The 103,682-nt window shown below is 34.2% G+C and overlaps 2 long non-coding RNA genes across 2 annotated transcripts; one reads left to right on the forward strand and one right to left on the reverse strand.

Annotated features, from left to right (window-relative positions):
• Positions 1-14,633: 14,633 nt before the first annotated feature.
• On the reverse strand, positions 14,634-47,708 carry LOC144282610 (uncharacterized). Its single transcript, XR_013351102.1, has 4 exons — positions 47,514-47,708; positions 17,747-17,813; positions 15,366-15,481; positions 14,634-14,697 (listed from the first exon to the last, which is right to left on the reverse strand). It is a non-coding gene; the product is annotated as an uncharacterized LOC144282610 (long non-coding RNA).
• Positions 28,686-33,053, forward strand: LOC144282611 (uncharacterized). Its single transcript, XR_013351103.1, has 2 exons — positions 28,686-28,812; positions 31,977-33,053. It is a non-coding gene; the product is annotated as an uncharacterized LOC144282611 (long non-coding RNA).
• Positions 47,709-103,682: the final 55,974 nt, after the last annotated feature.

A 103,682-nucleotide genomic window follows, 5' to 3' on the forward strand; every position in this document is an offset into this window, starting at 1 on the left:
GGAGATCCTGAAAGCAGAGCAACTTACCCAGATACTCAGCCTGGGTTTTGCTTTCTGGGTTTCATTCTACTTCAACACAGGTATGATGGCCATAGAAATATGCTAGCTCCTTCCTCTCTCTGAGAAAATATAAATAAAACCATGTATTAAATTATAAACAAAACAGTTTTCAAAAAATTCTCTCAACAAAATTGAGACCATTTGACGTATTCAAGATTATCTTTTTAAAACTCAAAGATCAAAGGACCATCATTATAAAATATACAAACCCCCCAAATTAAAGAAAGCTTATTTTCTTCTTTTCTTTTTCTTTTTTATTATTTTTTTTCATTTTTTTGGTATACATTTTATTGGAGTTCAATTTGCCAACATATAGCATAACACCCAGTGCTCATCCCATCAAGTGCCTCCCCCAGTGCCCATCACCCAGTCACCTCCACCCCCTGCCCACCTCCCACCACCCATTGTTCGTTTCCCAGAGTTAGGAGTCTCTCATGTTCTGTCTCCCTCACTGGTATTTTCACTCATTTTCTCTCCTTTCCCCTTTATTTCCTGTCACTATTTTTTATATTCCCCAAATGAATGAGACCATATAATGTTTGTCCTTCTCCGATTGACTTACTTCATTCAGCACAATACCCTCTAGTTCCATCCATGTTGAAGCAAATGGTGGTATTTGTCGTTTCTAATGGCTGAGGAATATTCCACTGTATACATAGACCACATCTTCTTTATCCATCATATGTCGATGGACACCGAGGCTCCATCCACAGTTTGGCTGTTGTGGACATTGCTGCTGTAAACATTGGGGTTCAGGTGTCCCCACATTTCACTGCATCTGTATCTTTGGGGTAAATCCCCAACAGTGCAATTGCTGGGTCTCAGGGCAGGTCTATTTTTAACTCTTTGAGGAGCCTCCACACAGTTTTCCAGAGTGGCTGCACAGGTTCCCATTCCCACCAACAGCGCAGGAGGATTCCCCTCTCTCCACATCCTCTCCAACATTTGTGGTTTCCTGCCTTGTTAATTTTCCCCATTCTCACTGGTGTGAGGTGGGATCTCATTGTGGTTTTTTTTTGTATTTCCCTGATGGCCATTGCTGTGAAGCATTTTCTCCTGTGCTTGTTGGCCATGTCTATGTTTTCTTGGTGAAATTTCTGTTCATGTCTCTTGCCCATTTCATGATTGGATTGTTTGTTTCTTTGCTGTTGAGTTTAGTAAGTTCTTTATAGATCTTGGATACTAGCCTTTGGATTTGATATGTCATTTGCAAATATCCTCTCCCATTCTGTAGATTGTCTTTTAGTTTTGTTGACTGTTTCTTTTGCTGCGCAGAAGCTTTTTATCTTGAAAGCTGATTTTCTTAAGAATAGGATTCTAATCCTAAGGATTCTGGCAAAACCGAAATATTTGCTATCAACCTATTTGCCTTTGTCATACACAATAACTTAAAGAAACAGGGCTTGGGCCTTGCAGCTTGCCTTCCTGGGACACTGCTGCCATGTGAAGTCTCCCAAGCTAGCTCTGGGTCACAAGACCCAGCTGACAACCAGCACCAACTACCAGAGAGATGGGTGAGGTCATTTTAAACAAAGCAGCCTCCTCAAACCACCCGATGAATGTAACCACCTCTGTGTCCAAGTAAGATCAGTTCAAGTTGCTAAGTACAAAATCACTGCCAGAGAAAAATGTGGCTAATAGCTTTCATTTTGAGAGATTTGGGGCTGGTTTGTTTTATAGCAGTAGATAGCTAATATACTTATGGAATTTTTATAAATTATATTAAATGAGTAAATGTTTATAACAGTAGCCAGCACATTGTAGACACTCACCCATATTAGCTCTAATATTACTATTTTCTTTTCCTCCTGGCTTTACTCTGTATCTCAAGGATGATAAGTATGAATCTAATAGCACATCCTTTATCCATGAATTGGGGCAATAAACATAAGGGATGGTGTAAATACAAGGAATTGAGATCCAATATATAAAACTAGCTTTGTGCTTATTTGCACTATGATCTTGGGAAATCATTGCTCATCTCTGGTTCCTAACTTCCTTGTCCATAAAATGAGAGTGGCGCTAAAGCATCCAAGCTTCTTCCGTTTGTATATTTGTGAGTCTACATTGGGTAGATAACTGAAGGTTACCTTATAAGGCACTAAAGCTTTTTCTTTTTTTATTGTAAAAAAAAATCTATGGATATTTTTATTAAAATATGTATGTTCCCAACCTTCATGGACATGAGACAAGCACCTTGGGAACAATCCCCTAGGCACCTGTGACACTCTCCAGTGGCTCTTATTACTTTCTTTCAGAGCAAAGCACCACCAAGAAGCAAGCCTAGACCAGTTCCAACTGGTCAGAGACAAGATTGCCACCAAATGTGACCCTTCACTGACTTTTTCCTTCATCATAATACTAAAAAACACACCCAGCGGTGGACACTTAGCATGTAAGTATGATGTATGAAGAAGCACATTTTATCAACTGCGCTCCCAATGCCCTGGACTTCCCTGCCTCTACATGCTTAAACATCACTCCTTTCCCACCTCAGCCCCTTTCAAGCATTCCCTGGCTAGTGTTCCAGGACCCACTCTGACACCTTTCTTGTGACTGTTGTCCATTCAGTTGCAGCTTGTACTTCTAAATTTTGGGTCCGGGATCATTCTACTGTTGCTGGATCCAAGGACTTGAATTTGGTAACAGTATGATCAGAATCATGGAACCAATACTGAACAACCCCAGATCACTCACTATAGGATATTTTTGCAGATATAAGGACTGGTTTCTTATGGAAGGAAATATTGAAAGTCATCAAGCTATTTGTATCTATACAACATACTCCCAGACTGTTGTTCCACATGAATACTTATATCTGCTCAATTTTTCTAACGTGTACTTTCATCTATAACTTTACAAAATGACCATCTGTTATCTATGCTGGGCATTAAAACAAAAACAAAACCAAAAACAGGGTTTATTTTTGTTGTGGGCTGTGATGGAAAAAAAAAATGAAGAACTTTAAAACTATGATAAAAAATAAAAGTGAATAAACACCAATCTATGGCCTGGAGGTCTCTTTCTTAAAAATAAGCAAGCAAAGTCAGTGAAATTTGCATACAGATAAATGCATGCAATTTATTTAGACACAGAAAAATCATCGTAATGAATAATAACAAAGTTAAATGTATTTACAATTTAGGAAATAAAACAATGCTCGCAGCTTAAAAAGACTATTAGTGCCCTTGCTAATCACCCAACTCTTTCTCTATGCATATGCAAGTATATATGTACTGGTTCTTCATTTGTGTTGGATTTGGAATTTAATGTTTGGAATAAAGCCTATAGAAAACAAAAACAAATGCATATAGACATCTATTCTGGAAGAACAATGGATGCTACAAATGCTATGATATTAAGATCTAACCAATATTAATTACAAGATAGTGTTTATTGGTAGGAAGGAAAATGTTATAGGACTTAGAAAAAGGAGTTGAGCAATTGTAGTAACTGACATCCTCTCTCTGAAAGATACTCCCAGGGCACACCCACACTAAATTTCAGGATACTGGAGTCCCCTGGGTTTTTGCTTTTAAAGATTAGCTGAGGGAACAGAGGAATGGAAACAATAATTAGTTCTTAAGCTAAGGAAGATTGGAGGTCCTTTATGAAGGAGCAGTGCTACCCTAGATACACAAATTTGCAATCACACATCTTTTTTTAGAATTTTAATTAATCTAAGGAAGACAGCATAACTATGACAAACTATTTTCCACTCAAATCCTGAGTTAATGCTGCAAGCTTTCGCCTCTTCTTCCCTTTCAGTATTAAAGGAACCTTAAAGTCAACCTTTGTAATCTTTCTTTACACACATATACTTCTAGATAGGCAGGACCTGGAAGTCGCTGCATGGGACAAGCATTGTACATGCTTTGTCTAATGTCCCACTCTCAACTTTTTGTGCTTTTATCACTCTTCTAAACCTAACCACACACAGTAGCCTAGTAAAAAATAGACATTTCTCAAAACGTAAATAAAAATCACCTTACACATGCATAAATACCTATATAATATATATAATACAGGTACACACATATACATATAAACATATACTTGGGAAATATCATTCTCTTACTATTTCAGTTTTACTCCATATACCCCCTTCCCCATATACATACTTATGCATGTGTGGTTTTGTCTGTTTTTGAACCCTACGTAAATAGAAATATATTACACTATTCTTCTATGATTTGCTTCTTTCTTATCAATATTGTTTGTGAATTCATTCACATGCTTGCAGATAGCTGTTTTCATGCATACTTTTTAAAAGATTTTATTTATTTATTCATGAGAGACACAGAGAGAGAGAAACGCAGAAACATAGGCAGGGGGAGAAGCAGGCTCCTTGCAGGGAGCCTGATGTGAGATTCGATCCTGGGACACCAGGATCACTCCCTGAGCCAAAGGCAGACACTTAAATGTGAGCCACCCAGGTGTCCCTTGTTCATGCTTATTGCGTTACGGTATTCCATTTGTGCTTTGATGGTACTTTTATTTGCTCTAACCTTTACAAACATTTGGCCTATTCCAACTTTGGGCTTTTTTTTTTTTTTTAAGATTTTATTTACTTATTCATGAGAGACACAGAGAGAGAGAGAGGTAGAGACACAGGCAGAGGGAGAAGCAGGCTCCATGCAGGGAGCCTGATATGGAACTTGATCCGAGGTGTCCAGGATCAGGCTCTGGGCTGAAGGCGGCGCTAAACCGCTGAGCCACCTGGGCTGCCCAACTTGAGGCTTTAATACACAATGATGTTATGGATATTATATGCAATTGCTTTACTCGGCTCAAGCTGCTATAGCAAAAATACCATATACTAGTTGGCTTAAATGACCAAAATTTATTTTTCACAGTTCAAGAAGCTGGAAGTCTGAGATTAAGATGTCAGCATAGTCAGGTTCTGGTAATGCTCTGTTCCTGATTTGCAGATAGCCATCTTATCCCTATATCTTCATATGGCAGAGAGAACTCTAGTCTTCTCCCTTTCTTATAGGGGCACTAATCTCACTCATGAGAACTCCATTCTCATGACTTGATTACTTTCCAAACACACCACCTGTAAATACCATCACATTGGAGATTATAGTTTCAATATGTGCACATATATGCCAATGATATATATGTATATGATATATATACACACACAAACACACACACATGTTTTGGAGGAACACAAACATTCAGTCTATAGTAGCAAAAGTTCCCCTAAACTTAAAATCTAGGAGTAACATTGTTGAGTTTTAAAATATGGGCATATGCAGTTTCACTATATAATGCCAAACTGGTTTCTCAACATGATTGTACCAATTTTCTCTTATCAATAGTGTATGAGAATTCCATAAACTTTCCAACTCTTGCTATAAAAACTCCCCAAGTATTGGTAGTGTCTGATTTGAAATGTGGTGTCCATTTTTGCAGGTGTGTAATAGTGTAATAGTATCCCACTGCGTTTATGATTTGTAATTTTGTTGATCATTAATGAAATTGAGAATTTTATCCCATATTTATTGACCATATGAGTACTCTTTTGTGCAGAGACTCTCAATTTTGCTTCATTAATCTATTTGTCTCTTTTCCATAATATACTGTCTTTATAAAGCACATCTTTCAAACTTATTCTACTTCTTCAGGAATGGTAGGCCTATTTTCAGAATTTTGTGCTTTCTAGTGCATTGTTGAATCAACTTGTCAACTTCCACAGTGGAAGCAAAAAGGCCTACTAGAATCCACTTAGACTGTTTTAAGTTTGTAAGTGAATTTAGACAGAGCTGATGTTATTATAATATGGGACTTCTAAACTACGAGCAAGATATATAACTCAATTTATTAAGAATTATATAACATATCTCAAAATGATTTTATAATTCTGATTTTTGAGTTTGCAAAATTTTCTTGGAGTGATTTTAGGTGCTTTATAACTCATATATTAATTTTGTATGAAATACAATTATTACATTATAAATTCTAATACTCTGTATTTCTATCCGCTTTTAAGTAAATAATCATACCACCTTAGCACAAAAGACTTGAGCTTTCCTATGTAAGCTTTCTGTTTCTTTTTGTTTCCTTTTATTCTAAGACCAGTATATAATTAGATACAAATGCCAATAAATGGCATCTTTGTCTTGTTTTAGATTCAAAGGGATAGATATTTATTATAAATTGTTTTGGCTGATTTTCTTTATCAAAGAAAGGAAATTGCTTTTCCTTTTTAGTTTAATAGTTTTACCATTTATGGATATTTAACATTACCAAAAGCTTTTCCTGTCTCCAGTAAGATCATCCTAAATTTTGCTTTGTTCTTTAATCAGTTAATATGTTGGATACTAGTGACTGATTTCCTAATAATAAACCATCTCACATTAGTTGGATAAAATAAAATTGGTCATTAAAAGATGTTTTAAGATTGTATGTATTTAAGGATTCAGTTTTCTAATATATTGTTTAAGCTATTTACATATGTGTTTACCACCAAGAATAATCTGTAATTTTCTGTGCTTACATAGGTACTGTCAGATTTCATTGTCATAGAAAAGCCTGCTATATACATTAGGGAATATTTTTCACTGCTGTTTGATGATTTTTTTTTAATTTTTTAAAATTTTTTATTTATGATAGGCACACAGTGAGAGAGAGAGGCAGAGACATAGGCAGAGGGAGAAGCAGGCTCCATGCACTGGGAGCCTGACATGGGATTCGATTCCAGGATCGCGCCCTGGGCCAAAGGCAGGCGCCAAACCGCTGCGCCACCCAGGGATCCCTGTTTGATGAATTTTTAATTGAAATGATTTATTTTTGAAATTTTTGTTAGAACTCCCACTGAACAAAAAAAATGGGCAGTACGTTCTCATGATAACAAGATGTTGGTTACTGAGTCAATATTTTAATAATGAGACTATTAAAACTTGCTGTTTTTATGAGTCACCTTAGTATTATTTTTTCTTTTATCTACTTAAATTATCAAATATGTTGAGATAATTCTTATAACATCTTAATTAGTTTTAATGTCACAGCTTCTAAAACTTAAGGATCTTACCATGCATCCCAGAAATGGCTATTTGTATTTTTATTACCTTTTTCTTGATGTCCCAGAACTGATGTGCCTAATTTGGGATCTCTTTTCCTTGAGACAAAAATATATTCTGATATTTGTTTATCTTAAACTTTCCCTGACTTTCTGTTACTAAAACCCAGCACTATTCTCTAAAACTTTTCTGTCATTTACCTATACAGTAATTATTGATTTATAAATATCCAAACTGCATAGTGTTTGGATGAGTGATTATTTCTTATAATGTCCCTACTGGATGCTATGGCTTTGAGAGAATTGCCTCTTTTAATACCCATATTGACGAAGATTGGCCTTCACAGAGATTATGTTACCAAAGGTTAAATAATTAAGTAATACAAGCAGGATTCATAGCCAAGCTTGCCTGAAACTAACCCTATGCATATTCACAATTACACTGAATTGTTTTAAGAAATGCACAGTGTAATTATAATCCCCAATGGTCCAAAAAGAGCTATTAAACTACTAGATTAAATAATTAAGACAGAACTAAACCCAAAAGTAAATTATGAGTTTTTTAAAAAGCAACAGATACAAAATATAAAATAATTCATATCTTACATGTTATACCCTATAGTTAAGTTTTTGTCTAAATACTGTGAAGAATGGCCCTGTATGATTTAGTGAATCTTCCATATTTTATGTAACAGTATTCAGTTTTAGTAAAAATTATAGTAATATATAATCTGTTTAATAGCTTCATGATCATTACACTGTGGATAATTAAATGTATAGTGTGTCAATTCGTAATTTATAAATGTAGATAATTTCAGTGTCATTTAGTGAAATTATTTGTTTGCTAAATGTTTAATGAGAAAAAAATCTCTAGATGCTTTTATATAATGTTAGGCATGGCTATTAATTCTTGCTTTCCATTGTTGTATATTCCTAGGATTTGGTAGACAAGAATCATAAAAGGAAGTAAGTAAGATTAAGGGAATGAAAGAATCACTGCATTTAATGAGCACACATGGTGCCCTGTCATAACAAATTACCCCATGATGCTTGTGATTAACTAGGCTGCCACTTGTTCTGTGAGCTTACAGTACCATGAGCCAAGTAAGCATAATAGAAAACAGTCTACAAAATTAGAAAACTGCTTTAACTTCATATTTATCACCATCTTGTCATTTGTGATAACACTTCATCATATACGTGCTTTTGCCTGAAGTGTTCAAAATTAAAATTTACTTAAATAGAAGTATTGTAGCTCAGTGGAGAACCAATGAGGCTATGCGACAAATAATAAGGTATACAAATTAGAATGAATTTGTTCCAGTTTGAAGATAACAGTATCACAAGAATCTCGAAGGGTTCCCTTGTTTCAATGCTATCATATATTTCCATTACTGGGAGATACATATCACTAAGTCTATTGGTATTGATGTACAAATAATAAACTTTTTGGCACATTGTACTTTTTCATCATGGGATTTCAGTGTAGTCTGATTCTAGAAAAGAGCCCTAGGTAAACGTCTCTTTGCAAAGGTGTTGTGAAGACTGAATATTTACTGTCAAGCCACATGCAGTAAAAATGCAAGTAAATAATGTGGAAGCATGATCAATCATATCATAGCAGTGTATCAAATTCAGAGCCAAGAGGAGATTACAAAATAGATATAAACTGTGCTTTCACTTCGTGTTCCTGATAAACATAGCTCTTTATTTTGAAACCATCTTTGACCAGGAATTAAAGCTTCATTCCATTGCAATCAGGCAGGGGTTGTCCGTGTCTCCAGAATAATCAACTACAGTGTTCTCTGATCATTAGCTGTGATCCATAATTTCTGCCCTCTATTTATGCTACCTTTTTCTGTCACCTCTATAAAACTATATAAAATTGCTTCAGCTACAACTGCCTCAATTTTCCCTGCATTCTTATTACATTCATAACCCCTTAATCTTCTTTTTGCTTCACACATACTCACTTTTATTTCACCCAATAATAAGGTCTTGGGGTCAGGGAATATTATATACTTTATTTTCTCTGCATAGCATCTAAGACGGTGATGAATATATCATAAATCTTCATATATTCTCATTGAATTTATTTTTTTTACACTTGTAAAATTTTAAGAAGCTTCACTTTTCTACTCAAGTTCTGAACTAATTGAGGAATGAAAGAACTTGTATTCAGAACAAAATCTAATCTTTATTGCTGGTGAAGCAGAAATCTGAGATTGTGGCTTGAAAATTGGGACAAAATAAATTTCCTAATTCTGATTGTACTCCATCACTAGACTGATTAGTCATGGGTAAGTCAACTCCTTCCTATCTTTTTCTTCTTGGGACTCTGCACTCAAGAGGTCTATTTTATGCACTCTCTCTCTTTTTTTAAAATAAACCATAAAGCATAGAGAAGCAGTACAGAAAGATACTTCTATGCATACTACTAAGATGCAAAAAGACAAAAAGATTTTAGCTACTCATAACCAATTCCTCTCTTAAGCCTCACCAGTTAGTTAATAGATGAAAGATTGAGAAGGTTGAGAGGGGCCAGGAATTTTATTTTAATAAATAACCTTCCACATGGAAGGACTGTTGAATAAGAGCTCTTCCCTAACACTGTTACCAAAGCAAACAGAATAATGTATTTATACTAACTGTAATGATTTCAAATTGTTGTGAAACAGTTTGGAGATTTTTGAATTCAAGGAAATATCCTGGGTAGATTTCAGTAATCAAATATATTTGGCTCTTAGACAATTTGAAAGCACAAATATGAAATCTGTAGGAATCCCAATTTGGTTTGTTAACCCCACACAGAGCATGTGATATGTGTATGTGTATAATAGTATTATATATGTAATTAGCAATGCATGTAATTGGAGCAAAGTCTCTATCTATATCAACAAGAAAATGGTTAATTGATATTGGTGATGGATAAAAGTAATCAAATAACATATTCATATTCTTCTGTAATTCAGTAATATAAAGTTTGAATGTGTGAAAAAAAATAAACTGTCTGGAGAAAAATTTTCGTTCAAACTATACTAGGAAAGTTGGTTGAATTATTCAATAATTATCTTTGTCATTTAGGGTATAAATTATTGTTTTATTTACAGACACACAAAGAATTAAAAGTTACTAAATGCTAATAGCTACTAAAAAAATTCTGCAAGCCTAAAAAAATGGTAGCATATTAGTTCCCTCTGTCATAATAGAAGTTCAAATATTTTCTGAGAGTCTACCACTGGCATGATATTTATGAGTGTGTAACATTTTTAAGAGTTCACATGTAACCTTGAGAAATATCCTTGTTTTGGGAAGTGCTCTTTGCTTGTGAATACCTCATCAATTGGTCTTCTATAACATGAAACAGTCTTAGTTTTCTTTTGAATTGTACTAGCCTTTGTGTTAATGTACATGGATTCATGGAGTCCCTTTGCTCCCCAAATGATTATACAGGATATAGCCTCAGAAGAGAATTATAATCTTTGTTCTGAAAACAAAGAAAAATGGAAATATATTTTTGCACCATATGATTTTCTATTATAGGATTTCTGAATAAATTGTGCATTTTAGTTAAGTTATTACAGTACTTATGTGTGTCACAGATAAATGAATGATTAAATGAATTAATGAATGTATAAATGGACTCCTCTCGTGTTTTGCAAATCATCCTTTTAATGACAGACCTTAGTGAGAACATCTGGAGGTGCCACATATATCATTTCCTTGTAGCCATCATCAATCAAGGCATATTTTGACCTCATCACTGTTTTTATATAATGCTAGTTTTCTAGACTCACCAGTGGAAATAAATTCTGGCTTTCTTCTGCTATTTATACTAGTAATTCCCAAATCTACATTTACAACTATGTTCTCTTTTCTGAACTGCAGATGTATATACTTCAACCATCGAATGAAAATGTATACTTATATCCTTCTATCTATATTGTATAGATAAAATATCTATACTTGTATATACTAAGAATATTTCATACAGAGAATAGCTATCCTTAATTTTTTTCCCAACCTAATCTTCTTCCCATATTCCCTATCTCATGAATGGCATTATCCACCCAGGTAAACAAACAAGAAAACTAACACGACTTTAATCCTTCTCTTTCTCCATAACCTATGTCAAATTAATTTCTTCTCTCCTAATATAGTAAAGTAAATGGACTTTAGAATCAGACAGCCTGGATCTAAATCCTTATTTCTCTTCTTAATGTTGTGTGACCTTGAGTTTCTTTGAGCCTTAGATTCTTTATTTTCAAAATTCTTTAAGACATAATTTTAAAATAAAATTTCTCACTTAAAAATATCTACCTCAACCAAAGAAGAATTGAGTAAATAGAGAGATATTCTACAGTCATGGAGAGCAAGACTCAATATTGAATCTATAGAATGCAACCCAATCAAAACCCCTGTGAGTTATGTGGATATTGACAAACATTTTAGAGTTTCACTGGAGAGGCAAAAGACCCAGACTAGCTAATGCAGTATGTTTCAAAAAGATTTAGCAGCTAACTGAAGAGCCTCCCATTGGAAAAGAAAAGAAAATTTTGTGGCGCTGCGGTTTAGCGCCTGCCTTTGGCCCAGGGCCTGATCCTGGAGACCCGGGATCGAGTCCCACGTCGGGCTCCCGGTGCATGGAGCCTGCTTCTCCCTCTGCCTATATCTCTGCCTCTCTCTCTTTCTCTCTCTGTGACTATCATAAATAAATAATAAAAAAAAGGATAGCTAAAAATTAAATACGAGGAACACAGAAGATATTTAGGGCAGTGAAAAAAACTCTGTATGATACTATAGTGGTAGATACATGACATACATTTATCCAAGCCCATGGAATGTACAAAGCTAAGAATGAACGTTGATGTAAATTTTGGACTTTGGGTGATAATGATGAAACAATGCAGGCTCATCAATTATGGTAAATATACCACTATGGTGGGGAATGTTGATACTGGGAATGGTTTTGCATGTGGGAACAGGAAGTAATCTTTGTATCTTCCCCTCAATTTTGCTGTGAATCTTAAGCTCTTCTTTAAAAAAAAATGTCTTAATAAAAAAATCTAATTCATAGACATTGAGGAGGAATAAATGCCATAATGCATGAAAAGCATTTACTAAAAGCATTTACATAAAAGCATTTACTGTCTAACAGGCAGTGCTCAATAATGGTTAGATTTTCTTCTATATTATTAATATGATTAAATGTGTTTCAAACCCACCTACTCTTCTGTTTTCTTCTACCTTTCTCATAGTATCACAACTCATGTTTCTAATGGAACACTACATTTACTCAGTACTCTGCTCCTGTTTTCAGTCTTGAGTGCCCCCATCTATTACACTCTGTAATTTCCCTTACCTTCAGGGCTTTATATATAATTTTCTCTTCTCTATTTTAATCTATCTTCTCTTCTCACCCTGATCTTTCTAGCACCTACTTATATTTTGGTTTGTAAATTAGATGTCAGTTTCTCTGAAAATGCTTCTCTGACTCATAACCTCCTCCAATAGAAGCTATTTCATAAAATTTATCATTAAATATATTCTACAAAATTTATCTTCCTACCTTCTTTTCTATGCTCTCCATCAGAGGGCAAGATTCTTGAGTTCTGGAACCATATCTGCCAGGTTGACTATTATATTCTCAGTGCTTAGCCTGATGATCATTATATAGGTATTCAATAAATAGTTTTTGAATAAATGAATAAAGGAATTCCTAATCTATCCATTTTTGATAAACCATTAGTAAGTGACAATAGATTCTGGCCATAGCTTCCAGAATATTCAGGCATCTTGATTCTGCTCCTGCTCCTTAAAAGCTGCTAGAAAAAAAAAAAAAAAATAGAAGTTTTTTCTTTGCTTTTGTATTTTGTTTTTAATAACAGAATGCCATAATAATCAACTATAGACCTTTGTATTGTTTTCCAATTCTATTCTATTTGTTACATTGTTATTGTTCTTTACAAATATTAGTATTTACCAATACTTTCCCAATAACTGGTATTAATGTCTATAGAAATTCCTTTAGTTTTTGGGAAAATATCTTTGCTGAAATATGCTCCCATTTGTGCTTTAGAGAGGTTTAGTAGGTGATACAGAATGTAGTAAAGAAAATAGATAATTTTAGATGACCACATCCTGAGATTGCAAGACTTCAGTACTACTTAAGAGATCACATTTTCCTAAAATATACACTAAATGAGAGAATTCAATACTTATGACTTCCATCTGGCAGACATGACGAACAAAGGTCATCAATTTGTTCTCAAAAATAGCCGATGCTTAGACTCAAACTTTGTGAAAATATTTATTTGTAGTGATCTAATATGACTCTGAAACTTCCCATCATTCAAGATGTTAAGGTTAAAGAAATGAATCTGCATCTGTTGGTTGGAAAGATAAGTGAGGAAGACAATCAGGAACAGTTACAAAATACCTCCTCTTTGTTATTTTCATTTAAATGAAAGGGTATAGATGTCTTTCAGTTCAAGCTGATTCCACTCCTAAGGCCTGATTTTTCTCCCGCTGTAGGTGTATTTCACTTTATTTAATGATTACTTCCTTGAAAGCAATCACTGTTAGATTCATCCTTCCCATTTCCCCTTTTATTGATCTCATACTTTCAGACCTGCTTTTATATTTACTTTCCTGGATGTCTAACTCTAGGGCTACTACTCCTATGGGTAATTTTTGTATTAAAAGCTTAATTTTAATATTTTCTATTACGAGGAATTCAACTTGCAAAAGAGCACTATGTTTCTCCAAGAACCCTGTCTTTATTTTGCTTCCTCAGGATGTACATAAAAATGTTCATTATGTGTTCTCAAAAGTGTTCCTCTTGATGTAGCCCCTGTGATGTTAATATTGTCAAATACATTTAGTAAATATATTTTTTAAGTTACATATCTCTTTATTGTAAGACTTCTCAGAGGTTTTAATAAGCTAATGTGAATTGTGACTAAGACAAGATAATGTGTGCAACGTTTCTCAAATGTATTTGCTACTTTGGTTCAGATATTTTCTCTGAACAGTTTGTGGAACATTTAATAGAAGAGATTACACTAAATATTGTGGCATCCATACAATAACTTTTAATTATTACTCAGTTTTAAATTAAATCAGGCAAAACTGTTAGTAGGTAACTATACTGGTAGTGAGTGCCACAGGCTTTATTCAATTGAAGCCAGTTCATCTTCCATTTGAATTTTACAAAATTATATTAAAACTTGATGCATAGAAATGAGTTTCCTGATTTTACTTATCATTACATGTTGCTCCAATAACTGAAGAGTGAATCTTATGTCAAAAGTGAAAAAAAAAACAAAACAAACAAATAATTTTTTCTACACTGTCCGTAAGATTTATTGCCTTTGATCAGAAAAGAAAGAAGATCTACATTTAATTTTACTTATCTTTAATTCATGAATTCAGCCAATTCAACATTAACCATTATATTACAATTAGTTCAATAGAAGTTGTATGTACAATGATGAAAGGAGAGACTGTTCTCATGGAACTTTGGGCCAGGGAACACAGGACTGTCTTCTTTTTTTTTTTTTTTTTTTCCAGGACTGTCTTCTTAGACAAGGCCAGGATTGAGATAATACCTGAAGAACAAGTAGTCAGATGAGAGATAGAGAACTTTCAGGCCATTACATCTAGGGGACTACAAATAGCTGTGCTCTTCTGAAAGGAACAGTGTGAGGAAAAGAATGCCTCCTGGACATTCTTAGCACATGGTTCCTATTGTTCGCTGTGGCTTTAGCCTCTTTCAAATACAGCGTCTTAACTTGATCTCATCAGGATCTCGTGATTTCTTTTTTACAAAGGGTAAGAATGCTTACTGGATTGATTCTTTAGTACAGTAATGACTCTCTGAGAAGACTACCTAATGTATATACTCACAATGTTATAGAGGGGAACTATGTGAGGGGATGAACAACATCTTTATTTTTGTGATACTAAATATGAAGAAAAATGGAACACAACATTTGGAAGAGAGAAAATTAGAAGACATAGTAAAAGTAGATGGATAGGAGAGATAATATGTTTTTAGAAAAGTTCAATATGTTTAATGTATTTCACCACATGCCATAAAAAGTATGAACTCTTAATACTCAGTGAAAATTGGGAAACACATCTTTGCCGTACTCTGAGTACTACCTTGGGTAAAAATAAAGATACATCAATAGAATTATTAAGTATAAAACATTTCTTCAGTTTGAAAGCAAAAGATAAAAGCAAGTACTGAAATCAAAGTAATGCCACAACTCACAGAGCAAGTGCATATCCTTCCCATCTGGAAATCTTTCTTGTCATTTCTTTATCGCACTTGCGTAAGATTTTCTCTTTTCTCTAACACAAGCAATGCTCCATTGAAGTTTTCCAAACCTAGATAAGGAGGAAAAAAGGATTCAAACAATTTTGAAAACAATTTACTGAACCAAGTGGCAAGGTTTTCTGAACTTCTTGAAAGGTGTATCACTGAAATTTAATTTCATCCCCTCATCAGAAGGATGATCTGAAACTTTCAAAAGAAAAAGAAAAAAGAAGGCATTAAAAGAATTGTGTTTCTGAAAAGCTCTATGACTGTGAACAGGAATAGGATGGAAATAATTGCTAACTTATACAGCTATTTCTATGAGCCAAATAGTGTTCTCGGTACTGCATATATTCAATGCTTTAATCTTCCAAATGACTCTAAGAGAGAGATTCTATTATTGTCCTCACTTTAACAATAATGTATTCAGACACAGCAGTGTTAATGCCTTGCTCCAGGTGTCATAGCCAGTAAGTGACACAGAACAATTTAAATCTCTGGATTCAGCCTCCAGAATCTACAATCTTAATACTGATGCTAAACATATTATAAACACTAAATGATACTATTTTTGTATGTTGAATACATTTTAAAAAATTGGATACTTATTATTTCTCTCAAGAAAGAACTTAAGTGTGTAAAGATAATTTCTTAGCCAAAACATTTCAGTCATCTAAGTTGTCATAACTCATATTCAAGGCCATGCCTGAAAGTATTAGTCAATTAGCTGGTTATTATAATGACTTTATAAGAAGTAGATCAGGGGATCCCTGGGTGGCTCAGTGGTTTAGCGTCGCCTTTGGCCCAGGGCTTTATCCTGGAGACCCAGGATCGAGTCCCACATCGGGCTCCCTGCATGGAGCCTACTTCTCCCTCTGCCTGTGTCTCTGCCTCTCTCTGTGTGTCTCTCATGAATAAATAAATAAATAAATAAATAAATAAATAAATAAATAAATCTTAAAAAAAAGAAGTAGATCAAGCTGCATTTTTATTCTTTACGATGGATCGACGAATGTATCTATATGGATTTATTCATTCTAAACCTCATATTTAAATCCTAACTGTAATCCAAGATTAAAATAAATAGTACATAAAGCAGAGAAAAATTAAAATCAATGTTCAAAACGTAAAATGAAATCAATATCAAGTTAATGCATAATATGCAAGCCATAAAAATCCTATGTACTTGTGAGCCTATAAATGTTGTTTCAAGATTCCCATCTGTCTACACATACGCATGGAAATAGTAAAGTTGTCAGAAGAATCATTGGTAGCACAGAAAAAAGAAATGCTTCTCCTCTGGATTCTTACAGAGTTGTAACTATGGTCCGAGTACTCAAGGAATATAGTAACTAGCACTTCCTTTATTAAATAACAGAGTCCATGTAGTATTGTTATTGTTTTCTAATGCCCTTTGTTGTAAACAGACAAAACTATTCCAAAACAGAAAGATGCAATAAAAATAATTTCTATATGCTACCAGAATAATAGAGTCCAGGCACATTATTTAGTGATGTTATATACTAAAAAATGTATTTCCATAAAAGGACAGCTTTGTAGAAGTGAACCACATCTACCTTAATTTCTTTTAACAGAAAAACAGGCTATCTCTGTATATTTTTCCACGGATTCATAATTAACAAGTGTTAAAATTGGCAAAAATATTTTTAACTTAATGAAACGGGAACAATCTTAAAGTCTACAAAAAAGTGCAACTCTTTGAAATGTTCAATGCTGAATATTTTGAAACTATTTTATGAATTTTATGCTTTTATACTTACATCTTAAAGTACCAGCTAATGACTGACTCAACTGAGATATCATATGTAACTCTGATAAATTCTATCATTACTGTCTTCATCCCCTCATCTTTCACCTCCATAACTCAGCACTAAAAGTAAATGATTTATTGTTGATATGGTACACTATGAAAATGCTAAAAATACATGTTAAATAAATACAGAATGGTTAATACAGAAATGGTTAGAATACAACTTTGTAAGGGATTTGAAATAACATTTGATGGAGCTAGAAAAATCACTGTTTACAAAAAGACTATGACACTCACACATTTCTTTCTCCTCTAGATAGAAACTATGGCACTCCATCTTATAAGTAAGAATTTATTATTTACAGGAAAGAACACTGTAATAAAAATACTCCTTTTTTCCTGGTGAACTTGTAAAACTAATGAAAGTTGTTTATCATTTTCTCATGCATAAATATCAAAGCTAATGCCTGAAAATAAAATTTGTAAAAGCAATATTTTAAATTATATTGGTAACTCCAAAGTTCCCTCAACATTTTTAGAAGAATCTAAATGGATGTTTACTTACTTTTAACTGTGCTTACAACTCCTCATTTTTTCATGCCTTTCCAATGTTTTGCATTTCTTAAGAAAATCTAAATCAAAAGGAAAGATATACCTTTAAAATGGATTTGCTCAAAATAGTCTAGTTTTCTTTTGATTTTTGAAAATGCCATCAGCCCTTTGAAGTTTAGAAATTAATCTCTACCAGTTATGAGCATATAGTCACCTGTTGATTATTTATTCTGATTAATCAATTTACTTTATCTAATTATGATCTATCTAAAAGCCTCTAGCCTTATGTATTTCCACTTAAAATTAATTATTACTTTATCCCTATCTGAAGTAGGCATAGGTCGAACCAAACTGTATTTGCCTCCAAAATAGAAAAAATTTACTATTTCTAAATGTAACTTTAATGGGTTTGCATTCATATGTATGTACTGACTACTAAATTAGGTAAATAATACCATAAAAGTTGCCCTGAGTAATAAGGAGAGTGTTTATATACAATGGATACCCTTTCTGTTATGCAGATGGAAAATGATTCTGTTCTCATTTGTTATTTACTAAATCTTTAAGAAATTGTGTATTTTTCACATTTATTTAGGAGGTTTTCAAAAGACCAGTCAGTGAATAGAGTAAAAACTGCTGCTGAAAATGAATTAGCACCATCCCTGAAAGAGTCAGACCTCACATAGGTGCCAAATGAAAGGCGTGATGACCCTCATAAACACCTTGTGTGAGTTAATAAGAGTGAAAGTTCATTTCTGTAATGACTCCACATTTGCATCTGTTGCATACCACTTGGGGTGCCCCATAATATAGGCTGTTCATGGTACAGGTTGGCAAGTCAACTATGAATCAGCCAGGCTGTGATACTCATCACTTTGGTAATAAAAATGACCATGCAGACTCTGCATCTGGCCCACTGCCCAAGTAACAGCCATTACATTGGCTTAACAACCACACAGCCTTTGAAGCACACCATCTGCTAGTCAGCTTTGTTACTACTTCCTCCTCCTTGTTAGTACATAAACATTAATATACCACCAAGTATATACTTCCAGAAGACCCACCAAGGACAAGGTGAAAAAGCAGATTCTCTCATTGATTTCTACTTCTGTTACCAATACCCTCTGAGCCAAAGGAATAAAATAACATGGAACAAGTTTGATTATGCAGAATAGAAAAGACAAACGATAAAAATGTGGGAAGAAATGTATTTCTGAAGGCTCTACTAACCTTAAAAATAGAGATTGAAGCCTAGAAATCCAGTGGTCTTATTCTTCAAACACATCTGCAGACTCAAAGCATGAAGATGAAGAGAAAAGCTCCATTTATTAGATATTGCTATACCAGAAAAGTTCTCCTTTTAACCATTGCCAAAGCCCAAAGTATTTTATTTCACATTAAGGGGGGGTGGGGGGGAAGGCATGCATGTGATTTTTCCCTCCATGTTTCCGATTATAAGAGGAATGTATGGAAGACTATTTAACAAAAGAAGAAAATTTAAGTCAATGGAAACAAATAAACATATAACCGACATTTACATATTCATAAAAGGACTAAGTCATAGAATATCAATATGTGTCTGATAATGTAAAATGCTTTTAGAATTGAAAGCAAACTGCCTAGCTCCGTCTTTGGTTTGACAAATACTACTTTTTACTCTGAAAGACACTAAAGTGATGAAATGAGAAAAATGCAAAAAAGAAAAAGTTGATAGCTTTCATCTCTGTGTAAGAGAAACTATGTCAACTCAACAAATGTGAAACTGAAGATGGTGCGAGGGACGGATATCCAGAAGTGGATGAAATGGAGAAAGTTGTGGATGGAAATAATCATAATCAATAATGCTCTGCTACATATTTCTTGAGAGCCTGATACAGAAAGGGACCCATTAACCATTAGGCAGTTGAATGATCCCTCTCAAGTTCTTACACTTTCTCATTCAGAGACCTCATTTTATTTTATTTATTTATTTTTTTAATTTATTTTTTATTGGTGTTCAATTTACTAACATACAGAATAACCCCCAGTGCTCATTTGATTTTATAACTTTAACTTCTATACCTGATGATGCTCATATCTGTAAGCTCAGCTCTGTTCTCCCATTCAAGCTCAAACTATTATTTTTAATTATCTCCTAGACTCTTTTACTCACATAGCTTCCTGCTATGTTGTTTCCTTTTTTTTTTTTCTGAGTAAGGAAGACTTGCAAATTTTCTTTGAAATCTCTTTCTCCTGTCCTGTTATTTAAAATTTTAATGCCACTAGTGCTGTACTCTACTTTTTCAAGCCTCAATTCCTAAAAAAAATCAATTTGATAGCCCTCAAACCCTAAATTCTCTCTACCTTTATTCAGTGTTCTTTCAGACTAAATTACCTCAAATATTGTTTCCTGATTTGCAGGCTTTAGGAAAAGCAAATTTGCAACCATACTAAATGCATTTTTTCTTTGCTTGGCTTCATTTAAGTTTTAGGTGGTATTTATTGAGGGCAGACACTGAGCTAAGTACTTGATGATGATTGTCTCATTTACCATCCAGAATGTGGTAAGTATTGTAATATTTCTATTTTAATAATATGGAAACTGAGTTTTACAGGGTAAATAACTTATCCTATAGCTAGTCAATCATATAGCTAGTAAGAGTAAGGTAAGAATTTAACCCTGTACAAGAAAGAAGTAATTATGTGATGGGAAGAGGTATTAGTTAATGCTACAGGGGTTATCATATATATGTACATATATATATATATATATATATATACACATCAGATCAACATGTATACCTTAAATAACATTATATGGCAATTATATTTCAATTTTAAAAATTAAAAAACAAATATCCAAAAAAGTCCCTATCAATCAGACTTCAAAGTTGATGCTCTTTAATAACTCTATGATATTGCTTCCACATTTCTTAGTTTTACTTCTTCCTAATGTCAACACATTATCCTTTCATTTAGAGTCTCTCTCTCCCTCTCTCTCCCCTCTCTATCTCTCTCTACACACACACACACATACACACACACACAAACATTTCTTTATACCATTTTCCTTACATAGAACACCTTCTTTACCCTTCAGTTCTCTGTTTATTTATTTATTTATTATATTTTTTAATTTTTTTTTTCAGTTCTCTGTTTAAACATGATGTGACAAAGTTCAAGTCATTTGCAAGTTACCTTTCAAGGAGCCATTCATAAATATTTTTCATTATTAATTTCCCGATGCTTTTTAACTCTTAAGGAACCCAAGGTTTATCATGGAAATTTTTATACAGTTTGCTTGTATCATTCATTACTTTTTCTTACATTCTTATCTGTACAACTCATTTAGATCTTCTTCAAGGCAAAAACTTGTAGTTCTCTATAATTAACTATATAAATGTAAGCTATCATTATTTCTGTTATTAAACCTCTGTATACTTTGCTCATACTAGCATACTGACATATAATGGGTACTCATGGGATTCGTGTTAACATATTAATGGCAGAGTTGGAACTGAAATATAGATTTTAGATATCCCAATTCAGTTCAGATTTCCCAAAACAGAATGAAACTATTACTTAAAACCAACTGTAAGTCTTTGGAACCAGAATCCTGGTAAAGGGAAGCTTTGTATCCTCTAGAATTTGAAGGACAGAACATTCAGTCCTGTTTAAATGCAAAAAGGAACAGCTGGATTTGTTATAAATAGCAATGAAATAATTCAAAATGTCTATCCACTGAAAAAAATTAATATTGCTGTTCAGTGGATAAAGTGACTTGTATTCACAGGAAAATGATGAAGATATAAACACTTACTAAAATTACTCAATTTCAAACTTCTCCAAAAAATAAATAAAACATAATTACAAAGACAATACTGAGTGAAAAAAAAAGAAAAAGAGGATATTTTGGTTTAAACTAAGAAGTTTAGAGTTGTCAGAAATATAATAGTAGGGAAACTTTACCAACCTTGGTGATTAGCCATCAGACATGTAATAAGACAGATTCCTGTCTGAGAAGGAGCACAAATTAATAAATTCTAAGCCCATTCCCAGATGCTTTATTTTTGACTCTAGATTTATGCTCTTGGGTGTCTGAAAATGTACATGGTGAAACCAGGGTTGTAACTAAGCAGAGATTCTCAACCCTGGCTACATGTTAGATTGTCTTAGAGAATTTTTTGAAATATCAATGCATAAGCACAATGATAAACTAATTAAATCAGAATCTCTAAGGATAGAGTCTGGTGATCATATTATTTTAAATGCTGCCCAGGTGTCTCCAGTCTGCATCTAGGATTAGGACAAGTCCATAGACGTTGCCTGGGATTTAAGAGGTTGACAATTACTAATTGGTTGTATAAATCATGTAGAAACTGTCAAATAGTTCCAATAACAAATCTGAACTTGATCAGAGCCATATCATAACAATGAACATAGGTGAATATAAATTAGATAAAATAAGTGAAAGTCAAAAAGATTGTGTTTTAGTTCTCACTTTTCTATAAACATTTTGTAGGGCTCTGGTCAATAAGTTCACTTATTATTTCTGAGCCTCATTTATTAGTTTATTCACACTTATAACACAGTAGACTGGCCAATGGAACTGAAATTTTCCTTAAATAGCCTTACAGCTGCTAAATATTGCATCAAAAATGTCTCACTTATGTATCTCTAACACAGAATCTGTTAATGTCAAATTTTCCAGTTTCTGGGAAATACTGGGTATTATCAATCATAATTATGGCCAGAGCCACAGACACACATTCCAGGATTACAATAACATTAAACCAGAATACAGTATCAGAAAGTAGAGGTAGAGATAAAAATTATTGACTGTGAACAAATTTCTACCTTTATGCATGTTTTATAAGCAGCTCAGAGATTGCCGTTCTTAATACATTAAACTCAAATGAGGGTATTAGAAGCCCAATTTGATAAAAATTAAAATTTAAAAGGTAAAAAAAATTAAAAGAATATCTGTTGCAAGTGACTAAAACACGCACACAAATACATAATAAATAATATTAAGTGACTTTAGTAATAAAGATTAAACTGAAAATATTTGAAGTTCTGGCCTAAATCTGTAACATTTTAAACTGCAAAGTGAAAGCAAATTAATAAAGCTTTGCAATGACCTAAAAAATAGAGATAGACACTAGCTGGTGTGAATTCACAAAACAAAATGTCAGCTTTTAAATGATTTACAATTGTATAGAAACTCTTTGTTTAGCAAACTTTTTAAACAGGTATGATGTGATCTAGCTAAAGTATAAAATGTACTTCTCAGTGCTATTGAGAAAACTTTCATATCCAAAACAAGAAAAGAACTGTTAAATTAGGCTAAATCCCATATTAATATATAACATTCGATTTCCAAAGCAGCCTTAGTGAATATCCAAAAGCTTGAATCTTCTTCTTTCACCCATCGATGGACAACATAATTTTCTGTATGAGATTTGCTTTTGGATGAGCCAACTTAAAGGTTGTAGCTCATCCTCCTGATCAGAAGCGACAAGAGGGACTTCATACTCTGTTCTTGGGAATGTATTAGAAAAGTAGACTCTATGTCTTTGTGGCAAAGAGTCACAAAGCAAAACCCTAAAACCATGCTTTGTCAATAATTTGGAAAAGAATGTTGGGGATTCATCTTCAATTAATTCAATCAAAAATTTCAATCATTAGCAGCACTGAATTCATAATTATTTAGTTTTACTTATTGGACTAACTTCAAAACACACAAGGCATTCTCATGAGGAGGTCTGACTTTATTAGTAGTAAGTTATAGTTTATTTTATCCACTGTATCAGATGAGCTGTCTTATTTAACCAATGGCAGTTGAGTGAATGAGTAAATTTACTCTGGCAATTTTATCCAGTTAAAAAAATTGATTCAAATTGATGTCTTGTTTTGTTTTGTTTTGCTGAGAGCCAGTGTTCCTTTTGTATGACTCCCGGATTTTACTGATTAGCAACAAATTCACAATAAAAGGTTATCTTATTTTCTTAACTGTCTTATCACTTGTTCCAAGATCATTTTAGTGTTGTTTGTAGAATACCCTGGAGAGTTTCTGATTGATCCTCTATTCCATTTCTACCTTTGTAGGGTAAGGAAGGACAGAGAGTAGTAGAGATGTCAGCTTATTTTGTAATAAAAGCAAACATCATCCATCTCTTTCACTGTAATAAGAATCTCAAAGTTACAATGAAGTTACCTAAAAAAAGAAGCCATTTGACCTACTTTCTTGTTTGCTTGGTAAAAATATTTGGGAAAAAAGTTGATTTTTGATTAAAAATGAGTGAGAAACAGCAAAAATAATTGAAGGAAAAGGAAACTACCTCCAAAAACCTTTTCAATAAAATTTAATGCAATTAAAAGATAATCTAGTTTGAGGTGGCTAACAGAGTGAACAAAAATAGACCTATACTGAAGCATATCACATAAAAGTTTGGGACATGAAAAAACAAGATAAGTTTCATTAAGTTTCAGAAATTAAGGAGGTAGAGTACATAATACTCATGCTTATGTGCAAAGGATCAACATTCAGAATGGCAAAATGGCTTCAGACTTCCATGAAGCTATAAGATTCTAAAGTGAAGCTTCCAAATACTGAAGTAATATTATTTCAATCTTGAATTTCATTGTCAATCAAACTATAAATAAAATATAAAGATAGAATAAAAACATTTTTAGACAAGCAAAGTCTCAACAAAGTTAACTTTTCCAAGTACTCACCTGAAAGAAGTATTGGTGAACTTACTCTCAAAGTGAATTGTATAGCCAAAGTCACAAGGATGTGACCAACTAAGTAGGAACTTCAACATATAAAGCACATAATGAAAATATGATGATGGCATTTAAGGTACATTCTAGGATAACAAGTATGAACCAGGTGATAGGAGAATTGTTTTCTGCTGGTCTAGTCTATGGGTTGTGATGCTCTTGGCTAGAAATACCAGCTGTGCCCACCAGTAGACCACAGATATTTTTCCTTTCTGAGCCAATGTTGTGGCTGGACCAGTCCTTGTGGTTCCTATTGTGATTGCAAGATGCACCTCAACAACAACCATCAAGGGACTCAAAAAAAAAAAAAAAAAAAAGAAAAGAAAACCCTTATTAGTTACAAAGCCTGGAGGGTACACAGCACTAGGGCCCACACAGCAAAGTTTTAGGGAGAGGGAGAGATGGAGAGAAGGAGAGAAGATAGGAAGAAAAAATAACAAGAGAAAGAACATGTGGACCTGGGTTCTACTTTCACTGGAGAGTTAGGATAGGGTGACTAGGGTTTCATGGGTTTATTCTTTAGTGGTGAATTTAAAACATAAGAGGGAAAATTAAAACTCAGGATAGAGAAAACAAGCTATGGAAATTGTTTAAGTCAACCAGAAATCTCTAAAACAAAGGAAACTCCAGGGGTGGAGTGGCCGCTTTCTCTAGATGTATATGTGTTTTTGGAGAGAACTGCCTCTGAAGTGAAGCCCTCAGCAATCTAAAGCTTACTGTCAGGACTTGCATTGTAATAAAAAAAAAAAAAAAAAAGGCCCACTCTCATGTTCTTACACAGCAGAGGATGCAAAGAAGATGGCAAAATATTGGGCACATGTGATAGGTAAGGTATGAAATAATTCAAATATATTAGTATATAAAAGAAACTAAAATGAAAATGACAAGAACCATCCAAGTGAATCTTTTAATTATACAATTGGAATGATTTATTATAAAATTGTGTGTGGTCATAAGAGAAAGGCATTTATTGTTCAAATGAGAATTTCAGGGAAATTAGGAGTGCCTGGATGGCTCAGTTAGTTAAGCATCTGACTCTTGATCTCAGCTCAGTCTTGAGTTCAAGTTTCACATTTGGCTCCATGCTAGTGTGGAGCCTACTTTAAAAAGGGAGAGAGAAAGGGAGAGAGAGAGAGAGAGAGAGAGAGAAGAATATTAGGGAATTTGAGTTTTGAACTGATCAGCAAAGTATCAGATCATCACATCACCATTATTGGTCATTGTTTCCCCACATAAAACTAATCGATAATTACAAACAGATGTTTGCTTTCTTTGTCCTGTTTCAGTCAAACATACATTTTCCTTTGTCTACAGATGCATCTTCTTTACTTTCTATTAAATTTTTATCCCCTTCCCATTAATATTCCACATCTGCTGCTTGACTGAACTGTTTAAGAATATAAATAAACTCACCGATACTAAGTTTAATAGACAGTTTTTTAAAAAAGATTTATTTATTTTAGGGAGAGAAAGTGAGGGGGAAGGGCAAAAAGAGAGGCAGAGAGAGAATCTCAATTGGACTCCACCTGAGTGTGGAGCCCAACCTCGGGCTCAATCTCAGGACCTTCAAATCATGACCTGAGCTGATATCAAGTCAGTTGCCCAACCAACTGAGCCACCCAGATGTCCCCTGACACTTTTTAAACCCCACCTGACCTGATATTTCAGAAATAAGTGGCTAACAATTTACCACATATTCTCTTACTGATACATCCTCTGTCTTTCTTAGTCTATGTGGAATTGAATTGGGAAACAGTTCTACGGACAGAATTTTTATTTAGTGACCAAACAGGAGACAAGTCCTTTTCTATGGACTTAGAGAAAGGAGAATGTAAACCTAGGGAATGGATCAAATAATAAAGGGCAAAAGTTTAATAAGAACTTTGTGAAAGGATTTAAATCTAGTATGGAACCAGAGGATATGAAATGGAGAATCTCATGCATGTGGTTTCAAAATAAAGTAACTTAAGAACTGAAAGACTAATTTTTCATAAATATCTGATTTACAGAAGAATGAGACTTATCCCCTTGGCAGTAGACATTCATCAAGAATCTCTCCACATCTCTCCTCAATCCTTCTCCAAAGAACTTATTGCTTGGGCTCTCATTCTTGCCCGTTTCTCCTGGAGCATTCTATCTCTCAGCAAATGTTAATTCCTTAGAATTTCTTTAACAATCCCTTAGATCAAAGCCAAAAAATCAATATTGACACCTGCCTTCCTCCTACCCTAAATCCAATCAATTGCTAAGGGCTTATCAATTCTTCCTCTATTTGTATATACAGTTAGTTCTCTATATCTCTACTGTTGTCCAGATCACCATTGTCTTTTATAACTGTACTTCATTCCTCCAATTTTGACCCTATTCCTATCTCATATATTTTCACAGAGAGGACAGAATTATTTCAAAAATGAAAATCAGATATATTACTCCTTTGTTTGAAAGCTGTCAATCTCTTTTCATTTTCCTTAGAATGTAGACCCAAATCTTTACTTGGATCTATACCATGATTCCAATCAATTCTTTGCCTACCTGAGAGATGCTGGCAGGCCATCACATTCCATCTGCAAGTTTCTTCCTGGCCTAGTCATATTTAATCATATCCCATGACTTTCTCTTTAATATCATAATTTGTAAATTTCCAATATTTTCACAAAGATTGAGCTTATTGGGGCTCAAAACATGCTTTCAAATGAATGAATGACATTTATATAACAACTCCTTCCTGCTTATTATAGCAAATGAAAATGGACAGGAAATAATTACTATGCTTGATTGTTATCCATTTGTACTTGGAGATGGTTACTTTTATGTGTCAACTTGACTGAGCCAACTGGTGCCCAGATATTTGGTCAAATAGTATTCTGGGTGTTTCTGTAAAAGTGTTTTTGAATCAGATTAACATTTAAATTGGTAGACTGAGTAAAGCAGATTTTTCTCTACTCTTTACAATGAGACCCGATTGGATAAGCTTTATCCAATGCATTGGAAGCCTGAACAGGACAAAAAGTCTGACCTTCCTTTGAATAAGAGAGAATTCTTTCTGTCTGATTGCCTTCAAATGAATATATTGGCTTTTTATCCACCTTAATCTCAAACTAAGACAATAGTTCTTAGGTCTTGAGCTTGCAAGCCTTCTAATGGGAACTACACGATTGGCTTTCCTGGGTCTCAGGCCTTTGGATCTGGACTGGAACTAAACCATTGGCTCTCTTGGGTCTCTACTTGCTGACAGATCTTGGAATAACTCTATAATCACATGAGTCAATTCTTTGTAATAGATCAGTAGATAGATAGGTAGAGAGAGGGAGAGGGAGATTGAGAGAAAGACAGGGACAGACAGAGACACAGAAAGAGAGAGATCTCCCTATTGGTTCTGTTTCTCTGGAGAATCCTAATACAGAGGCATTGTAAAAATATAGCTAAAGTGACTTTTGGATTAAATAGTGAAACTTAGTCATAACATTGTTTTAGGATCTGAGTGTTCTGAATTAGCATAATCCATCCCCAAAATGCAGTTGTACTCTCTGCCATAGTATGCACAGTGCCTGGTATAATAGGCATCTGAACAAACGTAATCCAAGTAAATATTTAAAAAGGCTTACTCTATTAAATGCATAATATTTTCTGTGCATATTTAAGCTTAATTGTATAAATAAGTAGTTCTATGAATTATTTAATAGTTTGCTCAAACAACTGTTTATCTATAAGAGAAAAAGATACATCCAAATAGAAAACATATACAAAAATCAATTCCAGGTCAATCATAGATTTAAAATAAAAAAGCAAATTAAAAAAAAATTACCATAAAAAATACTAAAATGCCTTTTTTACTACATAGATTACATTTCCTTAAGAAGATAAAAAAAAATCTGAAAGGAAAAGAAATAAATTTCCCCAAAATACATGTAAAAACACAAAGAATTTATACACAAAGGATTTTCTTCAATTCAAGTATGATAAAATAACTGGTATCAGAATAACTTTCTTGGCGAAAATAATTATCAAAGAGACAAAATAAAAGAAAATCATCTGAAGGAATTGGAAAAATAAAGTATCAAAAAGACTACTATCTTTGAAAAAAGAGAAGCAGCACAGCTGGTGAAATCTGCTTAACCCTATCTTTTCTGAGGCCATTCCCAGGTTCTTCCTGCAGGAGTCTAGAACCCAAGATGACTATGATCTCACTTGGAAGGGAAGACAGAAGTCAGAGACTTTGGGAGGCAAAGCAGATGAAAAGTGAAGGACACAGTAATGAACGTACTGCGTAGGGGACTGTGGAAGGAAACCCCCAAATTTGCATACTAGCACATTGTAAGTCATTGTGTAATTCTTAACCAGTCATATCAATAAGAACTACCACTACATGCAACAAATGACTGAATCGCATAATCAGACACTTGAGTGCAGGAGGCTAGACACAGAGATTTCAGTTATGTGAAGTTCAAGGACAGAGAATGGTAATATATGGTGACACTATTTTGAACTTTATTTTTTAAAAATATTTTTTATTTATTCATGATAGACACAGAGAGAGGCAGAAACATAGGCAGAGGGAGAAGCGGGCTTCAGGCAGGGAGCCTGCTATGGGACTCGATTCCAATTCCCAGGATCACACCCTGAGCCAAAGGCAGACGCTCAACTGCTGAGCCACCCAGGGGTCCCTATTTTGAACTTTAAATGAATGATATGGAATGGTATATATCAAAAGTACTTAGGGGGAAAATGTATAAAGAAAACAAAGCAAATTGCTAAAAGAAGATATGTATTATGGCAGCATTCAGTTAAAAATCTCAAAAGGACACTTTATTGAGTTTATGAATACATACACATGAAATTTGAAGTTAATATTTGACAAAGTTTGGTAGAAGATACATTATATTATTCTGTACACTGAAAAAAATATATATATATTAACAATAAGGTCTGTGTGCTTGTCTTTAAACACTCTTATCCTGAAAATTATGTTTCAGTTGAAAAGTTGCTGCAATGGACACATAACCTCTGGTCAAAAGAACTGTGTGCTTTTGACAGGATTATTACTTTAAAAATAAATTTGTCAGAAGAATGGTTTATTATGTGTGGTTTAGATTTATTAAAAAAATATATCATCTGAAAAAGTTTGTCTTATAGGTTAAGACATCATTCATATTCTATTTCATACTAGGAATATGCTAATGAAAATTCTTAAGTATTTATAATTTAAGAATGTATATACCTTTCTAATAAAAAAGTGGTTTTTTTCTATGACATAATCACTTCCTCAAGAAGTATACAGTTTAATAAGAAAAAGAGAATAATTTTGGCACCAGAGCTCCTTGTACTTCCAAATTTGAATTTCCCAATTGACCCGAGAAAAGAATCAAATACTTTACCATATAAAAATATGTGGGCACTTAGAAAGTTTTTGTGCTTTACATCTATTTTGGGCCCAAACTCAATGATAGTATGTCAGTATGTCAGATGTAGTATATTTCACTGTTTGTATTTTCATTGTTTACTATTTGACATACATTTAAGCCTCAACAGAGAACTTTTCTCCAAAGGAACATACATATTTTTTTAAAAATAAAAAACTTAAATTATTTAATACATAGATTTATATGCCCTTAACTTGGTTACCTTGAACAAGTCCATCCAGGAACCAAAAAAGTAAAATCCACAATGTCTGACATTTAATGAATTATCAGGCACATAAAAAGTAGGCATAAGGTTCTTAATGAGGAGTAAAAAACAATCAATGAAAACAGAGTCAGAAACAATGTATATATAGTACGCCTAGAAGATAATGAAGCTAAAAAAAGTTATTGTAAATCTACTCCATATGATCAAGAAGGTAGAAGAAAAAATTAGGATAATAAGGAAGGACATGAAAGATAAGTTTCTTAAAAGACTCAACTGAACAACTAATGATAAAAAATAAAATATCTAAAGTAAAAATATTTGAGATGAGATTAACAGAAAATTGGACACCGCCAATGAAAACATTAATCACTTTAAAGTAGAGGACTTCCTAAAGCTGTCCTTCCCACATGAACACCCATAAGCCTTACTATGGCTCTCAATGCTTAAAAACTAACCACTATTCTCATGATAGCCTCAAAAACCTGCATGGTGCATTCCTCACCTATTTCTAAATCTCACCATGCATCATGGTCTCAGTCTCAGCAGGTTTTAGCTGCCTTGCCCTTTTTCTTTATGGCCTATAACTGAATGTCAATTGTACATGATGTTTCACCTTCCAAAATCTCACCCTCCCCACACCTCCCATTTTTCCCTAAATATCTACTTTAAATATCACCTGCAGCATTATTTCCTCAGGGAAGCTCTCTATGAATCCACAGATTAGGTTGTTATCTCTCTACCATATACTTTCATAGATCCTGTGTTTATTTTATTTTAAACTTACCAGTTGTAATTTTACATGTTTTGTGTCATATTTTTAGCGCCTACCTTTTTCACTTGTGTGCTGGCAAGAAATACATTTTGTTCACCAATGAATTCCCAGCTCACTACCTGACACATGTTAAGCAATCAACAATTTTTTTGAAAAAAATAATAAGCGAATTTATTGTAAATTAAGATTTTTCTTTGGGCTGTAATGTGTTTGGTTTATGAAGTCTCTGCTTCATTAAATATAATTATTCAGGCACAAATTTCATTAGCATTTAAGCCCCAAATCAATTAGTTTTCTGTATTTGAATTTTCTGTATTTGTATTATTCCTAAGTGGTAATTTCTCAGAAATATTAAGTAATTTATCAAGACTAACATACTAAGCTCAAGTACAAAAGGATTCAAGTTCTAACAAAAATGTGCCAGAGCATAATAAACAAAATATATTAAAATAAAGATATAACACTCTACAGGGACACTTGGGTGGCTTAGTGGTTGAGCATTTGCCTTTGGCTCAGGGTGTGATCCCTGACCCCGAGGTCCTGGGATTGAGTCCTACATCAAGCTCCCCACAGGAAACCTGCTTCACCCTCTTCCTATGTCTCTGCCTATTATGTATATATTTCTTATGAATAAATAAAAATTTTAAAATGTTATGAAATATAACAGTATATATAGCAAAATGCTAAAAGTCCTTATATTTTATAAAATCATATAGTGAGAATTTAATGCAGATTAATAGTTAAATCATATAAAATCAGCTAATAATAATCTAATAGCGAAAATATTTTCCTTCTCATTATTGAATTATATAGTCCATAAATGACAAAATAACAATTTATTCAAAAGCTTATACAAAAAATTTAAGTCTTGATGATAAAATTTAGTGAGGATGCTAGTCAGTATGTACAGTGAAAGTTCTTCCCAGTGTATGATAATGAATCAAGGTGCGTATTGAGTTTAGGGAGTAAGGGTTTCCTCTAACTAGAAGCATCACAGTTAGATTTTAAACTACTTTAGGATTCTATACATTAAAATTTAATAATAACAATAATAATAATACAAAATTATTTTCCTTACCAGTGTAATCATTGGGTGGTTGACAAAAAGGAAATAAAAACCACACTGTAAAAGATCATAATCTCATCTCAAGTCTAAAATGATTTCTACTAAAGAAGATCCATGACTAAGAGTTTACATTTCAAAATTACAAAATGTACAAGGTTTTACAACAAAGGAGTGTCAATAGACACAATAAAGAACAGACTGAAATCCTCCAGAAAGCTTCAGAAAATAGTTGACCATCTGAAAGACATTATACAATGGTATATCTAAAATTATTAAAGGCCTAAAAGAAGGAACATAAAACAAGACAAAATATACTAGAAAAGATAACTTGGAGGAAGAGCAAAAAACCCATTTCTAACATTAAAAAGAAAGTGAAAAGTGAATACAAGAAAAACTGTGGATTGTCTAATAGCACAGAATTAATAAATTCCAAGAAAGAATTGGACAAATTACATGCATCACACGAGACAAATGGATATCTATGAAAAACGAGACTGAGAGACTTGAAAGGTAAAGTAAGAAGGTACTTGTATTACTGCTGTCACTCAAGGAATCAGAACAAATATGAGTGCTATGGAATAAGAAATATATTATAACTAGACCTTACACAGTTATGAGGGAAGCCAAAAAACATAAAGTCAAATGACCAAAGAAAAAATCACTATTAAGGAACCTCAAAGAGGAGCTGATGAAGAAGAGATGAGAAGATTATTATTGTCTTCAAATTTGGTGGTTGCCTGAAGTTGCTATATGTCAATAGGATAGTAGTTGATAAGAATAACAGGACACCCAAGTAGAGGAAAGCAAGGAAAAACAGTAACCAAATAGTAATATGTTCAAAGATAACCTGAAATTCATAAAAACTAGCTGGACTCAAAGGTCAAAACCTATATATATAATGTATGTGTATGTGTGAAAAAATATAATGGGAAAAACCTAAGGGAATGCTGCATCAGTTTTGCCATTCAGTTAGAAGAAAATGTATTTGTCTTACTTGGTTTACATTTTTAATATTATTTAAACATACGTGCTGGACATATTTGGAGAATTAAAATTTTAAATTTTATAAATTAAATTTATAAAAAAACAAAATGTTATTAATCAGTGTTTATGTCTTCATTCCTTCTAACAATTTTCCTCCAGAGAAAAGACTAGACCTATTCTTTTTTCTTTTTTAAAGATTTTATTTACTTATTCATAGAGACAAAGAGAGAGTGGCAGAGACATACGCAGAGGGAGAAGCAGGCTCCATGTAGGGACCTCGATGTGGGACTCGATCCTGGATCGTGCCCTGAGCCAAAGGCAGATGCTCAACCGCTGAACCAACCAGGCGTCCCAAGACTAGACCTATTCTGATCCAATGACATGATTGGTCCCTCACTTTAAATAGATGCTGTGATGTGATGCATAGAAGTAATGTGTTCCAATCCCAGAATATGAATTGGGATTGTAGGAAAGGACACGTAGTAATGGAAATGAAGTTGATCTTTTAATAACTGTAGTAGCTGTTGAAATAGAGGAAATACTGAATAGTTTATGTGAAAATAATCCAGGATTTTTATTTTCCTTATTTTTAAAAAATATTTAATTCAATTATGTGTTTCCATGGTAAAGCCATATAATTGGCTAAAAATACACTTGAAAATGATGTCTTGTATTTTTCTAGTGCTAACAGAAAATTATCAGGGAATTAAGACAGTCGTGTCTAAATATCCTAGGTTTATTTCTGAATCTCATTAATGGTGTTTGCTTCTTAAACAAGAACATCACATTGCTGACCCTATCCTAGATAAAGCACAGGTGGTCAACACATAACAGGCACATTAAAAATATTTGGTTTTTTAATTCCTCATTTTTTCTCACTTTTGGTGCAGGTACTATCCTATTTTTCCTTAATGCAATTTAACACTTCCTCAGGTTATATATTTCAATTATTACCTTCATAATCATTAGTTTTTAATCAAATCAACTCATCTTTATTTCAGCTCTAAGCAAGATGTTGGAAGGATATTTGTGGCTATAAAAAAGAATAAATTATGTATGCTTTTTGCACTCAAGGAATTTATAATTCATTGGGGGAAAGAATCATCTAATTATAAAAAAATACAAGTTTTTAGGTAAAACTTAAGTTTTTAAGTAAAATAATATTCTATTATATATTAAATGGTGTAAGAGATAAATATCCAACTACTTAAATATAGTCTCCAGCAATTAACATTCTTCCAAAGGCCATATTTGTCTATCATTCTACAGCATTATGCAAAATTGAACAGGAAGTAGCAAATATTCTGAATACTTTTTAAAAACAGGCATGTTGGAAATAAAAGGGAAAATATGCAGATTCAAGAGCTGTTATATATGTAAAATTTTTTTAGGAATATACTGGTCTATGGCAAGCCAGGATTTCCCATCTCAGGCAAAAATAACAAGTTGCTACAACTTCTTCCCCTATCAATAAGTCACTAAGTGCTATAGCACTTGCTAGGTGTCTTTGGAGTTTTGAAGCAATACATTTTAAACTGGAGGAAGATTCTCCAACCTATTGTCAGGGCATTTGAAGTGTTGTCAGTTTTGAGGCCAAGGGCAAGACAAGACTGTGTAGCAGGTCCTAGGCTATAGAGATATCTACCCAGCCATCCAAGTCATAAGACCCAGCAGATCTGATGATGTTAGATGTATCTCTGGTGGATAAGGGTGTTGTGTGGAATCTCTGGAAATTACCAAGTATTATTGCAGAGCCCTAGGGCTGTGGCGAAGGTCATCATTCCGTGACAGGAGGCCGGCATGCTAATGTCCCTTATCATGAGAGAAAAGATAATTCTGTGACTAGTACTGCTCATTCTGAGTCAGTTATTGTCAGATTCACCAAGTCATGTAGTTGAGTGGTGCTATCCATCCATGATACAATGAAAATAGTATGTTCAGTATCACACCTGGGGTCTAAGATATAAGAAAGGTTAAAGGGCACAAGTAAGTTAGATGATCAAGTTCTCACATCACTTGTCTTTCTTACACTGAAGCAAGCCACTCAGCTCATACTCCTGATCTCTTAGGAGAGCCATTCCTACCATTCTCTTATAGAAGACAGAAAACTTCATCTGAAGATGTATTTACAGCTTCAGGATGTAGAGGTAAATTACAAATGGATTTCTTTTATAGGACAGTGCTACTTATGCGTGGTCCAAAAGAGTAACAACAGTGAGAAGTCCTATCATTGGGAAAGCTGCAGGGAGCACATTTAATTGGCTGATTTGTTTGGAGAGAGAAGTATCTTAAGACTTGCATACACACAGAATTCTATAGACAATGGTAAATGGCTTCAGAGGTAAATATTAGAAGATCAGGAATAAAAAAAAAATCTGGGCAAGAGACATATGGATGAACCTATGGAAGATGAAGTATGAAGATTTATATGTCTGATATTGACCTAGCCATAGAGCATCCAACACAGGGGAAACACATTAGCCAAGTAGATGGGATGACTTAGCCTAAGGTCATCAGTAGCCTATGTCAACAATTCCACTGCATGAGAGAAAGGAACATAAACAGAATGGCCATGGTGGCAGGGATGGTGGTTAAACATGGGATTAACAACATGGGCTCCATCTCACTAGAGTGAATTTAGTGATACTACTGTCAGTGTCATATTGTCACTACCAAATGCCTAACTTGCTAGCCTCAGAGACTGACACTGAACTCTCAATATGGTAAAATCTCTCAGGCCAGTCACTTAGTAGCAAGTGGATTATGTTGAACTTCTACCACGATGGAAGAGGCAGTGATTCATCTTCTAGAATTAATACCTACTAATTTAGATTTCTCTTTTCTGGCTTCAGGAATACTGCTAGCTCCAGCATCAGAGAATTCTTTATCTATGCATATGTTACTTAGACTGAGGGAATCATTTTATGGAAAAGCAAGAATTACTTGGGTTCTACATTGTACAATATAGTGCATTACCTAGAAAGAGTCAGTCAGCTATAACTCGGTTGATCATTTTAGAGTTCTTTTGCTAGGAGAGCAGAAAGAAGAAGAAAACAGAGTTATTACATAGAAGGTAGATAATTAACCCTTATTATGATAAGGAGCTAGGAATTCTGCTACAGAATGAGATAGGAAATAGTAGGTCTAGAATTCACTAAGACATTTTTGATACTCCCATGCCCCATCCTAATAGTAAGTGATGAATTGCAAGTAAATGCAAGATTCCCAATGCCCCAAAACACTTGTGCTGAGGTATGGGTCAACCAAATAGGCAAACATCAGCCCAGTTGATGTGATGTCCAAATGTGAAGAAAATACAGAATGAGAGGTAGTGGAAGAGGAAGTTGGCTATCACAGCAAGGACAATAGCTTGTTCCAATAATAAGCATTAAGTATGAAATTCTTGCCAAGGGACTTATGCATATTGTGAGTGGATCCAAGTGAGGCAAGAATGGACCATATGAATATTACTTTTGTACTGACATATATTCTCTGACTACAACCATGGCTATGGTGAACAATTCCAAGCAGGCTTTAATCTACTTCACACTCGTGGTGACTAAAGTCAAGTATGTACCATACGTACAGGACTATGTATATGTATGTTAGGACTTTTCTGTTGCAGAGGCATGGGACACTTGAAAAAGACACTTGACATTCATATACAAATGTCACATGGGTGTGGTGTATCTACACTCTAAGGACCAAATCTCTAAGGACCAAATCTCAAGGCATGGAGCTGATAGAAAAATCCTCTATTTCATTCCTCAGGCAGACAATTACATAGCTCCTCAGAAGGACCTGGTGGAATCAGGCGTCCAAAGCCCACAATGATCAACATTCAATAATTGACTTTTATTTTTGTTTTCTCTCTTTCTCGTTTCATTCTCCTCATTCTTTATTCTTGCTTTCGAAGTTTGGTTCCTTCATAAACTTTGTGCATACAATGTCATCTGATTGTTATAAGGATTACGTGAGGTGTCAATTGTAAACTACTTAGAACAGTGCCCGGCACACAATAAGTATTTTATATGTTGTTACCAATTAAAAAACAAATGATAATAAAGTTTTAAAAGATTAAACAGGATGGTCTCAGATATATAGATAGAGATATATATGAGAGAATATAAATTAGAAATTACTTTTTCCGGAATATATACCTTTCTTATTTGTACTACCTTCAACTCCCAAACTTTTCTCATTTCTATGCCATTAGAATTAATTTGCTTTTGACTCTATTCACATAATGAACTTCTGATGCTAATGTAAAACATGAGACCCTAGATCACTCAACATAATGAAAACTCTCCACTTAGAATAATAATAGAATGCCCAAGATAACAAATTAAAGATACTGCTGATAACAAAATCTGAGCAGTATTTGCAAACTACATCGATATCAAGGCAAAGACTTTAAACGTATGGTTTCCAGATTATCATTACAAGTAGATGGATAGATAGATGGATAATAGAAGAAGGTGATAGATATAGATGATAGATTGATAAATAGATGATAGATAGATAGATGATAGATAGATAGATGATAGATAGATAGATAGATAGATAGATGATAGATAGATAGATAGATAGATAGATAGATAGATAGATAGATGATAGATAGATAGATAGATAGATAGATAGATAGATAGATAGATAATAGATAGATAGATGATAGATAGATAGATAGATAGATAGATAGATAGATAGATACCTATCTCTTGAAGCTGTGCAGAAAGTGGAGAAAAGAAGGAGATATAGGCATAGTATCTTATGAATCCTAATTCTAAAGGTCCATTTCCTTAAGGGAGTAAAAAGGGAGGAGCACATCTGTGACATTTCCTTAGGCCACTGACAAATATCCTGCATCCATCTTCCTCTTGCAGAAAAATAGTTGATTCACATGAATATATATGTCCATTCGAATAGCCTCTAGCCTTGCACAAGAAAAATAGTCCAAAGAAGTACTGAATTATCCTTTCTTAATGTGCCATTTCTTCAAATATACTACAAAATTATTCTCGTAAGTCCTCTTTTCCTCGAAAGTATAATGAAATACATTTTTTCATTGTATAGAAAAATATTTCCATGATTAATTATATAAATAGGATATATATATATGTATATATAAATATAATACTTAGAGTAAAAGAAAGGTTAGTAAAGGTTTCATGTCTGCATGTAAGAAATTGGCTGAAAAGCAGAGTGAAATCTGGAAAACGACAGAAAAATCTCCAAAGCATTTTTCTTCGGTATTTTGGATACTTAAAAGTATTGTTAAAATATGTTTCCTTTTTCAATCTTCTTCCTGTCATAAATATTATTATCTACCATGGAGACAGCCTTTATATTCAGCTATCACCCACAGACATGAACAGCACTCCATGTATGCATTATAGTATGTTAAAAAAAAATCTAAGGTTGAAATACTTCACACGATGAATTGTTGCTACAGGGATTTTATCATTAAGTGGATTTGGTAAAGAGTATTAAAGGATTCATCTAAGTACAAAAAAATCACTTGAGAATCATCCTTGCTTCTTGACTGTCCTCTGGGTAAAATACTGGTCCTCCCCAATCATATTTTTGGAGAGTAAAGTGTTATTCTTAACTACATAGTTATTCTTCAGAGAACAATGTTAAACACATCTGCTCTGGATCTATTATCCAGCCCCTCCTTTCATCACATCAATCTATTGTTATGCAGAGAAGGGCGAGAATGTATAATAGATGAGAAGTGTATTGTTTTATAGCACTTGTCAATCTGACACTTAAAAAATACCTGCATGGAGGTTTGGTTTCAAAGAAATGACTTTCTCTTATGGAACCAACATTTCTTAGTAAATCAAAAGAAGATATAGATTGCAAAGAATGCAGTCAAGGTATCTAATCATGTCTGAAGGGTAAATACAAGCACTATACCTAGGTGCCATTCCATGCTGGGATATTGACAATTTGCTTTTACCATTTACTTTAAATATTAGAGAGCTTGGCTTATTTGACCTTAAATGATACTGTAAACCAAATATGGAGTGGAATAGTTTCGAAATGCCAAAAGATCCCCCTTTCTAAACTGTCCGTGTTGTTTTTACATATTTAACCCAGATTATTTTGTTTCCATGTAAATCAGATTAATAAATATAAGAAAATGCTCAATTTACTGACAAGCTTAGTTTCTCTTCTGAGATGAGGTCCTAATAATTCATCTTTCCCAATTGTAAAGGAGAACATATTCTTCTCATTTCCTTATCTTTGCATTCAGTTTTCACCTAGTTTATATCTCATGATACCAAAGTGTATTCTTTACCAGATGCCCACCAATACCAGAACTACATCCTTTGTGGAATATACTACCAAGGTGCTTAGAAAGGGAGTATGAAATGATTGAATACATCAACAAAAAACTTACAGGCACAATGCTAACTTTTCTTGTTTTTATAACTAGATATGTCTCTGTGGGGTCAGGGGAAGCTACGGAATTCCATCAGAGAAGTTATAAGAGGAATACAAATTTCATTCCTGTCATCACTGAGTTTAAAAACAAAAGGATAGGAAATATACTGAAGAGTAAGAAAGTTGGTGGAAGAAACTCAAGTCATAGAATTATTGCCCCCAATGCCTAATAAAATGAATATGAAGCCACAAATCTTATAAAAGAGAGGAATTCACAGTAGTAACCCAGAAGGAACTGATGCCACCTCATTCCAAAAAGAAATAAAGATTCTGGTACCTTGACTCAGACTCCATACCATGTTCAAAACACACACACACACACACACACAACGACTCTCAAAATTAATACCAAGAAAGAATATGACTGACTGGGGGGCACACTTGTGAGAATTCTCATTATTACAGTTGACATTGGAAAGAAGTGAACGAAGATTTGCATGAGACATAGGATTTCTGCAGAAGTAAGAAAAGTGTAAAATTTTGACATTTTCCAGTGTTCCTTGCAGAAATGTGGTAATGGTAAGAAACCCAAAGTTATGAAAATAGATATCTTAAATCTTGTTAGAGAATATTTGCCAGGATCTTAGAAGAAAAGAAGACCAAACTGAAATTCTTCCATGTGCTCAAACTACAAATGCAGAATAAAATTCCCTTCTAATGGGAGCTTAGAGGGAAGACAAACAGTCCTGGGTAAGTAGGGAGTTACCTGATGTAAGAAAAATTGCTTTAAAGATAGAGAAAGTGGGAGAGCTGACCACATTGAATTTGAGCAAATGACGAGTGGTACAGCATGGCAATCTGGTATCTGCCAAGAAAACCATAACTAATAAGAAAAAAATGGGAAAATTGGTGGTAAAGAGAGAGAAATAAAAGAAAAAGAAAGAAAGAAGAAAGAAAGAAAGAGAAAGAAAGAAAGAAAGAAAGAAAGAAAGAAAGAAAGAAGAAAGAAAGAAAGAAAGAAAGAAAGAAAGAAAGAAAGAAAGAAAGAAAAAAGAAATGCAGTAAACCAAAAGAAGGAAACAAAATAAGGAGTTCATTTTAAAAGAAAACATAATGAAATGATCAACGGAAAATGTAGATAAGAAAAATAGAACACAAATTTAAAAATCAAAGACCACAATAATAAGATTAAAATAGTTATCTGAAAAGGAAGAGCTGAGGAAGTCAAGAATCAAAATAACCAATTGAGAGAACTACATTACAGATCATCTCATAACAGAACAAACACAGATGAAAATCTGGTCATTGGCCCAAAGGAACTTACAGTCATCAGTGGGAACACAAAAGAGAAAGACAAAGACTACAGAAATCAGAGTCCATAGCTTTGATTTGACTTAACAAGAATTCCCATGCCTTTAAGAAAAAGGTAAGAAACTTTGAAAACCTTTGAAAACCCCAAATATGCTCAGATTTCAGAAAAATGCATGTCCATTTCCAAAACACAAAGCTCTGTTAACCTCTTTATCTCATTGTGTCTTTGTCATAGTCATGAGGTTAGAAGGTCTAACTTCTTTCCATTTAACAGATAACTAAACTGAGATGCAGAGAAATTGGGCTTGGCCAAGAGCAAATGTCAAGGAAGTTAAAGCGAAAAGTTATTAATTTAGATGTTCTTGACTTAGAGCTGATGCTCTCTCTTTTGTTTCAGAAATGGCCAGTTAAGGTATATAGTAGTGGTGCAGGAAATACTAACTGTGAAACTGTGAGGGCAGGATTATAGTACAGGCATTTATCTATCATTTAAAAATGTCTTATATCTTTCTTTGAATTGTAAGCAACATCAGATATTATTTCAAATGATATCTCCAGAGAATAACTGAAAATAACTCAAATTGGATGAAATACAGCAGCAGATTCCTATAGGGACCAATTACAAATAAACAGCCTCATTAAAGCTGTAAATGCTTATAAAGTACATCAGAGCAGGAACATCCAACAGTGAAGCACAGGTGTACACAGTTACTACCAATATTTAGCATAATTTAAATTTGGAACATAATTTAAAGTAATTTAAGGGAAAGTGCGGGCATATGAGGATCTCCCAACCAAATGATGATGGAAGAAACTGCAGTACAAGATTGAAATGTCTACTTTGTTCTGTATTGTGTTTGTCCAATTTACCCTCTCTGTCCCCCTATTTCTCCCTTCATTAGAAACTATCTAGTGCTTTCTATAATTCATTGATGTGCCTCACATTGACCTTTCTCCTTTGAAAATTATTCCACATCTGTTCATACATTCTCCTCATTTAGACAAGTCATTACATTCTTTCTTCCTTCTAGAGTTTTAGAACTAAGTTTCATTAACATGACCAGGAGGATATTTATCAATATATATCTTAAAGTACAAATGCATTTCATAAAATGAATTACATAAAGAGAGAAAAATTAGAGGAATAGTTATTTGAAGATGATAGGACAGAAAAAGTATAATTATAAAGAAATGCTTGGAATTATAATTTCCATTTTTGCTTTCTAATACCAGAAAACTGAATTTAACATGATAGGTTCATTTTTTACCACACTCAATATGTTCCATCAATACAAGTCTATGAATTTTGTATTGAGACTAAAATGGAATTAACTGGAAGAATTCCTGTTAATGCCTTCAAATCAGTAGTAGGAAGCTCTATAAATAGAATGATATCGAGGCACAAGTTAGTTTATTCTCAAGTTAACAATTTACCAACTGTGATTTTTACATATACATTAGAGAAAAAAGTTATCTTAGAATAAATTATTTGAAAATCACTTTGTCTGCCTAGAACACAGTTAAATTTGACTGTTAAATTGTTGAAAACTGAAAATGTAAGTAGTCCATCTGTTTAACCTTAGTCAAAATATTAACACTCTTGGCTAGTTTTCTCATCTATAGAATCAATATTGGATAGAATAAACTAGGTGCTTTTAACTTGGGAACAAAAATCTTTTGTTAATAAAATATATTTTGGCCTCTGTCTTGAAGACATTTCTGAATGTCCCAGAATTTTTTTGTAAAAATGACGTATAACTTCCTGTGTGCCTTGTTTTGGAGAGAAGATCAATACATTTCATCAGATTCTATGCAAGGTGGACTGCATGTTTCTTTGTATTTCTAATATTCTATTGATGCTATGATGCTCTATCTGTGGTTCACTGAGTGGGGGAGAGCAATCTGTGAAGGTTGTTGAAAATATGGATCATTGGAACACACCAAAAAAGTTTTTGATTCAGGAGTCCTGGGGTCAAGCTGACATGAGAAGCACTGCCACAAGACCCGTTGCAATTATAGATGTGATAACCAAAATGCAGTTTAAAGTATTTTAAAATGATAAAACAATATTCTCTTATAGTCTGTGCTGATTAGCATAAGAGAAGCCAAGCCCCTTAAAGTTTCTTTATTGATATTTTTTTAATTTTTATTAAGGTGGCTCTCCTGTCTATACTTTCACAAGCAGGGGAAATATTGGAAATGAAATCTCACTGGATAGCTTTAAGTCTATGTAGAATGTTTTATGAAAGGTTTAGATACATAGGAAAACAAAACTATGAGCTAAAATAACATTTGAGTTTTATATACTACTACACTATGGATTTATAATGTAGTTGTGTTAGCTTTGTGGTTTTTTTGTTTGTTGTTTGTGTTTGTGGCTGTGTTTTTTATTTTGAATTGGAAAGATCTACTTTTCTTCCTATAGAGTGCCCATTTCTTTTTTGGCATTGCTTATAATTCTTCAAGGGTTTATACATTAAAGGAACTCTAAAAACAATCATGTTCCTATGGAATCAAAGCCATTACTTTTAAATTTCTTTATTCCATTGCTTATCACTTCCACAAAGTTATCTCCTTTGTGGAAGGAGACTTCCATTGAAGTCTCCTGGAGAGTTTTCAGGGGGCATGAGACTACACTAGTTATATTTCTAATTATTACTGATAAGAAATGGAAATATCTGCTTTGTCCAGATGAGGTCATTAGCTAAAAGCTAAGGAAATGACTGCAGTACATTAAAACATTCATCTAATTCACTTTTTAAGCAGTCTTGTCAGGCTGAAAAACGAGGAATTTAACAAACCGTAAATGTTCTCATAAAGCCCTTTATATTAAGTTCTAGCAAATTAAGATTTTTTCTTTAAAAAATAAAATAAATAAACTGATGGCCTCTAAGCATAGTTTTTGGAAGTAATCATCAAATAAACATCAAAGAACAAATTCAGACTTAGTAGAGATGTTATTCAAAAGGATGGTTGTAAAGTAAGGAAAGGCACTATTACAATAGAAAGTGCTCACCATAGATAAGCAAACATCTTAGGGTTAAGTCAAAAAGGGCATTTCCCTTACAGTGAAAAAAGGCTAGGAAAAAACAAAGTGTGGGCAAGTTGGATGAAGGACTTGTATGATAAGACGGAGTAAAGAATGCTTTACCCAGGGGGAACCTGGCTAGCTCAGTCAGTACAGCATGTGACTCTTGATCATTTGTAAGTTCTAGACCCATGTTGAATGTGGAGATTACTTAAAAAAAAATAAAATATTTTAAAAAATGAATGTTTTACCCTGAGGTCAGCCTAGACTATGGTGGGCTCTGAAGAAGGGCTGTGTGGTGGCTCAGGATGAGGGTGGCCCAAAAGCTTGGGACCTGGGGCATGGAGAGAAGGTTGACCAAAGTTTGGTTAATAAGCACTTGGTTCCAAAGGATCAGTGGGGATAGCAGTTTATTTAATCATTTATGAGGCAAAGAATAAGAATTTGGAGACTCTGTGTCTGGCCATATCATACATAAACAAGAGACTATTAATTGAATTCACAGAAAGAACTTTTCCCTATAAAATGAGTTGACATTGCTCATTATGTCCTAAGCACTATGCCATTTGCCAGGTTGCTGGGCATGAAGGCATCATTCATATATAATTTTGTTTTTAAAATATTTTTTTTATTTTTAATTCAAGTGCAGTTAACATAATGTTATATTAGTTTCAGATGTACTAGTGATTCAAGTCTATACATTACTCAGTGCTTATCACGGTAAGTGTACTCTTAACCCCTTTCACCTATTTCACCCTTCCTCCCCTCTAGTAACCATCAATTTATTCTCTATATTTAAGAGCCTGTTTTTTTTTGTGTGTGTGTGTGTCTTTTTTTAAAACTTTTTCATTTGCTTTGTTTCTTAAATTCCTCATTTAAGTGAAATCATATGGTATTTCGTCTTTCTCTGACTGGTTTGTTTTACTTAGCATTATACCCTCTAGATCTATCCATGTTGTTGTAAATGACAAGATCTCATTCTTTCGTACGGCTGAGTAGTATTCCATTGCATATACATCCCACACCTTCTTCATCCATTCATCTATTGATGGATACTAGGATTGCTTCTATATTGTGACTACTGTAAATAATGCTGCAATAAACATAGGGATGCATGTGCCTTTTTAAATTAGTGTTTTATTTTCTTTGCATAAATACCCAGTGGTGAAATTACTGGATCATATGGTAGTTTCATTTTAATTTTTTTTGAGGAACCTCCATACTGTTTTCCACAGTGGCTGTACCAGCTTATATTCGTATCAATAGTGCATAAGAGTCCCTTTTTCTCTACATCCTCCACAATACCTGTTGTTTCTTGTGTTTTTTAGTTTAGCCATTCTGACAGATGTACAGTGATATCTCATTGTAGTGAATTTGCATTTCCCTGCTAATGAGTGCTGTTCAACATCTTTTTACCTGTCTATTGTCCATCTGTATGTCTTCTTGGGGAAAAAATGTCTATCCATGTCTTCTGCCAATTTTAATTGGGTTATTTGGGATCTTTTGGTGTTTAGTTGTATAAGTTCTTTATATATTTTGGATATTAACCTCTTAACAAATATGTCATTTCCAAATGGCTTCTCCTATTTGGGGGTTTGTCTTTAGTTTTATTGATGGTTTCTTTCACTGTGTAAAAGCTTTTATTTTGGTGTAGTCCTAATAGTTTAATTTTGGTTTCGCTTTCCTTGCCAAAGGAAACATATCTAGAAAAGTATTCTTATAGCTAATGTCAAAGAGATTACACCCTATGTTTACTTTTAGGGGTTTTATGGTTTCAAGTCTCATTTGGATCTTTCCATCCATTTTGAGTTTATTTTTGTGTATAGTATAATAAAGTGATTCAGTTGTATTCTTTTGCATGTAGCTGTCCAGTTTTCCTAACACCATTTGTCGAAGAGACTATCTTTTTTCCGTTGTATATTCTTGCCTCCTTTGTCATAGATTAATTGACCATATAATCATGGATCATTCATATTTAATTTTAAACCTTCAGGAGTAACAACTCCTAGGCTATTTTAAAGTTTATATATGACCTAATGCTCCTAAATCAAATTTGGGATCATTAGAAAATCAAATCTTAAACATTTCTATTTAATAAACATTCTAAATTCAATAATCATCTTAAACATATCTCTGTACATCCTCCTACCCCTTTTCCTTATCATCATCACCACCTTTTAAAACATAAAGTATGGAAGCTTTAGAATAACTGGACTGTTTCCATAAGCTATATACCATATGCCTATACTCTTATCTGGCTGTTTCTCTCTACTCACTTCAGAGGAAATCTGTTGATCTACAAGCTATAGATGGACACTCCTCCTCCACTGGTGGAAATGGAATTCCCCTATTAAACTTCATAAAGGGTCATACAGTTTTATAAGAAAAGCAAAGGGAAGACAGATTTGTGCAAGCTTCTTGGAAGAGATGGAATACAGCTCTTCCTATACTAAGATGAAGTGGACCTTTGCCTCAGGCCTGGTGCTTTTAGTGTTCAGCAATTCTTATGATTAGAGAAAAGTATGTATTTCAACACCTAGTTCTAAAAAGCAAGAGACATAAAACAATGAAATCTACTTCCATGGGCACCAGACAGAACTGTTGTTTTCATTGTCACTATATAATCACACATTTTTAAAATATTCTCTGTAATTAGTCCTTACATTTTAAGCTGCCCTTTTGTGATTAATTTTCCTAATCCAATGTGTTCCTGCTGTCCACTTAAACCTGATTTCACCTCATAAAAATATTGATTAATGTGGAAAAATATCTAGATTTCAATGCTACATACCTGAGAAGCATACCCCTAGAATATGACCAGGTATTATGTTAAAATGAAAAGGTGTAATAATGTTACATATAATGCCACACCTTAAAGAAGGTACCTTTGACTAGGATGATGAAACAGTATAAGTAGATGTTAATATTTGATTATAAGCTAAGAGGAAGTCTTGAATATCATGCTGGCTCATGAATTTTAAGATTTATAGCTCTAAAATATAAATTATGGTTCATAGAATTTTCAAGATTTATATCTCTAAAATATACATAAATAACTCATAGAACTATGGGTCAAAATATAAGCAAATATGGTTATTGATCTAACTATTTTAAGCTGCATACACTAGCAAAAAATGATGTAAACATGTTCATACCAAACAGGAAGACAACAGTCAAATGCACAGACTTTGACTAAGTCACCTCAGTTTAACTTCCAGCTGAACCATTAATCTTGGGCAAGCTACCTTGGTTGAGCTACTCCTTACCTCAGTTCCTCAACTGTATTGTGAATATTAAAACAGCACTAAATTCAAAGTCTGTTCTAACTATAAAAAGAATTAATTGATTATTATAAAGATTTTAGAAAAATCCCTGACATATGTTCAACACTCAGTAAATGTTAGCTATTATTAGGCCACAGAACTTTTAGTGAAGACTCATTTTTCAATGTACTCTAAATGAATGTTTCTTTATTACATAGTATTACTATGATGATTATTGCGAACTGATTGCAAGATAAGCATCATACACTCCAACAAACGCACACACTCACATACACATACATAAAATCTTATTTGATTTTTTTCATCATTTAAGGGTTTATAAGTATTACTGTAATGCCCATAATACCAAATAGGAATTGAGACATAGAGTTGCAAAGTAACTTCTTCAAGATCACAGACTTTTTAAATAATGAAAAAAACAACCAAACCATACCAAAACAAAACAAAATAACATACACTACTTTAGTAGCAAAAAAATCTAGATTCTTAATCACGATATATAATTTACTAGCTGTATTGGCTATAGAAAGCTAACTGTCTGGCTTATTTCCTCACCTGTAAAATGGGAGTAACATTCTGTGCCCCTGCCTGCTTCTCGAGTTAGTGGAATCTAATGATGTAATAATGATGAAAACATTCCATCAAATGGAACAGGAATAACTGAAGATTCCTCAGCTTGTGGTATATGGGTCTCTTTAAGAGTGCTTCAGATTGCAGTGTTCTCAGCTACCTCCTCAAAGAGCATGGAGCTTGGTTTTCCTTTGATGAACAGGCCGGCTATTCCCCATAGCAGTGTCTGAAGGAAAGGAGAGTCTTTAACATCTATAATCAGAGCTGGTGTCTGAATGTGAATGGACTTTTCTTTTCTGTCTGTGGTTGCTGGGTTGCCAGGAGATGTCGCTGCCTGGGGTTATTACATGCACACATATAGATCTCATTTGAAATGCTAAATTTCATAAATTTCTCCCTCTCTGCCCTAAAGATAAATGTGTTTTGCTCCTCAAAACTATCTTAGAGTTACCAAAATGAAGCTGCAGAGATCCTAATGACCCAATTCATCTTATGTAACACAACCATCTCCTCCAAGTAAAGATTCTCAAAAGCATTTTGGTAATTGAGGATTTGAAAGACATAGATTCAAAGACTATGGCTAAATTCTACCTCATGTTCGTATACCAGAAACAATCAAGTCTCTACAACATAGGCCTTTTTACTCATCCTTCCCTCATCTGCCCAAACTTCGACTTGTCTTCTAGTGTTTTTACAAAACAGGAGTCCCATCATCTGTCTTTGGGTTCTTTAAAGGACCCACGGTTTTTCAAACAAGCCTGAATCTACCCCCAAGCTTTGGTTCTGACAATAATATATATTTAAATTTGGTAAAATGTATTTTATAAACTGCCATTGCTATCCCGATATCAATAATACAAAAGAAAAATATGCATATATTAGTATGGCAAGTAATATGGAATCATAACTATGGTTATATTGCTTGCATTATCATTTTAAAATGGGGAAATCTAAAATAAATACTGTACAGAATTTCAATCATTAACACAAAATATATTAAATGTTATAAAAAATAAAAGTTATCTTGGGGACTCTTATCTAATTAGTGAGTGTCTGATATATATTTTACATTCTGCTAAGAATGTGCTTATTCTTATAAAGTAAGACATGATTTCTAGAGTTAAAACACTTGACTATTTAATAATAGAAAGGACTTGCATGCTTTAAACATGAGAATAGGAAAATTATACAAAGGTATAATGAGGGAAGGAAAAAAGTGTTATAGATTTGAAAAAAAGGTTTCTTGAAGAAGAGGGTATTAACCTGACCTCTGGCATTCATTCATGATAAAAATGTTTTGTAAACTAGAAACAGAAGGTAAATTCACTTTGTATCTGCAATCAGGAATGAGAAAAGTATACCTGCTATCACTATTTCTGTGCCACATTACTTTGAAGGCACTGACTAGTATGATCTTGCAATAAAAAGAAATAAAAATGTAAGAATTAGAAACAAAAAGTGAAGCTCTCATGACTCACTAATACGATTGTGTTTAAGGAAAGGGAGGTGGACAGGGAGTTGGGGTGACTGGGTGATGGGCACTGATGGGGGCACTTGATGGAATGAGCACTGGGTGTTATGCTATATGTTGGCAAATTGAACTCCAAAAAAAATTTTTTTTTAAAAAAAAAGAAAGTGTCCAATGCCTCCTCAATAAAAATCGTCGTATAGAAAAACAAAAACAAAACAAGATAAAACAAAGAAAATAAAAAATAAAATCCATAAAAATCATTACAATTAAGTTCAACAAATTTGCTGGTTATCCTCTTATAATACAAAAGTCTGTTTTATTTCTATATAAGAGAAACAAACACCAAATATAATTTTATAAATTAAATGTAATTTTAAAAAATTAACAAAAGTCTCAAAAGTATTAAATGTCGAAAAATAAACCTCATGGAAGATCTGCAAGATCTCTACATAGAAAACAAAGCGTTTCTGAGAGCAACTAAGGGAGACCTAAATAAATGAATAAATATTCCATGCTCGTGGGTCAGAAGACAAAATTACAAAATTTTCTATTTCTCCCTCATCAACCTATGATTTAAGTGCAGTGAGGGTGTGAAGCAATGGAAAACTTAATAAACTGCTAATATAAGCGTTCATAGTAAAATCACTTGCAGTAAAATTATTTGTAATTTAAAAGTAAACCTAGTTGATAGATGGGCAGCATTTATTTATTTATTTTTTAAATATAGAAGCTTGTTTTATAACCACATGCCCTCCTAAAATACAGATCCACTCACGATGTGCTTAGTAGTTACTAGATGGTAGGTCATCTGGTAATACTTTATGTTAACCAATTATTTTTGTTATCTGCCCAATGACTAATAATGGAGGCAAACCAGGAAGCATGACACAATTATGATGGGGAAGGAAGGGATAAATATAACTAGATATGTAGAAAAAAGTAATCTTAAAAATTTTGGTTATAATAAAATATTAAAGCTTTATAATTTTCAGGTTTATCTTTTAAACATCATAATGGACTTTTGACTTTAAATATATTTTTCAGCTTGGCCATTCTACTGGCCTCACTGGCAGTAGGTTCAACCTATTTACTCCCAAAATGTCATTTGTACTTTAATGTTCTGATCTGGGACTAAAGAAGGACCAGGAAATAGGAAGATAGGATGTGTCGTCCTGTTTCCAGAAAGCAGTGAAATTTCAAAACTGCCCATGATGTTACTAAAAGAACAATGGAACCAAATAAAAAGGCTACTATTGGCCATGCTCTGAATACTGAGGATCCATAAAAAGAAAAATAATAGTCTACTGCAATGGTTCTTAACCAGTGACAATTTTGTCCACCAGGAGACATTTGAATTGTCTGAAGACATTTTTGTTTTCACTACTGGGGGAAGGGCTACTGGCACCTAATAGGTAGAGGCAGGGGTGCCGCTAAGTTTCCTGAGATATTTGGAATAGTTGCCTACAGAAAAGAATTTACAATGTAAATTGTCAGTAGTGCCTAGATTGAGAAACACGGATCAATTGAAACAAATTCAGTTCATAGACATATTCCGAATTGGGAAAAACCATATAAATGTAAAGCAAAGTAGTTGAATGCAAAAGAAGAGTGAGCTTAATAAATATTTTAAAATTACTGTGAATGTGTGATTGGATTTGGCACCAGCTAGACGGCAAAACCCGACATTTACTGCCCACCTGCTTTTTCTCACTAAAACCTTTCTCCTACATTCAAAACTCTACTTACTGACTTACCTCTTAACTCAGGCAAATGAAACTCAAAACCAGTCCTCAGGTGATGGCAACTGCTCGGACAAGACGTCCCAGCGGCCCAGACCACCCAGAGCTTTTGAGCTAAACTCCCTAACTAGTGCCTCCATGGAGGGACCCTTGGAATGAGAGACAACTACCTTTAGTTCATTATACTAAAATCTCCAGCCAAGGAGGGACCTCAGCCTCATTTACATAACATGCAATGTATGTATAGGCATTTCTCTTTAAGATGCAACCTTATGCATGCCTTTACATAAGATGAGATTTCATTCCTACTTAAATATTCATCCTAACTGTAAATAAAAGAGGCCCATCCATCGTGTCTCAGGGATTCATGGCTTTGGAAGCCATTCCCTATAATCTATCTGCTGGAAGTTATTTATTTTTTTTCATCCAGCATGGAGCCCAACATGGGGCTTGAACTCATGACCCTGAGTTCTAAAACTGATCTAAGATCAAGAGTCAGACGCTTAATCAACTGAGCTACCCAAGTGTCCCACTTATTTGATGCAAATGAAAGTTTTCTTTGTGCCACAATTCAACCTGGGGCCGTTTCTTATTCACCAAGGAACAAATTCACATTAGTTGAGTTACAGATTGACATATGAATGTGCTGATCTCAGGGTTTTATTTGTTTTTATTAAGAATATGTGTGATAAGAGATATTTATTGTTTGTTAACTATGTGATAGGGAATGGTAGACAGAATCATGAGTGAACTCACCTGAACCAGAAAACCTAGACCTGTATTATAAACAAGAAGAGTGGTCAGCAGAAATGACCGTACAAGAAAACCAGGTAGAAACCATTCAGTGGTGCAACCGAATATCCATAAAGAAGTGGACAGTGAAGACTCAGCTGTCTGGGAGGGAAAAAAAAAAAATTAGTATGCTTCTACTAATTTTAATTGAGGCACTACAAGATATAGTGAAGTAAATAACTATATGAAATATCTATAGCCAAAACTTGGTGGATAAGGGAACAGAAAGAGGAGGTGAAAGAAATCAATTTACAAAGCCGATGAAATAGCATATGAACCTGTCCTGAAAGAGGGAGCCGCACCAACTAGTGTAGACTTGGAACTGAATCCCACTGAGATAAAAACAGGTCTTGTTTTCAGACCAAGAATCAACTAGTTAATAAATTAGAACCTGATATCTTGGCTTGAAAGAATATTATTTGGCGATTATTATTAAGACAATGCTATCCAAAGGAATGAATGAAAATGCTAATTTTGGGATCCCTGGGTGGCGCAGCGGTTTGGCGCCTGCCTTTGGCCCGGGGCGCAATCCTGGAGACCCGGGATCGAATCCCACGTCGGGCTCCCAGCATGGAGCCTGCTTCTCCCTCTGCCTGTGTCTCTGCCTCTCTGTCTCTCTCTGTGTGACTATCATGAATAAATAAATAAAATCTTAAAAAAAAAAAAGAAAAGAAAATGCTAATTTTGTAAACCCATAAATCCATGGTAGCAATATCTTTGTAGTGAGTGAAGTGTCAGTGTAACAATAAGATTTGTAATCATTGAGCTATTTAGTGTATATTTGATTTGTTTTAAGAGGTTGAAGCATTTAAAAGATCTCTTACATCAGATTCTTATTTTTATTGACATTTGGGACTTGCCCAGGTTTTGTCTTAAGATTGTATTTATTTATTCATGAGAGACACAGCGAGAGAGGCAGAGACACAGGCAGAGGGAGAAGCAGGCTCCCTGCAGGAAGCATGATGTGGGACTTGATCCTGGAACTAGGGGATCACACCCTAACTGAAGGCAGATGCTCAGCCGCTGAGCCACCCCAGTGTCTCTTGCCTGGGTTTTACTAAAATTTTACTTAATTTTTAAAATTTTTTGAAAAATGTATTTGACAGAGAAAGATAGAGCATGTATGTGCACAAGCAAGTGAGTCGGACAGGGGCAGATGGAGAGGGGGAGAGTCCCAACCTGACTCTGTACTGAGCATGCCACCAGGCTCCCCTAATCAACTTTTCAAATGGTCAGCATTTTGGACTTATAAATGTATATTTTGATTTACTAGCAATATAAGTAGCGTTTCAATATGGGAAATTTGCCTAGTGATTTATAAATTTAATAATTTGAGTGATTAAAAAGCAAAAGAAGAGGTAAATGTCCCTTTACATCCACGACAGTCTCCCAAGCCCTACTGATGAGACATGGCAATAAGGAATATCACTGGTATTAGCAAACTATGGCCCACAAGTCAAATCTTGCCTGCTACCTGCATACGTAAAGCCTTACTACTTTTTAAACAGTTGAAAAAAAAATCAAAGGAATAGTATTTTGTGACATGTAAATTATGACAACCCAATTTCAGTGACCGTGTTATTCATTGTGCTATTGGAACAATGCCACCCTCATTCATTTATGTATTGTCTCCGTTTTTCTACACAACAGAGTATGTATGTTATGATAGGAACTGTATACAGACAAAGCTTAAAATATTTACTATATGGCCCTTGACAGAAGGTTGTCAGTCCTTGGGGTAGCATATGCCTGGGCTTCAGGGCAAGATAGACTAGGTTTAAATACCATGTCTGTCCCTACTAGTCATTACTCCAATGAGTTTCTTAAACTTTGAGAACCCCGTTGTGTCCATTTGTGAAATGGAGACAATTTTAGTAACTACCTTATGGAGAGGCTGCCAAGAGTGACTATGTAATACATGGAGGACACCTAGAAGAGTGCCTGGAAATAGGGGGTCCTCAACAAAGGCTTTTATTAAGACTAACTGGTCTTGGGCTTACTTATTGCTATGTCTGGAGTGATGGCGGAGGACTGCCTATGCTATCAACTCGGGAATGTGCAATTTAACAGTAGCACACTTATTTACAATCATAATTTAAAGCTCCTATGCCTTCTAAATGTCAGACCCCGGGGATCCCTGGGTGGCTCAGCAGTTTAGCGCCTGCCTTTGGCCCAGGGCGCGATCCTGGAGTCCCGGGATCAAATCCCGCATCAGGCTCCCGGCATGGAGCCTGCTTCTCCCTCTGCCTGTGTCTCTGCCTCTCTCTCCCTCTCTGTCTATCATGAATGAATAAATAAAACTTTAAAATAAAAATAAACAAGAGATGCATGAAGATTAAATTAAAAAAAAAAAAAAAATGTCAGACCCCTGGTGCAAAGCCGGTTGAACTTCCCTTGAACTCGCCCTGGGTCACAAAAAGTTAGTAGCAGAGGGGAGAATCAGTGTGTGATGGAAGCACATGAGCTTTGGGACCTTCAAGGAAGAATTAATACTTCTTCCCCTGGCAATGTGGCTTCAAGCAGTTCAGTATGCCTTTATGAGCATTGCTCTTCTCATCTACACAAACACAGGACGTACACCAGCATCACAAATGCAAATACAGGTGCTTGGACCTGCTGAATCTCAAAGGATGAGACCCAGATGTTTGCGATTTAAAAAAAAAAAAAAAAGAAAGAAAGAAAGAAAAAGAAAAGAAAGAAAAAAAAAGAAAAGAAAAGAAAGAGAAGAAAAGAAAAGAGAAAAGAAAGAAAAGAAAGAAAGAAAGAAAAGAAAAAAGAAAAGAAAAGAAAGAAAAGAGAAAAGAAAAGAAAAGAAGAAAAAAAGAAAAGAAAAGAAAAGAAAGAAGAAAAGAAAAGAAAAAAGAAAAGAAAAGAAAGAAAAGAAAAGAAAGAAAAGAAAAAAAGAAAAGAAAAGAAAAGAAAAAAAGAAAGAAAAGAAAAGAAAAGAAAAAAAAGGAAAGAAAAAGAAAGAAAAGAAAAGAAAAGAAAGAAAAGAAAAGAAGAAAAGAAAGAAAAGAAAAGAAAAAAAGAAAAGAAAAGAAAAGAAAAGAAAAGAAAAGAAAAGAAAAGAAAAGAAAAGAAAAGAAAAGAAAAGCTAACCAGGTTTTGGTGCACATGCAGGCAGGGTTGAGAATCAAAAAACTAAAATGTTTATGTGAAATCTAAATGAGATAATGACTGTCAAACTCTTAGCAGAGGACCTGAGATAACCAATCTTTCAAAACCCAACACTTGCTAACACTCTGAACATCATCCATTCAGGGGTAACGGAAAGCTTGAAGCTGGACTCATTGTTTTTATCCCACGAAATGAGGGAGGATCAAATGTTGGGTCCTGTGCAGTAACAACAGGTGATGAACATTTCTGTGCAGTAACAACAGGTGATGAGGAGAACTTGCATACAGTTGTCTCCCAACCTTTGGGAGAAAAGTGCTTCTATCCAACAGCCAGAATTCTCTCAAACTCTCTATATTGGGAAACAACACTGTTTCCAGAACTTTACAAAATCCTGTTAACGACTGATAGGGTTAAAATTTTGAGTATAAAGAACACATTCTCTAAGGGTGATATTTCTATCAAAATTAGACCCTTTCTCCAAAAACACCGTTGTGAGCTTATTAACACTTTAAAATCACTGGAAAACCTGTAAGGCAGGACTTACATAGTTCTGCTGTCCTCTGAGTGGTTCAGCATCAATACAAAGTCTCATTAACCTTATCCCTTTCTAGTCCTTGAGCACAATGGGATATGTCAGGCAGTTGCCACCGTCTGTGTGCTCTAATGCATAAACTTAATGGGTTTGGAGAATAAGACTTCCAGCAGTGCCATGAGCTATTCAGAGGTACTTTTCAGCTAGCAAATATGTTATTCTGAACCACCCAGCTATTTTTGGAATGTATGGAGCCCTTAATTTTGGTTTAATGGTGTTTTTGTAAGGGAGACTTCAATGAAACTTAGACCATATTTTAAAAGTCCAAGAAAAAAAAAAAAAAAAGAGTTCTCCTTCCCACATAGTCCTAGTGACATTAAACAATGCCATATAATGAGGTCCTCACCTTCTTCCCAGCTGCTACCTAACTGGTTTTGGAAGATAAATTCACCTTATTTATTCAATTGTGCAAAGTCTAAGGAAAGTTCCAAAATAAACTAAATCTCCTGGGAATTATTGTAAGATAAAGAAAACATCTTCAACTGGACTTAATTGCCAGAGATGTCTAAAATTTCCTTCTGAGGATTGAAAAAGGAAAATTAGGGGGCAGCCCGGGTGGCTCAGAGGTTTAGCGCCTCCTTCAGCCCAGGGCCTAATCCTGGACACCTGGGATCAAGTCTCGCATTGGGCTCCCTGCATGGAGCCTGCTTCTCCCACTCTGCCTGTGTCTCTGCCTCTCTCCCTCTCTCTCTCTCTCTGTGTGTGTGTGTGTGTGTGTCTCATGAATAAATAAAATATTTAAAAAAGAGAAAGAAAAAGGAAAATTAGAATAATGAACAAAGTATCTTTACACCTGAGAGCACGAAACCACTACAACCATCCCCATTCCCATCCCCATCCCATCTCATAAATATAAATCTCATAGGTATAGTATGTCATACTTAAGAGATGTTTAATATATGGGCAAGCTTTTTGAATAGCTTTGTGAAATGGTGTAATCAAAATTGAGTTAGGAAATCAATCTTGTAGTTAGAATGATTTTTTTAAAAAAGGAAAGAAGAAAAATTTAGAAATCTATAACATGAGAAAAGATATCCATTTCATGCTATTTGCTCTCTTAGTGGGTACCACTGCTATTCTTTATACAAAGTATTCTCATTTGTAGAAAATGCCATAATGCATTTCATTAAAAGGAATCAGATTGGGTATAGCCTCAAAGAGCTGGGCCTAGGAAGGTCAAAGCAGGGTCAATCCTATGCTGGTTAACCAGAAGGCTGTGCTCTGTTATTGAGAAGTTGGGGGAGAAATCCAAGAACCTTTGCATCATCAAATAGTGTTTTTTCATATTCACTAAATAGTGAGATAAAAAATGACTTCAGTGGTCACCTAACTGAGTTCTTGCCACCATCTCCCCCACCCTTACACTGATTATATACCACACACTCACTCACTATATACCATTTTACTTTATCCCTATCTGTGGGTGGTATTTCAAGGTGAATAAATTAAAGACAGTTTTCTGGACTTTTCTCTCTTTACAACTTTTACCATATCCAGTCAACTATTAAGTCATCTTTTTTTCCTTTATGTGTTGTATGAATTCCACATTCTTTCCATTTCTAACACCCAAGTGCAAATTCTTATTCCTTCTTACCTAGGTTATTGAAATAATCTCTCTCATTATAATCTCTCTTGCCCAATACTCCTTAGTCAACATCAAAATATTATATATCTAAAATGGAGCTTTGATCAGTGGCCTGAGATATTCTCTATTTGTCCCTCTTCATTCATTTTACACATTCTCTACTCTTCTCTATGCCCCAGAGGTTAACCTCTATAGCCAGCATCAACCAGTAATCACAGTCTTTGGCTTTTGTTTTGAGTTTGCCGAAGGGAGTTACCAATAGGAGGTTAGGAAGTAGTAGGACAAGGAGGTAAACATACCTTTTATGCTGGTCACCATGCTGTTGGGCTGTGGTTTGGTGGTAGCTATGTATTTCCAAGGTAAGGACATTTTCCGAGAAGATGGCAGTCTCCAACACCTTCAGCTTCTTCAAATTCTGGCAATCACTTTCTCTTCCCATGTCTCCAAGTCTAATGTTTTGAGCCCACCATGGCTTTCCCTTAATCTTGCCCAAAGTTTTCCAAATAGTCTTCATTCCATGCTCTTCAATTATCCCTTCAATTGTTACCTGCAATAGTTATGCTACTTTCTAAACAGGTGCTCACAAATGTCTTCTTATGCCTCTAATATAGATTCCACTTTCCAACATCTGATTGTTAACCCCACTAAATTTAGCCCTAATCCATCAGTCTTGATGATTTTCAATTATTCAGTTACATGGGCACTACTCTCTAGTCAGACTATATCGCTCACTCTGCTCCTCACATATCACATGTGTTCCCACATCCATTCCTTGATACATAGAAATAATCTGGTTTGACTGATCAGCCTCTTTTTCTCAGAGATCTGCTTCCCATGTCTCCTCTTATAATATTACCGGTATATTTCTGCTATATGACCTTCCTCTCTATCCATAAAAAAATTGGGCCAGGCATACCTAAAAGATACAGGAATCCTAAAATCCTCAGGAATGTGGATTTCTGAACAAAATTATTGGGACTAGATTCTGTGGGTAATGGAGTATCAGTAATAGGATTGTGGTAAAAGAAAGTCTACAATCAGCCATCCTGGGCCCCATCCTTGAGGTTTGTGTGAAAAACTCATCCATGAAGGTCTGAGTGTCTCAGCTGGTTAAGGATCTGCCTTCAGCTCAGGTCTCTGGTCTCTCGGGTCCTGAGCCTGGAGTCCCCGGGATTGAGCCTCAACCACATCAGACTCCCTGCTCAGCAGGAAGTCAGCTTCTCCCTCTACTCCTCCTCCCTGCTCCTGTTCTCTCTCTCTTTCTCTCTCACTCTCTCTGTCAAATAAATACATAAAAAACTTAAAAAACAACCACCTCTTCCTTGATTTGAGTGAGACACTAGAATATCTTCTCTAATACATTTTTTATATGGCTTAATTTGATTTCTTTAACTATAAAGCAAAAGAACCATCACTAACACTAAGATTCAACATCTCTTTTCTCTTGGAATAGTAGCATGCCTCACTCTACGTATTTAAAGCAATGGTCTCCAAAATAGGTTATGAGCACCAGAGATGACTAATTAGTGTGGAAAAAAATACTGGAATATCTATTTTCTATTAAAACAACTTCAAATGATTTAAAAATCAACTTATATTAATATTTAATATCTGATTAACATTGGTGCCCTCACTCAGCCTGTAAGTCAGCAGGTGAGGAGTTCTGTACATACAGGGATGTGAAGGGATGAGTGGGAATTTTACATGGTGGATAGGTTGACAGTGGTATTATCTCTTCTTTATTTACTTTTAGCAAAAGTTAAATTATAATAGTTTATGTGTGCACTATTAGATTGGTTTGAACGCTTACTCAAATGCTAGAGTTTTTACAAGACAATGACATGGGAAGGAAAGTGATTCTGATTTATTTTTGTAACATTCTGAGGTTCACTGTTTATGTCATGGCAAAGTACTGTAAAGAGCTGTCAAGCTTGAAGATAAAGCATTTTTCTTTTAAAAAGATAAGTGTCCCAAATATATTGAATTTTTGGTGATAAAAAATTGCTATCTGTAGTGTGCTATCTAGCAGATATTTTATAAAAAAATTCAACCTTCACTGTACCCTTAAGATAAAAATGATATCTTAATAATAAATGAAAGTAACTATATTTTGAAAGGGACTCCTTTGAATTCAGGTATTTGTTAAAGTTTCTCCTAGTGTGAGACTTTATTGTAAAAATATGCCATTTACATAGACTTTAGTATTTGTACATTAAAATATGGAAACAGAAATTTCAGATCAGTTTCAAATTCTCCAAATAGTATTATTAAACTTGGAACCATTTGCTTAAAATACCAAATTCAGCAGCTTCCAAACAATTCAGGAATAGCCTATCAAAGTCAGTTAGAATATACAATTAAGAGCTAAATTTCAATTAAACTTTTTTCATAATTAGAAAAAAGTGTATCATAATTATCAAATATTGCCAAGTATTAACTTCTCTAGGTAAATTTATATATTTTTTTCAGCTATAACAGCTATTCCTTTAAAAGCAAATATTGTAATATACTTTTTTAGAACCAAAACTTTAAAATATTCAAAAACACAGGATTAAAATTCATTTTTCAGTTTACTGAAGCATTTTTTTTTTTTTTACTCCTGCTTTATTTTCAATTTTTGCCTCTCCTAGGTTGTGCTTTCTGGTACAATCAGCTAATTTTTAATAAAATAAAATGTTTTAAAAGGTGTCTGAGTTAAATTTATTGATGAGCAAATTACCATATTTATCTTGAGGTTTTTTTTGTCATCCTTTCTATTCTTAATACCTTTAAAACAAGAACAAAACTTTTCACTCTATAGCATTTGCTTTCTTTTTTTGGCCAGCCTTCCCTTCGGGTAATTGGAAGGTTAGACACTTTCTTTTTGTCCTTTTTTTGTTCTCCTACTGTCACATAGTGGCATGCCCTGAGAATTTTCTAGACGTTGTTTCAGTTTTATATGTTGAGTATTCCTTTTTTTTTTTTTTTTATCTTATTTTTTTTTATTGGTGTTCAATTTACTAACATACAGAATAACCCCCAGTGCCCGTCACCCATTCACTCCCACCCCCCGCCCTCCTCCCCTTCTACCACCCCTACTTCGTTTCCCAGAGTTAGCAGTCTTTACGTTCTGTCTCCCTTTCTGATATTTCCCACACATTTCTTCTCCCTTCCCTTATATTCCCTTTCACTATTATTTATATTCCCCAAATGAATGAGAACATATAATGTTTGTCCTTCTCCGACTGGCTTACTTCACTCAGCATAATACCCTCCAGTTCCATCCACGTTGAAGCAAATGGTGGGTATTTGTCATTTCTAATGGCTGAGTAATATTCCATTGTATACATAAACCACATCTTCTTTATCCACTCATCTTTCGTTGGACACCGAGGCTCCTTCCACAGTTTGGCTATCGTGGCCATTGCTGCTAGAAACATCGGGGTGCAGGTGTCCCGGCGTTTCATTGCATTTGTATCTTTGGGGTAAATCCCCAGCAGTGCAATTGCTGGGTCGTAGGGCAGGTCTATTTTTAACTGTTTGAGGAACCTCCACACAGTTTTCCAGAGTGGCTGCACATTTTCAATAATATTTAATAAAAGCAAAGAGATTTGGGTCTGACTAATAAAAATAAATGTAATATTTTAAAATGTCACTTATTTATTTTTGGCTTATACTTAATTTTTCTCACATGTATACTATATTATATACAAATATACCATAATACATGAATCTGATTTATAAATGATATAGTTTATCTTATGTATATTATATATTATTTCTATGGTATTTGTATAGCATATTTATGTAACAAATATGATGATATATTTATAATTTACACATAGTTGTTTTCTATAAATAAATATGTTTTCATTATTCTGTAAATAAGTTATATATGTATATATATCTGTCTATACATTCAGGGGTTCATTTTTTTTTAACTATTAGGAAAATGGGATCAAAATATTTCAGATATATCAGCCTCAGTGATGGAAAATTAAAGACAAACAGAAGTGATCCTGACTTGATGATTTTATATCTGTACTTGGGGTTTTATTTTTAATTTTCTCTACTTTGGGGCTTTTTGAAATTTCCTATTGAATAACTTATGAAAGCAGTATAGTCCTACAATTATAATGTAATAAGTTAAACTAGTAAATGGACAAATAATTTATAGATTTCTCAAATAAGGAAGAAAAATACTTTGGGGGGTCAGATTCAAATCAAGTCTATCTTCTACCAGGAAAACTTTCTGATTTGGGGACCCTACTCTTCTGCCATCTTGCCCCTCCTCCAGGAAAACTTTCTGAACCAGGGTTTCTTTTTTCACTGGATTCCTCTCAAAGCTTGTGTAATTTACATACTCTTAATTTCATATTTATGAATTTTCATAATTTTTGTAAACATATATGTTGTCAATTTTATTACACTTGACCCTTGAACAATGGGGATTAGGGCTGCTGATCCCCATGCAGTAGAAAATTAACATCTAACTTTTGACTCACCTAAAACTTACATACTACTGTTGACTGGAAACCTTACCAATAACAAAAACACATATTTTGTATATTATATGTGTTACATACTATATTCTTATAGTAAGATAGAGAAAATAAAATGTTACTAAAATCATCAGGAAGAGAAAATACATGTATAGTACTAATATATATATAATATATATTATATATATAATATATATATATATATTCCATGTATAAGTAGACCCACACAGTTCAAACCCATGTTGTTCAAGGGTCAACCATATTTTACCAGTTCCTTAATAGCAATCTTCTCTTCTGTCCTTATTTTTACTTGACCCAAATAGATTCTGGTTATACCCAACTCTTAAATCATGAAAGGGGCTGGGATGAACTAGTCACTCAGCTGGCCAGCCTTACTTTAAATTCAAGGTCACTGGGGCACTTGGGTGGTTCAGTTGGTCAAGTGGCTGCCTTCAGCTCAGGTCATCATCTCAGGGTCCTGGGATCGAGCCCCACATTGGGTTCCCTGCTCAGTGAGGAGTCTGCTTCTGCCTCTGCCCTCTCCTCAGCTTGTGTTCTCTGTCTGGCATCATCTTGCATCAGAATTATTGCAATGACCTCTTGCTCTCTACTTGCTTCTACTCTCGCACACCTTTCAGTCTGTCCCCCAAAAAGCAACTGAAGTGATTCTGCCTTGAGCTGTTAGATTATGTTAAACCCCTGGCCAAAATCTCTGTGTTGTGTGTCTGTGTGTGTGTGTTTCATTTTTCTCAGTTTCTGTTAAACTCCGCAAAGTCACTCTTTATGGGAACTCTTTCAGGATATCTTTCCATAACATGTAACATCTGGTCATAAGGAACCTACCTTTAAAAATCACCAGTAAAAGTAATATCCTGCCCAAGGGACCCATCCCAAGTTACCTCTAGGCTTGTAATATACGCTCCAGCCACTAGAGGCACTTTCTTAGCAACAAAACAGGACTTTCCCAGAGGACCAATACCAACAGTCACATTAAGTCTTTCAATCCTGCTCCTTGGAAATTTCAGCAATCAGAACAAAGTCACACAAACCACAACCATACTGAATAAAAAGCACTGGCACTTCATTAACCAGATGCTTCAGAACATCACCCTTCTCTTGTAGCAGCTCCACCACTCGTTCTTGATCCATTCTTTTAAGATCACAAAGTATTCCAAACTCTTCAAAATGTCCATCTTCAGAATGGTACTTCTTATTATCTTCATTTCTAGAGTGAGCCAAATTCTTTACCACGGTTTACAAAGCACTTTCCCATCTGGCTGCCCATTAACTCCCTAATCCCATCTCCTACTGCTCTCTTACTTCTGATCCAGGCTTACTGGCCTTGCTCTTCCTGGTCCATGTCTGGCTCACTGGCTCCTTCCTCAGACCCTTTGCACTTGTTTCCTCTGCCTATAATACAGTCCTCCATGTAAACACATATGTTCTTTAGCTGCCTTCCTTGTTTTTATTTTTCTAGCACTTAACACCACTCAATACACTATGTATCTAAGTATTTGCTTTTTTTTTTTTTTGGTCTGTGTTCTACAGGAACATAGAATCTATGAGGACAGAAATTATTTTATCTCTGAATAGAAAACTTTTTACATCTAATGATGGTTCACAGGATCAGACTATCCAAGGAAGAACACATTAAGCCCCACATGTATTATTTACAAATGCTACAAAAACGAATGAGTTATCCCTATTGTATGTTCTTATGACCCTGTTCATGCCTCTCTTAAAATGTTCAACACATTCATTATAGTAGTGGTGTTCATATTTAACTTTCTTGCTTCAGTAAGAAGTCTCTGAGTATAAAAACATACATTTTTCACTTTTCTGTGGCCAGATCCCAGCATAGATTTTGATATTCAATAAGCAAGATGTATCGGTATTTGATTTTTCCTTTGTGATTTTCTTTACTTTTTCATTCACTTATTTATTTTTACATTTGAGGGAGAAAGCAGGCATTAAAAATAAATGTTAAAAGTTCCTCACCACTATGCAGTATAGGAAAACTGAATGAATGAATTAGCTGTGCTAATTACACAGTCCACTGGATGAAAAAAGATCCTTTCCATTCTTTCTTTCCTTCCCTTTTGTCCCTACGGCTGTTATTGACAATACTCCCGTATCACTATTTCTATGCCAGTGGACTTTTCTGACTTTACTTCAATTCTCAGATCCAAAGATACGCAGAAAAGAGACATGCAGATAAGCTGAAATGGGAGTGAAGAAAAGTTGAACAGGGGTGAAGAGAAGAGACATAGAGAGAGGGGAATCAGGGCAGAGGAGGAACCAGGAAATTCTAGGTCTGTGGGTCATTTGCATAGTTATTTGCATCAAGCAACTTTGCTGCTGCAAGGAAATCAGTAAGAAGTAAGCTTTGGAAACTGATCCCATTCAAACTGAGATGCTAGAGAAAGAATGGAAGGGAAGAGTGTCAAAGAAAGAAGTATACTATAGAGTACAAGGGATGAAGTCCCACCTTACAAGTTTCACAACATAGTAAATACTAAGAAGTGTAAATTAAGGTGTATGTTTCTCAAAGCTTGAGTAACTGAATGATGATAGTTTACATAAAACTGTCACCATTGGTGTTTTTCTTTTTCTTTTTTGCATGCTAATTAGCCCTGTTTTCAAATACTATGCTTTTAAATGTCTGCTTTCTCTAAAAATATTATATTTGCCTTATTTTGATTTATAAAACTTCATCACATTAAACATTTAACCAGTGACCTTGAAATAAGGCTAAATTCTAACTCAAATGTCAGCAGAAAGAAATGCCAGTTTTTATGAAAATTTTGCTTATGAATTTTAAATGTGAGAATAATGTCCTTTGGTTTTAAAAAACATTCTATTCTCTTTCACCTTTATTATTACTATAACCTTTAATATTTCAGACAAAGATTTTTTAGTTGTTTGAATTAGTCAGATTCAGAGGGAACTTATGAATATTGATTATTAAAATTTTACCATTTGCCAATACTAAAGTAATTTTTAGAACTAATTCTATGACATTTAACATAACTTCCAGGTATAACCTCCAGGTTTTGAATCATAAGTTCTCTTTTGGAATTATTTTTAAATATTGTTTTATTAATATGGTGCTATACATAAAGAATTTGGATTGGGAGCAAAAATCTGAAAAAAAAATTGAGATTGGTAGGTGTAGAATAGAAAAAAAAAAACTTAATCACAATATTCTTTTTTTAAGATTTTTTTATTTATTCATTTATGAAAGACAGAGAGAGAGAGAGAGAGAGAGGCAGAGACACAGGTAGAGGGAGAAGCAGGCTCCACACCAGGAGCTTGATGTGGGACTTGATCTTGGGTCTCCAGGATCACACCTTGAGCCAAAGGCAGGCACTAAACCACTGAGCCACCCTGGGATCCCCATAATATTCTTATAGAGGCGTGAAATAAAGGTGTGTAGCCACAAACTGCTATTTATTTATTTATATTTAATTAATTTTTTGGGGGGTGGAAAGGGGTAAAGGGAAAGGGAAAGAGAATTTTAAGCAGTTTCCAGGCCCACCACAGAGCTCAACATGATCTCACAACCCTGAGATCATGACCAGAACCAAAACCAAGAGTTGGACACTTAATTGACTGAGCCACGTTGGCGCCCAGTGAATTAGAATTTACAATAATTATTTATAATTTTTCTTTTACCCCCACTATATGAAAAGACACTGCATGCTACCTTTTTCCAAATCATTTTCTCTGTCCTAGCTAAAATATGAATAGAGGAGTATTATGTTAATTGCTAGTAAGAGTTTAAATATCATTTTCTATTATCCACCAGGGAATATTTAAAACTACTATTGTTTTTTCAAATATATTAAAGAATTTTATTGTAATGTTAAAGAAACTGAAAGCATTAAAAAAAAACTTAAATAGAGCTTGACCATAATAAAATTAACACTGGTTGTAAAAAATACCAGATATTATGCTAAGTCTTTTACATGCCTTATCTTGTTTAAATAGTACAATAACTCTATGAAATAAGTACTTTAAGATAGAAGTGCTTAGAGTAGACTTAGAGAGTCCTGTAGCTCTTTCACACAGATACTGGTCTGGGATTCAAATTCAAGTTTGTATGACTCCAGCAGCTAAGTTTTTGAACTGTGTGGTGGATGGTATTGTTCATTCAAAATATCTGCCGCTTTTTTTTATAGTTCCTCTTGCTATGCAGGACTATACATATGGTCCCAACTTATAATGATTTGACTTACACTTTTTCAAGTTTACAATGATGCATCCAGTAGAAAAGCTTACTTTGAGTTTTTATCTTGTCCAGGCTAGCGATAAGCAGTACAATATTCTATTATGGTGCTGAGTAGTGGCAGTAAGCCTAGCTCCCCATCAGCCACACAATCAGGAAGGTAAACGCCCTACAATCTATACCTACAACCACTCCATATCCATACAAACATTATGTTTATCACTTTCAGTATAGTATTCAATAAATAACAGGAGATATTCAACACTTTATTATAAAATAAGCTTTGTTAGATGATTTCATCCAACTCTAGGCTCATAAATTGTTCTGAACACATTTAAAGTAAACTAGGCTAATCTATGATGTTTGGTAAGTGAGATGCATTAAATGCATTTTTGACTCATGATATTTCCAACTTACAGTGGATTTACTGGGACATAACCCCATCCTAAGTCAGGGAATATCTGTACCTCATTGACTTTAGGCTTGGTAATGTTACTGGCCTTGGCAAATGGATGATGGCAATTGATACGTGCATTCCCAAAAAGAAGATTTACAAGCCATTACATCGTTCTCCACCTTGGTATTTTCCCCTTTCCGTTGAGCTTGGCAGTGTTCCCAGTAGGCTGATCCTACAGTGTAGGTCTCAGGTGAGGTGACTCTGAAGAGACCTTGGGTGGAATAAACACACAACTCAGTGTTCACTGTTCTGTGTCAATGAGACCTACAGGTCATTTTTTTGTTATAGCACAAATGAGCCTAGCTTGACTGATACATTATGCAATCTGTGCCTCTATTTGCTTCTTCTATGTGAGAAATTTACTTGTAATTTTTTTCTTTATCCCAAATAAACTAGAACAAATCAAAATCTCCTTCCCTGCAAAACATTCGGAATACATCATAAAGTTCTTTGGTAAACTCTGTAAATATACAATATAATTAAATTACAAGGACATGGAATTATAAAATGCCCACTCTGGTTGGGGATGTTGCACAAAGTGCATATCAAGTAGAAGAGCAAATACTTTTCAGAGATTATTTTCCATTATCAACTGTTAATAACACCTCTCTTGGTACTGGCTAAACCATTAAACTTTGTCTGCAAGCACATTTTAAAAACAGATTCTGTTGACAGGTGCAGCTCCAAAGACTGCTTCATCTTCAGTGAAATTATATTGCTCTCCCACTCACACTCCTTCCTTTAAAATGGTACATACACCCACTGCCGCCTGGATGCTTTTATTGTAGAGGAAAGACTAAAGAGTGATTCATCTAGTTTTTAATCTTTTGGCCTTTTTAGTGGGATGGTAAAATCACAGGAATTAGGGATGAAAATGATCAATTGTTTTTGCATTTACATTTTTATACCCACAGTCAGCAGCTTCCCAACAATGAGATTGAATAAAAAAGTGATAGGTAGGCCAAAACCCTCCGCTACAGATAATCAACTTGCTACAGACCTGAGGGTAGGCATGTGCTTTATTTAGAAGAATTGCCTGATGTCACTATCACCTTCTTTTAAATTCAGTCTCCTCTGGCTCAGTGTGCATCCATTGATTTTGTTTTGGCTGAAATCTGTTAAAAAAACAAGATAAACAACCATGAATTTCTCATTTGCAACCATTTATGTATATGGGAAGTGACTTATTGATCTTATAATTGAACAGTCATTGCTCACTCTTCATCAGGCTGTTCCTCATCAGTGTTATTTAGCACTGCCCAGGCCCTGACCTGACTGTGGGGCTGCGAGCAACTCTGGAGATAGGAGCGTGTTTCTGCGGTTAGAGCAGCCATGTAGCAAATGCTTGGAACAGGCTAAATGAAAACTTCAGGCACAATATAAATATATTTTAAATGATTACTGGAGCCTCTTCTTTATGGGTCAGACCTACCAAAAGCACTTTGTTACCTCCTGGGCTATTGCTTCTATCCTCAATAACAATTTTTTTGTGGATGTTTTTAATAAAATTGAAATCAAGAACAGTAAGGTCTTGACAATACAGGTAAATTTAAAAAATATATGCCTCCTTCATATTAGCTGATTTTGACATTTCTCAATGATTACCTCATGGTTGAAGGTAATGAAATAGTAAACATGTTCTGGGAAATTCAATGGAAAGGAATATAAATTATGGTAATTAAAAAGGGAGTCAAGACTGATCATATTCTCCTTCCTGTATAGGGTATCACGTATACTGTATTATTGAGTCTTCCATGTGAATTTCTTTCTTGTTTCGCTACTCATTTTACTTTTAAAAATCTGTCTAGATCAGTGATGTGCAATAAAGCTTTTTGTAATGGTGGAAATGTTCTATAATTTGCAAAATCCAATATACTTATAGTCACTAGCCACATGTGCCTAATGAGCATTTGAAATCAGCGAGTGCAACTGAGAGACTGATTTTTAAATTATATTTAATTTTATTTGACTTAAACACCTGCATGTGGCTAGTGATTACCATGCTGGATGGTCAGACCATACACAGCTTACATTTTTAGAATCATAGAACTTTGAAGTTGAAGGAAGTTTGTAGAGAATCTAACCTAAGTTCTCTGTATTGTTATTCACTTGTTGGAGAGATGATCTCTGACATTATCTTTGGAAAGACTGTGGTCATTGAATAGCCAAAGTAATGTTGAAAAAGGGAATGAAAACTGGTGGCATCACTATTCTGGACTTCAAGCTCTAGCTCAAAGCTGTAATCATCAAGACAGTATGGTACTGGCACAAAAGCAGACACATAAATCAATGGAACAGAGAGGAAAACTCAGAAATGGAAAGACTGCTGTCAACTCTAGTTGCTTGCTCCATCTAATCATTATAGATAAGCCAGAGTCCAAAAGTTTCTGGGTTTCTTCTTGTCAATCATATAATTTTATTTGTCAACCATAAAATAGTCCAAGTGGTCAAATAGTATTATTATAATGGTGAATGATAAACATATCTCAGAATGTTACATATTATCTGAAATGTTGCTTGCCCTTAGAATTCATGCAGAAGTAAATACAAAACATGTATAAGTAGATATTTTGGGAGAAATGAAACAGAAAACATTATTTCTGCAGAAACATTTGAGAATTCTCTTTCTTTGTTGCTAGAAATCATGCCTAATCTTTGCCTCTTCAGAATTGAACACCATAATTCTAATTTGAGAGATGACCCAAGTGTTGCATGGATTTACCCAACACAAGTGATTATATTAAGGGAGATAAATGGCATTCCATGGGCTGGTATCTTTCTCACAATAGATTAACCAGTAGAGCTTATTACTTTACTGGTCCTTGATTATGGCTTTATATTGAGGTCACTTGGGAAACTTAAAAAATGCCCAGCCCCAACTTCAGGAAAGGTGGGGGCCAAGGCTTTTGTGTCTTTAAAAGCTTCTCATCTGATTATAATGAGCAATAAGCATTGAAAACGATTATTTGTTAGTTTAGTTATGGTAATAGTCAAAGTTCAAATATATTTCAGAGTCAAAATTAATCTTGACTCTAATTTGTAACCTTAAAATCTGCCAAAGAAGATTATAATTGGACTGATGAAAACACCTTATCTCTAATAAAGATAGAAAGATAAAGCTCTACTAATTTTTAAAACAATCAAACAAAAGACAACCAAAGACAAAAATCAGTGAATTCCAGCAGCCCGGGTGGCTCAGAAGTTTAGCGCTGCCTTCAGCCCAGGGCCTGATCCTGGAGACCCGGGATGGAGTCCTCTCCTGCATGGAGCCTGCTTCCCCTTCTACCTGCATCTCTGCCTCTCTCTTTCTCTCTCTCTGTGTGTGTGTGTGTGTGTCTCATGAATAAATAAATAAAATCTTTTTAAAAAATCAGTGAATTCTATTCTCACTGGGGTTTCATATATCCATACATATACTTGAGAGACCAGGAAGTCCTACCTGACAGAAACAAATTTTCACAGCACAAAATATGGATGTTAAGAGAGAAATCATTCTCAAGAATGAAACAGAGAACTAGACTTCACAACAAAACTTTGGTAGGAGGAAATGAAGGATATACATATGTATGTAGCTAGTATTTGAATAATGACTGTACTTGTTGAAAACTGCTGTCATGTATACATGTATACACACATGTACAAAAGTCGTACACGCATATGTATGTATATACATACATCATGTATACATGCGTACTACAAGTCACACTATTCCCAGTTCTGCAAGGGTATTTTTCTTCTTATTTCATAGAGAACTACTGGATTATTTTAGTGTCAGGATTGGAAAATCTAGATAGCTGTGATAATTGGTAGGGATCTATATTATGAAGAGGCCAATTTTGGAGAAAGTGATAGCACTTAGAATGGTTTGTTTAAGTGAGATGCTTTCCTCCCTTCCTGCTTATCACAATCCTTTCTATTCATCAAGGACAATTGTGGAAATAAAATCTAAAGTATGTTAATAAAACTTTAGTTAGAACTTTCATTGAAAATATAGGTCTCAGGGCGCCTGAATGGCTCAGTGGATTAATATCTGACTATTGGTTTCAGCTCAGGGTATGATCTCATGGGTCATGGGATGCCCTGCTTCAGGCTCCTTGCTCAGCAAAGAGTCTGCTTGAAAATTCTCTCCATCTGCCCTTCCCCCAACTCACACTCTCCTCTCCCTCTCTCTGAAATCAATCAATCAATCAATCAATCAATCAATCTTAAAAAGAAAATATAGGCCCAATTCTAAATACAGTTAATGGTAGTATTCGAGTTAAATTGTTGATGATGACTAAGAACTAATGTATCCATTATTATTTGTTTGTAAAGCAAAGAGAAGTTAGAAAATTTATCATAAAATTTAAGTAGACTATATTCTATATCTATTCATTACAAAGTTGAGTTTCTGATGGTTTCTTGAAAAAATAAAGGTTTATTATAATTTGCATAGATATCTCTGAAGAATCTTCTACTCTAGATGTTTACTTATTACTTTCAGATTATATTTTACATAGAAAAGTATATTCTTTGTAGAAGGCTGTATTTGTTCATTTAAAATCAAAGTAAGTATATCCTTTAAACCTAACTTAAACCTTTGAATATATATGTGCACAGAAAAAATATTTGCTGATCAATTTAGATGAGAAATAAGGACAGCATATGGCAAGTTGAAATTTGGGGAGGCTTGGTAGCTCAGGAATATAATTCCCATATGAGAAATATTGTGTATGTGTGTGTGTGTGTGTGTGTGTGTGTGTGTGCATTTCTGGATTTCGGATTCAAAAATAATTCTTAGCTTTGAAAGTAAGAAATCATATAAATAATAAATCTTTATTTTCTGGGTCCATAATGAACAAAGTAAACAGATACAGAACAAAAACCTCAGAGAACATGACTGTGGGTATCTACTGAAACATTTCACGAAGGCCTAATTTTCAACAGGAAAATTAAAGGAAATTTACCAGATATAGACCTGAGGATTTTGAAAATAAAGGTTAAAATTGTTATTTACAATCACTAACCTTTTCATCATTTGTAAAAAGGAAAATTTCTTCTTAAAATACAATCAATCAGTTTCCTTTCTAACAGACTCTGCAGTCCTTGGTGCCAGTTGGAATACTGCGTTACAAATAGAAGCTCCATTACCTCATGGAGAGAAGAGAGTTTGATGAACAATTGTGAGAATTGTAGGGTGGATTTCTTCTTTCCCGATTCAGGAAACAAATTTGATGATGTATATTTAAGTAAATGTACATCATTCTAATTTTAGAATTTTATTATCAGTGCAACATAATGTAAGATTTTGCATCTTTACAAATAAAAACAAATGAAAATATTTTAAAAGGAGACAATAGTTGAATTCTTTCTGTATGTAGGAAGAGACAGATTAGAAATCACAAGAGTCTATTTAAAATCCTGCATGGTGTTTTCATTTTCAGAGAAACAAACTAATGCAACATAAATCTCTTTCAAGACTGATGAACAATATTATCACTCTATTTGCATTTTAGATTATAGATGAAAAAGGAAATGATATATTTGCCTAAGATTTTCCAAAGAGTAAATGTAGAGCCAGGAATAAAATGTCTTTTATTCATGGTTCTAAATCTCTTACTTCCTCTGCTTGACAAGATGACAACATCCTTCTACAGAAAAACATACTCCAATTATATAACCATCATTGAATCGGATAAGCAATGGTTTAAGAATGCATATACACTATCAACTAAAAGTAGCATTATTCCAAAACCTATGTTTTTCATTCTTTAGAAATAATATTGGCAAAAAGTTACAGAAATCATACTTCAAATTAGACTTTTCTAAATAATCAAATGATTCCAGATTCAGTAACCACTGCCTTGATTAAAGAGCACACTCCAAACTTCAAATTTCACTGCTCTTAAATAACCTTCCTGGCAGTAAACATTATGCAAATACAGGCAATGAGGGAAAACCACTTCTGAAAACTGCAGTGTGCATTTAAGTAAACAGCGATGGAACACAGAAAGTGCTTCTGATTCTACTAAATGATTTCTTTCTAGAAACTCCAAACTTAGGATGCTGATATGCTTAAGAACATTAACTGTAACTCGAGGTAGCAAATGGAAGTTTTACAGATTTGTACATATTGTAATCTAACAACTCACCATCATTCTAAAATATAGTTTTTAGGCTTGTTCCACTTTCTAAAAAAAAGTTTGTAATTCTAGCGAATGATTTCATTCTTCTTATTTTCTTATGCAATAAGTTCATGTGCAGGGCATTCCTTGTCATCGGGGATGGAAAGATAGACTTCTTCACTGGCGAAGCTAGAGTAGCTACTCAGAAAGTTGAAGCCCCATGGGAAGAATCGCCTACGGTAACCTTAAAAATCACAGAGGAAATGGTTCCACCAAACAAATGAGTGTGCTCATCCAACTCCCTCAACTCACCAGTCCTGGCTCAAAGAGCTATGTTTGGCTTTTGAGTGCTCTATAGAGGGAAATTTTTGCATGTGGAGAAAAAAACTCCCTTCCTTCTTTGTGACACTAGAAAAACTCATGGTCTCTCTCAGAATCATTGCACAGTGAAAGTCAAATACTCTCAGGTCCTAGAGAGATAAAGAAAATAATGAGAAGCAGAATGATATAATCTTGGAAATAATGGTTACTGTAGTGACCTACAAAAAAAACAAATATTTGGAGAAAAAATATCAATCAGCATATTATTAAAAACCTTACTTGAAAATTTTAGATCAGATGTATATAAAGTTTCCTTATTTATTTTCAGATCTTAGTGTATCACCTCCATCTCCATACCAGGTGTGTGTCTTGCTTGGGGGAACTCTGCTCCAAATATCTCCATAAAGCTAGATATGCTACATGTGACTTCTTCCTCTGAATAAATTATTCTGTTTTTGGAGACTCCACCCCAAAGGCATGTATAAAACAAATATAAACATTTTCAAGTATGGGCCCTAGTTAACATAAACACAATTTGAAAATCAAGAAACCAAGCAATGGTTTCTTTTCTTATTTCTACAGAATTCAGAGATTTTGGAACAGTAGATCATCTTTGGTAGACACTATAATCATAGAACATGACCTCATTTCTTCATTTCACTCATTGCATCTCTCTCCTTTCCCTTTATCTCTTGTTTTATTTTGGGGCAGAAGACAAAGATGTTATTTTCATTTTTTTTTAACATGGTGTTTGACTATAGCAAAGGAAATATATCCCAATCCTTACATCTGCTATAGTGTAAAATCAAATAGATATAGGTTTTAATTACCTTGTCTTTATTTTTTTAGAAGTTATCCAATGTCTTTTTTTCTTTTTCCTTCTTTCTTTTTTAGAGAGAGTGTGCTGGAGGGAGTGAACCAGCACTCTCTTCCACCAGCAATGCATGAGAATTGCAGTTGTTCCATGCCCTCTCTAATATGTGGTATTGTCAGTCTTTTTCATTATGACCATTCCACTGGCTGTGTCTTGGTATCCCATAGTGGCTGTACTTTATATCCTTAATAAAAAATGATGTTGAGTGTCAATTATGTATGCCATAGCATATACATTACTCTTCCTAGAAAGTTATTAAGTACATTCTAGACATATTAATATAGGGATAAGGAAATTCATAGATACTAATGCCAAAAATATTTTACTTTGCTTTTTTCCCATGATGCAACATAATACAGAATATATTAATTATATTGTCTTAATAAAGCATTTAGAGGCTTACCATTTGGGTAACTAATGCCTTTCTAATAATTTAAAAATTTTATATAGTTGTCATACTTGTTGGTACAAAGTTGTTTATAACATTACCTATTTCTTGCTAATATCTGTAAAATCTGGATCTCCCTCTTTCATTCCTAATATTGATAACTTGTGTCTTCACTTTTTTGTTTTTTTTTATCAGTCTAGCCAGAATTTTATTGATTTTTGACCTTTCAAAGAATTCTTTGGTTTTATTGTCTTTTCTCTATTATCTTCTATTTCATTGATTTCCACACCTATTTTGGTTATTATTTTGATTATTATTCTATTCATTTTGAATTTATTTCTTTTCCTCAATTCTTGAGATGTTAACATAGATTATTTTAGACCTTTCTTTTTTCTAATATAATGATATAAAATCTTATATTTCCCTCTGAGTGTCATGTTAGCTGTATCTCAGAAATTTTGACACTTTAATTTTTATTCAAACTGGGATTTTTTTTTTAAAGATTTTATTCATTTATTCATAGAGAGAGAGAATGAGAGGCAGAGACACAGGCAGAAGAAGCAGGCTCCATGCAGAGAGCCCAACGTGGGACTCGATCCAGGGTCCCCAGGATCACACCCTGGGCTGCAGGCAGTGCTAAACCGCTGTGCCACCAGGGCTGCCCCCTCAAACTGGGATATTTTTTAATACCTTTGTGATTCTCCCTTGACTCATGGTTATATTTAAGTGTCTTTATTAATGCCCATGTTTGGGGAAATTTTGTAGACAGATTTCTGCAGTCAATTAAAAATTTAATTCTATTACATGCAGATATAATCTTCATAGTTCCAGTTCTTATTTTTATTAAGAAATGTCATATCTCATCATAGGGTCCATCTTGGTGAATGGTCTATTTGCTATTGAAAATATTTATTCTAAAAAAAAAAAAAGAAAAAAAGAAAATATTTATTCTGCTATTGCTGAAGAGAAAATTTTACAAATACCATTAACTTTTATTAGTTAATACTACCATTTCCCATAAAATGTAAAAAAAAATACAGTTATATCATTACACTCTCTTATTCTTTCTACTTTTGTTTTCATCCATGTGATTTATAACATAGGCTGCATATATATTACAAACCCCACAATATATTTTTATCACTTCTGTTCTAAAAGTCATATATTTTTATAAATATTTAAAATAAGAGCATATTGACTTAGCATTGTATTTGCTCATTTATTTACTGTTCCCAACATCATTACTTTCAGTAAATCCAAGTGTCCCTCTGTTGTCATTGTTCTTTCACATGAAGAACTCTTTTAAATACTTCCTATAGTGTGAGTAAGCTGGTGATAAATTCTGGTTTTTGTTTGTTTAAATAATCTTCATTTTGCCTTTCTTTTTTGAGTACATTTTTGCTAGGTATAGAATTCTGCATTGACAGATTTTTCTCATAGCTCTTTGAAGATGTTACCCTTGTATTTTCTGGCCTCTGTGACCTATGTCCCTCTCTAAATAATTTGACTTTTGCTCTGACTTGTGTAAGAGATTTTCATTTATTGTTGGTACTTAACAATTTGATAATGAAATGCCTAGGCATTTTTTTTTCTTGGTGGTTAGCCCAATCAGGACTCACTGAACTGCTAGAAAGTAAATTTATTTATTATTTACTAAATTTGGTAAAATTTTGGCCATTGTTTATCTTTTATCTGTCTCCCAATACTCTTCCAACTTTATACATTTATTAGGCATTCTAGTATCACTGATACCTGAGACACTGAAGTAATAAAATTTTTTTAAAATTTTTATTTATTTATGATAGTCACACACAGAGAGAGAGAGAGAGAGGCAGAGACATAGGCAGAGGGAGAAACAGGCTCCATGCACCGGGAGCCCGACGTGGGATTCAATCCCGGGTCTCCAGGATCGCGCCCTGGGCCAAAGGCAGGTGCTAAACCGCTGCGCCACCCAGGGATCCTGAAGTAGTAGAATAGATTCCAAAGGCACTGTTTACCTTTTTTTTAGTCTTTTACATTTTTTCCCTGGGAAGGAAGGGAGAGGTGGATAATATTAGGGAAATTTTACTTCTATGTCTTCAAATTCACAGATCTCTTCTGCTTTACCATGTCTGCTGTTGAAGCTATCTAATAAAGTTTTAATTTTATATAGTGTATAAGACATACAAAGCTATGTTTTATGTAGCCCTTTCATATGTATCTCTAATTTCTGTCATTATGATGATCATATTTTCTTTTAAACTCATGAGCATATATTATTTTAGTTGTTTTAAAGTCCTATCTAGTAATTCTATGATTGCTGTCATTTTGGGGTCTGATTCTGTTCACTGAAATTTCTTCCTTTTATGGATCACATTTTCCTATGTTTTCACATATTTAGAAGTTCCTGACTGAAAGTTGGATACTGTGAATTTTACATGGTTGAATGCTAGCTTTCTGTTGCCTTCTTTTAAGAAATGTTGGACTTTAATCTGCTGATTTGTAAGTTATTGCTAATCAGCTTGATCCTTTCAAGACTTGCTTTAAGCTCTGCTAACAGACCTATAGTACCTTTTACTCTAAGGTGGGTTTATACCTTATCTTACTTATCTATATTTGGGCAGCCTGGGTGGCTCAGCAGTTTAGCACCACCTTCAACCCAGGGCATCATCCTGGAGACCTGGGATCAAATCCCACATCGGACTCCCTCCATGGACCCTGCTTCTCCCTCTGCCTGGGTGTCTGTCTCTCTGTTTCTCTCATTAATAAATAAATAAAATCTTTAAAAAATAATTTTCTATATTTAAGCTTTTATTATGGTAGCTTCCCACTTCCAGGTGGTTATCTATTACTATACAATGAATTGTCCCAAAGCACTAAAGCTTTAAAGAATATACATTCATTACTTTACAGTGTCCATTGGACAGGAATCCCAGCATAAGTTCCCCTGGCTTACTGTCTGTAACAGGCTCTAATTAAGGTGTCAGCCAGGGATGCAGTTATCTCAAAACTTGACTGTGAGAGAATCATCTTCCCAACTCACTCAAGTAGTTATTCAAAGAGTTTCTCATTGTTCAAAGAGTTAGTTATTGGTTGCAGTTCTCTCTTAGTTCCTTGTCACATAGTCTCATCTATAACACAGCTCACAATGGCAGCTGGCTTCCACTAGAGTAAGCTCCCCCCACCCCCCAAAAAAGAAAGCAAGTAAGATTTAAGTCAGTATTATTTTTTAATTTAATCTCAAGAAGTAACATCTCACCATTTTTTGCTATATTCTATTAATTATAGGTAACTCACTATATCCTGCTCACATTTAAGAGGAAAAGATCATTAATCCCAGGAAGTGTGGATCATAAGAGAGTATCTTGGAATAGTAGCACATCTCTGTTGCTAAGGTGTAACTTGTTACATATATCCAGAACAACCCCATTGTTCAATGAAGACTCTCAAGTCTGAGTGGTCAGAGTTCAACACCCCCAGACCTGAATGAGATCTGAATGGGATTGTTTAGTTTACAGGTTCCTAAACACTGTCTGACCTCATGGAGTTAATCCTTATATAAGTTTTGTGTAGTATTTAACAACAGGCTCAAGGGGACTCTTTAGTGGATTTTGGGAGCTCTTTTTCTGCATAGCTCCCTTTTCTCTGATACTATGTTCTCTAAATTACAGCCACCTCAGTCTCCCCAAGCTCTGCCCTCTGTGTCTTTTCCTCAGTATTACTGTTTGCTTTGTTTTATTTTTCCTTTCTGCACTGTGGTCTGGACAATGCCTATAGGCAGAAAGCTAGGGCAATCACAAGACTCATCACATTTCTTTTCTTTATCTTAGGAACCATAGTTCATTTTGTCTGTTATCTCATATTTGGGCATGAATGTGTCATCTATTATGCTTGGTTTTATAGATGTTCATGGGAGAATGGCAAGTCTGGTTCCAATTACTACATTATGTTCAGTAGCAGAAATCTAGGAATCTTTGAACCACTTTTAATCTTCGTCAGATATTGTATATGGTATACTTAAAATATCTTTTTCCTATACAAATGTTAGGCATGCATAAGTAAATACTAAATTAGGGTTTAGAAATTGAAAAGAAACTAAATTAACAGGAGTTACAAGTACCCTACCAAAGTGATTTCTATAAGTTCCTTTATAATAGCAATGTATTTTTAAAAAGAATTATTTACTTATTTGAGAAAGAGAGAGAGAGAGAGAGAGAAGGAGCATGCAGAGGGGAAGGGAGAAGCAGACTTCCTGCAGAGCAGAGAGCCAGATGCAAGGCTGGATCCCAGGACCCCAGGATCATGACCTCAGCTGAAGGCAGACACTTAACCGACTGAACTAGGTGCCTCACAATATATTCTTTTAAATACAACTTTATAAACCTTTCAGGAGCACTCATTTTATCTATTTTTAAAAGTGACTATGAATGTCAATCTAACTGTAATATAATTCATTAAAAATCTTAACCATGAAACATTTAATAGGGCTTCAAATTGTTAATGTTGCCTATCTTTGTGCTGTTTAAATCCTAAAAACGTCTTCAACAGAAATTTTTTCTCATGTTTCACTTATGGTAATATACTTTCAAAGGTTACAAGTGAAAAGTTCATCAGATTAATAATAGCTGATGCTGTACTCTGCTAAACTCCTCAACATTTTCATTTTACTGTCATTCATTTATCACATGGCTACCTATAATGCCCTAGAGATTTGAAACTAACTAGCAAAAGAGCAAAATTTCCTTTGCATTTATTTGTTCCTTGTCTTTGTGTCTAGGAGAACATTTACAGCCCTCTTTCCCCTAGCTCCCACCTGAGGCTGTTTCTGGGAATGAGCAACCATTGCAGAGGATCATCTAGTTACTCTAATTTCTACACTGCTCATTGCACAGAGAGAATGTTTCTCCTCAATGTGATGTATAGACAAATTCAGCCTGATTGTGTATGCAGAAAGAGGAATAATTACTCAATAAACTGGTAGAAAATAAAATTGCATAACCACTCCTTTTCCCCTTTACTATAATGCAGGTTAAGTCTGCACAAAAAGTTCTAAAAAGTACAGAGGTTATTCAGACCCACCAAGCTGCACTCAGCAAAACTTCTTAAGATATAGTTCACATATTTCTACTGCTAAGATTCCATATTAGATATTTTACAGGACTTTCTAACTTTGGTTTGTGTCCTTTAAAAAAAAAAAGAGTAGATAAAAAAAGATGAGTTGAGGAAGAAGATATACTTTATCTTAAAATTTGTAAATAATATTTGTGTTGGGAAATAATATTTGTTTTGGGCTATCAATAAACTGATAATAACCCAATACAACCTCTCTTTTTGGCATACATGACTCCTTTCTGTCTGTTTTTCTACGTCCTCTTCCCACTGTTTGTTTTCTGACCCATGCTCTGTTGGTCAGAAAAGTATTCTAAAATTAACTTTTTTGTTAAGAAGGCTAATTTTCAGTTTGGATCTGAGCTGAAAATAGTTCCCAAATTGCCCTCAAGTTATGACTGTCAGAATATTTCCAACGTAATATTTTTAAGTATGCTCCTGGGCTAGCAATGCTAATGGTTTAACTGCATAATCAGTTTGGACTGAATGTCTAGAAGACAACTGTGGTCTGCTGGCATAATCTGAAAAAGAAGGGACAATGTCCAATTAGTAAAGGTGAAAAGGTTAGCAAAATATTTTCACTGACTAAGAGTGAGTGTTATAAGTACTATGTTTGGAAACTGATTTTGGTTAATAAATTCTGATTCAGTTATTAAAAAGATCATATCTTTAGTAAATGAACTGAGTTCAACTGGAAAATCTACAATGCTAAATAGAATCTGTTTATCTTCTATATTTTCATTGTGACTTGCAAATGGAAATGGTTGCATATTTTACCTATTTCAACATTTTACTATTTTAAAGTGGAATATTAAAAAAATCTGCAGCACAGAATTGGACAACTGTGTTTGACAGTATCTAATCCTGCCTATTCTGGGAGTTACTGAACTTCTGGCTAAATGTGGAGGAAGCAGACAGCTGCTTCTGTTGTTTCTCTTTCCACTGTACAGCAATGAATTTAAACATGAAGGTGGCATTTGAATACTAAAGCATATTCATTCTTCTCCTGGCTAAAATCGAAGTACTAGCAAATATATAATGTTGTCAGTTTCGATCAATTTTAATTTAATTAACATATCATTATTCAAACTTGGAAGCACTTGTTTGCAAAGAGAGTTATAGCTTCCCTTATAAATAATCTTTAACGAAATTTGAACTAAAATAATTTCTATTTCTACACAAAAACCTGGGATTGTAAGGGTTAGTTACATTTGCTTTTTGAAACAATTTAGATTTGCTTTTAGAAAATTTGTAAAACAAAACCCAAAGAAGTATTTTGGTGTCGTAAATACTGCTGAATTTCTAAATTTACCCAGAAGTTCTAAAAATAAAGTCCTAAAAATGTATCAATGCTCAAATGAAGAATAAAATTACCTTTGGAAATTTCATAATGGGAATCTAGAGAGGCTAATTTGACTGAGAAGTTTCTTATTCATCAATTTTAGACATATTCTTAGCAAGAAAAAATGCAACAGAATGCAGTTTATAAAAGCTTACTTTTAGTATTATTTTGGCAAATAAAATATTGGAAAGTTAGCTCCTTCTTAAATATCTACAGGTGGCATTAAATATAAGCTATTTATAATAAAATGTTGGATCTCTTTTTATTGTACTGGTATAGGATATCCATGTAAAAATTTAGTCTGCTACTTTATACGGATACTTGCCAATGATTCCAATTTATTAAGAGCAAAAATTTAGACAGTGCCCACAAGAGATCCCTACCAACAGAAAAAATAATGTTCATTTGATGTAGTTCTCTCTGTAAGAGATGAGAAATTTCAATTATTTTTTTCCTTGAGTTAACCAATGTTTTTTTTTTTTAATTTGGGTTTTTGGTATAAGAGTTACTGTATTAAACAAAACAAAATAACAAGCCAGAAAAGTCATAAAAAAGCAATGTCTAATTAATGTGGTTTTGAAAGAACTCATGCCTGCCAGAGTAAGACTCTATGAATGACACTGAACTGTTTTGTTCCTCTTTGTAATAGCTCTACCTACCCTTTCCATCTTGTATAACTTTGTGATTGGATGTACTTGGGCTTTTTCAACATTTGCAGCTAGACTGCACACAGTTAGCCACCACATTCATGAACAATTAGCCTCTATTATTCTAGCTTTCCAGTAGACTAACTTAAGATTGACTAGTTTGTTTATTTAATTATTTGGTTTTTATTTATTTGTACCCTGCTTTCTTACCTTAAAATGTTATAAAGTGACTTGTAAAGATGCATACAATACAGATACACAAAGATGTGTGTAAAGATGCAAACAAGATAAAATATATTAAAATGAGAGAATGGTGAAAAGGGGGAAAGTTGGAAGCAAAAACAGGAAGCAGTTTGGGCCAGGAGAACTGTATGGAAAAATAAATCCAGAAAATAGTTTAATTTGGGTAGGTGATTCGCAATTCTGGTTCTAAGTTTATTTGCACCTCTACTATGAAAGTCAACATGCTTTGGAGGCAGCAATCTGGGCTAAAATTCTACTTTGTCACTCACCAGAGAAGTAACGAAGGACATATCACTTTATGCATCTGTGCCTCTGATTCCTCATCTATCAAGAAAAAATAATAATGAAACTATTATTGAGTTGCTCTGAGAAGTAAACAAGTTAATCTATGACAAATTCTTTGAACAGTGTCCAATATATGATACTCAATATATAATGAATGGGATGAATTGCACCAAAAACATTCTCAAATCTAAAAACATGGGAATATCATTATGAAAATAATTAATATCTGTAAGAGTACATTTAAAAGTGATCTTAAGATTATAAAGCAACAGTATTGGATCACAAGTTAAGAAGCCTAACTTTTGTCCTATTGCTTGTAGCATCTGATTGACAATGAATGATTCATTTAGTATCTCAGAGTTTTAGTTCTCTTGTCTCCAAAGAGCAGCTGGACAATCTCAGGATTTGTTCCAACTCTAGTATTATCCTGTTCAGGCAAAAGCTTTTTTTGTTGTTGCTGTTGTTGCAGAGAGATACTTTCACAGGGATAATATTAATTAAAATCAAACTAAAAGAAAGACATTGAAGATCATTCTCAAAATATTATTGAGTTTGGGAACTTGAAGTTCAATCTTTACACAGGCAACAAACTATTGCCAACCAAGGGAAGGAAATGAAGAAATTTAGAGCACAAAGCACAACTGGAGACGCTGGCTTTACGTTGACAAAACCTACACATCACTGCAGTTTGTATTGTTATTTTCATATTCAGAAAAAGCTCGTCCAGGATTAGTATAAGACTCTACACAGATTTTATTCATGACTAACTCTCAGAGCAAAGTAGATCCAGGCAACAATGTGACTACTCAAGAATAAAAGACATCAGCTTATGATGTTGGGAAGGTAAGGATTACTGTAGCTTCTTCAGAATTGCTTAGGGTTTATTAAACACAGTTGACCAGAGGGTACTAAAACATGTTTCCGATGATATTATTTCTTTTAGAATTGTGTAACAGTCATTTGGTAGGAGGAAAAATATTCATTAATATCTAACAAAACATGCATCTATATGGAAGATCCTAAATTTTACATATTCACTGAATATTTCATTGCATTTGCATTCCCTTCATGTGTTTCAGCCTAATGAAAACTATTTGAGGTTATCATCAAACTACTTTTCAAAGATGTATTTAGTTAGGAGAGAGAAAGAGCATAAGCATAAGGAGGGGCAGAAGAAGAGAGAGAGAGACTCCTGAAGCAGTCTCCCCGCTGAGTGAGGAGCCTGAGATAGCACTCGATCCCAGGACCATGAGGTCATCACCTGAGCTGAAATCAAGAGTTGAATCCTCCACAAACTGAGCCATGCAGACATCTCATCATAAAACTATTTTTAAAATATTCCTCAGTCAGACCATTTCAAATCATCTCCCCTTTCTCATTACCTCTTTTCAAGGGTTCAATCAGCACCTTGTCACATAAGAATGAGGCTGGGTTTGACTTGTTCCTTCTGGGAGGCCTTGTGTGGTACTGAGAACCAGATGCTACAATGGGATTGCTGTGTGATGGTGGTGCTTGGAACATGGTTGGGTGTGGCAGACTCAGGAAAAATCAATGGAGTCCAAGTCAGCAAGGAGTTCCCACCTGACCCTGACCATATTGAGAGTAGACGCACAAGTCTACCTGCCATGACATTAACAGCAAATGTACAGGAGACACCCAGTGATAAGAAATATCAAGGGCATCCATCTGCTTAAAGGTAGATTGAAGGGTCCCTCCTCAACACCAATGAGGATGCAGTGAGTTACCCAAATCCAGATGTCATCTTAGAAAGTACAATAGGAGGAAAACAACTCGAGATGGAGCTTGATTTTTAATTGACTAAATATTTATCCAAAAAGAGATTCTATATTTTGGAAGAATCCAAAACATTTTCCGTACAAAACTTTAACCTGTTCTGTGATAACCCAACACTAACGAGAAGCTGGATTCTCAGCCAAGTTTCTTACACATCCAACACATTCATTTTCAACCCACTACATGTTATGAAACATGAATTTGAATTATATCCAGTATATACTTACTATAAAAGTAGACAGAAGTGCTTATGCCAATTTAAAAGAGTAGATAGAAGCATTATTGTCAATGAGTCCAGTGAGATGGCAGTTACAGTGTCATATTACCTTGCCTTCGTCAGCTTGAGGTGACATAATAATATACCATAGACTGTGTGGCTTAAACAACAGAAATTTCTTTTATCGCAGTTTTGAAGGTTGGGAAGTCCAAATTCAGGGTAATAGTGTAACCGTTCTCCGGTAACAACCCTCTTTGTGGCCTGCAGAAATCCACTTTCTTGCTATGTCTTCACATGGTGCAGAGAAAGAGAGACAGCAAGTGTCCTGGTGCATCTTTTTTATAAGGGCACTAATCCCATCATAAAGGCCCCACCCTCATGACCTCATCTAAATCTAGTTATCCCCCAAAGATCCTGTCTTCAAATGTCATCACAGCAGGGATTGGGGCCTCAACATATAAATTTGAAGAGGGCATAATTCAGTCAAAGTATAGCCTAGCCATAAAAGATAACAAAATTGCTGCATTTCTGTATTGTCAGTAAAAATAAGGAAGGGAGGAGACTAATTATTTGCAAAGGAAAATTAAAGGCAGTTAAATACTAGGTTCACCTCAAGCCTAGACTTCTACTTACTTCAGAATCTGACTTGTGTGAATCCCCATGGGAAGTTTGGCAAGGGACCACTGAAGTCAGCCAGTGTACGAGAGCAGTTCTGCTCACCCAAGTCAAAGCCCGCAGCATCTTTAAGCCATCTCCGGAGCATGCTGTGACCCACTTTATAAAGTGCAGCATTAGTTCCAGCAGTGTCAAAACGAATGCTTGGCCAATCTCCAGATTCTCAAAGAAGATATAGAGGAGTTTTAACAGTGCCATTTTAGGAAATTTGTCCTGTGTCTTGAATAGACAAGGAAAAGCACTTTGGAGAGCAATCAAGAAATCTTGTGAGTCATACTGCACTATCATTTTATATAATTTTTTTTCTTACTTGTTGACATATTTGTGGAATAATAGGCATGGTTTTTATATAACATCTATTTAAAAGGATAATATCCTAGGGGTAGCCCTAGTCAAATGATGACAGTTACTTTGCAGAGTCACTGTCACGTAGTGCAAAATTCACTCAGCTAAGAATCTAGATTCTAGATCCTAATTCCTCAGCTGTGTGAAGATGATCACTTAATCTCTAGACCATAAGTTTTGCCATCTGTTAAATGGAGCCATAGTAACCCCTTTACTTCCTTCTCTACTTGATTTATGTAAATACTCAGTAGGATAATGTTAGTAACAAAGTATTTAAAACCAGGAAATAGTACACAGGTGGAAAGTGTTTTTCTCTCTTTCTTTCTCTCTTATTATGTTACCTTGAAATGCTCTGATTGCTCTCCAACTAGGACAAGGATGAGTAAAAGTTAGAAACAGAATGAAGATATGTGACAGCCAACTGGATATGTATAGAATTATTTGAGTTTACTTTAGTTTTACTGTTTTAACAGTTGTTAGAATAAACATGACATTCCTAGAAACTATCTTGTATTTCTGCCTTCAAAAATGCCAAACTGTTTCATGAAGGACACTCTATCTTGGTTAATAGTATTTCTGTCTGAATAATTTTGCAGTCTCTAGTGGGCCTCCTTTACACAAGTAAGAAAACCCAACTCTTGAGTGGATGCCTTGGTATCTTGAAATTAGAACTCTTAAAACTTAAAGTTCGTCCCTAGCTCTCTCTTCCTCCAATGACTGCAGCTTTAATCATTAGAGCATGAGCAAATCCACTGTCCCTTATCTCAAAACTTTTCGACTAGATATGCTTTATAATTACTATTATAATTGTAAAATATAAAATAAGATTATTTTAGGTTTATAGGCAGATAATATTGTATTAATTGTGTAATGTGTTAACATTCTACCGCTTTACCTCAAGGAGTGAAAATAGCACCTCACAGCCAAGTACACTAATATTTTGGCCGGAAAACAAATGAATATTCATAAATCTGATAAATAAAGACTGGAAATGGTCTACATCAGTTCAAGTTAGTATTTGCAGCCAAGTAAGTTCAAGTCAGGCCAGATGTTGCAGCCAACTAAGCTTAAGAAGTTTTAAAACTTCTTGGATATTAGAACTGCAAATGAGAGAGTATATAGATCTATAGAAGGAAAGACCTGAGGCTGCTTTTTACACTTAGCCTCAAATCCAGAAAAATCGCCATCTTTTCCAAGGTGGAAAAAAAATAGATCAACTCTCAGTTTCCATATCCACCTCCCAAATTTGTATTTGATGTTAGTTTGTTGTTAATGTCAAGATTGGTCATGGCTGGAGGGTATTATGCTGAGTGAAGTAAGTCAGTCGGAGAAGGACAAACATTATATGTTCTCATTCATTTGGGGAATATAAATAATAGTGAAAGGGAATATAAGGGAAGGGGGAAGAAATGTGTGGGAAATATCAGAAAGGGAGACAGAACGTAAAGACTGCTAACTCTAGGAAACGAACTAGGGGTGGTGGAAGGGGAGGAGGGCGGGGGGTGGGAGTGAATGGGTGATGGGCACTGGGGGTTATTCTGTATGTTGGTAAATTGAACACCAATAAAAAATAAATTAAAAAAAAAAGATTGGTCATGGATTTCTTAAATATATTTAATTTGGAAAGGACCTTAGAAATTATTTGATATACAATTTGTTTTCTTAATAATAAACTTGGCTCAGAGAATTGACATGAAAGGTTTGTGTATGGAGAATCAAAGCATAAACTTTGGAGTCAATTAGGTGGGTCTGTCTTCAAATCCTTCCACTGCTTCTTGGTGGTAGATTAAAATGGAGTAATTCTCAGTATTCTCATCTGTAATGTAGGGTTATAATATCTCCATCACAGGTTGTGCATTTGTTACTAAATGTTTATTGAATGCCTGCTTAGTAGTAGGCACTGGTCTAAGCACTGGGGATACATAGGATTGTTTTTAGCATTAAATAATGACAATACATGTAAAACTTACCACAGTAACTGGCACCTTGTAGATGGTTATTACTATGGTCAGTTATTATTATTATCCAGTGATAGAGTCATTGAAAAAATCTCAGCACTCAGTATCACAATCCACTTGTTCTTAAGAAAAATGGGGAGGGGCACCTAGGTAGGTTAAGTGTCCAACTCTTGATTTTGACTCAGGTCATGATCTCAGGGTTGTGGGATTGAGCCCCACATAAGGCTCCACACTGAGCACAGAGTCTGCTTGAGATTCTTTTTCCTTCTCCTTCCACTCAGGCTTTCTAAATAAAATCTTGAAAAAAAAGAAAAAAGGAAAAATGGAAAGAAATGGACATAGAAGTAGACAGCATGGTTCGTTCATGCCAATATGTCCAGGAGTAATATTGGATTTGGAATATTACAATAAAATATTAGTGTTTCAATATTAGTGATTTCCTGGTTCATGTTAGAGAATTACCTAGCTTTATGGTGTCATTAAAATGTCCCAGTCTTGGGCAGCTCAGCAGCTTAGTGCTTGCCTTCAGCCCAGGGCATGATCCTGGAGACCCAGGATCGGGTCCTGCATCGGGCTCCCTGCATGGAGCCTGCTTCTCCCTCTGCCTGTGTCTCTGCCTCTTTCTCTCTGGATTTCTCATGAATGAATAAATAAAATGTTTTAAAAAATGTCCCAGTCTTGAGAAATGTTCTTCTAAAAGGATAAAATCTTAGAGACTGCCTAAGTTACAGACTGCCCAGGTTTATTGGTTTGTTGGAATCATTCTTTTATTTCTTAGGTACTTGAACTAAAATTTTGTAGCTAAATGGGAACATAGCTATTTCTAACAATAGCCAATGTTCCCCTACTTCTATTACTGCCATATGCAATAGCATTTTCTTAAGAAAAAAAAAAAGCAAACATTTTGAGCCAATGAAAAAGGTTAAATGTTAGAATATCACTGCCAATATTAATAGTCAGCAACTTAAACGTTTTGCTGGGATAGGTGCTATCTGAAGATGAATCGGCAAGATATTTCTGTTTTGTATGAAACTGAATGCTTGTTCCTTTTTTTTTTTTTTTTTGGCCTCAGTGAATTTTATAATTTCCAATCTTTTCTGTGCAACTCAGTGTTATTTTAGCTTTAAGTTTAAGTTTAAAGAAAGAATCAGGGACCAAGAATATTTTTTACCCCAGAAGGTATAGTGTATGTATTTTACTTTTCACTGGAAATTTTCTGTAATTGAGTGCTAGTTGTGGAATTTTTGAAGCATGTGGGAGCAAACTGGCAGTCATCTTAGCAGAAATGTTCCCTGCTTTCACTCAAATCATAGAAACGGATAAACTGGAAGCATCTCATTCCAATATAGAATAATGATATATTTAACATTCAGAGGAAGAGAATGAAATACCTGTGAGTCATAGGATTCTGGCTCATTAAGGTGAAACAGCACTCAACAAATTGATTTGAATGTGTGTGTGTGTGTGTGTATGTGTGTGTGTGTGTGTGTGTGTTAAAAAAGATGTAAGCCAGTTAATGTTTTAAAAATTATTCAGATTCCTATTGAGAAAATGCATTATAATATGACTGATACATAAGCTCCTTCAGTTTACTAAATCATATTTATGAAAGGTCCACTTTTTATATATTTTTAAGATTTTAATATTTTTGAGGCATTTTGGTAAGAAAGAAGAAACACAAGTAGTTTAAGGGGACTGAGTCCTTTTTATTTTCAAAATCCTATAACAAAATGCTTGTTCTACGATGAGATTTGTTTCAGGATTGGGCAAGTGATATATTTCCCAGGGAATTTTCCAGTGGTTCCTGAATATTGTAGAAATTATCACTCCAGGTTTCCAAAATTTCAACCGCACAGATTTGAAAGATGGAAGGTTATAAAAATAGTTTGCAGAAGAGCTCTCAATGATGAATGGTAAGCTGGAAAAAAAGCATAAGTAAAAATGCTTTTCCTTTGTTGTCTTTATTATCTTTGAAACACAACATTCTGCATTGACATGATAAAACATTGGGAATTAGAAGTTCTAGAGGCAGAAGGAATATCAGCAGGTGACTACAGCAGTATCCACTTCTCTGGCCCTCCACATGAGGTTGAACACAAAATAAATTTTAATTATGGCTACCAATTCCATGTTGCTTAATGTAAAGGGAGTCTGGGAAGGGAGGCGTGGTCTAAATAGAACAAAGCAAGTGAAAACCTCAGAAACCCACCGAGATGATTATTTCTTAAGGAACATATATAATTCCTAAAAATAAGTTTGATAAATATTAATATGAAAGAAAGTCATAATCTTCTCTCATTGCAATTTCCCAAATTGAACGTATGCTTTACCTTTTATGACCTAAAAAATGTCATAAAAATTTGGAGTGTAATATTAGTTCTTTGTTTTCCAGTTTGGTAATAGGTGTAGTGGTAGTGGAAAGGGAAGGTAGTTAAGTAATATAAACCTAGCTTTTTCTTAGTAGACAGTATTGTTTACTGGTCCAGATAAAATTCGCCAATTGAAATTTTTTTGTTTATGTCACAATTTTTACATTTTCTTCTTGATTTATAATACTTTGAGTATGAAAATTAAACAGTATTACTCTCCAACTTAGGTATTTTTATATTTAATATAGTTGCATAAAGCTATATAAATAGCTCTTAAGTTACTCTTGAAAATCAAGTTGTTTGAACTAGAAAAAATGTCAACACTGTTATATTCACATATTGTAGTCTCTGAGAATATAATTTACGCATTTATGAGATTGCCTCAACGTACAATTTTATTTTGTCAAACATACCCACACTATTATGTTAATGTATGTTCATTTTTCTTTTTTGTTATTATAAACTTGTACCAGACACTCTTAGAAAACCACATAACAGGAAAAATTGTTTCTCATTTTTAAGGAATAATTTGTAACATTAACAGCATACAGTGGAAAACCAGAGTGAACCACACCCATTAATAATACAAACATCCCAAAGTGCAAAACTACCAGCAGACCCAGTAGATTATAAATGACAGAAACAAAAATATTATTTCCTGAAGATGTGAAAGGAAAGTAGGTCTGAGAGAAGGACAGAATCATCCTTCATGCCTGTTTGGTGATACTTAACAGGCCAGAGAAAAATATAACAATCTGTCTCCAATGCTCAGAGACCTGCACAAAGACCTATTTAGAATCTAGGTGACAGCACTGAAGACAAATAATGGATTAAGAAACAGAAATATAATGGCCATTTTTACTGCAGTATTTTATTTTCCCTTGAGAAGTTACACCAATGGATTGTAAAGTATAGTGCTCCACTTTTCATATAGTCTAAGAGACTGGTCTTAAAGCTAGGAAGTTATTCGAGGCAGCCACTTGACAATTATTCATGCCACTAAAAATATAAGTATAATCAAAAGTCCTGAAATTAAAAAAAAAATAGCATTGTACTTGGATATGGAATGAGTTAATAGACTACACTTAGATAAAAATTGCTTTTTAGGTGCTCAGTACATAGAAAAAGAACATCCACATTACCTCCTTTCCCTGAGCCCTTGACATTGAACACTACTGGAAAATGGTCAACTCATTTTTACTACCCTTTACTCCTTAATGCTTTAGAAAGGTCTACATGCTCTTTAAGAGCCCAACCATGAGATTTGGTCAAATGTTGTACTTCTAAGTATGTCTCTTTGTCTTAAAAAGTAGAGATAATATGCCTAAAATGTCAGTCAAAGATGTAATTTAATATGGTAATTAATTACAATAACAGTGATAGACCTGTCACCAAACTAAAGAAAATTGTACAATAAAGTTCTAGGTGATGTCAATAAACAGAATTTGTATATGTTGGTTACCAATACAGTCTGGAATAGATGTTTTCACCTTTCATGGAACATTAAAAGTACCTGAGAAGGTTTTAATGCAAATTGCTAGGTCACACACTAGATTTTCTAAATGTGGGAACCTGGAGACTATATTTATTAAAAGTCCTCCAAGTGGTTGTGATATACATTCTGGTTTGAGAACAATCGGTTTAGACTGAGAATCCTTATTTTACTTAATCCTAGGTATGTATCTTTTTGTTCCTAACAGAATCAAAAGTGTAAAACTTGTCGTTTATATTAGTCTTACATTTGAGAATTTAACTAATATTTTTCCCATCTTAACATTTTAGTTTATCTGTGTGTAGGCCTGACTTGTTTAGAATTTTTTCCCATAAGTAGCTGACGAACATATTTAAGTTAAAAAAAATCACTCCACTTTACAAGTACCAATTAATGTGAACTGAAACAAGTCATTTTGTTTTCACTGATAAAACTTACAAAATTAGGATGGAAATGATTATGTTTAGTGTGTTTCAAGGTTCAGAAAGATATCACTAAACTGAAAATGCACTTTTAAAAAAGAGTATGTCTAGATGGAATATTTATTAATGATATATATTAATGCTATTAATGATATTTATTAATGAAAACCAGTCCATTCTTTGACCAGAAACCCACTTCATCACAACATTTCAAAGACTTTACTTGTCAGGCTTTTCTCTTGCTCTAAGATCCCATCCTTACCCAATACTCAGAGCTACTCAGGCATCTTCCCTCTCCACACTGAATCAGAACTGCAGCACATCTTGCTTTCTTGATTGCTCCCAAGCAGTCTTCACACAAGGAGATTTAGTTAAAATTTCTGAAAAAGAGAGGGTATTACAATACCACACCACAAAATTAACAAATGTGAATTTTAAAAGTCCTGTTTATATGCATTGGTGAATACTACACGTGTATGTGAGTATAAAATATATCTTTTATCCTTTTTTCTTATTTTGGAATAATAGCCATATATTCAAAAAGGTGATAGTTACTTTTAATTTAAAATGAAGAAGTGGAACAACACATAGTAAGAGCTATCTGTACCCTGACAAGGGAAAAAATAGCCTAACACAATTTTTTAAAAATATAACATTACTAAAACTTCGTGTGCTTCAGATTTCTGGTCTATAAGACAAGTGTACACCAGTACCTCCTGGAGCTCTTGTATAATTTAAGGATAAAGCACTTTAAACAGTTTCACAAATGGTATATACTCAATAAGAATTTGCTATTACCTCTTTCCTTCTTTTATTTCAAACTGCATGAATATAAACAATATCCCAGAATCTATTAATTATACCACTAACCATGAATTTATCTAAATAATTCACTTTGTTTTTCCTCACCAATTTGGATCTTAAGTTATTTTCTAATATAAATTTGTCAACAGAGAGAGAGGTTCCTGAGAAGCAAATACAAGAACAATCAATCTTCATTATTTAGGATTCCATAATTGTGAATCATTTACTTGCCAAAATTAATTTGTAACTGCCAACATTTATACAATGGTGCTTTCACAGTCATTTGTGGACATGTGCAGAGGGGCAAAAATTGTGAGTCACTAGCATTTTCAACTGAGATCTCATGGCAATGCTCTGCCTTCTTGTTTCAGCTCTCACATATAAGCAAGTGTTCTTTTCATGGTCTATTTATTACGATGTTTTTCTCATTTTCATGCTTTTTGTTGGTGATTGAGCTGTATAAAATGGCCCCCAAGCATAGTGCTGAAGCGCTGTCTAGTGTTCCTGAGTACAAAAAAGACTATGATGTGCCTTATGGAGAAAATGTGTTAGATAAGCTTCACTCAGGCATGAGTTACTGTGCTGTTGACTGCAAGTTCAATGTTAATGAATCAACAGTATGCCATAACCAGAAAAAGAATGTGGAAATTTGCCAGTCTGTCCATGAGCCCATTCAAGAAAGCACTAAAGTAATATCTATAGTGTGTAATAAAGTTATAGAGCCCATTCAAGAAAGCACTAAAGTAATATCTATAGTGTGTAATAAAGTTATAGAGAGGGTGGAAAAGAGGTTCAATAGGTGGATTCATGAGATAAAAAACAGATTTTTTTTTTAAGTATAGTATATAGCATTATTGTGAAGCACAAAAGCTGAATCATGCTCAAGAAAATGTTGAACACTTCTTGGCTACTGCTGGCTGGCTCACATGTTTCATTGGAGAATTCTACAGGTCAGGAGTCTTTGGGAAAAATGTTTAAGTTACTTGCTAAGTATAAAAGGGTTATGTGGAGGAGTAAGTTTTCAATAGTGATGAAACTGGAGACTGACTTGTTTTACAAGGACATTGGCAAATGAACCTATTTAATGCAATAGTCTCCACAGTCAGTCCTTGGCTTTACATCATTCACAAGCCATATAGTAAACTAGTGATGAGAAATATATATTAAATAAGGTTTCTTTAAACAAAAACTAAGATAAAGCCAGGTTAGGTATTGATTGATGAAAATGTTGTGACCAGAGGCTTGCAGGAACCTAACTCAGCATTTCCCCTAGGAGCAAAGGCTCTGTATTACCTAATTCAGTGTTTTGAGATGAACTTAGAGAACATAATTGCCACAAATAATGACTGTTGACCATATCTGTCTTGATAGCTACATTTTTACTTTAGATTAGGATGTGTAATTCTGTTTTTATTTTTACATGTTTTTTCTCCTATCTTCATATTTTCCTATTTCAGAGTGTATCATTCATAATGACTGCCAAGGTTAAATCCTCAACTGGCCTCTTTTTCTTTATTTTTTAAAATTTTCATAATTTTTTTTAGAGAGAGAGAATGTGTGTGAGTAGGAAGTGGTGCAGAAGGAGAGGGAGAGAATCTTAAGCAGACTGAGCATCCAGCTGGACGTGGGGCTCCATCTCATGACCTCAAGATCATGACCTGAGCCAAGATCAAGAATCTGACACTCAACTGGCTAAGCCACCCAAGGTCCCCACAACTGACCTCTTTTAATTTCAGTTATTCATGGTTGCTGTGTTCTATTTTGCCTCTCAAATCATCATTTCCAATGTTCATCATTATTATTCTAAGTTTCATGTTTTCATCCTTTATGATCATTCTTCAGTCTAAAGTAATTTGCTCTGCATTTCTTTAATGGAGGTCTACTGGTAACAAATTTCTGAGTTTTCTTCTACCTGAAAGTGCTGCTATACCTTCATTATTGATAGATATTCTTTGTTGGATATAGAATTCTGAGTAAATAGTTCTTTTATTTTAATATTTTAAAGTTTTTACTACTATTTTCTGGCCTCCATTGTTTCTGATGCAAAGTCAAAGTTATTTCAAATAACTGTTCCTCTGAATGTTGTTTGTCATTTCTATGGTCATTATGACAATTTTCTCTTTATCTTTGGTTTTCAATAACTTAAAATGATGTATTCTTTTGTTATTACCACACTTGTAACTTGCTGAAATTCTTTAATATAAATATTTGTGTCTTTTATCAAATTAGGGAGCTTTTCAACCATTATATTTTCAACCATTTTTTTCTTTTCAGTCTCTGTCCTTTTTCTGGAATCCTAATTACACATATAACAGAGATTATGATATTGTCACACCAATCTCTCAGGTTGTTTTCATATAAAACACAAATTCATATCATAATTCACTTATATCATTCATATTGTATCATAAATTTTTTCTTCTTTTCTATTCACTATTTCTAGTCACCTATCTTTAACTTCACTATGATTATTTTTCTCATTTCCAAATTTTTGATAAACTCAGCTAATATGTGTATGTGTGTGTATATATACATATGTTCAGGTTTTATATACTCTTAGTTCTAGAATGTTCTTTTTGGTCTTTTTAAAAGATTTTAATTTTTTGCTGAGATTCTTATTTTCTCATTTGTTATAAGCATATTTTACTTTATGTCCTTGAATATAGTTAGTTATGACAGCTGCTTTAACATTCTTGTCTGCTAGTTCTAACATCTGAGTCAGTCTCCAATGATCACCTTTTCTCTTGATACTGAGTCATATTTGCCAGTTTCTTTATATGTTTATTGATTTTTATTCTATCTAAGACCTTATGGATGATATGTTTAGAGGTCCTGGATTATTTTATGTCCTTCTGAAAAGCAATATTTTTTTAGTATTAGCAAGTAATTAACTTAACAGTTCTCAAATCTCAAACTATCGTCATAGTTCAATTCCTTTTACCCCTAGGCGATCTTCTTACTAGATGCACTGTACATGTAGAGTCAGCATTTGTCTAACGTATTGACAGAAACTTGAAGTCTCTCTTCCAGCCCTTTCCTGAGATATTCGTCTTCACTCTCCAGCTTTAATGGCTGCCTTTCACTCTCAACTCTGGCTTTTTCCCTATCTGGGTTCTAATCGCTCTTCATGGCCCTGACTGCTATTCATTCTCAAGACACAATCCACCCCCCACCAAAAAAAAAAAAAAACAAAAAACCTCACAATGTTTCATTCCTTTATTCCAAATTTTAACTACCATCCCCACTTTCCAGTATCTAGCTGCTTTTGGTTGCTCTTTAGTACTTCAAGCAATTATCCTTTGTCTATATTGTTCACCGCCTAATGTGATTTGTGGGAGAGGTGTCCCAGTGGAAGCTACTCAGCCATAACTATAAGCAAAATTTCATATCCATATTCATTAATTTTTAAGTGTATATATGTCAGCTTATCTGCACAAGCAACCACAAAAATACCAGGGGCATACAGCAGTAAACTCTTACTGCTTATTCACTAGGCTTCATGTTATCTGGAATAGTTCTGCTTTTGGAATAAAAGTCAGACTCAGGTCTGTTCCTAGTGTTTCATTCTGGGCATAGGCTGTAGGAGTAGCATCTGTCTAAGGTATGTTCTTCTCCCAGTGCCAAGGTTGGAAACATTCAAATGAGCAAGCAAAAAAAAAAAAAAAAAATGCACTGCTTCTTAAGGCCTAGATTTAAAAATGACCCTTAGCCTGATCAATCCCTCCATATTCTATTGATCAAGGCAAATCACATGACCAGCTTCAATATCAATGGGTAGGAAGATATATCCTTTTCATAGAGGAGGTAAAAGCTTATATTTACCAAACAACAATCACATCTACCAAATTAGTAACAAAGCCTTCAACTAAGCTGTCAGGTGAGTAAGAGAATTTTATTCTTGAGGTTTGTTAAATCTAATGAGAAAGATACATAAAAGTTTTCTGCATTGTGGGAATTTTATAATATATTACATGATCCTGGATTGTTTCTATGTGTATGAATATTCCTTCTTTCCTTCTCTGTCTCATAAAAAATAATACCAATGTGATATTATGAAAAAAAATAAAAACCAAAAACTACAGGCCAATATCCTTCTTGAATATACACACATAGATTCTTTAAAAATTATTCACAAGTAGGCTATAGCCATATACAGAAAGGGTAATGTACACTTATGATGCCAGATTTACCTCAGATATGCCAGGTTGATTTAACATATTCAGAAAAATTAATCAATGTCATTTACTTTAATAACCAAGTAGAGCAGGAGAAAAACACATGATAATGTAAATACGTGTAAAAAAATTGTTTTATAAAAGCTATTACTCGTGATAAAAACCCAGAACAAACTAGACAGAGAAGCATTTCCTTAAGATGAATAATGAGGAAAATTACAGCTACCAAGGTACTTAATGATAGAAGACTGAATACTTTCACCCTAAGACTGGAAACAAGGCTAAGATGTCCATCCTTGCCACCAAAGTTGATCATATACTAAAGGTCTTAGCCAGTGCAATGAGACAAGCAAAAAGACATAAAAAACTTTACAGAATGGAAAGAAAAAGCAACATGGTATTTTTTCATAAATGTATGATATATGCATAATCCTAAAACATCTACGAAAAAGTAATAAATAATAAATGTATTTAGCAAGACCATAACATAAAAATTAATATATAGAAATTTCTATATGAGAGCAATGAAAGTTCTAAATAAAATTTTAAAATCCAATTCAATTAAAAATAGCAGCCAAAAATATGAAATGCTTAGGTATATTTTAATAAAATAAGTACAAAACTACAAAGTTATGCTGAAAGAAATAAAAAAGCATCTTAAGTAAATGGATATATAAACCATGATATAAACCATGATCATTTCTGGTTCATGTTCATGAAACCATGAACCAGAAAAAATTCAATATTAAGATACCAATTTATCTGTTGATCTGCAGATGCAATCAGTATAACAAATACCTTTCTAAATTTTAACAATCTACTTATAAAACTCACATGGAGCTGCAAATGATGAGTAGCCAAAACAATCTTGAAAAAGAAAAAAAAAGATGGAAAAATTGCATTACCTTTATTTTAAATCTTACTATATAAAGTTATCATAATCAAGGTAGTAAAAATTAGACAAAGAGACAGACATATAGCTCAATAGAGCAGAACTTAAAGTCCAGAAATAAGCACACACACATTATGGCCTATTGAATTTTGAGAAATGGGTCGAGGTAATTCTGAGATAAGAGGAAATCATTTCAAGAAATGAGTCTTAAAGAGGAAGAAGAAATCATTTCAAGAAATGAGTCTTAAAGAGGAGGTTGGAAAAAATAAATAAATAAAAAAATATAAAAAAATTAAAGAGGAGGTTGGGAGATGGTGGCAGGGTAGGAGGACCCTAAGCTGACCTTGTCTTACAAATACAACTAGATAACTATCAAGCCATTCTAAATATGCCCAGAAATTGACTTAAAGACTGATAGAACAAACTATGTAACAAAAGGTAGGGAAGAGGCCACATTGAGGAAGCTAGAAGGTGCAGAGATCCAGTGGTGGGAGAAAAACAGATTGTGGCCACTGCAGTGGGTAGGGAGCCCTGGTGTCAGAGAAAAGGTGAGAAATGGACTAGCACACAGGGGAGTGCAAAAGGAAATGAATTCCCATAGCATCTTGCTTGGAAAGTGAGAGAGGATGAATTTCTTGATTTCTTGCAACCAGTGGGACTTAAAACCTGGAGTTTTAAAGACCAGTGGGCTTGTCTGGGATACAGCCTGGAGAGGACACTGTGCTGTTCTTGGAGAGAAGGCAGGCAAACAACCCATGGACATAAAGTATAGAAAGAGTAATCTGAATTGCAACTGGAGCATGCGGTGCAGAGGTTATTTGCTCATCTCAGACTGCATCCAGAGAGACACCATTCACAGACACCATTCCCCTAAAGGGAAAACAAAGGAACTGGCCAGCCCCACAGCATAAGCACAGCAACCCCTGCAGCAATCAACATAGCACCAGCACTCGCTAGACACTGGCTACCTAACCTGCTTACAAGGCCTCTCACCTCTAGTCCCCATCCCTCACCCCCACTACACACTATAGTTCAAACAGTTTAACACCTAGTTAAAACACCACATTCAGTCCAAGGACCAAACTCTGCCCACAACGGGCAAAGAAAGCCTCTGCAAGTGACAGACCTGAAGGATAAAATAGGCAGCACAGAACAGCAGAGCATATGCAGCACACACTGGAGACACTCCTGGATGTACTAGGCCCTGGGGAAGATGGGACTCTTTATGGCAGGACACTACAGGAGCTCTTGTTCATGAGGCCATTACTCTTAGGAACAAGAGACATTGCTGCCTTTCCTAAAACAGAAACATACACAGAGGCTTAGACAAAACGAGAAGACAGAGAAATTTATCCCAAATGAAACAATAGGACAAGGCCACAACTGGGGATTTAGGCAAAACCAATATAAGTACCGTAGCTGGTAGAGAATTGAAAGTAATGATCATAGGATACTAAATGGACTTTAGGAAAGACTGGGAGACTGAGTGACACTCTTAACATAGAAATAAGGAAAAACATAGCAGAGATAAAGGTCTCGATAAATGAAATGAGAAACACATTTGATGGAATGAACAGCAGGCTAGAAGAAGCAGAGGAATGGATTATTGACCTAAAAGACAGAGTAATGGAATGTAATCAAGCTGAACAAAAGAAAGGAATAAAGAATTATTCAAAACAGGAGTAGACATAGGAAACTCAGTGACTCCATCAAATATAATAGCATTCATATTATAGGAGTCCCAGAAAAAAAGAGAAAAGAGGGCTTAAAATCTATTTAAAGAAATTATAGCTGAAAACTTCCCTAATCTGGGGAAGAAAACAGATATTCAGATCTGGGAGGCACAGAGAACTCCCATCAAAATTTAAAAAACCAGATCCACACCAAAATATATTTCAATTAAATTTGAAAAATATAATGTAAAGAAAAAATCTTAAAGCAGAAATAAAAGGAAGTAATAAATGATATATAAACTTTAAAGAAAAAAAAACAAGAGAACAGATCAAATGACATAAGGAGCTGATTCTTTGAAAAAAATCAGTAGAATTTATAAACTTCATTCAATATTTTCAAGAAAAAAAAAAGAGAAAAAAGACCCAAATACTTAAGACTACAAATATGAGAGGAGAGATAACAACCAAAACCACAGAAATATAAATAGTTATAAGAGAATATTATGAAAATATATGTGCCCACAAATTGACAACCTATGAGAAATGGATAAATTCCTAGAAACATTTAAACTACCAAAATTTAAACAGGAAGAAATAGAAAATTTGAACAATTACTAGCAAAGACATTGAATCAGTAATCAAAAAACTCCCAATAAGCCATCCAGGACAGATGGTTTCACAGGTGAATTCTACAAAACATTTAAAGAAGGGTTAACACATATTCATCTGAAACTATTCCAAAACAGAAAAGGAAAGAAAGCTTCCAAATACATTATATGAGGCCAGCATTACGCTGATACCAAAACCAGATAAAGACACCACTAAAAAAGAGAACTACAGGTCAATATCCCTGAAGAACACACATGCAAAAATTATCAACAAAATACTAGCAAACTGATTCCAAAAATACATTTTAAAAATCATTCACAAAGATCCAAGCGAACTTTATCTCTATATTGCAAATATATCCCAATATTCACAAATCAAAGTAATACATCACACTAGTAAGAGAAAGATGCAGACAAAAAGATATACAGAAAAAACATTTGACAAACTACAATATCCATTTATGATAAAAACCCTCAACAAAGTAAGTTTAGAGGGAATATTTCTCAACAGGATAAAGGTCTTTTATGAAAAACCCACAGCTAGCATCATCCTTAATGTGGAAAAACTGGGAGCATTTCTCCTAAAGTTAGGAACAAGACAGGAATGTCTATTCTTACATGATACTGTATATAGAAAACCCAATAGACCCCATCAAAAACCTTCCAGAACTGATAAACTAATTTAGGAAAGTTGCAGAATACAAAATTGATGTATAGAAATCTCTTGCATTCATATACACCAATAATCAATCAGTAGAAAAATCATGAAAACAATGCATTTATATTTGCAGCCAAATTGTGAGATACCTAGGAATAAACTTGACTAAAGCAGTGAAAGACTTGAACTCTGAAAACTATAAAACATTGATGAAAAAAATTGAAGATGACACAATGAAATGGAAAGATGTTCCATACTCATTGATTAGAAGAACAAATACTGTTAAAATATCTACACTATTCAAAGCAATATACAGATTGAAGGCAGCCCCTACCAAAATACCACCAGCATTTTTCACAGAGCTAGAACAAATAATTCTAAAATTTCTATGGAATTGCAAAAGACTCTGAAAAGACAGTGATCTTGAAAAAAGAAAAACAAAGGTGGAGGCATCACAATTCCAGACTTCAAGTTATATTACAAAAAAAAAAAAAAAAAAAGGTTATATTACATAGCTGTAGAAGTCAAAACAGTATGGTACTGGCACACAAAAAAAAAATAGACCTATAGGTCAGTAAAACAGAATAGAAAACCCAGAAATAAATCCAAAATCATAAGGTGAATTAATCTTTGACAAAGCAGAAAAGAATATCCAATGGGAAAAAGTCTCTTAAACAAATGATTTTGGGAAAACTTACAGCTACATGCAAACAACATAAACTGGACCATTTTCCTATACCATAAACAAAAATAAACTCAAAATGGATTAAATACCTAAATATAAGACCTGAAACCATTAAAATCTTAGAAGAGAACACGGGTAGTAACTTCTCTGATATCAGTCATAGCAACATTTGTACATATGTCTCCTGGGAATAGGGAAACAAAAGCAAAAATAAACTGTTGGGGCTACATCAAAATAAAAAGTTTCTGCATAGTGAAGGAAAAATGAAGAAAATTAAAACGCAATTTATAGAATGGGAGAAGATATTTGCAAACAACATGTCTGATAAAGGCATTAAATTGTGTATCCAGGGGATCCCTGGGTGGCTCAGCGGTTTAGCGCCGCCTTCAGCCCAGGTCATGATCCTGGAGACCTGGGTTTGAGTCCCCCATCAGGCTCCCTGCATGGAGCCTGCTTTTCCGTCTGCCTGTGTCTCTGTCTCTGTCTTTTTGTGTCTCTCATGAATGAATAAATAAAAAATCTTGAAAAAAATAAAAATAAAATAAAATAAAAATAAAATAAAATAAATAAAATAAAATAAATGATGTATCCAAAATATATAAAAAACTGATAAACTCAACACCCAAAAAACATAATCCAATTAAACATGGGCAGAAGACATGAATAGATATTGTCCCAAAGAACACATCCAGATGGCTGATATATGAAAAGATGCTCAACAGCACTTGTGGTCAGGAAATACAAATTAAAACCATGATGGGCTGTAATCTCACATCTGTCAGAATGGCCAAAACCAATAGCACAAGAAGCCACAGGGGCTGGTAAGGATGTGGAGGAAAAGGAACCCTCTTGCACTATTAGAATGCAAACTGGTGCAGCCTCTATGGAAAAAGTATGAAGGTTCCTCAGAAAGGCAAAAAATAGAATTACCCTATTATCCAGCAATTGCACTATTGAGTATTTATTCAAATACAGGGAATATTTATTCAAAGAATACAATATAATACTAATTCAAAGGGATACATGCACCCCACGTTTATAGTAGTATTATTTACAATAGCCAAACAATGGAAGCAGCCCAAGTGTCCATCTGTTGATGAATGGATAAGAAGCAGTTTATATATACGCAATGGAATATTATTCAACTGTGAAAAAGAATGAAATCTTGCCATTTTCACTGACATGAATATAACTATAGTCTTATTATGCTAAGCGAAATAAGCCAGAGAAAGAAAAATACCATATGATTTCAGTCATATGTAGAATTTAAAAATCAAAACAAATAAGTAAAGAGGAAAAAAGAGAGGGAGAGAGAAATCAAGAAACAGACTCTTTTTAAAATTTTATTTATTTAATTTAAACTCAGTTAATTGGGATCCCTGGGTGATGCAGCAGTTTAGAGCCTGCCTTTGGCCCAGGGTGTGATCCTGGAGACCCAGGATCGAATCCCACTTTGGGCTCCCGGTGCATGGAGCCTGCTTCTCCCTCTGCCTATGTCTCTGCCTCTCTCTCTCTCTCTCTGTGTGGCTATCATAAATAAATAAAAATTAAAAATAAATAAAAATAAATAAATAAAATCTTTAAAAAAAATAAACTCAATTAACATATAACAGTATTAGTTTCAGAGGTAGAGGTCAGTGATTCATCAGTCTCATATAATACCCAATGCTCATTACATCACGTGCCCTCCTTAATGCTCATCACCCAGTTACCTTGTCCTCCCATCCTGGTCCCCTCCAGCAAGCCTCAGTTTGTTTCCTATGAGTAAGAACCTCTTATGATTTGTCTCACTCTCTGATTTCATCTTGTCTTATTTTTCCCTTCTCTTCCCCTATGATCTTCTGTTTTGTTCCTTACATTCCACATAGGAGTGGGTTTATATGGTAAGTGTCTTTCACTGGTTGACTTCTTTCACTTAGCATAATACCCTCTAGTTTCATCCACGTTGTTGCAAATGGCAAGATTTTTTTTTTTTTATGTCTGAGTGATATTCCATTGTGTATATATACCACATCTTTTTTTTTTATCCAAGGAAACGGACTCTTAACTCTAGAAAAATCTGATGCTACTAGAGAAAGGTGAGTGGTGGGATGGGTGAAATAGGTGACAGGAATTGAGGACAGCACTTGTCATAATGAACACTGGGTGATATATAGAATTGTTGAACTACTAGTTATATACCTGAACTAATGTAATAGTGCACCTTAACTAACTGGAATCAAAATAAAGGCTTAAAAAAGCCCCCTCCCAAAAACAGAAAATTTAAAAAGAAATTATTTTTCCAAGCAAATAAAAAGAAAAAAAAAAAGAAAAAAAAAAAAAAGAAATGAGCCTTCAACAACAGGACATCTGCACCATAAAAGAAAAAAACAACTTAAATTCATTCACATCATGCTTGAAAATTATTATGAAATAAACCATAGAACTAAATGTAAAAGTTAAAATTGTAAAATTTCTAGGGAAAAGTATGAGAACATTTTTAATGTAATAGATAACCAAAAATTTCTTAGATGGTTGTCAGAAGCATGAAACAAAAAAGAAAAATAATAATGAATTGAACTCTATCAAAATAAAAAATTACCCTTCTAAAGACAAGCTTAATGAAGTGAAAAATGCAAATCACAAATTAAGAGAGAATATATATAATATATATATACACACATATATATAATATATATACACACACATATATGTACAGATACACTTGTTTCTAGAATGTAAAAAGAATTTTTAAAACTCAATGAGTAATACCATTTTAAAATTTAGTAAAAATTTAAGAATAATTCTTTTTTTAAAGTTTTTATTTATTTATTTATTACTTTTTTTTTTAAAGTTTTATTTAAATTCAAATTAGTTATCATACAATGTAAAATTTGTTTCGAGAATAATTCTTAAGATATATGAAATATTAATAAACATCATTAGTTGAAACAGTAAAGTAAAACTTCAATGAGATGCTGCTATACACATGCAAATGGCTACAATAAAAACTGGTGAAAATGATTGTTGTCAGTTATTTGGAGAAAACTACATCATTGATGGGGAAGTATAATGACAGAACCATTTTGCAAAAACAATTGGGCAGTTGCTCTTGAAGACATACATTTACATATGACCCAGAAATTTCATTCCTTGAGATTTGTCCAAGAGAAATAAAAACTTATGTCCTCACAAAGACAGGTAAAAATGCTCAGAGTGGTAGCCCTGGGTGGCTCAGTCAGTTAAATGTCTAACTCTCGATTTTGGCTCAGGTCATGATCTCAGGTTTGTGCACTCAAGCTCTGTGACTGGCTCTGTGCTGAGTGTAGAGCCTGCTTAAGATTCTCTCTTTCCCTCTCCCTCTGCCCAACCCCCATCCCCCTGGCTCATGCACATGTTCTCTCTCTCTCTCTCTTAAAAAAAAAATGCTCACAGTAATTTTATTTATAACAGTTAAAAACTGAAAGCAATTCAAATGTTGATTAGCAAGGAAATGGATATTATTATATGCAGCACAATGGAATACTATGCAGCTATAAAATGGAACCAAGGAAACATGCAGTAAGTAACATTGTGCTAGAAGAAGTCAGAAATATTATGCTGAGGAAAAGGCGCTAGACACCAGAGAGTCTATACTTCATGATTCCATTTATA

Source organism: Canis aureus, chromosome 13 (genome assembly GCF_053574225.1).
Source record: "Canis aureus isolate CA01 chromosome 13, VMU_Caureus_v.1.0, whole genome shotgun sequence".
In the NCBI taxonomy this organism is placed as follows: domain Eukaryota; kingdom Metazoa; phylum Chordata; class Mammalia; order Carnivora; family Canidae; genus Canis; species Canis aureus.